The 144,179-nt window shown below is 47.1% G+C and overlaps 2 protein-coding genes across 2 annotated transcripts; both read left to right on the forward strand.

Annotated features, from left to right (window-relative positions):
* Positions 1-10,199: 10,199 nt before the first annotated feature.
* Positions 10,200-14,428, forward strand: LOC141094174 (uncharacterized). The gene is made up of 2 exons (XM_073579934.1): positions 10,200-11,953; positions 12,056-14,428. The coding sequence occupies exons 1-2, from the start codon at positions 11,727-11,729 to the stop codon at positions 13,032-13,034; spliced, it is 1,206 nt and encodes a 401-aa protein (XP_073436035.1). The 5' UTR covers positions 10,200-11,726; the 3' UTR covers positions 13,035-14,428.
* A 4,914-nt stretch (positions 14,429-19,342) lies between these two features.
* On the forward strand, positions 19,343-115,120 carry LOC141094185 (uncharacterized). Its single transcript, XM_073579943.1, is given in 9 exon segments — positions 19,343-19,355; positions 19,358-19,524; positions 19,654-19,833; positions 19,917-20,040; positions 20,124-20,221; positions 20,420-20,510; positions 54,116-55,576; positions 102,558-102,568; positions 113,933-115,120. Coding segments are annotated over 9 exon segments (3,111 nt in total). The 3' UTR covers positions 114,899-115,120.
* The last annotated feature ends 29,059 nt before the right edge of the window (positions 115,121-144,179 follow it).

A 144,179-nucleotide genomic window follows, 5' to 3' on the forward strand; every position in this document is an offset into this window, starting at 1 on the left:
GCCATCAGAAAGAACACCAACTCCATCACCATCATCAACCCTCTCTCAGTCCGCCCTGTCCACCGCTACTTCCACCATATGCAGCTCTCAAGTCCAGCTCACCCTCCCAGACACTATGAGTAGGTCAAGAAAGTACTCAGTCTCTCATCTGCGTACACTGGGTTTGAACGCCCACATTGCCAAACTAATCTCGTTTGAGATGATGCCCTATCGGTTGGTGGAAAGCGCAGCTTTCCGTGAACTCATGGCCTATGCAGTACCACGCTATGACCTACCCAGTCGCCACTTCTTCTCTCGCAAAGCCATCCCAGCCCTCCACCATCATGTGAAAGACCGCATTGTCCATGCACTCAAGCAGTCAGTGAGTGGAAAGGTGCACCTCACAACTGATGCATGGTCCAGTCGGCATGGCCAGGGCCGTTACGTGTCCATCACTGCGCACTGGGTTAATGTGGTGGATGCAGGGTCCACAGGGGACAGCGGTGGTGGGACAGTGCTGCCTAGCCCACGGTATAGGAAACAGTTGGCTGTAGGCGTTCCACCCTCCTCCTCCTCCTCCTCCAGAAGCGAAAGCTCGTCCACAGAGCGCAGTCGTACGAGCACTCCATCTGCAGCTGCCACTGTTGCACATGAGGTGTCCCCCTATCGAGCAGCTAGTGGAAAGCGTCAGCAGGCTGTGTTGCAGATGATGTGTTTGGGCGACAGACACACCGCCGAGGTGCTGGCCGAGTACTTGAAGCGACAAACTGAGTCATGGCTGGGCAGTGTACATCTTGAGGCAGGCAAGGTAGTTAGTGATAACGGCCGTAATTTTGTGGTAGCCATAGCCCTTTCAAAACTCAGCCACATACCTTGCTTGGCTCACACCTTGAACCTGGTGGTGCAGTGCTTCCTCAAAAATTATCCGGAGTTAACAGCCCTGCTCCATAAGGTGCGAAGACTGTGCGCGCACATCCGCCGGTCGCCTGTACACTCCGTTCGTATGCAGAAGCTGCAGCGATTGCTCCACCTTCCCAACCACCGCCTCATTATCGACATTGCAACAAGGTGGAACTCCACCCTGCACATGGTGGAGCGGCTGTGCGAGCAGAGGCAGGCCATAATGCATTTGTGGGAGGATACACGGCCAGGCACTTTGAGAACAGACATGGAGTTGACAGGTGTGCAGTGGTCGAAGCTGAAAGACCTCTGTAAAGTCCTTCAGTGTTTTTAGGAATGCACACGGCTGGTAATCGCAGACGACGCCATCCTAAGCATGAGCATCCCACTTATGCGTCTGCTCATGCAAACTTTGACGCACCTTAAGGAGCAGGCGTCTGCAGCCAATGTTGACGAGGAGGAAGAGGTGGAGGGAATCCTTGATGACATTCAGCCATTGTCTGCTCAGGGACCTCTCCTGGACGAGTTGGAGGAAGAAGAGGAGGAGGAGGATGATGATGGGGATGATTACTTAGGGGAGGAGGATGCATCTCGTGGGGCAAGTGAAAATGTTGGCGTGGCAAGGTCTGGTACAGGGTTTGTGCGTGACTGGAGGGATGTGGATTTGCCAGAAAGTGCTCCTCCAACCAGCACTCGCAGTGCATCATTGACACCGGGAACATTGGCCCACATGTCAGATTATGCCTTGCGGATCCTAAAAAGGGACCCCCGCATTGCCAAAATGATGAACGATGATGACTACTGGTTGGCCAGCATCCTGGATCCACGCTATAAAGGCAAATTACAAAACATCATGCCACAGGAGAACCTTGCCCTAATATTGGCTAATAAACAAGCAACTCTGGTAAATCAGTTGCTTGAGGCATTCCCAGCACACAGCAGCGGTGATGGTTCTCACACGAGCCGTACGGGCCGGGGGCAGCTTGGCAGAGGTGTTCATGGTGCACACAGCAGAAGTGGCGTTAGAGACAGGGGTTTCATGACAATGTTGTGGACTGATTTTTCAAGTATCGCTCACACAACTGGTAATACAGCATCGATGGAAAGTGACAGGAGACAGCAGTTGTCAACTATGGTTACAAACTACTTTTCCTCCCATATCGATGTTCTCCCACACAGGTCATTCCCCTTTGACTATTGGGCTGCTAAACTGGACACCTGGCCTGAATTGGCACATTAAGCCTTACAGGAGCTCGCTTGCCCAGCTGCAAGTGTGCTATCGGAAAGAGTCTTCAGTGCAGCTGGATCAATCCTGACAGAAAAAAGGACCCGTCTGTCAACCCAAAATGTGGATGATCTAACCTTCATTAAAATGAACCATGCATGGGTTTCCAAGGATTTTGTCCCACCTTCCCCTGATGACACATAGGGTGACAGAAAAATGGCTTGCTTTGGTCCACCTCTTCCTGGGACTTGACCTATTTCGCCTTTTGCATCAGCTGAATGTCTAACATCAACATATGTCACTTTCTAAAACTCCCTAACTGTGCTGCCCCCCCCCCCATGGCCGGGGTCACCACCTAGCGCACGACACCGTGCGAGTGCCGTTGCCCTGGACAGGTGGGTAGGCCGACTCTTGGGCACGGGCACTGGCACAGGGTCCCTCATAGGGCAATCAAGTGTCTCTGACGGTGGTGGTGCACACCCGCCGTCAGACACACCGCCGTACTATGAGGGGCCCAGTGCCAGTACCGACACCCACGAGTGGGCCCCCCTTGCTTGGCCAGGGCCCCAGCATTTGCAATCTTTACCTCTCCCTGCTCCTCCGCTGTGTAGTCTGGGCCGTCAAATCCATACTGTGCCTGACACCGTCTGAGCCTGCCTCCTGATGTATAGACATATATTTTGAATGTGTACGCTATCCATACATGTTATCCGGGGATACGGTACCCTTTCTCACCTTTGTGCAATCACTTGCAAGCCATACTGGGCCTTACACCGTCTGAGCCTGCCTCCTGATGTATAGACATATATTTTGAATGTGTACGCTATCCATACATGTTATCCGGGGATACGGTACCCTTTCTCACCTTTGTGCAATCACTTGCAAGCCATACTGGGCCTTACACCGTCTGAGCCTGCCTCCTGATGTATAGACATATCTTTTGAATGTGTACGCTATCCATACATGTTATCCGGGGATACGGTACCCTTTCTCACCTTTGTGCAATCACTTGCAAGCCATACTGGGCCTTACACCGTCTGAGCCTGCCTCCTGATGTATAGACATATCTTTTGAATGTGTACGCTATCCATACATGTTATCTGGGGATACGGTACCCTTTCTCACCTTTGTGTAATCACTTGCAAGCCATACTGGGCCTTACACCGTCTGAGCCTGCCTCCTGATGTATAGACATATCTTTTGAATGTGTACGCTATCCATACATGTTATCCGGGGATACGGTACCCTTTCTCACCTTTGTGCAATCACTTGCAAGCCATACTGGGCCTAACACCGTCTGAGCCTGCCTCCTGATGTATAGACATATCTTTTGAATGTGTACGCTATCCATACATGTTATCCGGGGATACGGTACCCTTTCTCACCTTTGTGCAATCACTTGCAAGCCATACTGGGCCTTTCACCGTCTGAGCCTGCCTCCTGATGTATAGACATATCTTTTGAATGTGTACGCTATCCATACATGTTATCCGGGGATACGGTACCCTTTCTCACCTTTGTGCAATCACGTGCAAGCCATACTGGGCCTAACACCGTCTGAGCCTGCCTCCTGATGTATAGACATATCTTTTGAATGTGTACGCTATCCATACATGTTATCCGGGGATACGGTACTCTTTCTCACCTTTGTGCAATCACGTGCAAGCCATACCTGGCCTAACACCGTCTGAGCCTGCCTCCTGATGTATTGACATATATTTTGAATGTGTACGCTATCCATACATGTTATCCGGGGATACGGTACCCTTTCTCACCTTTGTGCAATCACTTGCAAGCCATACTGGGCCTTACACCGTCTGAGCCTGCCTCCTTATGTATAGACATATCTTTTGAATGTGTACGCTATCCATACATGTTATCCGGGGATACGGTACCCTTTCTCACCTTTGTGCAATCACTTGCAAGCCATACTGGGCCTTACACCGTCTGAGCCTGCCTCCTGATGTATAGACATATCTTTTGAATGTGTACGCTATCCATACATGTTATCCGGGATACGGTACCCTTTCTCACCATTGTGCAATCACTTGCAAGCCATACTGGGCCTTACACTGCCTGAGCCTGCCTCCTGATGTATAGACATATCTTTTGAATGTGTATGCTATCCATACATGTTATCCGGGGATACGGTACCCTTTCTCACCTTTGTGCAATCACGTGCAAGCCATACTGGGCCTAACACCGTCTGAGCCTGCCTCCTGATGTATAGACATATCTTTTGAATGTGTACGCTATCCATACATGTTATCCGGGGATACGGTACCCTTTCTCACCTTTGTGCAATCACGTGCAAGCCATACTGGGCCTAACACCGTCTGAGCCTGCCTCCTGATGTATAGACATATCTTTTGAATGTGTTCACTATCCATACATATTATCCGGGGATACGGTACCCTTTCTCACCTTTGTGCAATCACTTGCAAGCCATACTGGGCCTTACACCGTCTGAGCCTGCCTCCTGATGTATAGACATATCTTTTGAATGTGAACGCTATCCATACATGTTATCCGGGGATATGGTACCCTTTCTCACCTTTGTGCAATCACGTGCAAGCCATACTGGGCCTAACACCGTCTGAGCCTGCCTCCTGATGTATAGACATATCTTTTGAATGTGTACGCTATCCATACATGTTATCCGGGGATACGGTACCCTTTCTCACCTTTGTGCAATCACGTGTAACCCATACTGGGCGTGAGAACGGCTGGCGAGCTGTTAAGCAAGCTACAGCACCTGTGGTTTGCACACGTAAGTTTTTCATTTTTTTCAGGAATGACGGTTAGGCCTAATTCCGGAACTGCGGTTGACCTGCACTTACTGGGAAATCATCGTTCTCGAGTAATAATTGTAATCAGTGATCCCCATCACTAACGTTGTTCAGCGGGTTATCTGCACCTGTAAGCGACAAACGCTGGCCTTTTCAGTGTAGCGCACATGCAGCCACGGACATGTAAGGGCATGACACACCAGTTATTGGCCAATCTCATGTGCCAGAGCCTCACGTGTCCCTTTAGTAAGCCGGACTCGGACCGCGGGGCATGACGGAGTCTCGTTCGTTAACGGAATTAAGCTTGCAATGTGTGCATCTGTTCTATAGCTGGCATGGTTGAGGTTGCCCGTGTTGAGTCAAATTACGCCGTTGGCTCCACTCCTGGTGGTGCCCTTCTGGACATTCCTTTAAGGTTCAGCTTTGCAACCATACTGCCCACGTAAAACAAACACTTTGCCTTCATGAACGCTGTGGGAATAATGGGTCATGACTCGTGGGAATAACGCCGCCCAATCAGTTAACCTGCTAGAGAGATCCTTCGTTGCTCCCAAGCATGACATCACACTCCCTAGGAGGAAGGTAATGCCACTGTGGTGACCGTACTCCTGGGGGCGACACAAGTGCACTGATGCCCAGCCACTGCTCGATGAATCTGCTGGTACATTGACCCAGACCACTACATTCCCCTCGCACGCTACCCGGCCTGAATCTGACCCTGATGAAACTCAGGTTACCCTTCCCATATACAGTTCCATCTTACACGGTGACAAAGAGGAAGCTGCAGATGAAAGTGCAGGTTCGGCCCACCCGCCATCAGACACACCACCATACTATCAGGGGCCCTGTGCCAGTGTCGTCGCCAACGAGTGGGCCCCCCCTGCTTGCTCAGGATCACAGCACTTGCAAGGTTGAAATACTGTGCAGTGAGATGGAAGATGGGGACGACGAGGAGTCCAGACTAGTACAGGGATTCCCTAGCGAGGAGATTTATTTCATTGTTTTCAATGTTGGGACAGCAATTTTTGGGGAGCACTATACTCTGGAGAATGATAGATGGGGCCCATCATACACTGGAACATTCCAAAGGTGGACATCAGACACTGGAGCAGCATTTACAGGGCACATTATACACTAGAGCATTAGAAATGGGGCCCATTATGTTTGGAGCATTATTTGGGCCCATAAGACAGTGGAGCTTCATCCATGGGGACCAACATATACTGTAGCATTATGTGGAGCTCATCATATACTGTTTCAAACATATGGGACCAATGATTCTGTATGGAGAAATAGATGGGCCTCGTCATGAGATGTAAAAAGTGAAGTATTTTTCATTGTACTATACCGCTATTTCTCTGCCGTATCGGAGCATGATGAGTTGTGGTATTATGTGTTAAAGGGGCGCTCTTTCGCCCAGGGCACATGAAAACCTGGAGCCAGCCCTACCCCCCCACAACTTTAGCCAAATAACCCCCATTTTTCAGTGCGTAACTTGTATTATGCAGTTAATTAAGGTTGACCAGCTTCAGTAAGAAGAATTGATGCTTTTGGCATTCAAATGAGCACTGTAGGTGTGTTTCCTGTCCTCCTCTCACTGCCGACTTTTATTCCCCATTGACTTACATTGGGTTTCGTGTTTCGGGACGACCCCGAATTTTCCCTATAATCGGCCGATCTTGCTCGACCCGACTTTTGGAAAAGTCGGGTTTCACGAAACGAAACTCGACCATAAAAAACCAAAAGTCGCTCAACTCTAGTCAGTACCAAAGCGTATAGTGGATTTGCCCTCACTTCCATACTGGGGATCCGTTTAAGAGGGGCCTGGGGTCAGAACCAGAGCACTGAGTGAAATTGCCCTAACTTCCATACCAATGATCCTTTTAATAGAAGCCTGGGGTCAGAATCAGAGCCCTGAGGGATTTGCCCTAACTACCAGACCGGAGATCCCTTTAAGAGAGGCCTGTGGTCAGTACTAAAACGCAGAGTGGATTTGCCCTCACTTCCGTACCGGAGATCCCTTTAAGAGGGGTCTGGGGTCAGAACCAGAGTGCTTAGTGGAATTGCCCTAACTTCCATACCAATGATCCCTTTAAGAGAGCCTGGGGTCAGAACCACATTGCTGAGTGGAATGGTCCTAACTTCCATACCAGGGATCCCTTTAAGAGAGGCCTGGGGTCAAAATCAAAGCGCTGGATGGATTTGCCCTGACTTCTATACCAATGATCCCTTTAATAGAAGCCTGAGGTCAGAATCAGAGCACTGAAGGATTTGCCCTAACTTCCATACCGGAGATCCCTTTAAGAGGGAAGCTGTGCCTATGGGATGGAGGATGTGTGATGGGTATATGGGCAGGGAGGGGGTGATTCATTTCTGTCATGTGTCTCTGCTCCTTTCTGGGGGGCAGACAATGGCTGGGAGCTTATGTTTCCCGTAATGTTGTGGAGTGGGAAAACTGTTGCTCATAACAACCAATCACAGCTCAGCTTGTTTTAAACAGCTCTGGTGAAATGAAAGATGCTTAGTGATTGGTTGCAAGGAAAACTGTTGCTCATAGCAACCAGTCACAGCTCAGCTTCTTTTAAACAGCTCTGGTGAAATGAAAGATGCTTTGTGATTGGTTGGTGATACACACATACATTCAATTTTATATACTGTATATAGATATATATATTATATGTAGATATATTATATATATATATTTATTACACACACACATACAGGGTGGGCCATTTATATGGATAAACCTAAATAAAATGGGAATGGTTGGTGATATCAACTTCCTGCTTGAGCCACATTAGTATATGGGAGGGAGGAAACTTTTCAAGATGGGTGGTGACCATGGTGGCCATTTTGAAGTCGGCCATTTTGGATCCAACTTTATTTTTTCCAATGGGAAGAGGGTCATGTGACACATCAAACTTATTGGGAATTTTACAAGAAAAACAATGGTGTGCTTGGTTTTAACGTAACTGTATTCTTTCACGAGTTATTTAATGTTTATTACCACTTATAAAATGTGTTCAAAGTGCTGCCCATTGTGTTGGATTGTCAATGCAACCCTCTTCTCCCACTCTTGACACACTGAAAGGAACACCGCAGAAGAAATGCTAGTCTAAGGGGGTCAGATTCCTTGTAGGAATGCTCGGACCTGACACCCATAATGTGGTGGTGCACCATCTTGCTGAAAAAACTCAGGGAATTTGCCATTTTCAGTGCATAAAGAGGGCAACACATCATCATGGAGCAATTTCAGATATCCAGTGGGATTGCGGTTTCCATTAATGAAGAATGTCCCCACTATCTTTGTACCCCATATACCCCACCATACCATCAATTATGGGTGTCAGGTCCGAGCATTCCTACATGAACAGTTTCCTGAGAAGTGGATTGGTCGCCCAGTTGAATGGCCACCAAGGTCTCCCGATCTGACCCCCTTAGACTTTTATCTTTGGGGTCATCTGAAGGCAATTGTCTATGCTGTGAAGATACGAGATGTGCTGCATCTGAAACAACGGATACTGGAAGCTTGTGCTAGCATTTCTTCTGCGGTGTTGCTGTCAGTGTGTGTTAATATACAGTTAGGTCCATATATATTCGGACAGAGGCAACATTTTTCTAATTTTGGTTCTAAACATTACCACAATGAATTTTAAACAAAACAATTCAGATGCAGTTGAAGTTCAGACGTTCATCTTTCATTTGAGGGTATCCACATTAAAATTGGATGAAGGGTTTAGAAGTTTCAGCTCCTTAACACCGGCTCTGCGGGTGGAGGTCGGTGCTGGAGGCTCCATTATTCTCTATGTGGAGTGCGGCTCTGAGGGTGGAGGTAGGTGCCGGAGGCTCCATTATTCTCTATGTGGAGTGCGGCTCTGCAGGTGGAGGTCGGTGCTGGAGGCTCCATTATTCTCTATGTGGAGTGCGGCTCTGCGGGTGGAGGTCGGTGCTGGAGGCTCCATTATTCTCTATGTGGAGTGAGGCTCTGCGGGTGGAGGTCGGTGCCGGAGGCTCCATTATTCTCTATGTGGAGTGCGGCTCTGCGGGTGGAGGTCGGTGCTGGAGGCTCCATTATTCTCTATGTGGAGTGTGGCTCTGTGGGTGGAGGTAGGTGCCGGAGGCTCCATTATTCTCTATGTGGAGTGCGGCTCTGAGAATGGAGGTAGGTGCCGGAGGCTCCATTATTCTCTATGTGGAGTGCGGCTCTGCGGGTGGAGGTCGGTGCTGGAGGCACCATTATTCTCTATGTGGAGTGTGGCTCTGCGGCTGGAGGTCGGTGCTGGAGGCTCCATTATTCTCTATGTGGAGTGCGGCTCTGAGGTTGGAGGTAGGTGCCGGAGGCTCCATTATTCTCTATGTGGAGTGCGGCTCTGCGGGTGGAGGTCAGTGCTGGAGGCTCCATTATTCTCTATGTGGAGTGCGGCTCTGTGGGTGGAGGTAGGTGCCGGAGGCTCCATTATTCTCTATGTGGAGTGCGGCTCTGCGGGTGGAGGTCAGTGCTGGAGGCTCCATTATTCTCTATGTGGAGCGCGGCTCTGCGGGTGGAGGTCGGTGCTGGAGGCTCCATTATTCTCTATGTGGAGTGCGGCTCTGCTGGTGGAGGTCGGTGCTGGAGGCTCCATTATTCTCTATGTGGAGTGTGGCTCTGCGGGTGGAGGTCGGTGCTGGAGGCTCCATTATTCTCTATGTGGAGTGCGGCTCTGAGGGTGGAGGTAGGTGCCGGAGGCTCCATTATTCTCTATGTGGAGTGCGGCTCTGCGGGTGGAGGTCAGTGCTGGAGGCTCCATTATTCTCTATGTGGAGTGCGGCTCTGTGGGTGGAGGTAGGTGCCGGAGGCTCCATTATTCTCTATGTGGAGTGCGGCTCTGCGGGTGGAGGTCAGTGCTGGAGGCTCCATTATTCTCTATGTGGAGCGCGGCTCTGCGGGTGGAGGTCGGTGCTGGAGGCTCCATTATTCTCTATGTGGAGTGTGGCTCTGCGGGTGGAGGTCGGTGCTGGAGGCTCCATTATTCTCTATGTGGAGTGTGGCTCTGCGGGTGGAGGTCGGTGCTGGAGGCTCCATTATTCTCTATGTGGAGTGCGGCTCTGCGGGTGGAGGTCGGTGCTGGAGGCTCCGTTATTCTCTATGTGGAGTACAGCTCTGCGGGTGGAGGTCGGTGCCGGAGGCTCCATTATTCTCTCTGTGGAGTGCGGCTCTGCGGGTGGAGGTCGGTGCTGGAGGCTCCATTATTCTCTATGTGGAGTGCGGCTCTGCGGGTGGAGGTCGGTGCTGGAGGCTCCATTATTCTCTATGTGGAGTGCGGCTCTGCGGGTGGAGGTCGGTGCCGGAGGCTCCATTATTCTCTATGTGGAGTGCGGCTCTGCGGGTGGAGGTCGGTGCTGGAGGCTCCATTATTCTCTATGTGGAATGCGGCTCTGTGGGTGGAGGTCAGTGCTGGAGGCCCCATTATTCTCTATGTGGAGTGTGGCTCTGCGGGTGGAGGTCGGTGCTGGAGGCCCCATTATTCTCTATGTGGAGTGTGGCTCTGCGGGTGGAGGTCGGTGCTGGAGGCCCCATTATTCTCTATGTGGAGTGTGGCTCTGCGGGTGGAGGTCGGTGCTGGAGGCCCCATTATTCTCTATGTGGAGTGCGGCTCTGCGGGTGGAGGTCGGTGCCGGAGGCTCCATTATTCTCTATGTGGAGTGCGGCTCTGCGGGTGGAGGTCGGTGCCGGAGGCTCCATTATTCTCTATGTGGAGTGTGGCTCTGCGGGTGGAGGTCGGTGTCGGATGCCCCTTTATGGAGGTGACAGAGTCTGTTTAGTCTCTTTAGCTTCATAGTATCAGCTCTAATCCAATGGTGAGAGAGCGATTTACCCTGAGGAGTCACAAATTGTGGGATTGTTATAAAATGTTATATTTAAGGGGTTTTGTGTTGTCTCCTTATAAGAATCACAATGATGGATACAAACGACCCCAACTATGAAAGACGGGAACCAAGTATACATGTATTAGGCCGGAGTCACACTGGCGAGGAATACGGGTGCGTGAGAGGCGCAAAAAGCACGCATTAGACACGGACCAATGATTCTCTGTGGGGTCCCTCCCATCAGCCGTATATTTCTCCTCCGTATCCTCCGCTCCGTGCCACTCGCAGCATGCTGCGATTGTCAGCGTACTACACCTGTAGTACGCCAATGCAAGTCTATGGGTGCGCAAAAAATACGGATTACACACTGAACACACGTGTGACCTGCGAGCAATACGCAGGTCTTTTGGCTGGTGAACAGGAAATGGGCCAATCCATCACCAGGAAGCGTAGACATGCAAATGAGCTCAAAAAGTGCTCCAGACATCCAGGAAGTACGCCTCCACGGAGTACAGCAGCAGCATGGCGTCCACATATATTAATGTAGAGATGCTCATTGTGCTGGTGCAGGAGCGTCCAGAAATATGGGACCCACGCGACGCAAACTATGCGAACCGCACAAGAAAGGAGGCGTCATGGAGGCGCATCTGTCGCCAGATGTACCATGACTTTGGTGACAGACCACGTGATGAGCAGCAGAAAATTCGTAAGTGTAACCATAAAAATATCATTAAACCGTAGCGCACGCTATAAAATGACTCTACAATCAGCCCCCGCCACTTCCTGTGCATGTACTTTTATTAGCCTCATGAGGCCGTTACATTTGGATGTGACACGTGGCTTCACACAGCCATAATTAGGGGTTAGGCCACAAGCTCCTCATCCTCCTAGCCACTAAAATTAGTTTCAGGGGAGCTAATGAGACCCTGGGTATCGGCCCAATTACATATGCCACCATGGGTAGAACGCACACCCCATAAGGCCCCATGCCTAGACTACTGTTTGAAAATGTGACCTCTCAAATATGTGATTTTGACAATCTTTCCTGTCACATTGCAGTGGAAGATGTGATGAAACGGTGGAGAAGCATCCGGGACCAGTACCGCCGGGAACGCCAGCAGCGGTCCAGGAGTGGGGATGCTGGCCATGTCAAGCGCAAATACATCTACTATGACCGGCTGAACTTCCTCGCCCCAATTCTGGCTCTGAGACCGTAAGTACATACCTCACACCACATGACACAAAAACATTACTCAAATACTTTACAGGGACAAAAATATTGATGTATTTTTGCCTCTGTTCTATTTCATAACAGAACTCAATCCAACCTTACGGATCGAGGAACGGCCTCAGAGGCAGAGCCCATTATTGATCCTGTAGGGGATGAGGTGGCTGGCCCATCTTCTCCCCCTACAAGAAGGATGGCTGAAGAGGAGGCATCACAAGACCACACAATGGCTGCTTTACACAACACACCACCAGGACGGTCTGCTGCTGCAAACTCACCCATCCTGGAAGAGCCGGGCAACTTGAGCAGCAGCCCAACTGCCCAGATCAGGCCCTCCCCACAGGCTGCTCTTGCATCACGGCGAATAAGAAGAAGGCGCCAGGTCGCCATTCAAGAGAGTCGGACCCATGTGGACACTGGGGTGCTGAATTACTTGTCCAGAGTCACTACAGATGATGGTGAGGAGGCCTATGCACGTAGCCTCACCCTTTATCTCCGTGCCCTTACCCGTGAGGTCAGGCTCCGTATTAGGGGGTGTATTCAGATCCTGCTTGATGCAAGCACCCCCCCCAATACCCCATATGAGGTGTTTGAATTTCTGGAGAGGTGGCAGCTCTCACCAAGAAATTTAATGCGCATGAGACCATCCACACAGATGCTTGCTCAAGCAGGGTCTAAACAGCCCCTAATACGTGGGCCAACACCTCAACCCCTTCCTCCCCCTACCCATCCTTCTATTCCGCAGCCCCAAATGTCTTCCTCAAGCCAACCCCACCAATATGGCCACTTGTACCCACCCAGTGTTGGAGGCTGGTCCCAACCTGGTTGGGGACGATCTGGCTATCTTGGTGGGTATGAGCCACGGGCCTACCAGAGCCAACAAGAAGCCCCTCACCATCATCATTATTACTCTGGGCAGTATCCCCAACAGGCCCAGGAGGCTGGACAACAACAGCATCATGGGCAACAGTATGGCCCCACACAGGGCGATGTTGGCCACAATGTCCAGCAGCACCCACAGGCTGTTCCTCCCCGTTCCCCTTCCCCTACATATGAGGATTTATGACTCAAAAATTTGGAGATGTCCAGTTACATGTAGCTGGTGCTTCTAATCTAGACAAAAAACAGGTGTTCTCCTTCACCAACATTTAGAACATAATTTAACACTCACATTTTTAAACAATGTTTTCCAAACATGAAACAATCCATCATAACAGGCAACGCTACCTCACGCCTTTCACACAGATATTACATGTGTGTATAAAAGAGAATATTTAAATGCGCTATACTGTTACCTGAAAAGATGAAAATACACTAATCACTTGCTAATGCATAGGAAAGGCGTGCTTGCCTTTAGTTAAGTAGTCAACTTTGTTATTAGCATTCTCTAGTAAACCAATTTGAGGCGACCAGCATTCACAATATCACGCTCTCTCTATGTCTTAACAAGTGATTTTTGTATTTTCATCCTTTCCAGTATAGCATGCTTAAATATTGTCTGTTCTACAGACAGGTAATATCTGTGTGAAAGATGTGAGGTAGCCTTGCCTGTCATGGTGGAATCTTCCTATGATTGGAAAACATTAGGAGGAAATGTGAGTGTTATCTTATTGACTTTATTTAGGTGATGGCGCTCACCCTTTGTTGCCTAATCAAGGTTAATGTAGGCATGCAGCAATGTTGTTATTGCATAATGTTTGGTGCATTTTTTTTCGGTAATGTTAATGTTACACCAAGTTAAAGAAGGCCCAAAGGGTCATTTTGGCCATTGCCAAATTTGTGTTCTGGCAAAATTATGTTTGCCTTTAAGCAAAACAAAAAAAAAAAAGGCAAAACTAAAAATTTGTCTACTCTACTTAACGTCTCTGTGTGATTTCTCACTATCCATCACAACATACTTACAGACACCAACCAATGCAAAGAAACACTCATAGAATCATAAAAAGGCTTGAGTAATATATATTTAGACACACTTTGAAAAAAACAAATTATAACATAGACACAGCATTCTCTTGCCAAGACGTTGCCCCCTCAGGTGAGTTAAAGTAATTCATGAATATATCACGCACTTTGAGGCCAGAGAGCGGTCTACGTTGAGGGATGATAGGTGGTCTCACCCTGCGCACATTGTCCGGCCTACGCACAACACCATCAGAGGAGGAACAATCATGGATCCTGGTGAAGTTATGCAGAACAACACAGGCTTTCACAACTTCATTCACATTTTGCTCACTCAACTGAATGGCAGACTGGAGTACCCGCCATTTGGCACAAAGAATCCCAAAGCAACACTCCACCAGTCGCCTAGCACGTGATATGCGCAAGTTAAAAATTCTGCGCCTGTGGTCAAGGTTGCGCCAGGGATATGGCCTCATGACATTACGTGATAACTGAAAGGCCTCATCTGCCACAAGGACATAAGGGACTGATTGTTCGGGGGAGCCTGGTAGCTGGCGTGGTGGTGGTAGATCCAACTGGTTGGTGCGTAGCCGCCGACCCATTATGGAAGTATTGAAGACTCCTTCCATAGGCCCCAATGTCAACAATTATAAACTTGTATTGAGGATCTACCAGAGCCAACAATACAACAGAAAAGTATTGCTTATAATTGAAGAATTGGGAGCCTGAGTTCGGCGGCTTATGCACCCTGATATGTTTGCCATCCAGGGCCCCAATACAATTTGGAAACTGGCAGTCCTCCTCAAAGTCCCTTGAAATCCTTAACCAGTCTTCCATCCTGGGCTCGGGTAGGACCACCTGATGGAGTCTTGTCCAGATTTGTGCACATGTAGACCTCACTATGCCTGAAATGGTGGACTTTCCAATGAGAAACTCATGGTGGAGGGCGGCATAAGACAGGCCAGTGGACAGGAAGCTGTAGAACAACAGAAATAGTACAGGTTAGAATGGCTAAAGTAAAAAAAAATCAGTTACATGCCGACCAAACTTGGTAGGAAATGAGAGAGAACAACACACACATATTTGGTGGCACAATGACTAAGTGATATGCAGTACATATTACATGTAACATTCTGCTGTGTCAGGTGAAACATATTTTGAGTAAGATGAGGGTATTAAACTTTGTCCAAGAAGGCCAAAAAACATAAATTAACACACACATTATGAACATAGAGAATGTGGTTGTGGAGTACATACCGTATTGTGAGTAGAAGTCACTCCTCTGCAGATATCGCTTTGCGCATCCTTGTGTCCTGAAAGGTTATCCCAGGGCGCACTGTCTCCAAGAGTTGATCAAATGTGGAAATGCTCATTCGACAGTACTGGTAAAATTTGTCCGGATGCTCCCGCAGAGATGAATAGAGGCGGTGAAAATGCCCTCTTGTGAGTCGTTGCCTCAAAAGTGGATGTACCCACATGCGTCTCCTCCTCCGCGGATCCACTATCACAGGATATGGTTGGCCAAAGCGCCGTGACAAAAGCCAGGTAAAGAGAACCTGCTCGGTTGTATTGAATGTCAGACCCTCTGCCATGCTGCACAAAGAACACCAACACATCTCGTGAAAGCAAGGTGAGAAATGTACAGAATGTAGGCAGCCACCTGTTTCTGAGTGTATAAATAGGATGCAGGCTAATGATTTAAATAGTTAGCAGGCCTCAAAACCGTTAAATGTCCATTTTGCAAGGCTGCAAGAAAATCTCGCCATACGGATTGCATACGGATTACATACGGAGACACACATGCGCAAAAAACGCGACCTCACCTTGCTTACGGGTGACCTACGGACCACTATTTAGTGGTCATTGATCCGTATTACGCATGTAAAATACTGACCGTATTTTGCGCAGGTTAGTGTGACTCCAGCCTTACTCTCATAGTACAGGGCCCCATACTCAGTGTAATGTTCCCACAGTGCTGTGTTATTTTGGTGTTTTTCATGTAATAGACGGAAGCCTACAGGAAAATTCTTAAAAACCCCTGTACATAGAGATATTATCATAAAATATCTCCAGTCTTGTTCTTACAAACAATCTTTTATAAAAGCCTCAAACTTCTGTGTGTGAATCAGACCTGAGATCTAACTTGATAGAAGATTACAGTGCGGGGAAGACGGGAAACATTGATATAGACCAGGGGTCTCAAACTCGGCAGAGTAAATGGGCCACACATAAAAAAAGTTGGCGGACCGCATTCCTTTTAAACAGGGAATCTGTCAACCCATTTTTCGCCTATCAGCTGCCGGCCCTGCCATCAGGGGCTTATCTACAGCATTCTGTAATGCTGTAGATAAGCCCCCGATGTAACCTGAAAGATAAGAAAAATGAGATAAATTATACTCACTCAGGCACCTCCCATCTTCTAGCGATGACGTCCTCTTCTTTGCTTCCTGTTGCGGCTTCGGCGCAGGCGCACTGCTCTGCCCTGTTGAGAGCAGAGTACTGCAGTGCGCAGGCGCCGGACCAGTTCAGGGAGGTCTGGCGCCTGCGTACTGCAGTACTATGCTCTGCCCTCAATAGGGCAGGTAAAGTACGCCTGCGCCGCAGCTGCGACGGGAAGCAAAGAAGAGGACATCACCGCTACAAGATGGGAGGCGCCGGACCGCGACAGCCATCAGACCAAGACCGGACCGCCCCCTGGGTGAGTATAATATAACTCTTTTTTCTTATCTTTCAGGTTATATCTGGGGCTTATCTACAGCTTTACAGAATGCTGTAGATAAGCCCCCTGATGGCGGTGGCCGCAGCTGATAGTTCAAAAATGGCGTGACAGATTCCCTTTAATACAGTACAAAATTATTGTTAAACAATTGAGAAAACAAAAGAGAAAGAAAGAGGAGAAAGAAAGAAAGAAAGAACAGAGCGAAAGAAAGACCGGAAATTAAGATTCTATAAAGATACTATAGCAGCCTGGCTCACATTGTAATGTCCACCTGAGCCTCCTGATGCAGGACATATTATGATCCGCTCACACGGCCGGCATCTCTGATTCCAAGGCAATCCCGCTGTCGGAGGAGGACACGGTGATGGATCTGAAGCATTCCCTGAAGTGCCTCCACGGTTCCGTCACAATCTCCTCCCGAAGTTACCTCATTTCCGGTCAGCTTCCAGCATGTCACTTCCGGTGGAATGTCACGGGCGAATTTTAAAGTGCTCCTCGGGGCTCCACCGTGCACTCCTGTGTCCACTGGAAAAGTAACCTTCCGGCCGGGGCAGAGGGGCTGACTCAAAATCGGGACTGTCTCACTGGATCTGGGACGGTTGGGAGGTATGAATGCTCCCCACCATACACCTTGTACACGCATTGCTCCGCACACCTCGTACACACACGTTCCGCTTTGTATGCCTCGTACACACACGGCTCTGCTCAGTACACATCTCCGCTCCGTACACCTCATACACACACGGCTCCGCTCCGTAAAACCTCGTACACAAGCCGCTCCGCTCTGTACGCATGTCTGCTCCGTACACCTCGTACACACACGGCTCCGCTCCGTGCACCTCGCACACATCTCTGCTTCGTACACACGCGGCTCCGCTCTGTACACCTCGTACACACAAACGGCTCTGCTCCGTACACCTCATACACACACGGCTCCGCTCAGTACACCTCGTACACACGGCTGCGCTCCATACACTTCATACACACACATCTCCGATCCATTCACCTTGTACACACAGTTCTGCTACATCCACCCTGTAAACCCCTCCTGACCCCACACAGAAACTTCCTTCATCCAGCACCATGACAACCCAACCAGCACAGCAGAGTCCTGCAGACACCAACGTGTTATGATGAGTCACCGAAGGAGGAAAAAACAAAATACTAGCTAAGTCCAGAAAAACCAGAGAGGTTGGCAGCTATCGGATTGCAGACCCCTGAACCTATCCACAACAACTAGCAGTAGCCGTGGGGGGTTCCTACGGTGCCCTAGACCTCTCGATCACAACCGGAGAACTACATAGCCTAAAGACAGAAAGGGGAAAAACTAAACTGCCCCAGAGCAGACCCCAAAGCAATAGGCAGCCCCCAACATATAATGACGGTGAAGCAAGATGAAAACACTAACACAGATAGAAAGATTGGTTGAGCAAATGATGGGGCCCAAGCTAACTAAAATAGGACAGGATAGGAAAGCTGCTGTCTGCCATCCGCAAAAACCCTATCCAAAATGTGCCAACCGACTGATAGGAAAAACAGGCCCTGAAGTCGCTAGGCTTCAAAAGACTAAATCAGCACTCAGGTATATTCTGAAGACAGAGCAAAAGATCAACAGATCAGAGACAAAAATGGAATTCAGCTCACCCCCGGCCGGGGATGGCAGAATTCCCAAAAAACAAGGCAAAACAAAAACAAAACTGAAGTGTACAAAGCAGAGCAGAAAAACTTAGCTTTGAGACGCAGGAATCAGACTGGTCTCCAAGAATCCAGCAGGATCACCAGCAAGGTAGAAGGGCGTCGGCTACCTTATATCCAGTCCTCAATTCCAGCCACCCAGTCATCATCTAGCTGCCCAGGTGTTTGGTAATCAGCCTCACTACCTTCCTTCACCAGAGAAGGGAGTTCATCAGACCTCAACGGTGAAGGGAAAAATGAACTCACAACACCAACGGTTGTGCACATAGGACCTGTGATGAGGTCACAGGAGGGGAGGAGTCAGGGGTCACATGATCAGGGGCCTCGGACAGAGGTTCCTGATCATGTGACCCCTGACTCCTCCCCTCCTGTGACCTTATTAAAGAACTGTGCGCTGAGAAGGGAACAGCCTAGCGCCGTCATTGCTGGCTGTGAGAGGCTGCGGTGGGTCTCTGGGAGGGCAAGGATGGGGTGCATGGGGGGGCGTGGTGGCTTATCTCCTTGCAGTGCGGGAAAGTAAAATTCCACACGGGACAGCAGGCAGGTGACTGGGCGGGGCAAAAACGGGGCTGTCCCGTGAAATCCAGGAAGGTTGGAAGCTTTGCATGTGGTGCACCGCGGGCCGCAGATGCCTCCCTCAGGGGCCGCATGCGGCCCGTGGGCCGCAAGTTTGAGACCCCTGATATAGACGGCTGGTGGGGATGGAGTCAGTGACGGATTCTGGCCAAATATGTTTCTAGAGCCGTAGTAGAAGATGAAGATGTCGTCCTCATCATGAAGTAGTTATTTCTCCTGTCACGTGTAATGAATATCTCCTGCAGTATTGCTAATGCCGATTCCAGTGTCGGTAAATGAGACGAGAATTAGCGTTATGGAAGATGAGTCTATGAGAAACGTATTCAGCTGCCGACTCCGAGGGAGAAGCTGCTTGTTGTCTGTGGCCTAAATATATAGGTTTTATTAGTAGATATAAAGAAGGAAACTAAATACTGTAAAATAATAAATCTCCTCATATGTTTCCCTTATTATCTCCAGTAATTGTATTATTACACAGGATTTTTATGATGTTACATCGGCTCATCTTCTCATTCAGGTCTCTACAATATCCGATCCTCCCAGTGAAGATCTTCTATATAAGAGAATTTTCCTGATTTACCCATCAAAGATGGATATGGACAGGGACAAGATGGCGGAGAGGATATTACACCTCACCCTAGAGATCCTCTTCCGGCTGACTGGAGAGGTGAGAGATTCTGATGACGTCACATTACATCATTCTTATCTATGGGAATAACAGATGGACAGAACTGGAGAGGTGAGGACTCTGGAAATGTCTGTAGTGAGATTTATTAATGTATCTCTCCATAACCAGGATTACACAGTGGTGAAGAAGACCTCTAGTGAGCGCTGTCAGGACCCTGTGTCTGAGGAATGGGGAAGACCTTTGAGCCAAAACACGAGGCCTCCACCTCAACCCCTGATACATGAGGACATCAATGACCAGAAGATCCTAGAACTCACCTACAAGATGATTGAGCTGCTGACTGGAGAGGTGACACTGCTGGGAATGCTGGGACATTACACAGTAATACTATGAAGGGATCGGGGGGATGACGGTATCATTGTATGTGTCAGGTTCCTATAAGGTGTCAGGATGTCGCTGTCTATTTTTCCATGGAGGAGTGGGAGTATTTAGAAGGACACAAACATCTCTACAAGGACGTCATGGTGGAGGTTCCCCAGCCCCTCACATCACCAGGTAATAGACAGGACTAAATACACATGGCCTATAATTATATGTATGTAAAGAATGAATTCAGTCCCTGTATGTGTTTCCTCCAGATCTATCCAGTAAGAGGACAACACCAGAGAGATGTCCCCGTCCTCTCCTTCCACAGGAGTGTAAACAAGAAGATCCCAATGTTCCTCAGGATCATCAGGTAGATGGAGAGAAGGTGTCATGAGATCTCCTCTATGATGTGTAGATGGCTGTGAAGGTCTTGTGCTCAGTCTTGTTTTATCCACCAGTATTATATGTTTTATACTTGTGTAATGAGAACGGTGGAGATGGCAGGATTAGAGCTGATCATAGATGTGACTTTTCCATCTGTCTGTGACTTTTACGATATTTATTTTAGGGTGAAAATCTGACCCATATTAATACTACAGGGACGTATGTGAGGGGTGATGAGCGGTGTAAAGAGGAGATTACTACTTATAACCGGTCAGGTGAGTAATAACCACAAAATATAGAAAAGTTAGTCCAATGTTAGCACCATGCCGGGTTCCCGGCATGTCAGCTCACTCACCTACGCTGCAGTTGGTTCCTCTGTTCCTCATGCTCCCAGCAGCACTTCCACCTGGGTCTCTGGCCATGTTCTAAGGTCACGTGCGCGCTCCCGCCCTCTTAAAGGGCGAGCACGTGCACTTGCTATTTCCTCCCCAGCCAATTGTTTTGAGGCTTTATGTGTATATTGCTTCCTCTCCACTGGGGAGGGGTCTGAGCAACCTTCCTGTTTCAGTCTATGTTGTGTAAGGTCGCATACCAGTACAAATCCTGTCTGCTGCACTCTGAAGCAAATTTTGCCTGATGCACGCTGAAGCAAATCCTGTTTGCTGCGCTCTCAAGCAAAACTTGCCTACTGCACTCTGGCACAAACTGTCAGCTGCACTCTGACACAAGCTCTTCCTGCTGCTCCATCCAGTCAGCCCTTCGGGTCCAGCTGCTGCATGACCGTTGGTCTGCCCTGGAGTAGCACCTGGCATTCATCGGGAGCCAAATCTAACCTCACCATCAGATGCTCTAGTGAATAGTCAGGCGATTGCTTAGTCACACCCCTTCAGACTCTCCGCAGTTCATGGCACAGTAGTTCCACAAACCATGACCGTGTCAGTTTTCTCAGGCCATGGATCCCCCTGTACCCTGCCCGTACGGACTGTTGTAGCTGCTTTTTGTTCTGACCAAGCGTCAGGTATGCCAGATCACCAGTGAGTCCGGATTGTGAGGTTTTTCGCCCTTCTGTTGCAAGCGCTTGGAGACAAAGAGACTCAACACACAAGCCGTGGTCAAATCAGTTTATCTGACGTATTGAAATACAAGGAAACTTTTATACATTTGTTGTAAATGGTATCACTATGGAGCTCATGTAGCCCCCACCATCACCCTCAGCGTTATGCCATGTTTACAATGTACCCAGAACACGTTGTTGAGAACAAATATGATAACAAGTATAGTTTCCTTGAAGACAGAGACTACTAGTCTACATAAGAATAATTCTAGCAATAATAAGGCAAAAGGCAATTGAAGTCTTAAAGGCATTTAAAGGGATATAAAGGCAAACCATTAACTCTTCTATATCAATTTCCCCCTTTTGTAAAAGGTATAACCTTTGCCACAGGGTCAGCTGATGTCCACAAAGGAGCTACTGTCTCATGGGTCTAGTACCCATAAGGGGGCTTCCTACCTGCTTCGCGCATCCACCCTCAGTGTGGACACTCACTTTCCCCATCAGCAATGGCCACCTGGGGTCTATGATACACTACAGAAGGTTCAGCCTTAGATTCTTTTTTCACACATACATTATTCAGTAGCTTAAGTAATACATACATTAGCGCTTTCACGGCTACATAAAACAATAAGCAAAACAACAAAATTTGCATACAAGTCTGTACAATGCCAAAAATCCATCCTGCAAGGCCATTAAACCAATGTGCTGGATTTAGAAAAGAGAATGCGTTACCCCACCAGGAGTCTCTGTTTGCACTGTGTTGCTTTAACCATTGGTCTCTAAGTTCACCTATTTTGTCTATACTGGCCCTGATCTGGAGATTGCCAGCAGGGTCAACATAATTACAACAGGTGGGACCAATTATCTGACACATTCCTCCTTCTTTTGCGGTCAGGTAATCTAATACTATAGTATGTTGGTTAGTAACTATGATTAATTGTCTCTGTATTGTATTAGTTTCATTAAGAACTACAAGAATCTGGAAAATCTGATCGTCCAGGTAGTCGGTAGCTTCCACTAATTTATCCCACATTTGTGTTATGAAGGGGTATATTAGCATACTACGGAATATTTTATTTGTTATCCCCATTTCTACTAGATGCGGCCTACCATTTGGCCGGGGCTTATTGTCTGCAGCCCTTCTATACAGAGTATGAATTGGAACTGCTGCTGTGTCTATTTTACTATGAGGAACTATGAAAGTGGCTGGTGTCAGTTTGGCAAGAGTGCAAACCCCTCTTATGTCTGGCCTTCCCACCTGTAGGCTCGATGTCCGCAAACCAAGAATACTCCTTCAGGGAGAACACAAACGTGACCAGGGGTCTGTATACATTGGTATAAACTCAAAAGTCCTGACATAGGCTTATGGGCACACCAAATATTATTCATTTGTTTTCCACTTATACCAGATGTACATTTACCCCTTTCTTTCCTTATTATTTTACCCGTAGATGCTTTACATCCGATTATAGCCAATGAGGCAGATATATCACGGGGCACATCTTTTCCCCAAAATCTAGATTGAGTCCAAGTCTCATTGTGTATGCAGTGTGGGGTTAATACCTTCCATGGCTCCAGAGGTAAGGCTAAGTACGGCATAGTCCTCGCAGATACTGGGCTGTGTGTACAGATCCAACAGTCTTTCGGTTTCTGTCCTTCCATGCCCTTTATAAGTAGAGCATGATGCTGAATAAGTTTGTTGTCCCAGTCAGCATTTAAGAGTTTGTCCTGTGTCTCTGTAGAGTGCAGTAATCCTGTCACTGCCAGCAAGGTGATGAGGAGAACAGTCATTCTGCTGTTGACAGGACCTTCTTGCAGTGACTGGCGTGGATCCAGGTTGGCTTTCCCTCAAGTTTTTCTGAGGTGAATGTGGTCAGCTGGACTTGGAAGGGGCCGTCAAATCGTGGGTCCAGGCTCCTTCTCACGTGTCTGTGTATAACCACCCAATCACCTGGATTCAGCTGATGCACATCTGCACTGGCATTAGGATCTGGAATGGATGAGAACACATGTTTATGCACCACATTAAGGTTTTCCTGCAAGTCCTGGACGTAGGCTGTCATAGAGACGTGTTGCATTTGTAGCACCTGTGGGAAGTACAGACCAGTCTTTGCTGCACTACCAAACAAGACTTCAAAGGGAGACAAGCCTGTCTTTCTATTTGGAGTGTGTCTGACTGAAAAGAGTACAAGAGGCAAGCACTCTACCCAGCTCTTTCCTGTGTCTGCCATGGCCTTTTGAATTTTCCGTTTAAGTGTCCCATTTAGTCTTTCCACTTTCCCACTACTTTGTGGCCTATATGGTGTATGAAATGTTTGCTGTACACCCAGGGCCTGCATGACTTCCCTCATTATTTCTCCTGTGAAGTGTGTACCCCTATCGCTCTCTATGGCTTCTGGGACAGCATACCTGCAGATCGGCTCTCTCATCAGTTTGTCTGCAGTCGTTTTAGCATTTGCACATTTTACCGGATAGGCTTCCGGCCAACCAGAGAAGAGATCTACACATACTAGGATATTTGCATACACTCCTACCTTGGTAGCTGTATGTCATCAATCTGCAGTCTCTGAAACGGGTAGAGAGGCCTAGGTGTCGCTTTCTTAGGGACTTTTACTGTTTTACCTGGGTTGTGCTGTGCACAGATGAGGCATGATTGTACAAGTTTCACGGCTGCATAACTGAAACCAGGAGTGATCCAGAAGGCATCTACCATGGCACACATGTAACTTTTTGAGGCGTGAGTGGGGCCATGTGCTGCTTGCGCCATAATCGGGAACAGGGACTTCGGTAGGCACAACTTATCCTTATTCTCCCATACTCCGTTTGAGTTCAGCTCAGCTCCCAGTCTCCCCCGGTGTACCTTCTCTGTTTGGGGAGCCTTTTGCCGGAGAGATTTCAGGACATTTAGGCTCAGTGTGGCTGGAATACGCTGACTCCCCGCCACCGTCCACTGCTCTCCAGGCCGCTTTGCTGCTACTTTAGCAGCCTCATCCGCCCTTCTGTTGCCCTCTACCTCCATGGAGTCATCTTTTGTGTGTGCTTTTACCTTGACAATGCCAACTTGGACTGGTAACATCAATGCCTCCATCAATTGTTTCACCAGCTCTGCATTTTTAATGGGCTTCGAATCTGTGAAAATATTAGCGACTTTACCTGCAGCAGCTCTACACGCCTCAGTGAGTGCCTTCAACTCTGCCTCCTGCGCCGACATGTGAGGAGAGAGTGGTTCCGCTCGGATTTCCTCATGTGAGGATACTATTGCATATCCAATGTAGAATCATCCATCCTGGTGGTATCTGGAGCCATCTACAACAAAAAAACCCTCAAAGTCTGCATTAGGAACAGGTTTTTTCATGAACATGTGCAAAACCAACTGTCTCCTGACTCATCAGTTCTATGCAGTCATGTTCATGTGTTGTGAGTTCATTCTCCCCTCTATCACTGAGGCCTGGTGAACTCCCTATTCTAGTGAAGGAAGGTAGTGAGCCTGATTATCAGGCACCTGGGACTAATGAAGACGATTGGCTGAGTGGAGTCACTGACTGGATTTAAGGCAGCCTACGCCCTTTCTGCCCTGCGGGTGATTTCTCTGTGGACTCTTGGACACCAGTCTGATTCCTGCTCTCCTAAAGCTAAGTTTTCTGTTTTGCCTTTTTGCATTTAAGATTTGATTTTGTTTTTCTTGCTTTCTGGATTCTGCCACTCTCTGCTGGAGTGTGCAGTGTTCCGTTAGATCTGTCTTCTGAAAGTACCTGAGTGCTGATTTAGTTTTTGAAGCTTAGTTGCTTCAGGGCCATTTTCATATCAGCTTGTTGGCTCTTGTCTCTGATAGGGTTTTGGCAGATTGCAGACAGCAGCCTTCCTATCCGTTCCTATCTAGGTAGTTTTTGGGCCCCGTCTTTGCTCAGCCTGTCTTTCTGTCTGTGTATGTGTTTTCATCTTGCTTCACTGTCATTATATGTGGGGGGCTGCCTTTTGCTTTGGGGTCTGCTCTGGGGCAGTTAGATTTCCCCTTTCCTTCTTTAGGCCTATGTATCTCTCCGGCTGTGATCGAGGGGTCTAGGTCATCGTAGGAACCCCCCACGGCTACTGCTAGTTGTGTTGATAGGTTCAGGGGTCTGCAATCTGATAGTTGCCAACTTCTCTGGTTTTCTGGACTTAGCTAGCATTTCTGTTTTTGCCTCCTATGGTGACTCAATCAAAACAGAATCACCCGCCAAACCGCAGATCCTGGGGTACTCAATAGCAGGAAAGAATTGTGTTTAAAAAAAAAAAAAAGGAGGTGTTTGTATATTCTTTCCTCTATATCTCTGAGGCCGTAGGGGGAATTTTTTTTTCTCTCAATGGAGATAAAGCAAGTGTCTGATCGTGTGGAGCAGCTCGCTGCTGAAGTGCGAGGAATTTCCGCCTATCTTGCTCGTTCACATGCTGTTGAACCAAAGATCCCCACACCTGATGTATTTTTTGGGGATCGATCTAAATTTTTGAGTTTCAAAAATAATTGTAAATTATTTTTTGCTTTGAAGCCTAACTCGTCAGGGAGCCCCGCGCAGCAGGTTAAAATTGTCATCTCTTTGCTGCGCGGCGATCCCCAGGATTGGGCGTTTTCTTTGAAACCAGATGACCCTATTCTGACTAATGTGTACGCATTTTTTCAAGCCTTGGGGTTGCTGTACGACGAACCTAATGCTATTGATCAGGCTGAAAAGACCCTGTTAGCATTGAACCAGGGTCGAGAATCTGCAGAGTTGTACTGTCAAAAGTTCCAAAAGTGGGCGGTCCTTACTACCTGGAATGATAGTGCCTTGGCTGCTCTCTTTCGGAAGGGTTTGTCACAAGCCGTAAAAGATACTATGGTGGGATTTCCTGTTCCCTCTGGTCTGGACGATTCTATGTCTTTAGCCATTTAGGTTGATCGGCGTTTACGTGAACGCAGGATTACACGAGAGGTGTTGCCACCGGTTGAACAGACGTCTGAACCTATGCAATGTGATAGAGTTTTGTCTAAGGCGCAACGTCAGGAATTCAGAAGGCGCAATAAGCTGTGTTTTTTCTGTGGAGATGCCTCACATATTATTTCTGTTTGTCCTAAACGTGAGAAACGCTTTGCACACACGTTTTCTGTTGGTGGGGTTCAGCCTAAGTTTCTTTTGGCGATCACTCTGACCTGTTCCCTGTCCACATTTTCCGCCAAGGCTTTTGTGGATTCGGGAGCAGCGCTAAACCTATTGGACTTGGATTTTGCTAAACGTTGTGGATTTCTGTTGACACCTCTGCAGACGCCTATCCCTTTGAGGGGGATTGATGCTACCCCTCTGGCTAAAAATAAACCTCAGTTTTGGACCCAGTTGGTCCTGCGGGTCGCCCCAGACCATCAAGAAAATTGCAGATTTTTGGTGTTGCATGGTCTGCATGATGCCGTTGTTCTGGGGTTTCCCTGGTTGCAGATTCATAATCCAGTTTTGGATTGGAAGTCTGTGTCTGTGGTGAGTTGGGGTTGCCGGTGTACCTTTAGTGAGGCTCCGGTTTTTTCCACCTCTCCTCAGTCGCATGAGGTTCCTGACTATTTGGCGGACTTCTATGATGTATTTAGTGAGAATGAGTCTGCGTCCTTGCCTCCTCATAGGAGTTATGACAGTGCAATTGAACTAAGCCCGGGGTGTAAATTTCCTAAGGGTCGGCTCTTCAATTTATCTGTACCCGAGCACGAGGCTATGCGGTCCTATATTAAGGAGGCGTTGGAGAAGGGTCATATTAGACCATCCTCTTCACCCTTAGGTGCCGTTTTTTTTTGTAGCCAAGAAGGATGGTTCTTTAAGGCATTGTATTGATTATCGTGCCCTCAATAAAATTACTATTAAATATCAGTATCCGTTACCCCTGATTTTGGATCTATTCTCTAGAGTCAGAGGTGCTTGCTGGTTTACCAAGCTTGACCTCAGGGGGGCGTATAATCTTATTCGCATTAAGCAGGGGGATGAATGGAAGACGGCGTTTAATACTCCGGAGGGACATTTTGAGTACCTGGTGATGCCTTTTGGGCTCGCTAATGCCCCTTCTGTCTTCCAGTGCTTCATGAACGATATTTTCCGAGACTTTGTCGATAAATTTTTGATTATCTATCTGGACGATATTTTGATCTTCTCCAAGGATTGGGATGCTCATGTGGAACATATTCGGACTGTGTTCCGGATCTTGAGAGAGAATTCTCTGTATGTCAAAGCATCAAAATGCCTTTTTGGAGTACAGAAGATTTCTTTTTTGGGATTTAGTTTGTCTCTGTCAACTATTGAAATGGACCCGGCCAAGGTACAGGCCATTTATGATTGGGTTCAGCCCACTTCTTTGAAGGCCCTCCAGAAGTTTTTGGGTTTTGCTAATTTTTATCGGAAATTTATAGCAAAATTTTCTAGTATTGCCAAACCATTGACTGACCTGACCAGGAAGGGTGCGGATGTGTTGAATTGGTCTCCGGAGGCGGTTGCTTCCTTTCAGGAGCTGAAGCGTAGATTTACCTCCGCCCCGGTTCTGCGGCAACCTGATGTCTCACTCCCGTTTCAGGTAGAGGTGGATGCTTCTGAGATTGGTGCAGGAGCAGTGTTGTCCCAAAAGGATCCGGTAACATCTAAAATGAATCCCTGTGCTTTCTTTTCCCGAAAGTTCTCTTCATCTGAACGTAACTATGATGTGGGGAATCGGGAACTGTTGGCCATGAAATGGGCATTTGAGGAGTGGAGACATTGGTTGGAGGGAGCCAAACATCAAGTTGTGGTCCTCACTGACCACAAAAATTTGATTTACCTAGAGTCGGCTAAACGCTTGAACCCTAGACAGGCTAGGTGGGCCTTGTTTTTTACACGTTTTGATTTTGTGGTCTCTTTCCTTCCTGGAACTAAGAATGTCAAGGCAGACGCCCTCTCTAGGAGTTTCTTTGCTGATTCTCCTGTGGTGACCAAGCCTGCTACCATCTTAGGCGAAGGGGTAGTTCTTTCTGCCATCTCGCCCGATTTGAGACTTGCTCTGCAAGAGTTCCAGGAGGACAAACCTGAGCGTTGCCCCAGTGGAAAGTTGTATGTTCCTGACCAGTGGAAGAAGAGAGTGATGTCTGAAGTTCATTGCTCTGCATTGGCTGGTCATCCGGGTATTTTTGGTACTAGAGATCTGGTGGGTCACTCTTTTTGGTGGCCCACCTTGTCTCATGATGTCAGGAATTTTGTGCAGTCCTGTGGGACTTGCTCCCGGTCTAAATCTTGTTCTCGCTCTAGTGGGTTGTTGATGCCTTTGCCGGTCCCCAGGAGGCCATGGACCCATATTTCTATGGAATTCATCTCTGATATGCCGGTCTCTCAAGAAATGACTGTTATTTGGGTGATTTGTGATAGATTCTCTAAGATGGTTCATCTTGTACCACTCCCTAAGTTGCCATCTTCCTCTGAGTTGGTGCCCCTGTTTTTGCAACAGGTGGTTCGCTTGCACGGGATTCCTGAGAACATTGTATCTGACAGAGGAGTTCAATTTGTGTCTAAATTTTGGAAGACGTTCTGTTCCAAGTTGGGAATTCAGTTGTCCTTCTCCTCTGCTTTTCACCCTCAGACCAATGAGCAGACAGAGAGAACGAACCAGACCTTGGAGTCGTATTTGAGATGTTTTATTTCCGCTGATCAGGATGATTGGGTTTCATTTTTGCCCTTGGCCGAATTTGCTTTAAATAATAGAGCTAGTTCTGCCACTTTGATGTCACCTTTTTTTTGTAACTTTGGGTTTCATCCTCGATTTTCTTCAGGGCAGGTGGAGCCCTCTGCCTGCCCAGGTGTTGACACTGTGGTGGAGAGAATGCACCAGATCTGGGACCAAGTGGTGGATAAGTTATCTCTCTCCCAGGAAAAGGCCCAGCGGTTTTCCAATCGACATAGGACCATTGGTCCCCAGTTTAAGATTGGTGATATGGTGTGGTTATCATCAAAAAATATTGCTATGAAGGTGGCTTCTCCTAAGTTTAAGCCTAGATTTATTGGACCTTACAAGATTTTGGAGATTATTAATCCGGTCTCTTTTCGTTTGGCTCTTCCTGTCACATTTAAGATCCATAATGTGTTCCATAAGTCCTTGTTGAAGAGGTTTGTTGAGCCAGTTGTGCCTGAGGTGGCACCTCCGGACCCTGTATTGGTTGAAGGTAACTTGGAATATGAGGTAGAGAAAATTCTGGATTCCCGTCTGGCTAGACGGACACTCCAGTAGTTGGTTAAGTGGAAGGGTTATGGTCAGGAGGATAATTCCTTGGTCTCTGCCTCTGATATTCATGCCAAAAGATTGGTGCGTGCCTTTCATCGGGCTCATCCTGATCGCCCTGGTAGCGTTGTTGAGGGTTCGGTGATCCCTCCTCAAGGGGGGTACTGTTGTGAGTTCATTCTCCCCTCTGTCACTGAGGCCTGGTGAACTCCCTATTCTAGTGAAGGAAGGTAGTGAGCCTGATTATCAGGCACCTGGGACTAATGAAGACGATTGGCTGAGTGGAGTCACTGACTGGATTTAAGGCAGCCTATGCCCTTTCTGCCCTGCGGGTGATTTCTCTGTGGACTCTTGGACACCAGTCTGATTCCTGCTCTCCTAAAGCTAAGTTTTCTGTTTTGCCTTTTTGCATTTAAGATTTGTTTTTGTTTTTCTTGCTTTCTGGATTCTGCCACTCTCTGCTGGAGTGTGCAGTGTTCTGTTAGCTCTGTCTTCTGAAAGTACCTGAGTGCTGATTTAGTTTTTGAAGCTTAGTTGCTTCAGGGCCATTTTCATATCAGCTTGTTGGCTCTTGTCTCTGATAGGGTTTTGGCAGATTGCAGACAGCAGCCTTCCTATCCATTCCTATCTAGGTAGTTTTTGGGCCCCGTCTTTGCTCAGCCTGTCTTTCTGTCTGTGTATGTGTTTTCATCTTGCTTCACCGTCATTATATGTGGGGGGGCTGCCTTTTGCTTTGGGGTCTGCTCTGGGGCAGTTAGATTTCCCCTTTCCTTCTTTAGGCCTATGTATCTCTCCGGCTGTGATCGAGGGGTCTAGGTCATCGTAGGAACCCCCCACGGCTACTGCTAGTTGTGTTGATAGGTTCAGGGGTCTGCAATCTGATAGTTGCCAACTTCTCTGGTTTTCTGGACTTAGCTAGCATTTCTGTTTTTGCCTCCTACGGTGACTCAATCATAACATTCATGTGTCATGTCAAAGTATCCTTCCTCACTCCCTAATACGGTCACCAATTCCCCCTTTTCTGAATCCACAGGCAGGAGGGTGGCTAGATTCAGAACGTTACATCTTTTGAGGGTAACATACTCAGGAATTAGTAGAGCACACTCAAGTCAGAGCTGTCTGGCCATAGACAGATGTTTTGGTTGAACTTGTACGAGTATGGCATGGATGTCATGTGGGGAATAGATTGTCAAAGGAAACGTCAGTGTGATCTCAAATGCCTTTCCTAGTAGTAGTAGTGCAGCTGCACACGTAGGTGACCCTCTGATCACTGGGTCTAATTGTGCTGAGTAGTAAGCCATTAGTCTCTGTTTCCCTCCATGTTGTTGTGTCAGTACTGCGGTAGCATGTTCTCCCTGCTCTGTGCAAAACAAGAAAAATGGCTGGTCATAATTTGGAATGCCTCAGGCCGGGGCTGACACAATGAGCAGTTTGAGAGAATGGAAGGAATCAATTGCATTTTGTGTTAGGTCATACGGGTCTCATCTCTTCTATATCAGGACCATGTACCAGGAGCTTTCCTGACAGAAGAACGCACAGGAAGAGCTGTCCACACAATGGCAGTCCTTAACCACTAAGTTAGAGGCATTAGGGTGTGTGCACACGTTGCGGATTCTGCTGCGGATTTTTCCGCACAGATTTGTCTAAATCCGCAGGTCAAATGATCTGCGGTTTATCTGCGGATTTACTGTGGATTAGCCTGTGGTTTTCCCCTGCGGTTTGACACCTGTCATGGGGCAGGTGCCAAACCGCTGCGGAATCCGCACAAAGAATTGACATGATGCGGATTTAAATCCTCAGCAAATCCGCGCGGAAAATTCCGCAACGTGTGCACTGCGTTTTTCTATTTACATAGGCTAAAATGGTACTGTACAATGCAGCAGAAACTGCTGCGGATCCGCAGGGCCAAATCCGCTGCGGATCTGCAGCAGAGTTCACAACATGTGCATACACCCCTAAACATCCCTCCCCAGTTCCAGCATCTTGAAACAGCCGTGTCTCCTCCAGAGACTTCCCAGACAATTTGCTTAGTTCTTTGCCTCTGACTCGCAACCCCACCACGTTTTGACAGCAATCTAAAGCTCTGCCGTGCGTTCATCAACCAGTGCCGGCTACATTTTGTACTTCTTCCGCACCACTTCCTGCTGGATCGAGCAAAGGTGGCGTTTCTAATGTCGCAACTTGGAGGTGAAGCTGTGGCATGGTTTAACCCATTGTGGAAGACCGAGGATCCGATCATCTCCAATTTGCCTGCATTCTTGAAAGCTTTTCGCAAATTGTTCGATGAACCCGGGTAAAACACCTCTGCAGCTTCCGCTTTGCTCCGTTTACCTCAGACCAATTCTGTGGGGTAATATGCGGTACGCTTTCGCACTCTGGCGTTAGAACGTGGATGGAACAATGAAGCTTTGCTGGCGACATTCTGGGAGGTTTCCGAAGATATTAAGCTTGAGCTAGCCAGTCGAGACCTACGAATCATCCTCGACGACCTGATCTCTCTCGCCATCTGTATAGTGTGCTAGTGAGGTGGCATGTGAAAGAAAACTGCAGCGCCTGGCTCCGTTTTTTTCAAGGACTGGAGAAGCTCCGGCTTCTTCGGGCAATAGGAGAGGTCTCTCTAAACGGAAAGGACGTCTCTCAACCCCTGATTCTTGCTGTGGCTGTGACAACAGGTGAATCTCGGTTTGTTGAGTCAGCATATTTGGATTCTGGAGCAGCCAGAAATTTCATCCTTCAGGCTGTAGTGGATCGGTTCCAAATCCCAGTTCAGCCACTTCAGAACCCCATGGCAATAACATCTGTCGAAGTGAGAACTCTTTGGGAGACGGTTCGTTTGACTACTGAGCCACTTGAGATCCGTATTGGGATGCTCCATGTGGAGAAAATGGTCTTCTATGTCCTCTCCAACATGTCTCATGCCTTTCTTTTGGGCATACCATGGCTGCGTCAGCACGAACCTGTGTTGGACTGGAGAGGTGCTCCGCTGGGGAAATTTCTGTCATGGGAGATGTCTGGCTCCCGTACACCCGACTAAGACCCTCTCTAGTCCAGCATCGCTGCCCGGTTTGCCTTCTACCTTTTGGTCCTTTGCCGATGTATTTGACAAGAAGGAGGCAGAGACTTTGTTGGCCCAACGGCCGTATGACTGCCCTATCGACTTGATTCCCGGGTCTACTCCCCCTAGAGGCCGAGTGTTGTGAATTCTCTGGATCTGACTTCAACGCGCTCTCTGGTGGTTACTGTGGGTAGTGGAGCTGGCCGGGTTGACAGAAGTCTGCCACCTGACGACAATGATTGGAAATCAGGGGTTACAGACTGGCAGGATATAAGTGAGCAGGCTTCCCTCAGTTGCTGCTGGTGATTAATTTCTTCCTGTGCATATTGAGGTCTGCTGTCTCCTGCCTGATCCTGCATGTTTCAGTTAAGTTGTTCATTTGCTAAGCTTTTGCATCTGATCTGGTTTTGTCTCTTTCCGCTTTGATGTGAGGGTTCAGCGTGCTCCCTACTGGGGCTGTGCTGGACCCCGCTCCATATGTTTCAGCTTGTGTCAGTTTGTTCAGTCCCCTGTTAAATTACTCTCCTTAGCTTTGCTGCCAGGTCACACCAGAATGCTGATATAGTGGGGGAGAGGTCGTGAGACCTCAGTGTTTTTTGTACATCAGAAGTGTTGGATTTTTTAGGGTTTTTGCGTGATTGCAGACAGTGTCTTTCCTTTCCTATCCTATCTAGGCAGTTTGGGCCCAATCATTTTCTCAGTCTGTTTTCTGCCTGTGTTTGTGCCTCATCTTGTCTCACCGACAATATCTGTTTGGGAGCTATCTGTTTCTTTGGGGTTCTACTCCGGGGCAGTTTAGATTTTACCTTTCTTGCTTTAGGCTTAATTAGTTCTCTGGCTGTGCTGAGGCGTCTAGGGCATCGTAGGTACGCTCCACGGCTACTGTTAGTTGTTTTGATAGGATTAGGGTTCTGCAATCCGCTAAATGACCAACCTTTCTGGTTTCCTGGTGGCCTAGCCTATTCCTGCAATCCTCCTCGGTGACCTATTCATAACAGCCGAGATTACCCTCTGTCCCAAGCTGAGACTCAAGTTATGTCTGAATACATCCAGGAGAATTTAGCCAGGAGGTTCATTCAGAAATCCTCCTTTCCTGCTGGGGCTGGGTTTTTCTTCGTCAACGGTCTCTACGACCCTGTATAGACTATTGAGGTCTCAACCAGATCTGTGGTGAACTCATTTTCTGGTCTGCCACTGGTTTCTGGTGAGGGAACTGTTTGTGCTGACAGAGGAATTGTGAGTTCTCTTTCCTGGCTCCCTTTGGTGGTGGCAGGAGGTAAAGAAGCTGATCTAATTAACAGAGACCTGCCACCTGATAATGAGGACGACGATTGGACATCTGGAGTCTCAGACTGGATTTAAGACAGCCGACTCTCTATTCCCATGCTGGTGATTTTTTCCTGCCTCCTGAGGTCTTGGTTTCCAGCTCAGTTCCTGTCTTGTCAAGCTAAGTTTTCTCTGCTAATGTTCACATTTGATTTGGTTTTGTCTATTCAGTTATTGTGTGGTCAGCCAGCCCCGTCTGGGGCTGTGCTGAATTTCCACTCTTATGTTACTGTATGTGCCAGTTTGCTTTTTGTCCCTTATTAGATTGGCCTCTTTTTGCTCAGTTCTCAGAATATGCCAGAGTGCTGACATAGTGGGTGAAGTCTAGTGACTTCAGGTTTTTTTTTTTGCTATCAGAAGTGTTGGACATTTTTTGCCGGGTTTTTTGGCGTGATTGCAGACAGCATCTTTCCTTTCCTGTCCTTTCTAGTTAGTGTGGGACCCATCGTTTGCTCAGCCTATTTTCCTACCTGTGTTTGTGCTTTCATCTTGTTTCACCGTCAGTACATGTGTGGGGGCTGTCTATTCCTTTGGGGTCTGCTCTGGGGCAGTTTAGATTTCCCCTTTTCTTGCTTTAGGCTTATTTAGTCCTCCGGCTGTGACGAGGCGTCTACAATCATCGTAGGTACGCTCCACGGCTGCTGTTAGTTGTGTGGTTAGGATCAGGGGTCTGCAATCCGCGTAGTTACCAACCTCTCTGGTTTTCTGTGACTTAGCTTGGTTTTGTTTTCCTCCTCGGTGACCCAATCATAACACAGATCACGGTGAAAAATATATATCCTATCCCACTGATTCCCGAGTTGTTTGACCGATTAAGAGGGGCAAGGATCTTCACCAAATTAGATTTAAGAGGCGCCTACAATCTAATCCGCATTCGCTGGGGAGACGAATGGAAGATGGCTTTAAACACCAGGGACGGACATTATGAATACCGAGTGATGCCCTTCGGTCTTAGTAATGCACCAGCCATTTCAAAGAGTTCGTCAGCGATATCTTTCGGGACCTGCTTTATACCTGTCTTGTGGTGTACCTGGACAATATTCTGGTATTTTCCCCGGCTCTGGCCTCCCACAGATGAGCAGTTTGACAAGTTCTGCTGCGTCTTAGGTAGAATCGACTCTATGCCAAGTATGAGAAGTACGTTTTCGAACAGTCCTCTCTTTCTTTCTTGGGATACATTGTCTCAGATACCAGACTCAGGATGGATCCTGAGTGTCACGCGGGGCTTAGGTCAACTAAGGCAGAAATACCCGGGGCCCCTGTGATGTCCCTTTAACTAGGGGAAACCCTGTCTGACCCTCAACCCAGGGTTTTTGCTGAAGGTGCAAATGCCTGAGCCTCCACCCTTTCCTTATCTCCTGCTCAGCCCTAAGCTTAACCCTCCACCCTCCACCCAGTGAGGAGACAAACCACCAAAGCCCCAAACAATAAAGACAGACAGGGAGAACTTAAACTGCACCACGCCGCATACACACAGGACTATACAGTAATGTGAACAGGGCACAACAAAACACAAATATGGGAAGGCGAGAAGGTAACAATGGATCATACGACACCAGATATGAATCTCTCAATCTCTCTAACACCTCCACTCCAGACCGGAACCACTTGGTATGACACGCAAGCTATAATCGGCGACGCCCATAGGCCAGCACGACTATTTAAAGACCGTGGGCGTGACCAAACATCCAACCTGATCTTCAGCTAGATTAACCCCCGATAGCCTGAGAAACTCAAGCCGGCGCCACTGAAGCTATAGTGGACGGAGGTGGAACTACCTCTGCCTGCCGGACGCTGTGGTGTGAATAGCGTCCGACATGACAGTACCCCGTCTTCTACGAGGGACCCCAGGGCCCTCAAGACTCATAGGACCCGGCTTGTCAGGATGACGACGGTGAAAAGAACTGACCAGCCGATCTGCATGTATGTCCGAGGCTGGTACCCAAGACCTCTCCTCCGGACCATACCCCCGCCAGTGTACCAAATACTGAAGAGTACGGCGCACTACTCGAGAGTCCACTACTTTGGAGACCTCAAACTCTAAATCGCCATCCACCATGACGAGGTGGCATCGGCGTCGTGTCCACAGAGCCTACCACCTTTTTCAATAAAGCCCTGTGAAACACGTTGTGTATCTTGTATACTGCAGGGAGTTCCAACCGATAAGCAACTGGGTTAATGATGGCAGCAATCTTAAAAGGCCCAATAAACCTTGGACCCAATTTTAAAGATGGAATTTTGAGTTTTATATTTTTAGTCGCTAACCACACCCATTCACCCACACACAGGTCCGGAACTGGCACGCGTCTACTGTCAGCCACCCGCTTGTACCTCGCACTCATGCTCAACAATTGCTGTTTCACCCTCCTCCAGATCGATGATAACTGAGCTCCTAGCTGGTCCTCCTCCGGGACGCCCCCCGAGTCACCCTGACGTAAGGTACAAAATTGAGGATGTTGACCGTAAACACAAAAGAACGGAGACTCTCCCGATGACTCTTGACGGTGATTATTTAACGCGAACTCGGCCAGAGGAAGGAAAGTAGACCACTCCTCTTGGTTGTCGGACACAAAGCATCATAAATACTGCTCCAGATTTTGGTTCATGCGCTCAGTTTGACCATTTGACTGTGGATGAAACGCCGATGAATGTGACAACTTGATCCCCAAACGTGAGCAAAAAGCTTTCCAAAACCTCGCAACAAATTGAGTTCCCCTATCAGATACTATGTCCGACGGAACTCCGTGGAGTCTGACCACCTCCTGCACAAACACCTGAGCCAACGTCTTCGCATTGGGCAAGGAGGGCAATGAGACAAAATGCGCCATCTTTGAAAATCGGTCAACCACCACCAGGATGACCGTGTTCCCCGCCGAGACTGGCAAGTCAGTGATAAAATCCATGGAGATTTCTGTCCATGGCCTATTAGGTACCCCCAGAGGCTGTAGCGTGCCAGCAGGACGGGCTCGGGGCGACTTGGCCCTGGCGCACATGATGCAAGCTGCCACGTGCGAGACCACGTCCTGCCGGATTTTGGGCCACCAGAAACGACGCGATACCAGCTCCAAGGTGCCCTTAACCCCTGGATGACCAGCCAGTACTGAGTCGTGATGTTCCCTCAACACCTTAAGACGATGATGAAGGGGTACAAATGATTTGTTGGCGGGAAGTCCTGGCGGTACCTCCTCTTGGGCCTCGGCAATCTCCGCCTCTACCTCAGTCGTGAGAGCCGAAACCACTACACCTTCCTGGAGGATGGGTACCGGCTCTTCCCGAGGTTCTACCCCCGGAAAACACCTGGACAAGGCATCCGCCTTGGTGTTTTTAGCCCCGGGACGGTAAGTCACCAGAAAATTGAAACGTGTAAAGAACAATGCCCAGCGAGCCTGCCTAGGAGACAGACGCTTGGCCGACTCCAGATAGAGCAGGTTCTTATGGTCGGTGATGACTGTGACCTGGTGAGCCGCCCCCTCCAAGAAGTGTCGCCATTCCTCAAAAGCCAATTTGATGGCCAACAACTCCCTGTTGCCGATATCATAATTCCGTTCGGCCGGCGACAGCTTCTTGGAGAAGTAGGCGCATGGATGCATATCGCTCAAAGATGAGCCCTGTGACAGTACTGCCCCCACTCCCACCTCAGACGCATCAACCTCCACCACAAAAGTTTTAGACACGTCCGGTTGCACCAGAATGGGGGCTGAAGCAAATCTGTTCTTCAGACGCTCAAATGCACATATCGCCACCTCAGACCAGCTAGCCAGATCGGTACCTTTTTTTGTCATGTCCATGAGCGGTTTGGCTATAGTAGAAAAGTGTTTTATAAATTTCCTATAATAATTAGCAAACCCAAGGAACCGCTGGAGCGCTTTCAGATTATCAGGCCTTTCCCATTGTAGCACCGCTTGCACCTTAGCGGTGTCCATTTTAAACCCTGCGGCGGACACAATATATCCCAAAAAAGGCAACTCCTGAACAAAAAATAAGCATTTTTCCAGCTTAGCATAGAGCTTATTCTCACGGAGCAACTGTAACACCTGCCTGACATGCTCTAAATGAATGTCCCGGTCGCTCGAATAAATGAGGATATCATCCAGTTATACAATCACAAATTTCCCCAGGACATGAGCAAACACGTCATTAATAAAATGTTGGAAAACAGCAGGCGCGGTTGTCAACCCAAATGGCATAACCAGGCTCTCAAAATGACCCTCAGGAATGTTAAAGGCCGTCTTCCACTCATCCCCCTGACGGACCCTTATGAGGTTATATGCCCCCCTGAGGTCAAGCTTGGAATACCACTTTGCCCCCGCCACCTGGTTGAACAAATCAGGGATCAAAGGCATCGGGTATGGATCACGGATCGTAATCTGGTTTAACTCCCGGAAATCCAGGCACGGCCGTAACCCCCCATCTTTCTTCTTAATGAAGAAAAACCCCGCTGCTACAGGCGAGGACGAAGGCCGGATGTGTCCTTTGCTCAGACTCTCCGCGATGTAGTCTTTCAGAGCTTGTCTCTCTGGACCAGAAAAATTAAACATCCTGGCCTTAGGTAATTTGGCCCCGGGTTTTAACCTAATCGCACAGTCATAGGCTCTATGTGGAGGCAGCTCTGAGAAACCCTTCTCAGAGAAAACATCCGCGAAATCCTGCAAAGCCTCCGGAAGGCTGGGCGTCACGGCGGACACACATGTGGCCAAGCAATTGTCCTGGCAAAAACCACTCCATTGGACTATGTCCTGAGTTTTCCAATCAATCACTGGGTTGTGCCTGGACAACCATGGAAAACCCAAGACCATTTGTGCTGGGAGATTACGGAGGACCCTACATGTAACCCACTCCGAATGTAGGACCCCAATGTGGAGTTTCACCTCAGCCACAAACTCCGTAATCTCACCCTGAGGGAGGGGAGCGGCATTAATGGTAACCACCTGAATAGGATGAGGGAGTTTTTCGATCTTAAACCCGGCAGTGCGTGCAAACTCCTCATCTATGAGATTGGTGGCGGAACCGCTATCCACAAACACTGATATTGGTAGCTCTCTGCCCGCGATAATAACCTTGGCAGGGAGCATACATTGAGATACCATCATGGAGGATATGCATACGCTCAGTTGGGTCTCCTCCATACCCACTGAGCTTAGTAGTTTTCCGCCGGTGTGACCTTCTTCGGTAGCACAGGACAAGCGTTAACATAATGATTCTTTTTACCACAGTAAAAACATGCTCCAGGCTTCGTGAACCCAGGGACGCGACGCTTAACCTGTGACACCCCCGCAATTTGCATAGGTTCAGTGGGCTCACCTGCAGCAACCACACTTGCACCCCTGCTTTCCCCCAGGGGTAGCGTCTCCTGTGCCCCCTGACGCAAACGGCGATCAATACGTATAACCAAACTCATGGCAGACTCCAACGATGCCGGAGTCTCATACATCAGGAGGGCTTGTTTAACTCTTCCTGAAACCCCATGAATAAACTGACTCCGCAGCGCTGGGTCGTTCCACTGTGTGTCTACTGCCCAACGGCGAAATTCGGAGCAATAGTCTTCCGCCATACGTTCCCCCTGACGGAGGGAGCGGATTTTAGATTCTGCTAGAGCTAATCTGTCGGGATCATCATAAATGAGCCCGAGTGCAGAAAAAACATTATCGACAGAATGAAATGTAGCAGAGTCAGCTGGTAAGGAAAATGCCCATGCTTGGGGGTCCCCACTCAGTAATGATAACACCAGGCCCACCCGCTGAGCCTCATTACCTGAGGAGACCGGGCGCATGCGGAAGTATAACTTGCAGGTCTCCCGAAATATGACAAATTTGCTGCATTCCCCTGAGAATCGTTCTGGCAGCGGGATCTTCGGCTCTGCACCGACACCTGCAGATGCCATTTTGCACCTTCGCTACTACCAGGCCCTGCTGCTGAACTGCCCCTTTCAACTCGGAGACCTGTAAGGACAGCGCCGCCAACTGGCGGGTTATGGAATCCATGGGATCCATGGACTCCTGAAAAATGTGGGCCGATTATAATGTCACGCGGGGCTTAGGTCAACTAAGGCAGAAATACCCGGGGCCCCTGTGATGTCCCTTTAACTAGGGGAAACCCTGTCTGACCCTCAACCCAGGGTTTTTGCTGAAGGTGCAAATGCCTGAGCCTCCAACCTTTCCTTATCTCCTGCTCAGCCCTAAGCTTAACCCTCCACCCTCCACCCAGTGAGGAGACAAACCACCAAAGCCCCAAACAATAAAGACAGACAGGGAGAACTTAAACTGCACCGCGCCGCATACACACAGGACTATACAGTAATGTGAACAAGGCACAACAAAACACAAATATGGGAAGGCGAGAAGGTAACAATGGATCATATGACACCAGATATGAATCTCTCTCTCTCTCCAACACCTCCACTCCAGACCGGAACCACTTGGTATGACACACAAGCTATAATCGGCGACGCCCATAGGCCAGCACGACTATTTAAAGACCGTGGGCGTGACCAAACATCCAACCTGATCTTCAGCTAGATTAACCCCCGATAGCCTGAGAAACTCAAGCCAGCGCCACTGAAGCTATAGTGGACGGAGGTGGAACTACCTCTGCCTGCCGGAAGCTGTGGTGTGAATAGCGTCCGACATGACACTGAGAAGGTCTCTTCCATCCTTAAATGACCGATGCCCGTGGGAGTCAAAGCAATCCAAAGATTACTTGGCTTTGCTAACTATTAACTGTAATTTATTCTGCACTTCTCCACTTGGACTTCTTCCATCTCTGCCATGACCCGAAAGGGAGCCGATCCAAGAAACTGGTCCCCCCGAGGCTGAAGAGGCCTTCCATTCTCTCAAACGGTTCTTCTCCACCGCACCCATTCTGCATCGTTCGGATGTGAATAAACACTTCTTCCTTGAGGTGGACGCATCCTCATTAGGGGTCAGTGCTTACCCAGAAGTTTTCCTCAGGTCGCCGTGTGTCCTACAGCTTCTTCTCCAAGGCCTTCCATGTGTTAGAATCTGTTCAGTTTGTGACTATCTGCCATTTTCTTGCAGTGTTCTGGCTGCTGGTCTTTTTCCTCTGGTGCTGGGTTTGTCTTGGATCAGGTGATTGTATCACCCTTTATTAACCTGCACCTATCTCCCATTCCTTGCTGGACACCAGTGTTATTCCGCTTGAGTTCTGGCTTGGAGCTTTGCTTTGACTTCTGTGTGTTTAATTAGTGCAGTGCTGGGACCTCTGGTTCTTCTAGTCTTAGTTTCTGTTTTCAGTTTTGTTTCTGAAGCCTTCTCTTTGTTTTCTATTAGAAGGTGACCCGTGCTTGTACCCAGTCCTTAGGGGAAGGGGGTCCCTGTAAGATCTATCTATAGGTCTTCATTTGAGATTAACCTAGGATCGTCGGTGGGTCTATTCGCTAGGAATGGATCGCCCACTCCATCGTAGGGTATTAGCCTAGTCACAGTGCAGGGTCAGTCCCCCCCTCCTACCCTAGTCCTGTGCTGCAGTACCGTAACACTCTGCTCCAGAACGTAACTACTCCATCGGGGACCATGAGTTGGTCACCATTAAGATGGCTTTGGAGGAGTGGCAATATCTGCTGGAGGGCGCAGTTTATCCAGTAGTGATCTACACAGACCATAAGAACCTGGCATATCTACAGTCCGCTCAGAGACTTAATCATCGCCAAGCCAGGTGGTCTTTGTTTTTTGCCCACTTTAACTTTCCTTTGCATTTCAGATCCGTTGACAAGAATGTCAGAGCTGATGCCCCCTCTCGCTCATTTCTGTCTGGGGACCAAGAGGAGGATCCTCAATTCATCATTAAACCCTCTAAGATGGTTTTGGTCGCCCCTATATGCCTGTCTCGAATTCCTCCAGGAAAGACCCTTGTGGGTGAATCTGAGAAGGAGCGGGTTTTGTCTTGGGGTCACTCGTCCAAGGTGGCTGGTCACGCGGAACAAAGGAAGACATTACAATTGATCTCTCATCTTTACTGGTGGCTATTCATGAGGAGGGAAATCCGTGCTTATGTGGCTGCCTGTCCGACGACTTCCTACCGGTTCTCTCCTGCCGTTACCCGTATCATCTGTTCCTTGGCAGCACATAGCAATGGACTTCATTACAGATTTGCCAGTTTCCAAGGATTGCACCGTCATCTGGGTAGTTGTGGATCGCTTCTCTAAAATGGCGCATTTTACCCTGCTGTCTGCTCTCCCATCCGCTCCTGAATTGGCTGGCAGCATCAACAAGCTTATTTTCCACCTGCATGGATTTCCTTGCCACATTGTATCCGATTGAGATTAGCAGTTTACTTCCAGATTCTCGTGAGCGTTCTGTAAACATCTGGATATCGTCTTGGATTTCTCCTCGGCCTATCACCTTCAGTCCAATGGACAAGTGGAGCGTGTCAACCAGGTCCTGGGCAACTACCTGTGACACTTCGTCAATGCCCATCCTAACGATTGGGTGAAATTACCTCCCTGGTCTGAGTTCTCGCACAATAATCACATTGGTGAAGCCTCAGGAGAGTTGCCATTCTACATTGTATTCCCGTGATGGTTCCTTCTGATATGTCCCTGCGGCAGATGTCCTTTCCAAGTATTTTGTGAAGTTGTGGGAGGACATCAGAGTCATGTTCGAAGCATCCTCGGTTCGTGTTAAGAGACATGCAGACAGTAGCCGCCTGGATCCTCCGTGCTTCCATCCTGGAGACGAGGTATGACTTTCATCCAGGTACATCCAGTTGAAGGTCCCCTCTTACAAGTTGGGTCCTCATTTTATTGGGCCTTTGGAGGTGTTGAAATCGACGAGATCTCCTGTAAATTGAAGCTACCACCTTCTCTGTGGATTCCAAATTGCTTTCATGTATCTCTACTGAAGCCAGAGCACCTTCTTCAGGGATCCTAGTACCATGTCCATGCCAACAGCCTCAGATGATGATTTTGAAGTGGAGAACAACTTGGCCTTGAAGAGGTTTAGAGGCAAGACCTTCTTCCTCGTTGACTGGAAGGGATTTGGTCCTGGGAGCCCAAAGAAAATATTTACGCTCCGATTCTTTTCCGGAACTTCCTCGATGGCCTGAAGAGGTTGGCCTGCAGTTGGTTCCTCTCTTCCTCATGCTCTGCATGCTCCCTTCCCTGCATGTTCACTTCCAGCTGGGTCTCTGGCCATGTTCTAAGGGCACGCGCTTGCTCCCGCCCTCTTAAAGGGCCAGCATGTGCACTTGCTATTTCCTCCCCAACCAATGGTTTTGAGGCATCATGAATATGTTGCTTCCTCTTCACTGTGGAGGTGCCTGAGCAACCTTCCTCTTTCAGTCTATGTTGTGTAAGGTCGCATACCAGAACAAATCCTGCCTGCTGCACTCTGAAGCAAATCCTGCCTGCTGCACTCTGAAGCAAAACTTGCCTGCTGCACTCTGACACAAACTCTGTTGCACTCTGATACGAACTTGGTCAGCTACACTCTGATACAAGCTCTGCCTGCTGCTCCATCCAGTCTGTCCTTCACCATTTTGCCGCTAGACCATAACATGTTCCTCCACCTAAAACAGTTCAAATGACGGTCATTGAAAGTCCTTTCCTATAGAAGTTACAACCTGGAGGAGCCACCTACGACCTGGGATTAGAAGACGCTGACAATTTCCTACCCAGTTCTGTAAACTAAAAGGCCAAATGACCATGTGCGTAGAATGTGCTGAAAGTTAGAAAATCACTTGAAGAAAAATATTAAGATGCGTATGGTAATGATGCTGTTGGCTTCCTAGAATCCTGATTTCTTATTGGATGAATCTTCCTTCTCTACCTTCTGTGCTGCTGAATGTGCTCATATGATCCCTACAAGACCAGGTCTAGTCTTTATGGTCAAACTTCGCTTTTATGATCAACTATATTAAATGTACAGTGAGGCCAAGTGTGAATTTCTGTACAATTGCAACAGAATTTCCCTTTATTCTGACTTTTCAATTTAAAATTGACTAACTTGAAACAGGGTCGCGAGAAACTACATAAAACCATTACACCTGTGCCATGATATATCTCTAAGCTGTGCATGGCTGATGGCTGTAATATACATTTTTTCACGCCTGCAGGAGAGCCCTGTTTCATGGATTGACTCCACGTCATAAATTCCATTAGGTTTTCAATATTAAGGAATTCAGATTACTGCACAATCCCTCCTGAAATGAGGGGCACTAATACTTTCTCTTGCCATCCACATTCACCGCCCCATCCCTCCTCCATCACCACTCATACACATCAGGCCCTCTATACTTCCCTCTCCCATGTACAGCTCCCATGCACTTCTTTCCTTTCTGTTCTTGCCTTACTGAAAAACCTCAGCCCATCTTGCCCAAACACCTTGCACAAAAAACAAACTTCCAACATTTCAAAGAACTACCGTATATACTTGAGTATAAGCCGACCCGAGTATAAGCCGACCTCCCCTAATTCTGCCACAAAAAACTGGGAAAACTTATTGACTCGAGTATAAGCCTAGGGTGGGAAATGCTCCATCGATTATTCCCCCATATAGTGTCCCCAGAAGAAGCTCCATAGATTATTCCCCCATATGCTGCCCCCATAAGAAGCTCCATAGATTGTTCCCCCATATGCTGACCCCATAAGAAGCTCCATAGATTGTTCCCTCATCTGCTGACCCCATAAGAAGCTCCAGATTATTCCCCCATAGGCTGCCCCCATAAGAAGCTCCATAGATTGTTCCCCCATATGCTGACCCCAGAAGAAGCTCCAGATTGTTCCCCCATACGCTGACCCCAGAAGAAGCTCCAGATTATTCCCCCATACGCTGACCCCAGAAGAAGCTCCAGATTATTCCCCCATATACTGCCCCCATAAGAAGCTCCATAGATTGTTCCCCCATATGCTGACCCCAGAAGAAGCTCCATAGACTAGTCCCCCATATGCTGCCCCCATAAGAAGCTCCATAGATTGTTCCCTCATATGCTGACCCCAGAAGAAGCTCCATAGACTATTCCCCCATATGCTGCCCCCATGCTGCTGCTGCATGTAAAAATAAAAAAAATGACATACTCACCTCTCCGTCGCTGGGTGTCAGGTGCCGGTGTCACTGCTGGCACCTGAGATACTCACGTGTCCTGTGTCCATGGCTGCTCACCGCTATCTGCCGCGTCATCAGTCAGTGACGTTCAGACTGCAGGGGGCGCGGCACGCACTAACCACGTCACCGCGCCCTCTGCTGTCTGAAGTCACTGACCGATGACAGACAGCAGCAAGCAGCCATGGACGCAGGACAGGTGAGTATCGCTGTACTTACCCGTCCTGACGCTGTGTCTTGAGCCCCCAGCTTCTCCCCGTGCTCTCTCTTCCTGCCTTTAGCGGTCACGTGGTACCGCTCATTAAAACTCATGAATATGCGCATATTCATGAGTTTTAATGAGCGGCACCACGTTACCGCTGAAGGCAGGAAGGGAGAGCACGGGGAGAAGCTGGGGGCTCAAGACACAGCGTCAGGACGGGTAAGTATGACCTGACACTCCCGCCCCCCCTCCCCCTCCGACCCCCTTTGTATATGACTTGAATATAAGACGAGAGGGGGACTTTCAGCCAAATTTTTTGGGCTGAAAATCTCGGCTTATATTCGAGTATATACGGTACTTGGTCTTTATGTTCCTACTCCTACTGATTTCAGGGGACATCTCCCCCAACCCCAGTCCACCATCCCCCAACCTCAACCCCTACCCTACCCCATATCAAAACCATAATAATCTTATTAATATTACTTGCACTCCTTCATCTCCTTCTTTCAATTGTGCCCTCTGGAATCCACATTATGTATGTAACAAACTTCCTTTCCTGTACAACTACTTTCTAAACAACTCTCTGAATCTGTTGGCCCTCACTGAAACGTGGATTCAGGATTCTGACACTGTCTCTTCTGCTGCCATTTCCCATGGTGGCTTACAATTCACCCATTCCCCGAGACCCACAAACAGAACTGGTGGTCTGTCCTCACAATGCACTATCCAGGTCATCCCCCCTCAGTTCCATCACTCTCATTCCCTTCTTTTGAGGTCCACACCATCAGGCTCTTCTGTCCCCTCCCCCTCAGAGTAGCGGTCATATACCAGTCCCCAGGCTCACCCACCCACTTCCTTGACCACTTCTCAGCCTGGCTGCCGCACTTCATGTCCTCAGAAGTACCAACCCTTATCCTGGGAGACTTCAACATCCCCATTAACAGCCCCACTTCTACATCTTGTCATGATCCAGGACGGGGTTTCGCTTTGGCCCGTCCTGGTCAGACTGGGGGTTAATTGTTCCGCCTCTCTCTGGCAGAGGGCAGCTATTTAATGCTCACTGGACCTAGGTCCGGTGTCAGTTATACTCCTGCTCTCGGCTGAGTTAGTTGACCTTGTGCGTACGTGTGCCTTGTGCCTGATATCTTGCTTGCTTGTTTGGTTTTGATCCGGTTCTGTCCCTGTTACGAGTTCTGCCTGTCCCTCTTGTACTGCGCTACCTCTCGTGTATGACTCTCTGCTTGTGACCCGACTTCTCTCTGCTCGTCCCCTTGGTACCACATCGCCCTCTTGTGTATGACCTTTGGCTTTGTCTGACCACCCGTCTGTTTGTCCCTCCTGTGCCTCGTTTGCCTGTACTGTGTGTGACCTCCGTTTTGCCTGAGTTGTTGTATGGTGTCCTGTTATCTCTGAAAGCAGGACGCTAAGCCCCGCCCCCTTGCAGTCATATGACTATAGGTCATGTGCCAGCTTGCTAACTTCAGCGTCCTCAGGTCCTGTGCATCTTTACTTTCCGGCGCTGACAGGATCCTGACACCGATAGTTTGAAGCACGCATTGTCACCTCTGCTGCCCTGCTCCTCAGGTATCTTTTAGCACTGTTTCTGTACTCAGGACACGCACACTGGCTCAGTGAGCGAGTGTAGTGCAGTGTTCCTGACACATCTGCATCCCAGCTTCTAACACTACCCACTTCTCTTGGACTCTCACAGTTCTCAACCTCTGAGACACACAAAGACGGTAACACCCTTGACCTGGTCTTTGTTCGGCTCTGCTCAATCTCCTACCTAAATAACTCACCGCTTCCCCTCTCTGACTACAACATTCTCTCCTTCACGCTCAAAAATCCTCACCCACCCCAGCAAACTCCTACCTATTACACATTCAGAAATCTACAAGCCATTAACCTTCAGACACTTTCAGACTCCCTACAATCTTCCCTGTCCCCAATCTCCTCTTTTTCCTGTCCTGATCTGGCTGTTCATCACTACAACGACACTCTTAGAAGCACCCTTGACCAAGTAGCGCCCCTCACCCTCGGAACCTCCAAACACAGAGTAAAACAGCCCTAGCTCACATCGCAAACTCGACTTCTCCAGCGATGCTCTAGGAGTGCTGAACACCGATGGAGAAAAACCTGCACACCAGAAGACTTCATCCACTTCAAATTTATGTTAAGAACCTATAACTCTGCCCTTCACCTCACCAAACAGACCTACTTCACCACCCTCATCTCCTCACTAGCCAACAACCCCAAGAAACTTTTTGACACCTTTCACTCCCTCCTCAGGCCAAAAGCACAAACCCCTATCACAGACATTTGTGCGGATGACCTGGCCTCCCACTTTATAGAGAAAATAGAAAATATCCATCAGGAAATCCGTTCCCAACCACCAAGTGCTGTGACTGCCATCCCTACCTGCATTTCCCCTGGCTCACTTTCCACATTTGATCCCATCACAGAAGAAGTCTCCAGACTCCTCTCTTCTTCTCGTCCGACTACATGCACTACCGACCCCATTCCCTCACATCTCCTCCAGTCTCTCCAGTTGTCACAACTCGCCTAACTACAATCTTTAATCTCTCCCTCTCCTCGGGCATTTTCCCATCCTCCTTCAAACACTCTATCATTACTCCATTATTAAAGAAACCTGCTCTTGACCCATCCTGCACAAACAACTACAGACCAGTCTCCAATCTCCCCTTCATCTCTAAACTTTTGGACCGCCTAGTCTACTCCCGCTTTACCCGTTACCTCTCCACTCACTCCCTCCTAGACCCTTCACAGTCTGGCTTCCGCACCCTACATTCGACTGAAACTGCACTGATCAAAGTCACCAATGACCTTCTGACAGCAAAATGTAACGGTGAACACTCTGCTCATTCTTTTCGACCTTTCTGCAGCTTTCGACACTGTTGACCACTGTCTCCTACTCTCTAGGCTCCAGTCACTAGGCATTAAGGACACCACTCTCTCCTGGTTCTCTTCCTATCTTTTTGACCGCTCCTTGTGTTTTGTTCGCTGGCTCCACATCATATACTCTTCCTCTCGCTGTCGGGGTACCTTAGGGCTCAGTCCTTGGCCCCCTTCTCTTCTCTCTCTACACGGTCCCAATTGGACAGACCATCATCAGATTTGGCTTTCAGTACCATCTTTATGCTGATGACACACAACTATACACATCACCCCCCGACCTTATCCCCGTGGTACTACAGAACGCCAGTAACTGTTTGTCCGCAGTCTCCAGCATCATGTCCGCTCTCTGTCTGAAACTTAACCTCTCCAAAACTGAACTTCTGCCGTCTACTAACCTCCCTAAATCTGACATTTCCCTCTCCGTGGGTGGCACCGTAATAACACCCTGGCAGCAGGCGCTCTGTCTGCGTGTTACGTTTGACACCAATCTCTCCTTCACATCCCATATACAATCTCTTGCTCGCTCTTGCCTCTTACACCTAAAGAGCATCTCCAGAATCCGCCCTTTTCTCTTGCAAAGTTCCACGACAGCATAGGAGGTTGTCTCCACGCCCTAATTGGGGACAGGAAGCACAAAGAGGTTAAAAAGTCCCTCCCACCTCCCTCTCAACAGTGTCTTTCCTGTCCCCCATGGGGCATGGAGAGGTTATGGGTGTGCTGCGTGGCCGGCTGCTGCAGTGTTCCTGATGGATTCCAAAAGCCGGGCAGTGGTGGTCGGTGGCTCTGCCTTCCATCCTCCGTGCAGCTCCCGTTTTCCTTTTGAATTCGGTACCTTCCTGACCCACCCGCACTCCCTCTGGGGGTAAAGCGGGCCAGTGATTCCTGGCCCTCCCGCAGCTCTCCGGTCTCTCCTCCTCCTGACGTGTGGCTGTCGGCGACCCGGAGGTGACGTCACGCGCGCGGTCAGTTTCGGGGTACGCGTTCCTCATGGAGCGCAGGTGATTTCCGGTACAGACCTATGATGGCCCCCGGACAGCTGGCAGCGTGTGGAGCAGGCCAGTAAGAACTGTGCCTGCTCCGGACCCTGGGAGGGGGAGGGGGAAGAAACGAAGTAGCGCTGAGGGCAGATTTAACCCCTTATAAACCCACCGGAAAAAGTCGACAGGTAAGACAAAATCCCCTATCAATATGGATAGTTCTTCCTGCCCTGCTTCTGCAGAGCCCAGCGCTGCCCCAGCCACAGTAAGTGTTATTGGGGTGGGTCCCAGCGGTGCTATCCTGCGGGTTCCTCAAAATACTTCTCTCCTCTCTTGTATGGAGAAAAGTCTTCCCATAAAAGCACCAACACCACTCAAAAGCCAGCTAAATGTGCCATATGTAACATATAGCTTCCCACAGCATGGAGGAAGAAATGATGTCGGGCATGCACAGACGGTGTGGTCAGGGCCGAACACCCCTCATTGATTGAGGAAATCTGCAGCCTGGTCAAACAGGAGGTTCAGGCCTCCCTGGCCGCCTTTTCCCCTCCTCCTCCTCCACCTCCTCCACCTGTGGGCTCACCTCCCTCAAAGAAGCGAAGGCTTCAGCTACAGGACTTGGATTCGGAGTCAGAGCACTCCTACGATTCAGGCTTTGAAAAATGGGAGTAATCAAGAGCCACTAAATCCTCCGAAGCCAGGAAATATCTCTTTTCTTCAGAGTATGTGGAGGAGCTGATTAGTGCAGTTCGTGCCACCATGGGACTAGAGGACGAGCCAGTCCCTCAATCGGCCCAGGATAAAATGTTTGGAGGTTGGGAAGGACCCAAACAGGTATAAATGGGACATTCCAAAGGTGGACGTCCAAGTGGCAAGAGTAATAAAAAAGACAGTTCTTCCATTTGATGATGCATCCCATCTTAAGGATCCGATGGATCATAAAATAGAAAGGCCTGGGAGACCTCTGCCTCTGCCTTAAAATCAGGAATTGCTTCCACATGTGTTTCTAGGTCCCTCTTCCAGTGGATAGAGGAGCTAGAAAATCATATTTCTCTGGGGACCTCAAGGGTTGAGCTTCTTGACTCCCTTCCCATACTACAGAGTGCTACAGGCTTCCTGGCGCACGCATCCATGGAAATAATCCGTACCTCTGCTAGATCGCTAGTACAGTGTAATTCTGCCAGGCGAGCCCTTTGGCTTAAAACATGGAGTGGAGATGTTACTTCCAAAGTTAAACTCTGTTCCATACCCTTCAAGGGCGAACATGTCTTTGGCCTGGTTCTGGATGAAATCCTTGAAAAAGCCACGGACAAAAAGAAAGCGCTTCCTGAGCAGAAGAACCCAAGGAAGCGATTTTTTTCGAGCCCCCCAGAACCAGTCATCCCAGCCAAGGGGAAAGGGGAAGACAGGAAAATGGAGCTATGCTAAGGGAAGAGGCAGGAACATCCTGGTCCCCCAGCAGCAGCAACAGCAGCAGGAGAAACAATGACTCGGACCCGGTGGGGGGAAGGCTTTTGAATTTTTTCCACTCTTGGCAGTTGATCTCCAACAGCCCCTGGGTCCTCAGTGTGATCAAGGACGGCCTTCTTCTAGAATTGAATAAGAAGGTGGATAAGAAGGTGGATAAGAAGGTTCATGACTACAGCCACCAGGCTACATCCGAAAAGACAAATTATCATTCCACCATGGGACTTAAATGTGGTGCTTAAGGGGCTCACTCAATCCCCCTTTGAGCCCCTATCATCTTGTACTTCTCAGCTCCTCTCCTGTAAAGCGGCCTTCCTTGTAGCAATAACCTCAGCAAGGTGTATAGGAGAGCTCCAGGATCTTTCAATTAGAGAGCCCTACCTAACCATTAGGGATGATTCACTAGTTCTCTCCCTTGATCCATCTTTTCTCCCGAAGGTCATGTCTGACTTTCATAGGTCATAGAATATAATACTTCCCTCGTTTTGCCAAAACCCAGCAAATCCTAAAGAGGAAAGGTTTCATACGCTTGATGTAAGGCGCATAATCCTTCACTACTTGAGTTGTACCAAGCCCTATAGAATAGACCACAACCTGTTCATCCATTCGTCGGGTGCAAATAAGGGAAAGAAGGTGACAATAAATACCATTGCCAACTGGATCAAGAAGGCCATCTCTGAAGCATATCTAGCACAGAACATCACAACTCCTATGGGAATCAAAGCTCATTCAACACGGTCTACTTCTGTCTCATGGGCTGAGAGGGCAGGCGCATCCTCCGAGCAGATCTGCAAGGCTGCAACTTGATCCTCATTACATACCTTTACTAAACATTATAGGTTGGACCTAGGGTCCAACAGGGATTTAGTCTTTGGCTGAAAAGTTCTTCAGGCCATTGTCCCCCCCCAGTGCAGTATAGGTTGGTATTCCTGTTATGCTGTCATGGAAGGTTGCTAGAGAAAATAGAATTAGACTTACCGGTAATTCGGTTTCTAGAAACCTTCCACGACAGCACTATTTCCCGCCTTGTTTTCTTGGACAAATTCTGAGAATCTTAAGGTAACCGGTGCTACGGCGTTCAGTTATCAGTCACTGGTGAGAGGGAGGTGGGAGGAACCTATTAACCTCTTTGTTCCTCCTGTCCCCAATTAGGGCGTGGAGACAACCTCCTATGCTGTCATGGAAGGTTTCTAGAGACAGAATTACCGGTAAGTCTAATTCTATTTTCTCACCATGGAAACAACAAAACCCCTCACTGTCGCATTGATCCAATCCCACCGGGACTACTACAATGCTCTATTAATGGGCCTCCCCGTTACTCGACTTTCCCCTCTCCAGTCCATACTTAATGCAGCAGCCAGGGTCATCCATCTGGCTAATCGGTTCTCGGACGTGACCACTCTTCGCCAATCATTACACTGGCTGCCCATTCATTATAGGATCCAGTTCAAAGTACTTGTTTTCACCTACAAAGCTCTCCACAGTGCGGCACCCCCTACATCTCCTCCCTCATTTCTGTCTATCGGCCTAACCGACCGCTGCACTCTGCAAATGACTTTCGACTAACCTCTGCACTAATCCGCACCTCCAACTCCCGTCTCCAAGACTTCTCCCGTGCTGCGCCAATCCACTGGAATGCTCTACCCCAAGAAATTAGGACTATCCACAATTTGCACAGTTTTAGGCGCTCCCTCAAAAGGCGTCTGTTCAGAGCGCCCTATCACGTTCACTAATCAGTCATTTTATGTGTAAGTGTGCGTGTGTAGCCCATTCACTATCTCCATCTATCCCTCACTCTGTCAAGATGGCTGGACCATCATTGTAAATACATCATTGTAAATTCACAACTGTACTCTGTATCTCCCCCACCTCATTGTAGACTGTAAGCGCTCACTAGCAGGGTTGTCTTATTTTGCTTTAATTATTGTATTGTTAACGTTGTTACTTATGACTTGTGTTTTGAAACTGTTAAACTGTAAAGCGCTGCGGAATATGTTGGCGCTATATAAATAAAGATTATTATTATTATTTCTCTACTCTTCTGGTCAGGACTCGTAGTGGCTCCAATGGTCCACCATAAATGAGTGCATGTCCTGTTTAGTATTGGAGCTTGCCCCTCATACATACGTGGTTGTTGAGGATGTAACATGTCTTTTTTTCTCTGTCTATTTGTTTACAGGTTTTCATATTGTATGAGTTGTGCTGGAATTGGCCTGCCTCACTTATGTGAGCCTGTAACTTCGTGGTAGTCTTTAAAAAAAAAAAAAGGTTACCTTTGCCTCTTCCAAATGCCAGAGATCTTAATTTTAAGACACCGCATCTCTGCAATATTATAAAAAGTCCTCCTTGAATGTCTAATACTTTTTTAAAGAATCTCATTTAATGGAAAATATTGCCCAAGCTCTAACTTTATTTGCTGTTCTGTGGTGTGACATGGCAAGAAGAATGGTCAGATAGCCGGGTCACAACCAGGAGAGCAGAGAAAATACAAAATCAGAAGACGCAAGAGTAGTCAGTAAACGGGCCGGGGTCACAACAGGAAACAAATACACAAGCCGGGAGCTGAGCACAGATAACTGAACCAGAGGAGAGCAAGGCTGTGTCTGGCAGCTTCCGGCCATATGCTTCTAGTTTTAGTAGGGCGTGGTGCATTCCGATTGGCTGAAGCAGGAAGCCGATTACTTCAGCTGGACACCACACAATCCCATACTGCTCGACTGGATGGTACTACAGGTCCTAGGCATCCTAAACTCTTTGGAAGGACATTACCTTTGCCATCCAGAGTATCTGGTTGCTATGTCTGCTCCATCACCAGCGCCACCTGCAGAATGATTAAGGTGGCGCCTGATGGCAGAAACAGACATTGCAGGAGCAGATCCCAGAAAAAATATGACGTACCATTTTCATAAGTCTTAATATGACAAAGAAAACCAGAGCAGTAGAAACCCCAATAAAGTGGCTCAATTTTAGAAATTATAACCCTCAGGGAATTAATCTATAGAAGTAGTGACTATTTTGATTTCACAGCCACTTTCTGGAAACTAACACAGAGTGGATGTTGGAGAGTGAAAATTGCACATTTTCCATTTTATTACCCATCACATAGTGTTCAGCTTGTGCTTCAGGCGACACACACCATAAATTAAGTGGGTTCTTCTCATTATAGTAATGCCAAATACATGGATGTTGAATGTGGTTTGGGCACAATGAAAGGCTCAGAAGTGAGGGGAAGGTTTGACTTTGGGAGAGTAGATATTGCTGAATTGGTTTATGAAAGTCATGTTCCTTTTTAAGAGCCTTTGAGCCACTAATAATGTGGAAACCTCTTGTTTTTCCTCTGGCACATGATGTACCTGAGTGAGGCTTGTTCTATGTGAGAAGAGTAGAAGTTTTTATTGTTATTTTCACCTACATTTGGGAGGCAGAATGAACGAACAGTCAAACACCACTCTACTGGTTCATCCTATGAGGTTTTCTATCAGACTGTGAGCTGTCATTGTCTTGGTTTATAATTAAACTATTTTGACATAGTTTAAGTAGAAATGTTAAGTATTAATTTCAAGGATTTTATTAAAAAACAATTGGTTTTATTCTTGGCAGATGACTGTACTAGGAGATCAGAGGGACAGCTGACCTCTTCAATTTTTAAATCAGATGATCTTGAGATCCCACAGGATACAATTGAAGTGAATGCCATTACGCCGGATATATCATCATCCATACGCAGCAAAGATCTACCATCTGATCCTTTGAAACAGGTCCTGCCTTCTGATTCATTACCGACCCCTGAGGAAAATCAAAGTCACAAAATAAGCATTAAAACTTATAAAGCAAAGAAGCCATTTTCACGTTCGGAATATGTAAATCGTTTTCCACTCGAAAAATCTTTTCTTAAATATCAAAAAATTCACACAGCGGAGAATAGATTTTTTTGTTCCAAGTGTGGGAAATGTTTTAACCATAAATCACATCTTGTTAAGCACCAGAGAAGTCACACAGGTGAGAACCCTTTTTTATGTTCAGAATGTGGGAAATGTTTTAACCAGAAATCAGATTTTGTTAGGCACCAGAGAACTCACACAGGGGAGAAGCCTTTTTCATGTTCAGAATGTGGAAAATGTTTTAACCAGAAATCAAGTGTTATCACACATCTGAGAACTCACACAGGGGAAAAGCCATTTTCATGTTCAGAATGTGGAAAATGTTTTAACCATAAATCAAGTCTTATCACACACCAGAGAAATCACAGAAGTGAGAACCCATTTTCATGTTCAGAATGTGGGAAATGTTTTAACCAGAAATCAGATTTGTTTGTGCACCAGAGAACTCACACAGGGGAGAAGCCTTTTTCATGTTCAGAATGTGGAAAATGTTTTAACCAGAAATCAGATTTGGTTAAACACCAGAGAACTCACACAGGGGCGAAGCCTTTTTCATGTTCAGAATGTGGAAAATGTTTTACAGATAAATCAAATCTGATCAAACATCAAAAAACTCACATGGCAGAGAAGACATTTTCATGCTCAGAATGTGGAAAATGTTTTAAACAGAAATCGAGTCTTATCACACATCAGAGAAGTCACACAGGTGAGAAGCCATTTTCATGTTCAGAATGTGGGAAATGTTTTAAACAGAAATCAAGTCTTATCACACATCAGAGAAGTCACACAAGTGAGAAGCCATTTTCATGTTCAGAATGTAGGAAATGTTTTAACCAGAAATCAAATCTTATCACACATCAGAGATCTCACACAGGGGAGAAGCCTTTTTCATGTTCAGAATGTGGGAAAAGTTTTAACCAGAAATCAAATTTTGTTAAGCACTGGAGAACCCACATAGGGGAGAAGCCTTTTTCCTGTTCAGAATGTGGAAAATGTTTTAACCAGAAATCAAATTTTGTTAAGCACTGGAGAACCCACATAGGGGAGAAGCCTTTTTCCTGTTCAGAATGTGGAAAATGTTTTAACCAGAAATCAAATCTTATCACACATCAGAGAATTCACACAGGGGAGAAGCCATTTTCATGTTCAGAATGTGGAAAATGTTTTAACAGTAAAGCAGGTCTTGATAACCACCATAGAACCCACACAGGGGAGAAGCCTTTTTGATGTTCAGAATGTGGAAAATATTTTGAGAATAAATCATCTCTTCTTCGCCATCAGAGCAGTCACACGGGGAGAAGCTTTTTTCATGTGCTTAAAGGGAATCTGTCACCTCGTTTTTCGCATATAACTTGAGGCCACCGCCATTAGGGCTTATCTACAGCATTCTATAATGCTATAGATAAGGCCCCGATGTAACATGAAAAATAAGAAAAACAAGTTAGATTATGCTCACCCAGGGGTGGTCGAGTGCCGTCCGGGTCCGACGCCTCCGATCTTCATGCAATGACGTCCTCTTCCTTGCTTCTATCATGGCTCCTGCGCAGGCATAATTCTCTGCCCTGTTGAGGTCAGAGCAAAGTAATTCAGTGCGTAGGCGCCTGGAAAGGTCAGAGAGGCCCTGCACACTACAGTACTTTAGTCTGCCCTCAACAAGGCTAATCAGTACGCCTGCGCAGGAGCCGCAACAGAATCAAGGAAGAGGACGTCATCGCATGAAGATGGGAGGCACCGGGCCTGGGACACTCATCGGACCGGACTGCCCCCCCAGGTGCGTATAATCTAACTTGTTTTTCTTATCTTTCAGGTTACATCTGGGGCTTATCTACTGGAAATGTTTTACATGGAAATTAACTGTTAATAAACTTCAGAGACGTCACACAGGGGAGAAGCCTTTTTTCATCTTCAAAATGTTGTTTTAACCGAAAATTGTACCTTCTCATTTCTCATGTTTGTTCTCTTTAAAATAAAAACACTCTTACTCTCCTTCCTTGCCGGTGCTGATCCATTGATGTCGCGATTCGCGTTCCCGCATTTCTTATCGAAGGGCTCATCTTTCCACTCCGGTGCCATTTCTGCCTCAGCTTGGAAAAAGTAGCACTCTTGACCCTCATAATGCAAGACAACTCAAGCCTATCAGTCCTGCAATTTCTCCTTTCTTAATGTCAGTCTCACAAGAAAACAGCTCCACAAATCTCCTTGTGTTCTCACTGAAGCCCACGTAATGAGCAATGTTTGCGTCACAGGGGAATTTACCTCCCCTCCTCCAAAACCACAGGGGATTCTGATATGGGAACGCCATAATTGATTTGTATATCATATTGCGTCTATCGCTACTAAACAAGACATGGAGATATATATACAAAGGCTGAAGACCACATACAAAACTGAAATATGTTCCCTCACTTCTAGCTGTCACAGCTTTCTGACAAGGTACAGAGATTAGAAGATGATGTACAAATTTTGGACCTTCTGAATGCTCAAAACACTGGATCTTCACAGCCAGCAAATAAACAGTCTGTTTAATATGGTTGATGACCAAGAAAATCACAATAACATCTGGATAAGGGGTTTACCTGAAAGCATCAATACACAAGTGATTAAGCAAACACTGCTCATGTTATTCAAAATATCTTTCGTGATCCTATTGATAAGGAGCTGGAGATCGATAGGACGCACCATACACTAGACAATCATGGCTCAGATTCTGAGAGTCCAATATACATTATCTGTCCCACATATTTTCAATGTAATTGAGCCTATTATGAAGAAAACAAGAGAGTTGGGTCTTGTTGATTTCAATGTAAAACATAAATTGCTCACAGATCCTTTCTGAATGACACTTTCTAAAAGAACGGTATTGAAACCACTACTTAATACCCTCCGGGAAAATGGCCTGATGTACTCCTGGGGCTACACATTCCAGCTGCATAGTTTCAAAGATCCAAGCTACATGAGACAATTCTGTGATGCCCTGGACATTCCAAGAATCCATATATCTGATTAGCCACCTGCTCCACCATTACCACAGAGAGTTCCAGCGTGTTGCAGAAGACTTTCAATGGATCAGGATCTTGATGGTGATGCACTCAGATGGGAAAGGAACCTGCCAATCATATGAGCCAATCATATGTGTCAGTTAAAATCTGCCAAAATGGCGGAAAGCGGATCCATTGCTAACTGATGTGAACGGATGCCACCGGACCTTTTTTTTTTTTTGGACGGATCCGCCGAATAAAGAATTTTAAAGGAACCGCTGCCCGGGAAGGAGAGAGAGAGAGAATTTTTTCTGTCTGCCAGAAATGATTTCAGGGTTAAATTTCCGGCCGACTTCATTCCTCCGGGCATGCGCACTATAAAAATGCGGATCCTGCAGCACCAAAAACGTAGCATGGTCCATCCAGGCATCTCAGCAGACGCAGCAAAAAAACGGATCCAACGGATGGCCATCCGTCAAGATCCGCCGGTAATACAAATCAATGGGGGGAGAAACGGATCCGCCAAAAAAAATGGCGGATCCGTTTTTTTGCAAAAACGGCGGATTTTGACTGATGGTCAAAAACGGAAGTGTGAAACAGACCTAACAGATGTTTGGTTGTTTCTTTAAGAATATAATTACATATAGCTTAATAGAGTTTTATGTTCCTCTCTCCCATTATATAGAATGTCTCAGTTCATATCTTAGATCGGCATATAAGTTGAGGTAACATTATATTAATGTAATATCCGGCTGTATTACTTTACTCGCCATATATTCCATGGTTCCCCCTAATAGGATCCCTAGGAAAGAAAGACTCCTCTAAACACAACGCCAAGTTACGGCCTTACATTGGGATCTTGTTTCGCAATTTCCTTGTGTTCGGTATATCCATAATCTATACCTCTTAGACGCTGAGAGGTAGACGTTACTATCTACCATTTGCACTCCCTCCTTTCTCTTAATCTTTCTATCCTTTTTCCTTTCCCCCTCTTCCTTTTTTTCCATATGATAAGGCACAACTGAAGACGTTCTCATTGAATGTCAGAGGACTTAAAGTTCCATAGAGAAAAGAGCTCCAGTGTTTTATCAGATGCAGAAACTACATGGACATTTTCTCTCTCTTCAGGAGACCCACTTTAGGGGCAAACATATACCTCATTCACTAACAGATATTCATCTTGGTGCCACAGTACAAATGCAGTTTCAAAGCCTAAGGTGCTGAGTATGGGCCGACACAAATCACTGCCGCATGCTATTTTAGAAACACTGTCTGACATAGAGGGAATGTGTTTGATAAGATTTCTATCTACTCCAAAATGTTGTCTTTGGCAAACTTCTATTTCTCTAAATGTCACCAAATTAAGACATGCCGTCAATACTTAAACAATTTAATATATTTTGCAGAGGACATAATCATCATTGGAGGGGACTTTATTTTATCTTGGAGTCTTCTTTAGACGCATCCCTGCACCGGAGTTACCAATATAAATTACAAAAAAAAGCTTTGCTAAACGTGCTCTGCTCTCTCCAACTGATCGATTTATGGAGGACACTACATCCAGTCATAAAGGATTACCATATATAATTGTGTATAAGCCAACCCGAGTATAAGCCGACCCCCCCTAATTTTGCCACAAAAAAAATGGAGAAACTTATTGACTCGAGTATAAGCCTAGGGTGGAAAATGCAGCAGCTACTGGTAAATTTCAAAAATAAAAATAGATACCAATAAAATTAAAATTAATTGAGACATCAGTAGGTTAAATGTTTTTGAATATCCATATTGAATTATGAGCCCCATATAATGTCCCATACAGTTCATGATGGCCCCATAAGATGCTCCATACAAAATACACCCATATAATGCTGCACAAAGGTTAATAATGGCCCCATAAGACGCTCCATAGAATAATATGCCCCATATGCTTCTCCATATACTATGCCCCCATAAGATGCGCCATAGATTATGCCCCCATAAGATGCTCCATAGATTATGCCCCCATAAGATGCTCCATAGATTATGCCCCCATATGATGCTCCATAGATTATGCCCCCATACGATGCTCCATAGATTATGCCCCCCATATGCTGCCTCCATAAGATGCTCCATAGAATATGCCCCCATATGATGCCCCCATATGCTGCCTCCATAAGATGCTCCATAGAATATGCCCCCATATGATGCCCCCATATGCTGCCCCCATAAGATGCTCCATAGAATATGCTCCCATATGCTGCCCCCATAAGATGCTCCATAGATTATGCCCCCATAAGATTCTCCATAGATTATGCCCCCATATGCTGCCCCCATAAGATACTCCATAGATTATGCCCCCCATATGCTGCCCCTATAAGATGCTCCATAGAATATGCCCCCATATGCTTCCCCCATAAGGTGCTCCATAGAATACACCCCCATATGCTTCCCTCATAAGATGCTCCATAGAATATGCCCCTCATATGCTGCCCCCATAAGATGCTCCATAGATTATGCCCCATATATTGCTGCTGCCGCTGCAAAAAAAATGACATACTCACCTCTTGTCGCTGGGGGCCAGGTGCTGGGTCCTGAGCAGGTGGAGACACGGGCGTGCAATGGGGGACAGGTGTCGGTGTTGCTGCTGGCTCAGGACCCAGCATCTGAGATATTCACCTGTCCCCGATCCATCGCTGCTGTCTGCCGCGTCCTGTGTCAGTGACGTTCAGACAGCAGAGGGCGCGGCGCATCCTAACCACGTCATCACGCCCTCTGCTGGCTAAACATCACTGACAGAGGACGAAGCAGGCAGCAGCAAGCAGCGATAGACCGGGGACAGGTGAATATTGAATATACTTACCCCCTCCTTGCACAGTCTCTGCAGCCTCCCCCCGCTTCTCCCACGGTCTGCCTTCCTTCAGTGGTCACGTGGTACCGCTCATTAAACTCATGAATATGCGCATATTCATGAGTTTAATGAGCGGTACCACGTGACCACTGAAGGAAGGAAGGGAGACCGTGGAGAAGCAGGGGGGCTGCAGAGATGTGTTAGGGGGGTCTGTATGATCTCTGACACCCTCGCTCCCCCTCCCCCGCTGACCACCAGGTATATGACTCATGTATAAGCTGAGAGAGGGACTTTCAGCCCAAAAAAATGGGCTGAAAATCTCGGCTTATACACAAGTATATACGGTATACGTTTTATAGACACAATACACGTCCATTGACATAGACCCCCAAGGATGAGAGGGGATGGGTAGTAGTAGAAGCAATCCTGTAGGTGATACATGAGGCATCTTAAAGCGTGCACATACCTCACAAGAGAGAACATAGATCTTCACGTCTTTCAGACAGGTAGGCCACCAAAAAAATAGCTCAGGAACTCCTGTGTCTTCTGTCCCCCCGATGACCCGCCAACTTGGAATCATGGACGAACTTGAGGACCTGCAGCTTTACGGCCTCAGGAATGTATAAATGTTGATCCCGGACCCACATACTGTTCTTAAGAACTAAGTTCATGTCAGCAGTCGGGTTGGCGAGAAATGGGTCTACATCATAGGCCTCCTTAATGGTCTTCCATAGGTCCATATTCTGAATGAATATGACAAAGTTGGCATCAGACAAGAAGGTCATAGACGGGGTCCCAGGTACTGAATCCATGGCGTGGATTCGGGACAAAGCATCCGCTTTCCCATTACGTGAAATTGGGAGACACGAAATGACAAAATTAAATTGGTTCAAAAATAGACTCCATCGAACCTGACATGGAGAAAAGACATCTCGCAGATCTAAGGAATTCCAGGTTGCGATGATCCGTGAGCACAATAATTTGTTGTGCTGCCCCCTGTAGATGGCGCCTCCATTCCTTAAATGCAGCGATAATGGCTGGAAGCTCCTTATCTCCCACATCGTATTTCTTCTCTGCAGCAGAGAGTCTGAGAGTTTCAGACAAAATCATCTCCGAAAGGGGAGTGCACTTTACGCCCAGGTTCTAGAAGGGATTCTGCTCTGCGCTTGGTATTAAAGTTTGTCTGTCTTCTGCATATCATCCTCAGACTAATGGACAGATGGAGCGGACTAATCAGACTCTGGAACAGTATCTTCGATGCTATATCAGCCATTCGCAGGATGACTGGTTGGAGTTGCTTCCACTAGCAGAATTTTGTTACAACAACTCTCAGAGTTAATCAACTAAAGTAACACCCTTCTTTGCCAACCTGGGTTATCATCCCAGTATTCTTCCCAGATCCCCTATCGATGCACCGGTGCCTGCAGTTCATGAGAGGTTGACGGCAATGAGACACAATCTGGTAACCCTGAAGGAATCGCTGTCTACTGAACAGAAGAGATATACGAGATCTGCTGATAGTTGCAGGCCTCCCAGATCTATGTTCGAGGTAGGAGACTGTGTGGTTATCTACTAAAAACTTGAGATTGAACATTCGAATCATCACAGACTGGGACAAAAATTTATCGGCCCATTCAAGATCTCTGGGATCGTGAGTTCCGTTGCCTGTTGTCTGAAGTTGCCAAGGACCTTAAAGGTACAACGTGTGTTTCATGTCTCCCTGTTAAAACCAGTGTCTCCAAATACTTTTCAGGGTCGTATTACACCTCCTCAGCCTGTGATAGTGGACGGACAAGAACAGTTTGTTGTAGAGAAGATTCTGGATTCTAGAATCCGCAGGAATCAACTGCATTACCTAATCAAATGGCAAGGATATCCATCTGAGGAGAACTCTTGGGAGCTGGTGGGCAATATCTGTGCTCCTCAAAAAATTACTCTGTTCCATGAGAAATATCCTGACAAGCCTGGTCCTGGATCATCCTGAGGCCGCTTCTGAGGTGGGAGTAATGTAAGAATTCAGGACTTTCTTTGTGACTGTTCGCCTTGATCCAAGATGGAGTCTGGGATCTCACCCTGTCATGGAATCTCCTGTCTGTCCTGATTATTTAAGTCGGGGGTCATGTGTTCTCCTGTGCCTGAGTATTTTGTTGCTGTCTTGCTCCTGCCCATCTGCTTCTGGACTCCCTGCTGTGGTCTGCTGCTTGTTACTCGGTGCTCTTCCTCTCTACATTCTGCTGCTCGCTACTCGGTGCTCTTCCTCTCTACATTCTGCTGCCTACTGCCCTGCTGTGCTCAACTACTGTTTGGACTTCTGGTGTGGAGCTGATCACCCTTGGAGCTGCTGTGGCATGTACGGAATCCTGCCTTTGCCATCTCCTTTGAGTCTGTGTCTGTTGAGGCTGCGTTGCTGGACTTGTGTGGGACTTTCCGCCCTATAGGTACATATAGCGAACTTCTCCTATGTTGCCTCTCCTGTGTCACTCAGGACTTCTACGTTTGAATACCATGTGCATTTTTCCCTTATGTTTGCTGGACTTATGCACCCTAGTGCTGTGTGCATGCTGATTTACTACATCGTGGGACTGCCTCATTAATACGTTATTCTTGCTTACATATCTGCTGCTGGACTCCTACGTTCTGTGAACTGTGCACACTTGAGTATTAGTACTGTTGGACTAGTTATTATTAGTGGTCTTACCCCGCTCTTCAGTCACTTAGGACATTTCCATATTGTGCTGAGTTTTCGTTACAATTGCAGAAAGTATGCTGCCAGTTTTGCTTTACTTATATCATTTCCCTATTGTGCTGAGTTTTCGTTACTATTGCAGAAAGTGTACTGCCAGTTTTACTTTACCTGCATTATTCCATATTGTGCTGTGTTTCTGTTACAGTTGTAGGAAGTACCCTGTTAGTTTTGTCACTTTTATGAAATACTAGCTGAAGAGCCCGGCGCTGCCCGGGCATAGTAACTAACTACGGTTAGTTATAACAAATTATAATGATTTTATCTATATATAAAGCTGAGTGTAGAGCCCCGCCCATTCCGCATAGCCACACTCACTATAATATCCCACATCATCCCATCAGCCAGAGCCACCGGACAACTACCACTAATATCACACATCATCCCATCAGCCAGAGCCACCGGACTACTACCCCTAATATCCCACATCATCCCGTCAGCCAGAGCCACCGGACTACTACCACTAATATCGCACATCATCCCATCAGCCTGGAGTCAGAACCAGAGCGCTGAGTGGAACGGTCCTAACTTCCATACTGGGGATCCCTTTAAGAGAGGCCTGACGTCAGAACCAGAGCGCTGAGTGGATTTGCCCTGACTTCCATACCAATGATCCCTTTAATAGAAGCCTGGGGTGAAAATCAGAGCGCTGAGGGATTTACCTTAACTTCCATACTGGGGATCCCTTTAAGAGAGGCCTGGGTCAGTACCAAAGAGCAGAGTGGATTTTCCCTCACTTCCGTACCAAGGATCCCTTTAAGAGGGGACTTGGGTCAGAACCAGAGCGCTGAGTGGATTTGCCCTGACTTGCATACCAATGATCCCTTTAATAAAACCTTGGGGTCAGAATCAGAGCGCCAAGGGATTTGCCCTAACTTCCATACAGGAGATCCCTTTAAGAGAGCCTGGGGTCAATACCAGAGCATTTGAAGGCAATTGCCCTAACTTCCATACCAGCGATCCCTTTAAGAGAGGCCTGGGGTCAAAACCAAAGCGCTGGATGGATTTGCTCTGATTTCCATACCAATGATCCCTTTAAGAGGGAAGATGTGCCTATGGGATGGAGGATGTGTGATGGGGATATGGGCAGGGATGGGGGGGATTCATTTCTGTCATGTGCTCTGTGCTCCTTTCAGATGGGGAAGACAATTTCTGGGAGCTTATGTTCCCAGGGATGCTAGATTTCTCCCACCATGTCAGTGTCTGCTGAGGTGTTGTGAAGTAGGAAAACTGTTGGTCATAGCAACCAATCACAGCTCAGCTTCTTTAGAACAGCTCTGGTGAAATGAAAGATGCATCTTGATTGGTTAGTGATACACACAAACACACACATTCATTTTTATGTATAGAGTGTCATGTCTGTCATGTCCGCCATGTCTGTCATGCCGCAAGATGCCTGGAGCAGTGTGCACGCGCGCCTTACCTCATGGCTGCACGCTGTTGCTGGGTAATCATCCATCTCTGCTCTGACTCTGCAATCCGCTGTATTCCTGGAAACCCATGATCATGTGACCCTTCCTATGTTCCAGTCCTGCTCTGATTCTGCAATCTGCTGTATTCCTGGAAATCCCTGATCATGTGACCTTTCCTATGTTCCAGCCCTGCTCTGGTTCTGCAATCCGCTGTATTCCTGGAACTCCCTGATCATGTGACCTTCTCTATGGTTCTACCCAGGCTGTTCTAGCAATGCTCTCTGTGATCCTGGAGGATCTGAACTCAAAGTCACTCCCTGATCCTGACCCGGAAGTACTGGTGCTATGGTACTATATCAGACCGCCCCTCCCTATGGTCAGGGCCTGATTATTGTGTTGCTTCCCTGAATTGCTGTTTGGTCTGCTTGGTCGCTCCCTGTATTCTGTGCCCCTGCACTCTGCCCTGTCATGCGTCTCTGCACACGCTCCGTGCTTGTACTCTGCCTCTTGTCTCATACCATGTCTTGTGTTGTCTCTCGTGCTATGTTTGTCCTTGCCTTCCTTTGCCTTGTAGTACTTCCGATGTTTTCTGCCTTAGCCTGTTTACGCTCCGCTGCTAGCCCTTTTCTCGCTCTGACCCCGCTCTGTGCTTCTGTCTAGGTTCCACTCCTTGCTTTGTCCTCTCCTTTCCCTGTCTGGTTTTCCCTTCCCCTCATCTTGTTGTTTTAGTACCGACCTGTTGGTCGCGTCACACAGGACAGTGTCACGTGTCATCTTGTTGTTTCAGTACCAACCTGTTGGTCGTGTCACACAGAACAGGCATACGTGACAGATTGCCCCTTGCCCGCCTCCTGTGCCTTAGTCGTGCCGCATGCTTGTGTCTCAGCCATGTGCACTGGCCAGTGAGGCGTGTCTCCTGCCTCGAACCCGGGCATGGCTCCTAGCACGCACCCTGCCTCGAACCCTGGCGTGGCTCCTAGCACGCACCCTGCCTCGAACCCTGGCGTTTCTCCTAGCACGCACCCTGCCTCGAACCCTGGCGTGGCTCCTCGCACGCTCCCTGCCTTTGATCCCTGACCCTGGCGTGCCCCTCTCCACGCGGAGGACCCTGTCTTGTATGTTGAACCTGACCCTGGCGTGCCCCTTGCCATGCGCAGGACTCTGCCTTGTACCTTGTGCCTTGGCGTGTCTCTACACATGCACCCTGTCTTGTTTGTTGAACTCTGAACCCTGGCGTGTCCCCTACACACTCACCTTGCCTTGCACCTTGCCTTGAACCCTGGCGTGTCCCCTAACACGCACCATGTCTGGAGATCTGTCGTGCCTCCTTGCCTGAACCCTGGTTTGTCTGCCAGATGCCCGGAACCTGCCGATCGCTACCAGAGATCGTAAGCCTGATGACTGCGGCCTGATGTCCGGAGCTGATGTCCGCAGCCTGATGCCCTGATCATGTCGATCGTTGCCAGCTGTCCAGAGTCCGATGCCATTGTGCCTTTACCTGTACCCAGGTGTGCCACCTCGTACATGCCATGCTATGGACCTTGGCGTGCCCATGCACGCCACGCACCTTGCCGTGTTTGCTTGTTCTTACCTTTGCACTGAATGTTATCCTGAAGTTGTTTTAATGAAGATACCTTGAACTTACGTCTTGTCTTGTTTTGCTTCCCTGGTCGTCAGACACTCACATAGTGTCCCCCTGAGGCAGCCGTCTGGTCCCAGCAGTCGTGGTGGCTCACCCCCTTGGCCTTGCCCCTGATACTTCCTGTATAGGGGGTGGTTTCTCACAAGGTCAGCTCACCCTCGGTTGGTGGGTGCCACGACCCAGAGGGTCCACTCAAAAAATCGGCTCAGCAGAAGCTGAGTCCGTCACATAGAGATACTTATTTGCATCAGCTTTGGTCTCAGTCTCATATTGTCCCTTTCAATCAGATTCCATAGTACCCATATAATTATTACACTGATACTGCGCTCCCTCACTGCCTGAACTGTGCTGAACTCCAGAGTGTGGGAAAATGTACAGTTGCCTATGTTGTCACATGATCTGCCATGGTCTCTGTGAATTCACCCTTAATTCTACAGGTGAAGTTTTCCCGATCAAAAGTCCCATGTCGTGTTCCACAAGTTATGTTATATACCGTACATAATTATATGCTCATGCCAGAATTTATATGTGAGAAGGACTACCCAACCCCTCCACAAAAGGCTGAACTCACATCATTCCAATATTCAAAAGGGTTTTCTCAAACATGGGCTTTCACGCCACTCCACCACCAAACACAATAAAGATTATACACAACTGAAAATATTCCCCATAGAGGAGATTCCCCCACAGGTTCAGAATCGCATTGGACAACTAAATCGGAAAGAAATCTTTTGGATTTATAAACTAAACACCCTTACTCCAAATGGACTACAGCACTATTTAGCATAACAAAGAAAAAAATACAGGCCACATATTTGTCAGTGTGGTATCTCCATGCCAGCTCATATATCTGCGTGCTCTAAGTTTGGCCATTTCAGGACGGTATTCCAGTGTTTTCCTGTGTGTCACTCAAGTTATATACAGTACAGCACTATTTTGTATTTTTTCCAAAAACAGGCCACATATTTGTCAGTGTGGTTTCTCCGTGTCAGCTCATATATCTGCGTGCTCCAAGTTTGGCCATTTCAGGCCGGTATTCCAGTGTTTTTTATGTGTCACTCTAGTTATATACAGTCCTATTTAGCATAACAAAGAAAAAAATACAGGCCACATATTTGTCAGTGTGGTTTCTCCGTGCCAGCTCATACAGTGGGGCAAAAAAGTATTTAGTCAGTCAGCAATAGTGCAAGTTCCACCACTTAAAAAGATGAGAGGCGTCTGTAATTTACATCATAGGTAGACCTCAACTATGGGAGACAAACCGAGAAAAAAAAATCCAGAAAATCACATTGTCTGTTTTTTTTCATTTTATTTGCATATTATGGTGGAAAATAAGTATTTGGTCAGAAACAAAATTTCATCTCAATACTTTGTGATATATCCTTTGTTGGCAATGACAGAGGTCAAACGTTTTCTGTAAGTCTTCACAAGGTTGCCACACACTGTTGTTGGTATGTTGGCCCATTCCTCCATGCAGATCTCCTCTAGAGCAGTGATGTTTTTGGCTTTTCGCTTGGCAACACGGACTTTCAACTCCCTCCAAAGGTTTTCGATAGGGTTGAGATCTGGAGACTGGCTAGGCCACTCCAGGACCTTGAAATGCTTCTTACGAAGCCACTCCTTCGTTGCCCTGGCGGTGTGCTTTGGATCATTGTCATGTTGAAAGACCCAGCCATGTTTCATATTCAATGCCCTTGCTGATGGAAGGAGGTTTGCACTCAAAATCTCACGATACATGGCCCCATTCATTCTTTCATGTACCCGGATCAGTCGTCCTGGCCCCTTTGCAGAGAAACAGCCCCAAAGCATGATGTTTCCATCACCATGCTTTACAGTAGGTATGGTGTTTGATGGATGCAACTCAGTATTCTTTTTCCTCCAAACACGACAAGTTGTGTTTCTACCAAACAGTTCCAGTTTGGTTTCATCAGACCATAGGAAATTCTCCCAAAACTCCTCTGGATCATCCAAATGCTCTCTAGCAAACTTCAGTCGGGCCCGGACATGTACAGGCTTAAGCAGTGGGACACGTCTGGCACTGCAGGATCTGAGTCCATGGTGGCGTAGTGTGTTACTTATGGTAGGCCTTGTTACATTGGTCCCAGCTCTCTGCAGTTCATTCACTAGGTCCCCCCGCCTGGTTCTGGGATTTTTGCTCACCGTTCTTGTGATCATTCTGACCCCACGGGGTGGGATTTTGCGTGGAGCACCAGATCGAGGGAGATTATCAGTGGTCTTGTATGTCTTCCATTTTCTAATTATTGCTCCCACAGTTGATTTCTTCACTCCAAGCTGGTTGGCTATTGCAGATTCAGTCTTCCCAGCCTGGTGCAGGGCTACAATTTTGTTTCTGGTGTCCTTTGACAGCTCTTTGGTCTTCACCATAGTGGAGTTTGGAGTCAGACTGTTTGAGGGTGTGCACAGGTGTCTTTTTATACTGATAACAAGTTTAAACAGGTGCCATTACTACAGGTAATGAGTGGAGGAAAGAGGAGACTCTTAAAGAAGAAGTTACAGGTCTGTGAGAGCCAGAAATCTTGATTGCTTGTTTCTGACCAAATACTTATTTTCCACCATAATATGCAAATAAAATGAAAAAAAAACAGACAATGTGATTTTCTGGATTTTTTTTTCTCAGTTTGTCTCCCATAGTTGAGGTCTACCTACGATGTAAATTACAGACGCCTCTCATCTTTTTAAGTGGTGGAACTTGCACTATTGCTGACTGACTAAATACTTTTTTGCCCCACTGTATATCTGCGTGCTCCAAGTTTGGCCATTTCAGGCCGGTATTCCAGTGTTTTCCTGTGTGTCACTCTAGTTATATACAGCACTATTTAGCATAACAAAGAAAAAAATACAGGCCACATATTTGGCAGTGTGGTATCTCCGTAACAGGCCTCATTTGTCTGTGCAAAAAATTTGACCATTTTAGGCCTACATATTCTAGTGTTTTTGCAGTCTGTTACCGTACTTATTGACACCAATTTGATAAGCAAAAAACAATTTTACAGTCCAGATAGGTTAAAGTGTGGTTTTCCAGCACACGTATCACATACAAGTTCGCTCCCAATTCAGTCATTTGTAGTGAACGTGTATAATATTCTAGTCCATTTATAATGGGCAAGGCGCGTGGCAAGGGATGGGGAAGTGGACGTGGTGGTGAAGGTGCATGCCAAGGCCATGGGCAAGCTGAAATTGGGCCACCAAAAACACCCACATCTTCTCGCTGGCCCTTAGTGTCCGAAGTCCTAGGGGACCGCACCAAGACAGTATTATTGAAGCCCGAGCAGTGTGAAAAGGTTGTTGGTTGGATAGCAGATAATACTTCCAGTTAATTATCCACCACCACCAGCACCCTGTCTTCCACACAGTCAAGTCAGAGTAGCCGTGAATCTGGACCGCATATTCCTCATCCTGATCCTCCTTCCTCCCACCATGCTGAGTGCCCTGAGACAACTGATCCAACACTCGCACACTCCGAAGAGCTGTTGAGTTTTCCATTTGTAGATTCGTGACTCTCGCCTGGTCCACTTGAAGCAGGGCAAGATGACATTCCATGTAGCGATGCACAAATATATGAGCACCACGGTCACAAGAGGTGGACAATGATGAGACACAATTGCTGGAATGTCAGGAGGAGGACCAGGGTGTGGAAGTTGAAGATGAGGTGGTGGATGATATAGTAACTGAACCAACCTGGCAGGAGGAGATGCAGAGCGACGACAGCAGCACACAGGGGGAGGGAGGCTTAGCACCCCTTCAGGCATGAAGAAGCAGTGTGGTGGCTGCAGACAGAAGGTGGTCATCTGCTCCCCGTAACGCCAACATGATGAAAGTTGCCAGTGCAACTGTTAGGTCTTCCTGAGTCTGGTTAGTTTTTAAAGACTCTGCCGATAACCCAAACAGGCCATTTGCAAAGCCTGTCATGCCAGCATCAACTGGGGTAGCAAAACTACCAGACTTACCACCACCAACATGATCAGGCACACAGCAGCAAAGCAGCCAATATTGTGGGCTCCAGGAACAATGTCTGCGGGTGACACCATTGCTTCTTTCACTGCTGTGCGTGCAAACTAATCCACTGTCCATGGTGCAAGCAAAGATGCCTCCTGCCCTGCACCTGCCTTTGCCCACAGTCAAATAGCAACATCATCAAGCACGTCCACGTCCTTGTCCAAACGCAGCCTTCAGTTGTCCATACCCCAGTCATTTGGATGTAAGCGGAAATACGCAGCCAATGCCCCACAGGCCACAGTACTAAATTCTCACATTTCTTATCTGCTTGTACTCGAAATGTTGCCTTTTACGCTCGTGGAGATGGAAGCTTTCCGGAACCTGATGCCGGCCGCCGGCCCAACGTACTCGTTCCCCAGCCGCCACTATTTCTCCCGTTGTGCCATCCTGGCATTACACAAGCACATTACCCATGCCCTCAACAATGCAGTTACTGGGAAAGTACACCTAACCACAGACATGTGGACAAGTGCTTGTGGCCAGGGACGGTATATCTCGCTGACGGCACACTGGGCTAACATAGAGGGAGCCGGGACCCAGTCAGACCTTGGGATGGAACACATTCTCCCGACGCCAAGGATTGCGGGCCCTACGTCAATCAGGGTTGCCCCCACTGTGTACAGCTCCTGTACCTCCTCCTCCTCCTCTTCAGCCTCCATCTCTTAAGTGAGCACATCAGTCACAAGCTGGAGGCACTGCCAAAGTCAAGCGGCAACAGGCTGTGCTGAAGCTAATTTGCTTAGGTGACAAACTGCACAATGCTGAAGAGTTGTTGACAGCTCTGAAAGAGCAGGCCAATGTGTGGCTGACACCGCTGAATCTCCAGCCAAGCATGGTTGTGTGTGACAATGGCAGGAACCTGGTGGTGGCTCTGAGGCGAGGCCAACTGACACACGTGTGGTAGGGGGCCGGATTGGGGGGGTGGACCACTGCTTACCCTGTCCGGACGACAGAGACACCAGGCGATGCAAGGACAAGGCGGAGGCAGATTTCAATAGTAACAGTTCCGGATTTATTCGTCGTTTTCCTGACGACGATAACCACGCATCGCAGCCTCCTTACAGTTCTCTGTCTCCAGGCCCGGGTACCTGCATCTTTGCTCCAGTCAAAGTAACGTCCCTCGCGGATTTTTCGCTGGGGCTTCCTAGACCAATCTACCGCCAGCGCTTCACCTGCCCGAGGTCGTCATCCAATCGGTACCCCCGGGGCCTCGTCTGTTCTGCGGTCCATCAGGTCAGGGCCACCCCCCTGACTGTCTCTTTGCTGTCCGTCCCCTGGTCAAGCTCTTCTCTCTTCACCTTCTTCCACCGAGCTCCTCCCTGGACTAGCCTGCCTGGAACCCTATCCTGTTCTATTTATCCCCTCTCTCACCAGGAATTCCCCTCCTGGGTTCCTATCTCCCTGCCACCCATGACTAAGCATTTCTTAAGTCATAAGCTGATGTTAAGTCCTAAGCTACTCCCCCCGCCATCTTGTGGTCATTTCTAGATACTGCACTGTTGTGAGTTCATTTTCCCCTTCACCGTTGATGTCTGATGAACTCCCTCTGCTGGTGAAGAGAGGTAGTGAAATTGATTGGGATGGGAAAAACCTGTCATCTGAACAGGCGGAGCGTGATTGGACACCCGGAATCACTGAGTGGATATAAGGCAGCTGATGCCCTGCAGGGGTGCTGGTGATCCTTTCTGCTCTGAGCTCTTGCAAACCAGTTCAGTACCTGTCTTCTGAAAGCTAAGTTTTTGCTCTCTTATTTTTCCACGAGATTGTGTCTGTTTACTTAGTGTTTGTGTTCTGTAGGGTTTTTTGCGGATTGCAGCCAGCATCTTTTCTGTCCTGTCCTGTCTAGTTAGTTGGGCCCCATCTTTTGATCAACCTGTCTTTCTGTCTGTGTTTGTGTTTTCATCTGCTTTTCACCGACAATATATGTTGGGGGCTGTCTATTGCTTTGGGGTCTGCTCTGGGGCAGTTTAGATTTCCCCTTTCTTTCTTTAGGCTTATTTAGGTCTCCGGCTGTGAACGAGGGGTCTAAGGCACCGTAGAAACCCCCCACGGCTACTGTTAGTTGTGTGAATAGGATCAGGGGTCTGCAATCCGATAGCTACCAACCTCTCCGGTTTTCTGGACTTAGCTTGTATTTTTGTTTTTTCCTCCTTCGGTGACTCATTCATAACAGAATCACCAGCCATACCGCAGATTCTAGGGTACTCAATAGCAGGAAAGAATTGTTTAAAAAAAAAAAAAAAGTGTCAGAATTTTTTTTTGTGTGTGTATATTTTTTTCTCTATGTCTTTGAGGCCGTAGGGGGAATTTTTTTTTTCTTCTCAATGGAGATGAAGCAATTGTCTGATCGTGTGGAGCAGCTCGCTGCTGAATTGCGGGGAATTTCCGCCAATCTTGCTCATTCACATGTTGCTGAACCAAAGATCCCTACTCCTGATGTGTTTTTTGGGGATCGGTCTAAATTTTTGAACTTTAAGAATAATTGTAAATTATTTTTGCCTTGAAGCCTAACTCATCAGGGAGCTCCGCGCAGCAGGTTAAAATTGTCATCTCTTTGCTGCGCGGTGATCCTCAGGATTGGGCGTTTTCTTTGAAACCTGATGATCCTATTCTAGCTAATGTGAATGCCCAAAAGTGGGCGGTCCTTACTACTTGGAATGATGATGCCTTGGCAGCTCTCTTTCGGAAGGGTTTGTCAGAAACCGTAAAAGATACTATGGTGGGATTTCCTGTTCCCTCTGGTCTTGACGATTCTATGTCATTAGCCATTCAGGTTGATCGGCGTTTGCGCGAACGCAAAACTGCACGAGAGGTGTTGCCACCTGTTGAACAAATGTCTGAACCTATGCAATGTGATAGAGTTTTGTCTAGGGCGCAACGTCAGGAGTTCAGAAGGCGTAATAAGCTGTGTTTTTTCTGTGGAGATTCCTCGCATATTATTTCTGTCTGCCCTAAACGAGAGAAACGTTTTGCACACACATTTGCTGTGGGTGGTGTTCAACCTAAGTTTCTTCTGGCAATTACTCTGATCTGCTCCCTGTCCATATTTTCCGCTAAGGCTTTCGTGGATTCGTGAGCAGCTCTGAACCTGATGGACTTGGATTTTGCTAAACGTTGTGGATTTCCTATGACACCTCTGCGGACGCCTATCCCTTTGAGGGGTATTGATGCTACTCCTTTGGCGAAGAATAAACCTCAGTTTTGGAGCCAGGTGGTAATGCGGGTCGCCCCAGATCATCAAGAAAATTGCAGATTTTTGGTGTTGCATAATTTGCATGATACCATTGTTCTGGGGTTTCCCTGGTTGCAAATCCATAATCCAGTTTTGAATTGGAAATCTGTGTCTGTGGTGAGTTGGGGTTGTCGGTGTGCCCTTAGTGACACTCCTGTTTTCTCCACCTCTCCCCAGTCGCATGATGTTCCTGACTATTTGGCTGATTTTTATGATGTATTTAGTGAGAATGAGTCTGCGTCTTTGCCTCCTCATAGGAGTTATGACTGTGCAATTGAGCTGAGCCCTGGGTGTAAGTTTCCCAAGGGTCGACTTTTCAATTTATCTGTACCCGAGCAGGAGGCTATGCGATCCTATATTAAGGAGTCGTTGGAGAAGGGTTATATTAGACCATCCTCTTCACCCTTAGGTGCTGGGTTTTTTTCGTGGCCAAGAAGGATGGTTCATTGACTATCGTTCCCTCAACAAAATTACTGTTAAATATCAGTATCCATTACCCCTGATTTCTGATCTATTCTCTTGAGTTAAGGGTGCTTGCTGGTTTACCAAGCTTGACCTCAGGGGGGCGTATAATCTTATTCACATTAAGCATTGGGATGAATGGAAGACAGCGTTTAATACTCCGGAGGGACATTTTGAGAACCTGGTGATGCCTTTTGGGCTCACTAATGCCCCTTCTGTCTTCCAGTGCTTCATGAATGATATTTTCCGAGACTTTGTGGATACATTTTTGATCATCTATCTGGATGATATTTTGATCTTTTCCAAGGATTGGGACTCTCATGTGGAACATGTTCGGACTGTGTTCCGGATTTTGAGGGAGAATTCCTTATATGTCAAGGGATCGAAATGCCTTTTTGGGGTACAGAGGATTTCATTTTTGGGATTTATTTTGTCTCCGTCAACTATTGAAATGGACCCGGCCAAATTACAGGCCATTTATGATTGGGTTCAGCCCACTTCTTTAAAGGCCCTCCAGAAGTTTTTGGGTGTTGCTAATTTTTATCGTAAATTTATAGCTAATTTCTCCGGTATTGCCAAACCATTGACTGATTTGACTAAGAAAGGTGCAGATGTGCTGAATTGGTCTCCGGAGGCTGTTTCTTCCTTTCAGGAGCTGAAGCGAAGGTTCACTTCTGCTCCGGTTTTGCGGCAACCTGATGTCTCACTCCCGTTTCAGGTAGAGGTGGACGCTTCTGAGATTGGTGCAGGAGCTGTTTTGTCCCAAAAAAATCTGTGCTTTCTTTTCCCAAAAGTTCTCCCCATCTGAACGTAATTATGATGTGGGGAATCGGGAACTGTTAGCCATGAAATGGGCATTTGAGGAGTGGAGACATTGGTTGGAGGGAGCTAAACATCAAGTCGTGGTCCTTACTGACCACAAGAATTTGATTTACCTGGAGTCGGCCAAACGCTTGAATCCTAGACAGGCTAGGTGGGCCTTGTTTTTCACACGTTTTGATTTTGTGGTCTCTTTTCTTCCGGGCACTAAGAATGTCAAGGCAGATGCCCTCTCTAGGAGTTTCTTTGCTGATTCTCCTGTTGTGACCAAGCCTGCTACCATCTTAGGTGAGGTGGTAGTTCTTTCTGCCATCTCGCCCGATTTGAGACGTGCTCTGGAAGAGTTTCAGGAGGACAAACCTGAGCGTTGTCCCATTGGAAAATTGTATGTTCCTGACCAGTGGAGGAAGAGAGTGATGTCTGAAGTTCATTGCTTTGCATTGGCTGGTCATCCAGGTATTTTTGGTACTAGAGATCTGGTGAGTCGGTCTTTTTGGTGGCCCGCCTTGTCTCGTGATGTCAGGAGTTTTGTGCAGTACTGTGGGACTTGCTCCCGGTCTAAACCTTGTTCTCGCTCTAGTGGGTTGTTTCTCACGTGATGGTGTCTCCGCGGTGTCGGATGTTGATCTCCATGAGTTCATTCATCCTCCTCTTCATAGTCTTTTTACTAGGCATTGCTCCTACCAGCCAGTTTCCTACTCCACACTGATGAGGGGCAATACCCCGAAACAGCTGTATGTGGATGGATACCATGTTTTGGCATAGGTGGTTTCCTTCATTGGAGACTGCCCTTCCCGTGGTTGTTCCTTCCCGGGCAAAGACCTGGCTGGTCATTGCTTGCGTTGAGAAACACGTGATGGTGTCTCCGCTGCTTCTGTTTTGCATGTCTCTCAGAGAATGACAGTTATTTGGGTGATTTGTGATAGATTCTCTAAGATGGTCCATCTTGTACCACTCCCTAAGTTGCCATCTTCCTCAGAGTTGGTGCCCTTGTTTTTGCAACAGGTGGTTCGCTTGCACGGGATTCCTGAGAACATTGTGTCTGACAGAGGAGTTCAGTTTATTTCTAGATTTTGGAGGACTTTCTGTTCCAAGCTGGGAATTCAGTTGTCCTTCTCCTCTGCGTTTCACCCTCAGACCAATGGGCAGACGGAGAGAGCAAACCAGACTTTGGAGTCGTATTTGAGATGTTTTATTTCTGCTGATCAGGGTGATTGGGTTTCATTTTTGCCCTTGGCCGAATTTGCTTTAAATAATAGAGCTAGTTCTGCCACTTTGATGTCACCTTTTTTTTGTAACTTTGGGTTTCATCCTCAATTCTCTTCAGGGCAGGTGGAGTCTTCTGCCTGCCCAGGTGTTGACACTGTGGTGGAGAGAATGCACCAGATCTGGGACCAAGTGGTGGACAGGTTGTCTCTCTCCCAGGAAAAGGCCCAGCGGTTTTCCAACCATCATAGGACCATTGGTCCCCAGTTTAAGGTGGGTGATATGGTTTGGTTGTGATCAAAGAATATCTCTATGAAGGTGGCTTCTCCAAAGTTTAAACCTAGATTTATCGGACCTTACAAGATTTTGGAGATTCTTAATCCAGTCTCTTTTCGATTGGCTCTTCCTGTTACATTTAAGATCCATAACGTGTTTCATAAGTCTCTGTTAAAGAGGTTTGTTGAGCCAGTAGTTCCTGTGGCGGCACCTCCTGACCCTGTATTGGTGGAAGGTAATGTGGAATATGAGGTTGAGAAGATACTGGATTCTCGCCTGGCTAGACCGAGACTCCAGTATTTGGTTAAATGGAAGGGTTATGGCCAGGAGGATAATTTTTGGGTCCCTGCATCTGATATTCATGCCGAAAGATTGGTTCGTGCTTTTCATCGGGCCCATCCTGATCGCCCTGGTGGCGTGGATGAGGGTTCGGTGACCCCTCCTCATGGGGGAGGTACTTTTGTGAGTTCATTTTCCCCTTCACCGATGATGTCTGATGAACTCCCTCTGCTGGTGAAGAGAGGTAGTGAAATTGATTGGGATGGGAAAAACCTGTCATCTGAACAGGCAGAGCGTGATTGGACACCCGGAATCACTGAGTGGATATAAGGCAGCTGATGCTCTTCAGGGGTGCTGGTGATCCTTTCTGCTCTGAGCTCTTGCAAACCAGTTCAGTACCTGTCTTCTGAAAGCTAAGTTTTTGCTCTCTTATTTTTCCATGAGATTGTGTCTGTTTACTTAGTGTTTGTGTTCTGCCTGCCCTTGTTGGTTCAGGCTGAGCTCCATTTTTGTCTCTGGTCAAGTTGATTTTTTGCTCAGTCTTCAGAATATACCTGATGTCATGATCCAGTGTTGGATCTGGCGGTATTAAAAGCACAAAGTGAACTTTTTTTACTTTGGTTAAGTTCAAAGGTGTTTTGACTGTCCCCGGTGGTGGTTGTGGTATTGCACTTTGGGTTTTTGTGCACTTAATTAGGTATCAGGTGTGACACCCTATAAAGGTGTGCTAGAGGTGTGCAATCACTGCCTGTGATTTTGTGAGTTTGTGTTCACTCTGTTTTTGGAGAGCCTGGATGAAGGATGGAGCTGGTGAGGAGTCCTGCGCAGCTTAGCCAGGGGGGACGTGTTGCAGCTATGGTTTCTGGATGAAGGGCTGGCATGGCGTGGTGGGGTCGCAGTGATGGTGTCAGCGGGAAGTGTCTGCATGGGCTGGTGGAGTGGCGACTATGGAGAGTGGCACTCACCATGTGGGACTTGGCCGCTGAGCTGGACTCAAGCATGCTCGACTTCGGGTCAGAAGCTGAACTCATCCTTGGGACTCTGGTTCTAAGCAGCTGCAACTGGTGTTGGACTCTGCTCCAAGGTTGCACTAAGGTGAAGGATCCTGTTATGGTGATGGATCCGGGTGGAGGAGAAGATGCACTCAGGTGGAGGGCTCTGTTGCTAGGAGCGCACGCAACAGAGCAAAGCTAAGTGGTGTTTCCCCTGTATTGTCTCTTTCCTCATGTGTGTTATTAGTGCAGTGGTGGGATTAGTCTCCGCACCGACCCATTCCCTTGTGAGGGTTTAGGGTCAGGGTGAGCAAGGGCGTTAAGGTACGCGTGCGGCGCCCGGTGCGAAACCGGCATAGGGAATGTTAGGAGTGCAGGGACACTGGCTCAGGGGAGCTCAGGAGGTCTCCAATTCCCTTTTCCCTATAGCAGGGCCCACCATTGTTAATGTTTCCCAGGTCCCCCTTATTATTTAAATTCGCCATACTGGAGGCGGGGTTTCCAGAATGTTTATTAACGTGTAATACCTAAATTCGCCAGGTGGAGGCGGCGTATCCACCTGCACGCATTATTATTTAAATGCGCCCCACTGGAGGCGCTGTATCCAGGGTCACGTGTGTTATGGGTTCGCCTTGCGGAAACATCTGCGTCCTGACACACGTGATCATGACACCTGAGTGCTGATATAGTGATTTTGAAGTCTAGCGACTTTAGGGCCTTTTTTTCCTACCAGACGGTTGGGACATTTTTGTAGGGTTTTTTGCGGATTGCAGCCAGCATCTTTTCTGTCCTGTCCTGTCTAGTTAATTGGGCCCCATCTTTTGATCAACCTGTCTTTCTGTCTGTGTTTGTGTTTTCATCTGCTTTTCACCGACAATACATGTTGGGGGCTGTCTATTGCTTTGGGGTCTGCTCTGGGGCAGTTTAGATTTCCCCTTTCTTTCTTTAGGCTTATTTAGTTCTCCGGCTGTGAACGAGGGGTCTAGGGCACCATAGGAACCCCCCACGGCTACTGTTAGTTGTGTGAATAGGATCAGGGGTCTGCAATCCGATAGCTACCAACCTCTCCAGTTTTCTGGACTTAGCTTGTATTTTTGTTTTTTCCTCCTTCGGTGACTTATTCATAACACTGCACTCTCCTATCCACCTTTCCCAGCTGTCACCCTTCCATCCTGTCAATCTCCGTCTCTAGTGCACAAACCGTCCCCTCCTACTACCAGTCACGTCTGTCCGTCAAGTCACCTTCCCCACACACGTACCATCCCTTGCCCATGTGCTTAACTTCGCTGTTCAATGTTTTCTAAAAAGCTACCCGGAGCCGCCGGATCTGCTGGTGAAAGTACGCCGCCTGTGCGCCCATTTTAGAAAGTCAGCTACAGCTTCAGCCGCTCTTGCCATGTTTCAGCAGCGATCGCAGATTCCGGCTCACCGACTGGTGTGTGATGTCCCCACGCTTTGGAACCCTACACTGCATATGTTGGAAAGGATTTGTGAGCAGAAGAGGGCAGTTGTTGAATACCAACATCAACAAGGCCATCGTTATTAGACTTTGACTCCACACATAAGACCTCAGGAGTGGACATGAATGTCAGACATATGTAACACCCTCCAAAACTTTGAGGAGTCCACCAAGATGGTGAGCGGCGATGAAGCCTTAATTAGCATCATCATCCCGCTCATCTGCATTCTGAAAATCTCTCTACTCACAATGAAAGAGTATGCATTGCAGGTGGAGCACGAGGACATGGAGCAAGGAACCATACAGGGTGATTACACACAGCCCAGCCTCATGTCATCCCAACGTGGATTGGTTGACAATGAGGAGGAAGAACAGGAGCTACTTTCATGCGCTATAGACAGTACTACAAGCACAACTGTCATACCGTCTGTTCAGCGTGGAGGGCCTGAGGACAGGGAGGAGGAGGAGGACACCTTGGTCAGTCGTCCTGTTGGTGATGACACAGAAGGCTTGCCTGTTACCAGTCTGGCATGCATGGCTGACTTTATGTTGCGCTGCCTTTCCCGTGACACTCGTATTGTAAAAAAATTGGGTAACAGTCATTACTTGGTAGTGACACTTTTAGTCCCACACTACAAGGAGAACTTTCAATCTCTTGTTCCAGAGGCAGACAGGTGTACTAAAATGGTGCAGTACAAGAAGGCCATTGCTATAGAATTATTTAAAAAAGTCTCATCTCAAAACGCTGGCGGCAGACATAACAGTTTGTTGGACAACCAAGGAGGACAGGCGAGAGAGACACAACTCCAATCTAGCAGAGGCAGGGGAACACTGGCAAAGTTCTGGGAGTTTTCTCAGACCCTCCCATCGCCCTGGCTCTGAGGCGCGGGGTAATGTCACAAGGAATGCAATGTTTTCTAAGATGCAGAGGGAGTACCTTGCTGACCATACCAAAGGCTGAGGTGTACCCCACAGGGGAAATTGTTGTGAACTCCCTTGCTCGGATTTCTGAGCCGAAGCTCCCTCTGATGGTTACTGAGAGTAGTGGAGCTGGCCAGGTGGATGGAGGTTCTCCACCTGATGATGATAATTGGGAATCTGGGATTGCTGGCTGGGAGCATATAATGGAGCTGGCTGCTCTTGAAGGTTGCTGGTGATTTTTTCCTCTGTGTGCATTTTGAGCACTTTTGTCCCCTGCCTGATCTGCATGTTCAGCTAAGTGATTCTTTTGCTAATTATTTGCATCTAATCTGGTTGTCTTTTTTTGTTTTGCTGCTAGGGTTCAGCGTGCTCCCTGCTGGGGGCAGCGCTGGGCCCTGCTTCATATGTTGCAGCTTGTTCAGTCCCCTGTTATGTTAGTATCTTTTTGCTTGCTGCCAGTTTATACCAGTGCTGATCTAGCGGGGGTGAGATTGTGTGATCTCAGGTTTTTTTGTGTATCAGAAGTGTTGTACTTTTTCAGGGTTTTGCGTGTGATTGCAGACAGTATCTTTTTATGTCCTGTCCTGTCTAGACAGCTTGGGCCCCACCGTTTGCTCAGTCTGTTCTCTGCCTGTGTTTGTGTCTCATCTTGTCTCACTGACAATATATGTTTGGGGGCTGTCTATTCCTTTGGGGATCTGCTCCGGGGTAATTTAGATTTCATCTTTCTGTCTTTAGGCTTAGTTAGTCCTCCGTCTGTGACAAAGCATCTAGGGCATCGTAGGAACGCTCCACGGCTACTGCTAGTTGTGCGGATAGGATCAGGGGTCTGCAATCTGCTTAGTTACCAACCTCTCTGGTCTACTGGTGGCTTAGCCTGTTCCTGTCATCCTACTCGGTGACCCATTCACAACAGGAAATGTTTGCCAGCCCATACACTTAATGTATGGGCATTACAAGTCTAGGAGACCCTCTCCTTTACATTGGGCCTATTTTTTAATTAGACCTTTCTCCACGTGTCATCATCCACTGCCACTAGATCACCAGGGTTAACGTGTTCCGTGCTGCTACAGCCAGTGTCGAATTCCTAACAAGGGTGGGTGGTTATGCTGGGAGTAAAATACTTGTTAAGAAAAAGGTTGTAGTGTACCCCACTGGGGAAAATGTTTGCCAGCCCATACACTTAGTGTATGGGCATTCCAAGTCTAGGAGACCCGCTCCTTTGTAATGGGTCATTTTTTTCATGACGCCATCCTCCATGTTTCTTCCAAGGGTGATTGGGGTTATTGGGGTGCATATGACTTGGTAGCAGGGCAGGCCTTGCAGTCAATGCATAAGAAAACAGAATGTGAGTACAAAATTAATAACGTGAAGTACCTGGTTTCAAAGTCTTAGGCTGGTTTCACATTTGCGTCTGCGCAGCGCTTCATCCCCATCAATCCTTATGTGTCATATTTCCCTATCTTTAACATGGTGTATGCAGGGGCATGTGTTTGCATCAGTTCACATGTATCTGCGTACGCATGCGTTGTTTTTCGGTGTGCGTCGGGGTCCGGCGAACGCATCATGTTGAATTTTTGGAAGCGGCAAAATTCGTCAAAAATGCGCAGTCATGCGCATGTTGATGAGTGCGTCAAAAAATGCATTACTGTCTATGGGAATGCATGAGTACACAAGGACATGCATACACACATGCGTTCTATACGCATGCATTTTTTTAATGAGTTGGTCCAGGAAGTGATTCAACCACCTGATAATTGAGAGCTCTATAAAAGGAAGTGTGGACACAGCAAGTCCATAACTCTTTGGACTCTGGACGATACCACAACACTCGCTATGTAAGTATAGAACCTTAGAAAATGTCATCTTACCTCACTGCTGTTTGTACTTTGCATTACATTTTTTTTTTGTTTACTTTTAGATGCGTCGAGTGACCTGGTACAGTGGTTGGCTCCTGGTGCAGCGGGTTTCTCCAGTTCATCTCCTGGTGCTGCTTTCTGTCGTAGTGAGGACAACACTGTCTATGTAAGAACAGAAACTTTGGAAATGTCTGTCTCTCTGAATGCTTTTTCTGTTCCTTGTAGACTGCCCGATTCTATCTGGCGCAGTGGGTGTCTCCTGGTGCAGCGGTTTTCTCCATTTCATTTCCTGGTGCTGCTTTCTGTCGTGGTGAGGACAACACTGTCACACCCCCGGAAGAAGCTAAAAGGGCGAAACGCGTGTTGGGGCGAGGGGGACACCATAAGACCACATACACTTGTTTATGATCAACTGAATTAAGGTAAAATACTTTGACTGGATATGTATTTAGCGATACTTTCTATATAGGACTACCAGCTCCACCTAAAGATTAAAGCTTCCTCTTTTTGATTCCTTTGGAAAATATATGGATTGCCATTAGATATATAAGCACATCTGGATTCTTCCCAGGGTCGTCGGGCTCATGTGTCTCAGGAGGAAAGACGGGGTGTAAGTATTCCTTTCATCAGAGTTGTAATACAATTTTTTTTCAGTTTTACTTAAAATTCTTTTTTTCCATTTTATCCATAGGTTTCACAATGGGAAGAAGCCACACTCGACATAGACAACGAGCAACTTATTCATCTTGTGCAAGAGTGAGTACCGTTGTGGGACACCCGTGACCGTGAGCACGCCGACAATGTGGTGATTCGACAGCTCTGGGATGAAGTGGCAACATCGCTGCTGCCTGGTTGGGACCGTGCCACGCCGCGAGCCAGAACTGATTTTGGTAAATATTGCAATGTGGTCTGAATCGGCCGCTGCCAAGAGGACCGATTCTTGGCGCAAAAGACGCATGCCTGAATATAGTCCCTGACGTCACAGGCCAAATGCGGCCACCAGTACGTCCTCGTCAGGAGTTCAGAGGTCCATTTGATCCCAAAATGGCCACCCACTCTGGACGAATGAGCCCAAGAGAGGACCCCCGGTCACAGATGGGCAGGAACAAAAGTCTTGCCCTGAGGTACAGACTCGAGAGCAACCGGAGCCACGGTCCTCAGGCTCTACGATGGGACTATCAGTCGAGGCTCCTCCTCCGATGACACCACGGAGCGAGAAAGAGCATCGGCCCAGACGTTCTTCTCTCCGGAGAGAAAATGCAGTGTGAAATGGAATCGGAAGAAGAACAAGGACCAACTGGCCTGGCGAGAATTCAGCCGCTGGGCTGTCTGTAAATAGACCAAATTTTTGTGGTCGGTGAACACCTGGAATGGGTGGCGAGCTCCCTCCAGGTGGTGTCTCCACTCTGAGGCCAGCTTCATTGCTAGCAACTCCCTGTCCCCGATGGAATAATTCCTCTCCGCCGGTGTGAAGGTCTTAGAGAAGAAGAAGCATGGTGCTTCCGACCTTGCGAGTCCTTCTGAAAAAGGACCGCTCCAGCACCAACGGAGGAGGCATCCACCTCCAGGATGAAGGGCTTATCTATATCAGGGCGATGTAGAATGGGAGCACTAGCGAAATGGGACTGTGAATGGATGTCCATTGTTTTCTAATTTTTTTTTCCCCTTCACAGTGAAGCGAATCAAAATCCATTTGCGCTCAATGAAGAACCACTTCAACAAGGACATGGGGCATGATAGAGGAGCTTCAGGTTCGAAGTGGTTCTGCTGCAAGTTTCCGCAAATACAAGTACCACCGGGACCATGCCTTTCTGACCCTGTGCTTGCTCAGTGAGCATAAGTATATAATTTTATTTTTCTTTTTACTAATATTTAATTTTTTTCCACAAACAGAACCAGGAACAGCACAACACAACCTTGATTTTTGCACTAATGTTTTTATCTTTTCCACACAGAACCTGGTGCAGCGCCACACAACCCGGATCATCTTTGGTTGAAGCGGCCCCTCATCTACCAGCCACTGAACAGATGTAGTCCCAGTCATCCACCAGCGATGGAGCAACCTTGCAGGCTTCACAGGCTGGGGAAGAGGCAGCCGGCCCATCAGGTTTTCCCCACACCCAGCCCTCTGCCGCTGCTTTTGCTGGGTCTTCTCGTCAGCGTCATAGGGCCTGGGAGAGGTCAAGCATGCAAGAGTTTCTGCATTTAAGATTGGTCTTCCAGGATGGGATTATGTTCATTGCTGCCAGAGTGAAGTGGGTTCAAGGAAGTCAACAAATGCCTTGACTGCCTGGAAGCTGACCTTAAGAGACTGGCACAACATTTTTTTTCTACAATTGAGCGAAGCGTGTCAGAAAACCTTACGCCTCAACTCCAGCTGAATGTCATGTAGGCCTGCCAGGTTACACACAGCCATGCATTACAACAGCAGCAGCAGTCCCAGCAGCAGTCACAATTCTACAATAAACAGACCGGCGGATATTACCAGCAGCCAATCTACTTTCCAGCTCCCACAGCACCGAACTATCCGCCACCACCATTGCCTCCAGTTCACCGAGTGACCATGCTGCCAAGTCCTTCAACCCTGCAGCCGGCAGCATCCACCATGCTCCAGATTCGAGCACCCATGCAGCCAGCAGGATCAACGATGCTGCCCAGTCCACCACCCCTGCCCACTAAAGCACCCCCTGCCCAGTTCAGCACCCCTGCCCATTCCAGCAGCCCTGCCCAGTTCAGCACCCCTGCAGCTAGAAGTATCCACAATGCAGCCGAGTCCAGCACCATGCCAGATGACTGCTAAAGAGCCCAGCACTCCCACTCGGCCAAGAAAAGCGAGGTTCAAAATAAAAATCTTGGCATCAGGACCAAAACCATGAGACAAAAGAATCTGCCCACCTTGAACCCACCACCTTCACCCTCTCCTACCAATTTGTCACTACCTTCCCTTGTGTCTCTGTCTGTTCCTTCCAGTTTGTCTATCGATTCCCATGATTCTACTTTGTCATCTATCCCCAATGTCTCCACTGCCATCCCTGATCCAATCCTTCAATTTGTTGCCCCTTTCCCTGTAGACCCTTCCCCTGTAACCCCTTCCTCATCAACTACCACCCTATCCTCACAGTTCCACACCCACCAAGGTCCTCCCCATTTCACCCTTACGTAAAAAAAAAAAAATTACCCCAACCTTAACCATTTTTTTAAGTGTTGAAACTAAAAGTTGTAAAAGTGTTTAAAATAAAAGTTGTATTTTGTTAGCACTATATCTTGTGTTTTTTTTTATCTTTATGCGCTGCCGCCTACACAAACACTTGATTTTTGAGGAAAGGTAGTTTATATTTAACTCCGCAAACATCAGGGGTAAATTTTTACTTTACATGTACATGTTAACATAACAGGTACATTTAGACATAACAGGTATGTAATATTTGACATTACAGGTATGTTTTAAACATAACAGGTACAAAACATAACAGGTACATTTAATTTTGCTTAAATAATTTCGTCTTGCCATGCCACATGTCCATTATCTGAAACAAAGTATGCGGCAAACTTATCCCTCATCTGGGCAACTTCCACTGGGGTTCTCAGAGCGTGAAATTGGTAATCATACAATGTAACAGGTTCCTCAGGTTGTAAGCTTGGTCGCTCTTTTACCATGATGTAGTTGTGCAGAACAACACATGCTTTCACAACCTCATCAATACTGTCAATTTTTAGATTAATGGATGTGCAGATAATGCGCCATTTCGATACCAGCAATCCAAATCCACACTCCACGGTTCTTCGTGCCCTTGTCAGTCTGTAGTTGAAATTTTTTTTTTGTGTGATTTAAGTTTCTACTAGAGTATGGATAAATGAGGTTGGCACTCATCTCCAACAACAACAAAAAGCATTGGCGGTCTATCAGTGTTGGGCAGAGGTCGTGGCGGCGGAAAATTAAAATCATTCCCATACAGACGTTGGCCCATGTCTGAGCTTTTGAACGTCTGCGATTCATTGCCCACAGCAACAATCTACAATCGGCATCCGCAATAGCCATTAGAACAATGGAAAAATATATTTTATAATTGAAGTACTCTGTTCCACTTCCAGCTGGTTTCATAATCCTAATGTGTTTGCCATCCACAGCCCCTACGCAGTTAGGAAAATTGCAAATTTCCTGGAAGAATTTTTTATCCAGAGTTCACTTGTGGGTTGGGGAGGAATTCTTGCTGCAGAATGCCAACTAAAGCATGACAAGTGTCTACAATAATCCCAGAAAAGGTGGATACCCCAATCCGGAATTGGAAATGTAATGATGACAATGTCTTTTCAGCAGCCAGGAATCTGCGGAAAAGAAAATGAAAAACAAAAATCAGTACACTGCTTAGGGTTAGGGATAGGATAAGGGATAGGGTTATTTGTGACAGGTGTTTCTTTTTCAACACTACTTACCTGGGGTTGACCAAGAGACATTCCACAGCAGGAATAGCTTGACGGAGCTGTGTGTCCTGCCTGGGAATGGATTCATGGACACATAGCAGTAAGTCATGGAAGCTCTGTTGCGACATCCTAGTGTAGGCAAAAAACTTCTCTGGGTTTTGCTGCAGTTTGCTGTACAAAGAGTGGTAGGCTCCACGGCTCTCTCGGAGTTCAAGGATGGGGTGTTGCAAATAGCGGTGATGATGTCTTCTCAGTCTTTCTCTTCTTCTGTCTTCTTGACAAGCAAAAGCAAAGGCAGCAGCCAACTTCAGTTGTAAATCCAGATCTGCTAGGAAGCTGTCCAGGTCAAAATCCATCTTGCAGGTAGTTGCAAAATGCCTCAAAAACGCTTTGTGAGAACTTAGCTCAAGTGGTAGAGGAACCTTTTTGTTTTGAGTTAATTATTTTGGCTTAGATTAAAGTCATTATCCTGGAAAGGATGTTCCTTAACATATTTCCCAGCAAAATCCATTTTGGTTTCGTTTTTGTATGGTTTTTGTGGGGACTGTAAAAAGGGTGTGAAACTCTGACAGCATTGTTTAGAGCTGTGACCTAGGAGTGAGAAATGCTTCCAGGAGCAGTTGCCATGATGTTCCCGTGTCATTTGAGCAGTGTTTCCATCATTTTCTGATGTTTTTAGACCTTGAAAGAACCCCCAAGGAGGATCGCGGTAAAACTGCTCGGGTCTCGCATAGACTTACATTGGGCTTGTTCTTCTGTCTGAGTACCCAAGTATTCCAATTTGCTTGACCCGAGCAACAAGCACCCAAGCATTTTAGTGCTCCCTCATCACTAGTTTTTAACTGTTCGGGCGAATCTCATGAGAAATTGCAAAAACCAATTTTAAGGTTCATTTTCTCCTCTTAACCTTGTAAAAATAAAAAAATGGGGACCAAAAAGATTATTTTTGTTGGGAAAATGTGATTTTTTTTATTTTCATTGCTCAATGTTTTAAACTTCTATGAAGCACCTGGGGGGTTTAAGGTGCACACCATACATCTAGATAAGTTCCTTGAGAGGTCTAGCTTCCAAAATGGGGTCACTTGATGGGGTTTCCACTCTTTGGGCACTTCAGGGGCTCTCCAAATGTGGCACAGTGTCTGTTAATGACTCCAGCAATTTTTTTGGATTCAAAAAGTAAAATCGCGCTGCTTCCCTTCCGAGGCCTGCCATGCGCCCAAACAGGAGTTTTGCTCAACATATGGGATAACAAATTTTGCAGTTCGTTTTCTCCTGGTACCCTTGTGAAAGTTAAAAAATTGTGTCTAATGTAAAATATTTGTGAAAAAAGTTAAATGTTCATTATTTTTCCACTTGAAACACCTGAAGGGTTAATAAACTTGTTGACTGTGGTTTTGAGACCCTTGAGGGGTGCAGTTTTTAGAATGGTGTCACTTTGGGGTATTTCTGCTGTATAGGCCCCTCAAATTTACTTCAAATGTGATGTGGTCCCTAAAAAAGGGTTTTATAAATTTGTGGGTAAAAATATGAGGTCGCTGGTCAACTTAGAACCCTTATAACTTCATAACAAAAACAATGATATTTCAAAAATTGTGCTGATGTAAAGTAGACATGTGGGAAATGTTATTTATTAACTATTTTGTGTGACACGACTTTGATTTAAGGGCATAAAAGTGAAACATTTCATAACTTCAACATTTTCATAAAATTTCTGATTTTCTCACAAATAAGCACAAGTCATATCAAAGAAATGTTACCACTATTATAAAGTACAATAAGTCACGAGAAATATGCCGCCATATAGTAGCCGTCCGGTCACTGGTGATAATTCCCTCATGTGTGGGGTCTATTTGTCTCCAGAGAAATCACACGTTACATTCCACACACAACACTGTGTAGAAAAGGCGGCGCGGGGGAATTGTGCCAGCAGTGAGGGGAATAATGGCGGGAAGGTCACTGACTGAGGAGAAGTCTCCATGTCTGCACTCCGGAGATCATGTGACCCCTGACTCCTCCCCTCCTGTGACCTCATCACAGGTCCTGTGCGCACAGAGCAGCCATATATGTGGAGTGCGGCTCTGTGGGTGGAGGTAAGTGCTGGAGGCTCCATTATTCTCTATGTGGAGTGCGGCTCTGCGGGTGGAGGTAGGTGCTGGAGGCTCCATTATTCTCTATGTGGAATGCGGCTGTGCAGGTTAGTGATGGGCAGTCCGGCTCTTCTTGCTCCTTTCCTCTCTTTTCTCCCTCCAGTCCCTTCACTATAAAGCCTGGGCCTCATTATACAGCTGTACAGGGGTCCAGTGATGGGCAGTCTGGCTCTTCTTGCTCCTTTCCCCTTGTTTCTCCCTCCAGTCTCTTCACTATAAAGCCTGGGCCTCATTATACAGCTGTACAGGGGTCTAGTGATGGGCAGTCCGGCTCTTCTTGCTCCTTCCCCTCTTTTCTCCCTCCAGTCCCTTCACTATAAAGCCTGGTCCTCATTATTCAGCTGTACAGAGGTCTAGTGATGGGCAGTCCGGCTCTTCTTGCTCCTTCCCCTCTTTTCTCCCTCCGGTCCCTTCACTATAAAGCCTGGGCCTCATTATACAGCTGTACAGGGGTCTAGTGATGGGCAGTCCGGCTCTTCTTGCTCCTTTCCCCTCTTTTCTCCCTCCAGTCCCTTCACTATAAAGCCTGGTCCTCATTATACAGCTGTACAGAGGTCTAGTGATGGGCAGTCCGGCTCTTCTTGCTCCTTCCCCTCTTTTCTCCCTCCAGTCCCTTCACTATAAAGCCTGGGCCTCATTATACAGCTGTACAGGGGTCTAGTGATGGACAGTCCGGCTCTTCTTGCTCCTTTCCCTCTTTTCTCCCTCCAGTCTCTTCACTATAAAGCCTGGGCCTCATTATACAGCTGTACAGGGCTCTAGTGATGGGCAGTCCGGCTCTTCTTGCTCCTTTCCCCTCTTTTCTCCCTCCAGTCCCTTCACTATAAAGCCTGGGCCTCATTATACAGCTGTATAGGGCTCTAGTGATGGGCAGTCCGGCTCTTCTTGCTCCTTCCCCTCTTTTCTCCCTCCAGTCCCTTCACTATAAAGCCTGGGCCTCATTATACAGCTGTACAGGGGTCTAGTGATGGGCAGTCCGGCTCTTCTTGCTCCTTTCCCCTCTTTTCTCCCTCCAGTCCCTTCACTATAAAGCCTGGGCCTCATTATACAGCTGTACAGGGGTCTAGTGATGGGCAGTCTGGCTCTTCTTTCTCCTTTCCCCTCTTTTCTCCCTCCAGTCTCTTCACTATAAAGCCTGGGCCTCATTATACAGCTGTACAGGGGTCTAGTGATGGGCAGTCCGGCTCTTCTTGCTCCTTTCCCCTCTTTTCTCCCTCCTGTCCCTTCACTATAAAGCCTGGGCCTCATTATACAGCTGTACAGGGGTCTAGTGATGGGCAGTCCAGCTCTTCTTGCTCCTTTCCCCTCTTTTCTCCCTCCAGTCCCTTCACTATAAAGCCTGGGCCTCATTATACAGCTGTACAGGGGTCTAGTGATGAGCAGTCCGGCTCTTCTTGCTCCTTTCCCCTCTTTTCTCCCTCCTGTCCCTTCACTATAAAGCCTGGGCCTCATTATACAGCTGTACAGGGGTCTAGTGATGAGCAGTCCGGCTCTTCTTGCTCCTTTCCCCTCTTTTCTCCCTCCTGTCCCTTCACTATAAAGCCTGGGCCTCATTATACAGCTGTACAGGGGTCTAGTGATGAGCAGTCCGGCTCTTCTTGCTCCTTTCCCCTCTTTTCTCCCTCCTGTCCCTTCACTATAAAGCCTGGGCCTCATTATACAGCTGTACAGGGGTCTAGTGAAGGCTTTTAGCCCTTTCCTCAGACTGTAGCTCCTGGGAACAGGCCCTCACTCCTCTCTGTATTGTGACTTGTGTTATCCTCTAATATCTGATATTTGTCCATGTGGTTTCTACATTAGTCAGTGCGGTGACATCGGCCGGCGCTGGAGAAGATTCTTATCAGTAAGTCCTTGGAGCCATGTTCCAGGTAGGCTGGTTTCACACTAGCATTTTTTTGCGCTGCGTTTTTGCGCATATATTTTTTTCCCCTATCTTTAACATGAGTGCGCATTGTCATGCGTTTGTATGCCCATGCGTTTTTTGTATTGTGCGCCCAGTCGCACAAAATGCATCCTGTTGCATTTTTTGGTCCGTCCGACCTGTCTCAAAAAAACGCATACGCACGAAATTCACCCAAAAAACATATTAAAGTCTATGGGAGCTCTGGCGTGCGCATTTTTATGCGCACGTCAGCGTTTAAAAACGCATGCGCTTTTGGATAAAAACCATGCGCAAAAACCAAGAAAACGCATTAAAAACTCATAATGCGTTTTTTATGCGTGTTTGCCCTGCAGGCGTGTGTGATGTGCCTAGTGCCGTCCTCACTTCCGATCCGATCTGACCCCCTTAGACTTTTATCTTTGGGGTCATCTGAAGGCAATTGTCTATGCTGTGAAGATACGAGATGTGCAGCATCTGAAACAAGAGATACTGTAAGCCTGTGCTAGCATTTCTTCTGTGGTGTTGCTATCAGTGTGTGCTAGTATATATATATATATATATATATATATATGAGAGAGAGAATATATATAATGTTTTCACGAATATTTGAGGCTATATTTGATGGTGTGGACGCTATACTATATACACAGGCACGTCCCTACACTATATAATATACGCACCGCTCCATACCAGGCTTTATACCACAGTATATAGTGTGGAGCTCTGTATATGATGTGGACTCCCCACTACAAATTATATACCCAGGCGCAGCGCCCACTAGATAACTATATCACAGCTCCACAGGATGTACCACAACATAGTCCACGTATTGGTACCGTACACACATGTAGTAAATAGTGTGGAGCCACCACACACACCCTGCACAGCACCACTTCTCCTGTCCTGTATACTGGGTGTAATTCTCACTATTACGGCCACATTCACACATTCAGTATTTGGTGAGTTTTTTACCTCAGTATTTGTAGCCAAAACCAGGAGAGGAACAATCAGAGGAAACGTCTGATAGAAACCCGTCACCACTTCTTTATGTATCACCCGCTCCTGGCTGGGGCTTACAAATACTGAGGTAAAATACTGGTCGTGTGAACAGGGCCTTATTCTGTATATATACACTTCTCCTGTCTTGTTGTCGGAGAGGCTGCACTGCACTTCTGGATTGTCATTATTGGTTAGTTTTTTATATTGCAACCAAAAGTAAGTCTTGCAAAACCTGTTTAAATGGGTTACCCAAAATAATCCCTTCTCCTCTGGATATGGCATAACTTGCCTATTGCTGGAACCCCCATAATCCCGAGAACCGGAGCTCTGAAGAGCATCATGTAAATAGAGCTGCGGTCGATCCTGCACACTGCGGCGCCGTTCACATGTGGCTCCATTATTCTGTATGTGGAGTGCGGCTCTGCGGGTGGAGGTCGGTGCTGGAGGCTCCATTATTCTCTATGTGGAGTGCGGCTCTGCGGCTGGAGGTCGGTGCTGGAGGCTCCATTATTCTCTATGTGGAGTGCGGCTCTGCGGGTGGAGGTCGGTGCTGGAGGCCCCATTATTCTCTATGTGGAGTGCGGCTCTGCGGGTGGAGGTCAGTGCTGGAGGCCCCATTATTCTCTATGTGGAGTGCGGCTCTGCGGGTGGAGGTAGGTGCCGGAGGCTCCATTATTCTCTATGTGGAGTGAGGCTCTGCGGGTGGAGGTCGGTGCTGGAGGCTCCATTATTCCCTATGTGGAGTTTGGCTCTGCGGGTGGAGGTAGGTGCTGGAGGCTCCATTATTCTCTATGTGGAGTTTGGTTCTGCGGGTGGAGGTCGGTGCTGGAGGCTCCATTATTCTCTATGTGAAGTGCGGCTCTGCGGGTGGAGGTAGGTGCTGGAGGTTCCATTATTCTCTATGTGGAGTGTGGCTCTGCGGGTGGAGGTAAGTGCTGGAGGCTCCATTATTCTCTATGTGGAGTGCGGCTCTGCGGGTGGAGGTCGGTGCTGGAGGCTCCATTATTCTCTATGTGGAGTGCGGCTCTGCGGGTGGAGGTCGGTGCCGTAGTCTCCATTATTCTCTATGTGGAGTGCGGCTCTGCGGGTGGAGGTCGGTGCTGGAGGCTCCATTATTCTCTATGTGGAGTGCGGCTCTGCGGGTGGAGGTCGGTGCTGGAGGCTCCATTATTCTCTATGTGTAGTGCGGCTCTGCGGGTGGAGGTCGGTGCTGGAGGCTCCATTATTCTCTATGTGGAGTGCGGCTCTGCGGGTGGAGGTCGGTGCTGGAGATTCTCCATTATTCTCTGAGGAGTGCGGCTCTGCGGGTGGAGGTCGGTGCCGGAGGCTCCATTATTCTCTATGTGGAGTGTGGCTCTGCGGGTGGAGGTAGGTGCTTGATGCTCCATTATTCTCTCTGAGGAGTGCGGCTCTGCGGGTGGAGGTCGGTGCCGGAGGCTCCATTATTCTCTATGTGGAGTGTGGCTCTGCGGGTGGAGGTCGGTGCCGGAGGCTCCATTATTCCCTATGTGGAGTTTGGCTCTGCGGGTGGAGGTCGGTGCCGGAGGCTCCATTATTCTCTATGTGGAGTGCGGGTGGAGGTAGGTGCTGGAGGCTCCATTATTCTCTATGTGGAGTGCGGCTCTGCGGGTGGAGGTCGGTGCTGGAGGCTCCATTATTCTCTATGTGGAGTGTGGCTCTGCGGGTGGAGGTAGGTGCTGCATGCTCCATTATTCTCTCTGAGGAGTGTGGCTCTGCGGGTGGAGGTCGGTGCTGGAGGCTCCATTATTCTCTATGTGGAGTGCGGCTCTGTGAGTGGAGGTCGGTGCTGGAGATTCTCCATTATTCTCTATGTGGAGTGTGGCTCTGCGGGTGGAGGTCAGTGCCGGAGGCTCCATTATTCTCTATGTGGAGTGCGGCTCTGTGAGTGGAGGTCGGTGCTGGAGATTCTCCATTATTCTCTATGTGGAGTGTGGCTCTGCGGGTGGAGGTCGGTGCTGGAGGCTCCATTATTCTCTATGTGGAGTGCGGCTCTGCAGGTGGAGGTCGGTGCCGGAGGCTCCATTATTCTCTATGTGGAGTTTGGTTCTGTGGGTGGAGGTCGGTGCTGGAGGCTCCATTATTCCTTGTGGAGTGCGGCTCTGCGGGTGGAGGTCGGTGCTGGAGGCTCCATTATTCTCTATGTGGAGTTTGGTTCTGCGGGTGGAGGTCGGTGCCGGAGGTTCCATTATTCTCTATGTGGAGTTTGGTTCTGCAGGTGGAGGTCGGTGCTGGAGGCTCCATTATTCTCTATGTGGAGTGCGGCTCTGCGGGTGGAGGTCGGTGCTGGAGGCTCCATTATTCCCTGTGGAGTGCGGCTCTGCGGGTGGAGGTAGGTGCTGGAGGTTCCATTATTCTCTATGTGGAGTGTGGCTCTGCGGGTGGAGGTAGGTGCTGGAGGCTCCATTATTCTCTATGTGGAGTGCGGCTCTGCGGGTGGAGGTCGGTGCTGGAGGCTCCATTATTCTCTATGTGGATTGCGGCTCTGTGGGTGGAGGTCGGTGCCGGAGTCTCCATTATTCTCTATGTGGAGTGCGGCTCTGCGGGTGGAGGTCGGTGCTGGAGGCTCCATTATTCTCTATGTGGAGTGCGGCTCTGCGGGTGGAGGTCGATGTCGGAGGCTCCATTATTCTCTATGTGTAGTGCGGCTCTGCGGGTGGAGGTCGGTGCTGGAGGCTCCATTATTCTCTATGTGGAGTGCGGCTCTGCGGGTGGAGGTCGGTGCTGGAGATTCTCCATTATTCTCTGAGGAGTGCGGCTCTGCGGGTGGAGGTCGGTGCCGGAGGCTCCATTATTCTCTATGTGGAGTGTGGCTCTGCGGGTGGAGGTAGGTGCTTGATGCTCCATTATTCTCTCTGAGGAGTGCGGCTCTGCGGGTGGAGGTCGGTGCCGGAGGCTCCATTATTCTCTATGTGGAGTGTGGCTCTGCGGGTGGAGGTCGGTGCCGGAGGCTCCATTATTCCCTATGTGGAGTTTGGCTCTGCGGGTGGAGGTCGGTGCCGGAGGCTCCATTATTCTCTATGTGGAGTGCGGCTCTGCGGGTGGAGGTAGGTGCTGGAGGCTCCATTATTCTCTATGTGGAGTGCGGCTCTGCGGGTGGAGGTCGGTGCTGGAGGCTCCATTATTCTCTATGTGGAGTGCGGCTCTGCGGGTGGAGGTCGGTGCTGGAGGCTCCATTATTCTCTATGTGGAGTGTGGGTGGAGGTCGGTGCCGGAGGCTCCATTATTCTCTATGTGGAGTTTGGTTCTGTGGGTGGAGGTCGGTGCTGGAGGCTCCATTATTCCCTGTGGAGTGCGGCTCTGTGGGTGGAGGTCGGTGCTGGAGGCTCCATTATTCTCTATGTGGAGTTTGGTTCTGCGGGTGGAGGTCGGTGCCGGAGGCTCCATTATTCTCTATGTGGAGTTTGGTTCTGCAGGTGGAGGTCGGTGCTGGAGGCTCCATTATTCTCTATGTGGAGTGCGGCTCTGCGGGTGGAGGTCGGTGCTGGAGGCTCCATTATTCCCTATGTGGAGTTTGGCTCTGCGGGTGGAGGTCAGTGCTGGAGGCTCCATTATTCTCTATGTGGAGTTTGGTTCTGCGGGTGGAGGTCGGTGCCGGAGGCTCCATTATTCTCTATGTGGAGTTTGGTTCTGCAGGTGGAGGTCGGTGCTGGAGGCTCCATTATTCTCTATGTGGAGTGCGGCTCTGCGGGTGGAGGTCGGTGCTGGAGGCTCCATTATTCCCTATGTGGAGTTTGGCTCTGCGGGTGGAGGTCAGTGCTGGAGGCTCCATTATTCTCTATGTGGAGTTTGGTTCTGCGGGTGGAGGTCGGTGCTGGAGGCTCCATTATTCTCTATGTCAAAATAAAGGATGGAATCTCCAGCGCTGGACTTCAGTTAAAAATACATCATTTATTGTAAATTCTTAAAATAGAACAGAAAAAAGTATGGATAAGGACATACAGGCAGATGGGGTCTCTGGTGGTCTCCAACCAACGCGTTTCGACCTAGAGGGTCTTACTCATGGTTCACACTAGACCAATACTGACGACTACAAATAGTACAAAAACTAGTAAATCACAGGTGTTGGACAAAAGAATTAATGAAAATAGGGAGTATCCCTACCAGTTAACTCTTGCAAACACTCAGCCTAATGTGGAGCTGAAACAAAAACTTGTCGGAAAAAAAAAAAAAAAAAAAAAAAAAGAAACTGCTGAAATATTATAATTACTACTAGTAGCTTCTGACAAGTGTTTCCTAATTCTCTTTTTAAGAGGTCCTATTGTACAGCCTACATATTGTAGGTTACAAAAAACGCATTCAATAACATATATGACTCCTTCTGAATTACAATTGATGTGAGACTGAATAGGGTATGATATGCCAGTAACACTAGAAGTGAATCTGCTGGTTTTAACCACATAGTTGCAGACTTTACAGGGATGATGTCCACATTTGGAAAAGCCTTTATATGACAACCAAGTATTATTTTTAGTTCTCCTATTGCTGATAAAAAGACTGGGGGATAAGATATCGCTCAAAGCAGGAGCTTTCCTGGCTATGTATCGTATCTGGGTATTGTCCAGAATTTGACCAAGTTTATTATCATTGTGTAAAATAGGTAAATATTTTTTGACAATGTCCGTTATCTTATTGAATTGTGGACTGTACATGGTAGAAAAACTAACTATAGGACGGTCATGATTATTACAGGAGGCCCGTGTGCGATTCTTTTTCTTGTTACCAGTGATTCCAGTGTGTACAAGGCTCAAAGGAGATTCATTCAGCAGGGTGTGTCTATCGATCCTGCTGACAATATTATCAGCTTTCCTTAGCATCCAATTAGCATATCCTCTGTCCTTAAGTCTAGAGAGGGTTTTGTTTGATTCTTTAGCAAATGTTATAGGTGAACTACAATTTCTTTTTAACCTAATTAATTCTCCCACTGGAATGTTTTTAACCACGTGCTTGGGGTGACAAGAATAAGCTTGTAAAATTGAATTTGTATCTGTGGGTTTTCTGAAAGGAAAAACGCAGACCTTTTGGCTGTCAGGGTTCACAGACAAAGTCACATCCAGATAACTGATAGAAAAATCCGACACTGTAAATGTAAATGAAAGATTAAACTCGTTCATATTAATATAGCTAATGAAATCACTAATCCCTGAGATGTCTCCCTTCCAAATCAAAATCAGGTCATCTATAAAGTGACCATATAGTTGTATATTTTGTGAAAAGGGATTATTGTTACATAAGATATATTTCTCTTCCCAAACAGCTACTGTAATATTAGCTAAAGCTGGGGAACATTTACCCCCCATACTTACTCCTTGTTTTTGTAAGAAAAAAATTCCATCAAATGAAAAATAATTATGTGAGAGAAGAAAGGAAACTGCATCCACAATGAAGGATTGAATTTCTATCACATATGTGCTGTATTTGTCCAAAAAGAATGTGAGACTTGAGATAATCACATTATGTGGTGTGGACGGGTATAGACCCACCACATCACAGGTAATCCATGAATATTCTGGTGACCAATGATAATCATCCAAGGCAGAGATTAACATTTTGGTGTCTCTGATATATCCTGGAAGATCAATAACCAAAGGTTGTAGGTAATGATCAACCAACTCTGCCAATTTCTCTGAAAAAGACCCTATCCCCGAAATTATAGTTCTAAAGGGGGGGGGGGAACAAATCCTTGTGGATTTTAGGAAACGCATGATAAATGGGAATCACAGGGTTCTTGATATTAACATAATCATAAATTTTCTGTGTTATGGCCCCTGTGACTAAACCATCATTTAATAATTTTGACAAATCACACTGAAATTTAGACGTGGGATCACTAGAAATCTTGGAATAGGTAGCAGAATCATTCAAAATGCGCAGATTTTCTGAATACTACAGACCAGCATTAAGCGCGACTACTCCACCCCCTTTATCTGCCTGTCTCACCAGAATGTCAGCATTATCTTTTAACTCTTTCATAGCTGCTCTCTCTTGTGCTGTTAAATTGTCATATGTCATTTCTGTTATTTTATCAAGCTCCACTAAATCTTTCTCTATTAGTTCTTGGAATATATCTAGAATAGCAGGTCTGGACTGAACTGGATAAAACCCTGGATTGGGCATTTTAAAGAGATCATTTAAAGTCCTATTTTTTGGTAAGGAATGTGATTGTAAGTCTCTAAGAGTGGAATAGCCTATAAGATCTTTAAAAGAAAAATTTCCATAGGGAAAAATTAACTCAGTAATATTTGTAGATCCAGACAGTGACAAGGTCTCTGAAGAGGTGGACTGGTGGTCAAAATGACATTTCAAAGTTAAATTTCTGGCAAACTTATTCACATCTAGAAGAGTCTGATAAATATCAAATTTGTTGACTGGACTAAATCCCAAGCCTTTGCTCAAGAGAGTCATATGAGCTTCTGATAGGATATAGCTTGAAAGATTTATTACAGGGCATGTTGATATCTCCTCCTGTTTCTGAAGTGGTAGTTTCTTTTTATGTTTCCTCCCCGCTCTTCTCCGTCGTTTTTTGATCTCCTTACGATAATTCCATCACTACGGATATCCTCAGAATGATTAGTGTTGAAGGAAGCATCCAAGAACTCTTCTGACGTATTCAGATTAGAACTGGAAGACACTGTTGAATCATGAGTGAAGCTGACCCTGCGATCTCTATGGTGAAAGCCTGAAAAACCATGCTGATATCGTTTTTTACCTTCTTGAAAAGGACGGCTTTTCTTCCAGGAATAGACCTGGTTCAATTCAAAGTCGCGTTTGTCTCTTGTGAATTTACTGCGTTTTATATCTGCAATATATTCTTCCAGTTTGGAAAGATTTTTTTCCATTCTTGAATTAAATTTGTCAAAGTCTTTCACATTATTGTGTTTGTTCAGAGAAGTCTGCATCTTAGTGATCTCTTCTTTAACACAAGTCATCTCCAGTTCCTCATATTTAATAATCAACTCCATTAATTTGAAAGAACTTTGTGTAAGAATCTGCTCCCACTCTAATCTGAAGGTGTCTGAGTAGATGAAGGTAGGTCTTTTATTCAGTCTCAATCCCCTAGGGATAAGTTTTTTCGTCAGATAAGATTTTAGAGAGGTCATGTCCCACCATAATCTGGTTTCCTTATTTTTCCGATTTTCCAGTTTATTAAAAAGATTTTCTAAAGACTCTACCTGCGAGACCCCACTGCTCACATTAGTAACATCATCTGTAGAGTCAAAAATGGCTGCAAAGATATGCTGCCTATTTCTGTCCAAATCCATGTCCATAGAATTAGTGTTTACAAGCGTCCACAACAATTATAGAGTAAGGGAGCAGGACTAGATCATAAATATAATTATAGAAGGATAGGGAAAATGAAGGGAGGTCAGCTCACCAGTCTCGGTTGCGATCCATAATCCTCCTGCGCACGGAGTCACCTTGATCAGGGGTGTTGACTGAAGCAAAATAAAGGATGGAATCTCCAGAGCTGGACTTCAGTTAAAAATACATCATTTATTGTAAATTCTTAAAATAGAACAGAAAAAAGTATGGATAAGGACATACAGGCAGATGGGGTCTCTGGTGGTCTCCAACCAACGCGTTTCGACCTAGAGGGTCTTACTCATGGTTCACACTAGACCAATACTGACGACTACAAATAGTACAAAAACTAGTAAATCACAGGTGTTGGACAAAAGAATTAATGAAAATAGGGAGTATCCCTACCAGTTAACTCTTGCAAACACTCAGCCTAATGTGGAGCTGAAACAAAAAAAAACTTGTCGGAAAAACAGGAGAAAAAAAAAAAAAAAAAAATCTAATAAAAAGATATCATAAGAATATAATAACAATCACAAAAGTTATCAGAATAACCAGAATTGAATAGGACTAAGTAGAATGTAAATATACAGAAGAAAATATCAATCTAATTGCAATATTAAATCAAGTCGTTTGTTCAGACCTAATGGTACTCTTGTATTTAATTTAAAAATAAATACAAGATTGTTATTATATTCTTATGATATCTTTTTATTAGATTTTTTTTTTTTTTTTTTTTTTTTTTTCCGACAAGTTTTTGTTTCAGCTCCACATTAGGCTGAGTGTTTGCAAGAGTTAACTGGTAGGGATACTCCCTATTTTCATTAATTCTTTTGTCCAACACCTGTGATTTACTAGTTTTTGTACTATTTGTAGTCGTCAGTATTGGTCTAGTGTGAACCATGAGTAAGACCCTCTAGGTCGAAACGCGTTGGTTGGAGACCACCAGAGACCCCATCTGCCTGTATGTCCTTATCCATACTTTTTTCTGTTCTATTTTAAGAATTTACAATAAATGATGTATTTTTAACTGAAGTCCAGCGCTGGAGATTCCATCCTTTATTTTGCTTCAGTCAACACCCCTGATCAAGGTGACTCCGTGCGCAGGAGGATTATGGATCGCAACCGAGACTGGTGAGCTGACCTCCCTTCATTTTCCCTATCCTTCTATAATTATTCTCTATGTGGAGTGTGGCTCTGCGGGTGGAGGTGGGTGCCGGAGGCTCCATTATTCTCTATGTGGAGTGTGGCTCTGCGGGTGGAGGTAGGTGCTGGAGGCTCCATTATTCTCTATGTGGAGTGCGGCTCTGCGGGTAGAGGTCGGTGCCGGAGGCTCCATTATTCTCTATGTGGAGTGCGGCTCTGCGGGTGGAGGTCGGTGCCGGAGGCTCCATTATTCTCTATGTGTAGTGCGGCTCTGCGGGTGGAGGTCGGTGCTGGAGGCTCCATTATTCTCTATGTGGAGTGCGGCTCTGCGGGTGGAGGTCGGTGCTGGAGATTCTCCATTATTCTCTGAGGAGTGCGGCTCTGCGGGTGGAGGTCGGTGCCGGAGGCTCCATTATTCTCTATGTGGAGTGTGGCTCTGCGGGTGGAGGTAGGTGCTTGATGCTCCATTATTCTCTCTGAGGAGTGTGGCTCTGCGGGTGGAGGTCGGTGCCGGAGGCTCCATTATTCCCTATGTGGAGTTTGGCTCTGCGGGTGGAGGTCGGTGCCGGAGGCTCCATTATTCTCTATGTGGAGTGCGGCCCTGCGGGTGGAGGTAGGTGCTGGAGGCTCCATTATTCTCTATGTGGAGTGCGGCTCTGCGGGTGGAGGTCGGTGCTGGAGGCTCCATTATTCTCTATGTGGAGTGTGGCTCTGCGGGTGGAGGTAGGTGCTGCATGCTCCATTATTCTCTCTGAGGAGTGCGGCTCTGCGGGTGGAGGTCGGTGCCGGAGGCTCCATTATTCTCTATGTGGAGTGTGGCTCTGCGGGTGGAGGTCGGTGCCGGAGGCTCCATTATTCCCTATGTGGAGTTTGGCTCTGTGGGTGGAGGTCGGTGCTGGAGGCTCCATTATTCTCTGTGTGGAGTGCGGCTCTGCGGGTGGAGATCGGTGCTGGAGGCTCCATTATTCTCTCTGTGGAGTGCGGTTCTGCGGGTGGAGGTAGGTGCTGGAGGCTCCATTATTCTCTATGTGGAGTGCGGCTCTGCTGGTGGAGGTCGGTGCCGGAGGCTCCATTATTCTCTATGTGGAGTGCGGCTCTGCGGGTGGAGGTCGGTGCCGGAGGCTCCATTATTCTCTATGTGGAGTGCGGCTCTGCGGGTGGAGGTCGGTGCTGGAGGCTCCATTATTCTCTATGTGGAGTGCGGCTCTGCGGGTGGAGGTCAGTGCTGGAGGCTCCATTATTCTCTATGTGGAGTGCGGCTCTGCGGGTGGAGGTCGGTGCCGGAGGCTCCATTATTCTCTATGTGGAGTGCAGCTCTGCGGGTGGAGGTCGGTGCCGGAGGCTCCATTATTCTCTATGTGGAGTGCGGCTCTGCGGGTGGAGGTCGGTGCCGGAGGCTCCATTATTCTCTATGTGGAGTGCGGCTCTGCGGGTGGAGGTCGGTGCCGGAGGCTCCATTATTCTCTATGTGGAGTGCGGCTCTGCGGGTGGAGGTCGGTGTCGGATGCCCCTTTATGGAGGTGACAGAAAGTCTGTTTAGACTCTTTAGCTTCATAGTATCAGCTCTAATCCAATGGTGAGAGAGCGATTTACCCTGAGGAGTCACAAATTGTGGGGTTGTTATAAAATGTTATATTTGGGGGTTTTGTGTTGTCTCCTTATAAGAATCACAATGATGGATACAAACAACCCAACTATGAAAGGCGGGAACCAAGTATACATGTATTACTCTCATAGTACGGGGCCCCATACTCAGTGTAATGTTCCCACAGTGCTGTGTTATTTTGGTGTTTTTCATGTAATATACTGAAGCCTACAGGAAAATGCTTAAAAAACCCCGTACATAGAGATATTATCATCAAATATCTCTATCTTGTTCTTACAAACAATCTTTTATAAAAGCCTCAAACTTCTGTGTGTGAATCAGAGCTGAGATCTAACGTGATAGAAGATTACAGTGCGGGGAAGACGGGAAACCTTCATATAGACGGCCGGTGGGGATGGAGTCAGTGACGGACTCTGGCCATATATGTTTCTAGAGCCGTAGTAGAAGATGAAGATGTCATCCTCATCATGAAGTAGTTATTTCTCCTGTCACGTGTAATGAATATCTCCTGCAGTATTGCTAATGCCGATTCCAGTGTCGGTAAATGAGACGAGAATTAGCGTTATGGAAGATGAGTCTATGAGAAACGTATTCAGCTGCCGACTCCGAGGGAGAAACTGCTTGTTGTCTGTGGCCTAAATATATAGGTTTTATTAGTAGATGTAAAGAAGAAAACTAAATACTGTAAAATAATAAATCTCCTCATATGTTTCCCGTATTATCTCCAGTAATTGTATTATTACACAGGATTTTTATGATGTTACATCGGCTCATCTTCTCATTCAGGTCTCTACAATATCGGATCCTCTCAGTGAAGATCTTCTATATAAGAGAATTTTCCTGATTTACCCATCAAAGATGGATATGGACAGAGACAAGATGGCGGAGAGGATATTACACCTCACCCTAGAGATCCTCTTCCGGCTTACAGGAGAGGTGAGAGATTCTGATGACGTCACATTACATCATTCTTATCTATGGGAATAACAGATGGACAGAACTGGAGAGGTGAGGACTCTGGAAATGTCTGTAGTGAGATTTATTACTGTGTCTCTCCATCACCAGGATTACACAGTAGTGAAGAAGACCTCTAGTGAGCGCTGTCAGGACCCTGTGTCTGAGGGATGGAGAAGACTCCAGAGAGCAATCACGTGGCCTCCACCTCACCCTCTGATACATGAGGACATCAATGACAAGAAGATCCTAGAACTCGCCAACAAGATGATTGAGCTGCTGACTGGAGAGGTGACACTGCTGGGAATGCTGGGACATTACACAGTAACGCTATGAAGGGATTGGGGGGATGACGGTATCATTGTATGTGTCAGGTTCCTATAAGGTGTCAGGATGTCGCTGTCTATTTCTCCATGGAGGAGTGGGAGTATTTAGAAGGACATTCAGATCTGTGCAAGGAATTCATGATGGAGGTTCCCCAGCCCCTCACATCACCAGGTAATACAGGACTAAATACACTCAGCTTATGGCCTATAATTATCTGTATGTAAAGAATGAATTCAGTCCCTGTATGTGTTTCCTCCAGATCTATCCAGTAAGTGGACAACACCAGAGAGATGTCCCCGTCCTCTTCTTCCAGAGGAGTGTAAACAAGAAGATCCCAATGTTCCTCAGGATCATCAGGTAGATGGAGAGAAGGTGTGATGAGATCTCCCCTGTGATGTGTAGACGGCTGTGAAGGTCTTGTGCTCAGTCTTGTTTTACCCACCAGTATTGTATGTTTTATACTTGTGTAATGAGAGCGGTGGAGATGGCAGGATTAGAGCTGATCATAGATGTGACTTCTCCATCTGTCTGTGACTTTTACACTATTTGTTTCAGGGTGAAGATCTAACCCATATTAATACTACAGAGACATATGTGAGGAGTGATGAGCCGTGTAAAGAGGAGATTACTACTTATAACCGGTCAGGTGAGTAGTAACCACAAAATATAGAGAGGTCACAGATTTTTCTCAGCCACCAGCTGTGGCGGCTTTTTCGATGGTGTAGTCCGATGTTAGCACCGTGCCGGGTTCCCCGCATGTCAGCTCACTCACCCGCGCTGCAGTTGGTTCCTCTCTTCCTCATGCTCCCAGGAGCACTTCCATCCGGGTCTCTGGCCATGTTCTAAGGGCACGTGCGCTCCCGCCCTCTTAAAGGACCAGCGTGTGCACTTGCTTTTTCCTCCCCAGCCAATGGTTTTGAGGCATTATGTGTATATTGCTTCCTCTCCACTGGGGAGGTGCCTGAGCAACCTTCCTGTTTCAGTCTGTTGTGTACGGTCGCATACCAGTACAAATCCTGCCTGCTGCACTCTGAAGCAAATCCTGCCTGCTTCACTTTGAAGCTAATCCCGCTTGCTGCACTGTGAATCTAATCCCGCTTGCTGCACTCTGAAGCAAATCCTGTTTGCTGCAGTCTGAATCAAAACTTGCCTACTGCACTCTGGCACAAACTCTTTCAGCTGCACTCTGATCCAAGCTCTGCCTGCTGCTCCATCCAGTCATCCCTTCGGGTCCAGTTGCTGCGCGACTGTTAGTCTGCCCTGGAGTAGCACTTGGCATTCATCGGGAGCCAAAAACAACCGCACTATCAGATGCTCTAGTGAATAGTCAGGTGATCGCTTAGTCATGTCCCTCCAGGCCATAGATCCCGCTGGACCCCGGACCGTGACCGTACGGACCATGTACCATGAGCTTTGCTGACAGAAGAACGCACAGGAAGAGCTGTCCACACAGTTGCAGGCCTTAAACATCACTCCAGAGTTCCAGCACCTCGAAACGGCCATGTCCCCTCCAGAGACTTCCCAGACCATTTGCTTAGTTCAAGATCTTGGCCTCTGACTCGCAGCCCCACCACGTTTTGACAGCAATCCAAAGCTCTGCCATGGGTTTATCAACCAGGACCGGCTACATTTTGAACTTCTTCCGCAGCATTTTCCTGCTGGATCGAGCAAAGGTGGCGTTTCCAGTGTTGCACCTAGGAGGTGAGGCTCTGGCATGGGTGAACCCATTGTGGAAGAGCGAGGATCCGTTCATCTCCAATTTGCCTGCATTCTTGGAAGTTTTTCGCAAAGTGTTCGATGAACCCGGGTGAACCACCTCTGCAGCTTCTGTTTTGCTCCGTTTACGTCAAACTGCTTCTCTAAAATAGCGCATTATACCCTGTTGTCTGCTCTCCCATCCGCTCCTGAATTGGCTGATAAGCTTCATCAAGCATATTTTCCGCCTGCATGGATTTTCTTGCCACATCGTATCTGATTGATGTTTGCAGTTTACTTCCAGATTCTGGTGAGCGCTCTGTAAACATCTGGATATCGTCTTGGATTCTCCTCGGCCCATCACCTTCAGTCCAATGGACATGTGGAGCGTGTCAACCGGGTCTTGGGCAACTACCTACGACACTTCATCAATGCTCATCATAATGATTGGGTGAAATTACTTCCCTGGAATGAGTTCTCGTATAATAATCACGTTGATGAAGCCTTGGGAGAGTTGCCATTCTACATTGTGTTCGGGCGGCAACCTGAGGTTCCCCTTACAGTGACGGTTCCTTCTGATATGTCGCTGCGGCAGATGTCCTTTCCAATGATTTTGAAGTTGTGGGAGGACACCAGAGTCACATTGGAAGCATCCTCGGTTTGTGTTAAGAGACATGCGGACAGTAGCCGCCTGGATCCTCCATGCTTCTGTCATGAAGACAAGGTATGGCTTTTGTCCAGGTACGTCTGGCTGAAGAGTCCCCTCTTATCGGGCCTTTTCGAGGTGTTGAAGCAAATCGACGAGGTCTCCTGTAAATTGAAGCTACTTCCTTCTCTGTGGATTCCAAATTGCTTTCGTGTATCCCTACTGAAGACAGTCATTCTGAGTCCCTTCTTCAAGGATCCCAGTATCACGCCCATGCCAACAGCCTTGGATAATGTTTTTGAAGTGGAGAACATCTTGGCCATGAAGAGGGTGAGAGGCAAGACCTTCTTCCTCGTTGATTGGAAGGGATTTGGTCCTGAAGAAAGGTCCTGGGAGCCCAAGGAAAATATTCATGCTCCGATTCTTCTCCGGAACTTCCTTGGTGGTTTGAAGAGGTTGGGGTGTAAAGGGGAGGAATACTGTTAGCACCACGCTGGGTTCCCGGCGTGTCAGCTCACTCATCTGCACTACAGTTGGTTCCTCTCTTTCTCATGCTCCGCTTGCTCCCAGCAGCACTTCCAGCTGGGTTTCTGGCCATGTTCTAACGGCACGCGCTTGTTCCCGCCCTCTTAAAGGGCCAGCACGTGCACTTGCTATTTCTCTTGTCACCTTCCACGACAGCCACATCGGAGGTTGTCTTCCCCACCCTAATAGGGGACAGGAACACAGAGGTTAAATACCCCTCCCCTTCCTGCAACCACCAGTGTTTTCCTGTCCCCTATGGGCATGAGGAGGTCGACGATGGTGCTGCCGTGGCCGGCAATCGGAAGCACCCTACGTATTTCACCTGTACATGCTGGGCAGCTGAGGTCTGTTGCCCTGCTCTCCTCCGGTGGCTGCTCCCGTCTCCTCCTGCTCGGTGGACTCGGGACCCTCCCGCCTCTCCTGCGCCTCCTCAGGAGGTAAAGCGGGGCTGTGACGTGCGTGCCGGTGGGCCAAAGGGGGGAGGAGGAGCACAGATGACTCTGGACCAACGATTTTTAAAGATCCGGGTGAGGCATCCCAGGTAAGACAACGTGTCTGACGCTGACTGCAGATGGACATGGACGGTGACAAATCCTCTCTCTCTGCTACTGCGGATCCCAGTGTACCCCCCCTCCTACTGTAAGTAGCAGGTGTCTGCCCCGGCTATCCTACCTTTATTCCCTCCAGTGGCTTAGCTTACCTTCTCTCTTATAGAAAGAAAAGGTCTCTGACCCTAAGAGGACCAGCCGCAAATGTAAAATGTGTGCTGCTAGACTCCTCTCTTCGTCTGGCAAAAAGCTCTGCCAATCCTGTACGGAGGAGGTCCTATGTTCTGAACAGTCCTTTCTTCTGGATAGCATTAAATCCCTCATAAAATAGGCCTCCATGGCTACTTTCTCCCAGATCCCGGTGCCACAACCACCTCCCTCTAAGAAGAGGAAGAAAACTCCGATAGAATCTAACCCAGACTCGAGCGACATTCAGTCCTCGGGTTCGGAGGATGCTTGGGAGAATGAGGGTTCTACTTCCACTTCCACTCCTAAATCAGGGAACAAACAATATTACTTTAGTTCCGAGGATATGAGAGAACTAATCAGTATGGTTAGGGGCACCATGGGGGTGGAGGAGGAAGAAGTTAAATACACGGTACAGGATGAGATGTTTGGGGGTCTGAAGCCCCAAGATTAAAAGGGGGTTTCCTGTACATGAGAACATACAGAATCTGATCCTCCATGAATGGGGCCTCCCTGAAAAAGGCCTCAGCGTGCCCTCTGAGCTGAAAAACCATTTCTCCCTGGATGGTGATAATTCCTTATGGGAGACCTCGAATGTAGACGTGCAGGTGTCCTGGGTATCTAAGAAAACAGCCCTTCCCTTTGAGGACTCTTCCCAGCTCAAAGATTTTATGGATCAAAAAATTGAGAGCTTATTAAGGAAGTCCTGGGACACCTCTACAAATCGACTCAAAGCTAATATAGCTTCCACATGTGTGGCCAGGTCCCTGTTTCTATGGTTATGCACACTTAAGGATCATCTGACTCAGGGAACCTCAAGGGAAGAGATACTCGACTCCCTACCCCTACTGCAGAAAGCGACGGGATTCTTGGCTGATGCTTCAGCCGAGTCAGTCCGGGTAGCCGCAAAAGCAGCCGTCCTTTCTAACTCTTCGAGAAGAGCGCTCTGGTTAAAATCCTGGGGGGGGCGACTTTACCTCCAAAGCCAAATTGTGTGCCATCCCCTACCAAGGGCGCTATGTGTTCGGGCCTGTCTTTGATGACATCCTGGACAAGGCCTCGGACAAAAAGAAATCTCTTCCGGAACATAAGAATCCTAGGAGATGGTTTTTTCGTCCCTCCCGTGACCAACCCTCTCAGAGTACAGGGGGAAAGGCAAAACAGGGAGATGGAGTTATCCCAAAGGAGGCAAGGGCAAGAACATCCTTGTCCCTAACCAGCAACAGACCCCAGATAAGCAATGACGGTGCCCCGGTCAGGGGTCGACTCTTGCTCTTTTTCACCCAGTGGCAATCCATCTCCACAAATCAGTGGGTCATCCGTACCATACGAGATGGACTAAAAATAGAGTTCGAGAGTCCTTCCCCACAATGCTTAAGGGTGACCTCCCTACAGTCTCCGCATCTCCAGGACTCCTTACTAAGAGGCCTACAAGATCTACTCAGGTCAAAAGCGATCTCGCGGGTGCCAAAACTGGAAAAAGGACACGGCCATTACTCGTGTCTCTTCCTGGTGATGAAACCATTAGGGAAAAACCGAATCATCATAAACCTGAAGCCATTAAACGAATCGATTCGGTACAGGCGATTTAAAATGGAGTCTATCAGGTCGGCAATCCCGCTCATCGGACAGTACTGGGTAATAGCAACAGTGGATCTGAGGGATGCATACTACCATGTGCCAATCCATCCGGAGCACAGGAAATTCTTCAGATTCGCAGTCTCTCAGGGTCAGCAAATCAACCATTTTCAGTTCAACGTCCTACCTTTCGGCATCTCATCGGCACCACGGGTCTTTACCAAGATCATGGCGGAAGCAGTGATTTTCATCTGGTGCCAGGGGATATGCATTATCCCATATCTGGACAACTTCCTCGTCACTGCACCATCTATCTCACATCTAAAGATGGACGTAGAAAAGACCCTGGAGATATCAAGATCCCAGGGTTGGATACCGAACCTGGAGAAATCAGAGATTCTTCCCTCCACAAGGAGAAAATTTCTGTGAGTCTTCTTGGACTCAAGGAAAAGGACATCCTTCCTACAGAAAGATCGTCAGGTTGACCTTGTCCACAAGATGATCAGGAACCAGCGGGCACCAACCCTCAGAGTCAATGTCTGCTCTAGGATCTCTGACCGCATGAACCCGGCCGGTTTCTTGGGCTCAGGCCCACACTCAAATCCTACTAAGCCACGTGCTTCTACATTCCAGGCGGCGACAAATTCCATTGTCCTGAAGGATTTCCCTCCCCGGTCATGTAAAATCGGCCCTGAGGTGGTGGTTGAACTACCGAAATCTTCAGAAGGGAGTCAGCTGGGATCAGCTTCCCCTGAAAACACTCCGCTCAGATGCCAGTCAACGTGGCTGGGGCACAGTAGTAGAGAGATCCTATTTTCAGGGGCGATGGCCACCGAGCATCAGCACCAGTTCCTCTAACCTGAGGGAACTGAAGGCGGTAGAAGAAGCTCTAAAAGCGTCATCATCACTAATCCAAAATCATCACGTCCGCATCTACTCGGACAATATTACCACAGTGGCTTATCTACGGTACCAAGGGGGTGCGAAGTACGCTGGCCTGAAGGCAATAGCAGCAAGGATCTTCTCCTGGGCAGAGGAAAACTTACTTTCTATCACAGCAGTGCATCTGAAAGGATCAGAAAACACCCAGGCGGATTTCCTCAGCCGGAAAGACGTCCATCAAGGGGAGTGGTGCCTGGACCAAGCAGTCTTCTCGTCCCTAGCCTCAAGATGAGGGACTCTGGAGGTTGACCTATTCACCAACAGGCAAAATGCGAAGACAGGAGTATTCTTTTCCCTCAACCACATGGATGGAGTGTACGGAATAGATGCCTTCGCCCAACGGTGCAATTTCAACCTCGCATATGCCTTCCCACCCATACCGATGCTAGCAAAAACATTACAGAAAATCTGGACAGACCGAGTCCCCACAGTACTAATCGCTCTGCTGTGGCCCAGAAGAAGTTGGTACAGTGCCCTACTCAACATGGCCCAGGAAGGTCCCTGGCTTCTACCCCAAAAGATCGACCTCCTTCACCAAGGTCCTCTGCTACACCCGGACCTATGCAAATTGAACCTGGCAGCATGGTTACTGAGGCCAAAATCCTAAGAGCCAAAAGACTCTCGGATAAGGTAATCCAAACCCTTCAAAAAAGCCGAAAACCAATGCCATCTATGCCAAGGTCTGGAAAAAGTTTTTCGTCCTGGTGCTTTCCAGGCACCTCTGATCCCTTCCACCCCAACGTAGCACATATCCTAGACTTTTTACAAAAAGGTCTAGAACTGGGCCTTATCCCCAGCACACTGAAGGTGCAAATATCAGCTCTTAGCGCCTTTTTTGATCTTGACCTGGCCAGGCACCGCTGGATGAAACGTTTTATGGCTTCGGCAGTCAGGATTCGTCCTAGATTCCGTAGTCAGGTGCCTCCTTGGGATCCCAACATTGTGCTCAACAGCCTAACCCAAGATCCATTTGAGCCTTTAGATTCCATGACCATAAAGAACTTAACCCTTAAAACCGTCTTCTTAGTCACAATTACTATGGCTAGACGTATAGGGGATTTGCAGGCCCTGTCACAATCACTGCAGATAGTATCATCTTGAGATTAGATCACACCTTTCTACCCAAAGTGGTCTCAAACTTCCATAGAGATCAGGATATTGTACTACCCTCATTCTGCCCAAGTCCTTCCAACCCTAAGGAAGAGACTTTCCACACTCTCGACGTTCGCAGAGTGATCCTGTCTTACCTACAGCAGACTGAAGTCTGGTGGATTGACCAGAATTTATTCATCCTGTTCTCAGGACAAAATAAGGGCAAGAAGGCGACAAAGAACACGATCGTGAATTGTATCAGACAATGTATCTGCCTGGCCTACTCATCACAGAAATTGGATCCACCGGCTTCACTGAAGGCGCATTCTACCCGTGCGATAGTAACATCATGGGCAGAGAGGGGGAATGCTTCGTCAGAGTAGATATGAAGAGCTGCCACCTGGTCGTCCATCCACACGTTCACCAGCCATTACAGACTAAATTTCAATAGGGATTTAACTTTTGGCAGACGAGTTCTGCAGGCTGTGATCCCTCCCTAGAGAAATTAGCTGTTGGTATTACTCCGATGTGGCTGTCGTGGAAGGTGACTAGAGAAAATAGAATTAGACTTACCGGTAATTCGGTTTCTAGGAACCTTCCACGACAGCACTAATTTCCCTCCCTATCTGATGCTTTTATCGGATGATTCCTGCACTTTGGTGGTAACTATTCATACTAGTGTGTCCAGGAAAACACTGGTTGCAGGAAGGGAAGGGGTATTTAACCTCTTTATGTTCCTGTTCCCTATTAGGATGGGGAAGACAACCTCTGATGTGGCTGTCGTGGAAGGTTCCTAGAAACTGAATTACCTGTAAGTCTAAGTCTATTTTCCTCCCCAGCCAATGGTTTTGAGGCATTATGAATATATTGCTTCCTTTTCACTGGGTAGGTGCCTGAGCAACCTTCCTGTTTCAGTCTATGATGTGTAAAGTCGTATACCAGTGCAAATCCTGCCTGCTGCACTCTGAAGCAAAACTTGCCTGCTGAACTCTGACACAAACTCTGTCTATTGCACTCTGATACAAGCTCTGCCTGCTGCTCCATCCAGTCTGTTCTTCGGGTCCAGCTGGTGCGCGACCGTTGGTCTGCCCTGGAGTGGCACCTGGTGTTCATCGGGAGCCAAGTCTAATCTCACCATCAGCTGCTCTAGTGAATAGTCAGGTGATCGCTTAGTCATGTCCCTCCAGGCTCTCTGCAGTTCGTGGCACAGTGGTTCCACAAACCTCAACCGTGACAGTTTGCTCAGGCCATGGATCCCGCTGGACCCTGCCCGTACGGACCATGTACCAGGAGCTTTTCCGACAGAAGAATGCACAGGAAGAGCTGTCCACACAGTTGCAGTCCTTAGCCACTAAGTTGGAGGCCTTAAACATCCCTCCAGAGTTCCAGCATCTTGAAACAGCCGTGTCTCCTCTAGAGACATCCCAGACCATTCGCTTAGTTCAAGATCTTGGCCTCTGACTCGCAGCCCCACTACGTTTTGACGGCAATCCGAAGCTCTGCCGTGGGTTCATCAACCAGGTCCGGCTACATTTTGAATTTCTTCCGCACCACTTCCTGTTGGATCGAGCAAAGGTGGCATTTTTTATCGTCGCACTTTGGAAGTGAGGCTCTGGCATGGTTGAACCCATTGTGGAAGAGTGAGCATCTGATCATCTCCAATTTGCCTTCGTTCTCGGAAGCTTTTCGCAAAGTGTGCGATCAACCCGGGTGAACCACCTCTGCAGCTTCCGCTTCCTCACCATCAGAGGCTCTAGTGAAAAGTCAGGTGATCGCTTAGTCACGCCCCTCCAGGCCTCCGTGGTTCGTGGCACAGTGGTTCCATTGCGTATGTAGAATGTGCTGACAATTTAGAAAATCACTTGAAGAAAAATATTAAGATGCATATTGTAATGATGCTGTTGGCTTCCTAGAATCCTGATATCTTACTGGTTGAATCTACCTCTCTCCCTTCTGTGCTGCTGAATGTGCTCATATGGTCCCTACAAGATCAAGTCCAGTCTTTATGGCCAAACTTCACTTTTATGATCGGTAACATTAAATGTTCAGTGAGGTCCAAGTGTGAATTTCTGTACAATAAGAGTTTCCCTCGATCCTGACTTTTCAATTTAAAATTGACTAACTTCAAACAGGGTCGCGAGAAACTACAGTACATAAAACCATTACACCTGTGCCATGATATATCTCTAAGCTGTGTGTGGCTGATGGCTGTAATATACATTTATTCACACCTGCAGGAGATGTGTTGGAATGACTTGGGCCCTGATTTCATGGATTCAATCCACGTCATAAATTCCATTAGGTTTTCAATACTAAGGAATTCAGATTACTGCACAATCTCTCCTGAAATGGGGGGGCACTAATAGGTTCTGTACTCTTCTAGTCAGGACTCCTAGTAACTCCAATAGTCTACCATAAATTATTGCAAGTCCTGTTTAGTATTGGATCTTGCACCTCATACATACGTGGTTGTTGAGGGTGTAACATGTCTTTTTTTCTATGTCTATTAGTGTACAGTTTTTCATATTGTATGAGTTGTGCTGGAATTGGCCTGCCTCACTTATGTGAGCCTGTAACTTCGTGGTAGTCTTTAAAAAAAAAAAAGGTTGCCTTTGCCTCTTCCAAATGCCCGAGATCTTAATTTTAAGACACCGCATCTCTGCAATATTATAAAAAGTCCTCCTTGAATGTCTAATACTTTTTAAAGAAACTCATTTAATGGAAAATATTGCCCGAGCTCTAAATTTATTTGCTGTTCTGTGGTGTGACATGGTAAGAAGAATGGTCAGAATGCCGGGTCACAAGCAGGAGAGCAGAGAAAATACAAAATCAGAAGATGCTAGTGTAGTCAGTAAACGGGCCGGGGTCACAACAGGAAACCAATACAAAAGTCGGAAGCTGAGCACAGAGGACTGAACCTGAGTAGAACAAGGCTGTATCTGGCAGCTTCCGACAATATGCTTCAAGTTTTAGTAGGGCGTGGTGCTTTCCAATTGGCTGAAGCAGGAAGCCGATTACCTCAGTTGGACACCACACAATCCCATACTGCTAGACTGGATGGTACTACAGGTCCCAGGCAACCTAATATTTTTGGAAGGACAGAACCTGTGTCATCCAGAGTTTCTGGTTGCTATGTCTCCTCCATCACCAGCGCCACCTGCAGAATGAATAAGGTGGCGCCAGATGGCAGAAATAGACGTTGCAGGAGCAGATACCAGAAAAAATGTGACACACCATTTTCAGAAGTCTTAATATGACAAAATAGAAAACCAGAGCAGTAGAAACCCCAATAAAGTGGCTCTATTTTGGAAATTATAACCCTCAGGGAATTAATCTATAGAAGTAGTGACTATTTTGAGTTCACAGCCACTTTCTGGAAACTAACACTGAATGGATGTTGGAGAGTGAAAATTGCACATTTGCCATTTTATTACTCAACACAGAGTGTTCAGATTGTGCTTCAGGCGACACACACCATAAATTAAGTGGGTTCTTCTCAATATAGTAATGCCAAATAGATGGATGTTGAATGTGGTTTGGGCGCACTGAAAGGCTCACAAGTGAGGGAAAGATTTGACTTTGGGAGAGCAGATATTGCTGGATTGGTTTATGGAAGTCAAGTTGCTTTTTAAGAGCCATTGAGCCACTAATAATGCGGAAACCTCTGTTTTTCCTCTGGCACATGATGTACCTGAGTGAGGCTTGTTCTTTGTGAGATGAGTAGAAGTTTTTATTTTCACCTACATTTGGGAGGCAGAATGAACAAACAGTCGAACACCACGCTCTACTGGTTCATCCTATGAGGTTTTCTATCAGACTGTGAAATGTCATTGTCTTGGTTTATAATTAAACTTTTTCAACATAGTTTAAGTAGAAATGTTAAAAAGTATAAATTTCAAGGATTGTATTAAAAAATAATGCTTTTATTCTTGGCAGATGACTGTACCAAGAGATCAGAAGGACAGCTGACATCTTCAGTTTTTAAACCAGATGATCTTGAGAGTACACAGGATACAATTGAAGTGAATGCCATAACTCCAGATATACCATCATCCATTTGCAGCAAAGATCTACCATCTGATCCTTTGAAACAGGTCCTGCCTTCGGATTCATTACCGACCCCTGAGGAAAATCAAAGTCACAAAAAAAGCATTAAAACTTATAAAGCAAAGAAGCCATTTTCACGTTCAGAATATGTAAATCATTTTCCCCTCGAAAAGTCTTTTCTTAAATATCAAAAAAATCACACAGCGGAGAATAGTCTTTCTTGTTCCAAGTGTGGGAAATGTTTTAACCATTTATCACAACTTGTTACACACCAGAGAATTCACACAGGTGTGAAATCATTTTCATGTTCAGAATGTGGAAAAAATTTTGACCAGAAATGGGCTTTGGTTAAGCACCATAGAACTCATACAGGGGAGAAGCCTTTTTCATGTTCAGAATGTGGAAAATGTTTTACAGAGAAATCAAATCTGATCAAACATCAGCAAACTCATATGAGAGAGAAGACATTTTCATGTTCAGAATGTGGAAAATGTTTTAACTACAAATCAAATCTGATCACTCATCAGAGAACTCACACAGGGGAGAAGCCATTTTCATGTTCAGAATGTGGAAAAGGTTATAACCACAAATCAAATCTTATCACTCATCAGAAAACTCACACAGGGGAGAAGCCATTTTCATGTTCACAATGTAGAAAATGTTTTATCCTCAAATCAAGTCTTACCACACATCAGAAAACTCACACAGGGGAGAAGCCATTTTCCTGTTCAGAATGTGGGAAATGTTTTAAACATAAGGCAGGTCTTGATGGCCACCATAGAACCCACACAGGGGAGAAGCCTTTTTCCTGTTCAGAATGTGGAAAATGTTTTAAACATAAGGCAGGTCTTGATGGCCACCATAGAACCCACACAGGGGAGAAGCCTTTTTCATGTTCAGAATGTGGAAAATGTTTTAACCAGAAATCACATTTTGTTAACCACTGGAGAACTCACATAGGGGAGAAGCCTTTTTCCTGTTCAGATTGTGGAAAATGTTTTAACCAGAAATCAAGTCTTATCACACACCTGAGAACTCATACAGGGGAGAAGCCATTTTCATGTTCAGAATGTGGAAAATGTTTTAACCAGAAAACAAATCTTATCACACATCAGAGAATTCACACAGGGGAGAAGCCATTTTCCTGTTCAGAATGTGGGAAAAGTTTTAAACGTAAAGAAGGTCTTGATCGCCACCATAGAACCCACACAGGGGAGAAGCCTTTTTCATGTTCAGAATGTGGAAAATGTTTTGAGAATAAAACATTTCTTCTTCGCCATCAGAGCAGTCACACGGGGGAGCTTTTTTCATGTGCTTAAAGGGAATCTGTCACCTAGTTTTTCGCATATAAGCTGCTGCCACCGCCATTATGGCTTATCTACAGCATTCTATAATGCAATAGATAAGCCCCTGATGTTACCAGAAAAATAAGAAAAACAAGTTAGATTATACTCACCCAGGGGTGAGCGGGGGCGGTCCGATTCCGATGGGTGTCGCAGGTCTGGGTCCGGCGCCTCCCATCTTCATGCAATGACGTTCGATTCCTTACATCTATCACAGCTCCTGGGCAGGCGTAATTCTCTGCCCTATTGAGGCCAGAGCAAAGTACTGCAGTAAGCAGGCGCCGGGAAAGGTCAGAGAGGCTCTGCGCACTGCAGTACTTTACTCTTCCCTCAGTAGGGCAAATCAGTACGCCTGCGCAAGAGCCGCGGCAGAAGCAAGGAAGAGAACATCATCGCATGAAGATGGCAGGCGCCTTGACCCGGACCTGGTACACCCATCGGCCTGGACCGCCCCCCCAAGTGAGTATAATGTAATTTGTTTTTCTTATCTTTCAGGTTACACATGGGGTTTATCTACCGGAAATGTTTTACATGGAAATTAACGCTTAATAAACTTCAGAGACGTCACACAGGGGAGTAGCCTTTTTCATCTTCAGAATGTTGTTTTAACCAAAAATTGTACCTTCTCATTTCTCATGTTTGATCTCTTTAAATAAAAACACTCATATTATCCTTCTTTGCCGGTGCTGATCCATTGGTGTCGCGATTCACGTTCCCACATTTCTGCCTCAGCTTGGAAAAAGTAGCACTCTTAACCCTTATAATGCAAGACAACTCAAGCCTGTAAGTCCTGCAATTTCTCCTTTCTCAATGTCGGTCTCACAAGAAAAGAGCTCCACAAATCTCCTTGTGTTCTCACTGAAGCCCACGTATTGAGCAATGTTTGAGTCACAGGGGAATTTACCTCCTCTCCTCCCAAGCTACAGGGGATTCTGATATGGGGAACGCCATAATTGATTTGTATATCATTGGGTCTATCCCTACTAAACAAGACATGGAGAAATATATAGAAAGGCTGAAGACCACATACAAAACTGAAATATGTTCCCTCACTTCTAGCCTGTCAAAGCTTTCTGACAAGATACAGAGATTAGAGGATGATGATGTACAAGTTTTGGACCTTCAAAACGCTCTCTGCTGCTAAACAAACTTACTTCGCATCTCTCATATCCTCCCTGTCTCACAACCCTAAACAACTCTTCAACACTTTCAATTCTCTACTCCGTCCCACAGCACCTCCTCCCCCTCCTCTCATTTCTGCTGAAGACTTTGCCTCCTTTAAGCAGAAGATCAAACAAAACTTTGGCCCGCAGCCCCCAATGCCCCTCTTAGCCGCTCAGCCCTGTTCTGCAAAAGCCAGCTTCTCCACCATGACAGAAGATCAGCTCTCCACCCTTTAGTCAAGATCACACCTCACCACTTGTATCCTCGACCCACTCCCGTCTCACCTCATCCCTAACTTGGCTACAGTCTTCATCCGATCTCTAATACACCTCTTCAACCTTTCACTTACAAATGGTTTCTTTCCCTCATCCTTCAAACATGCCTCAATCACACCCATCCTGAAAAAGCCCTCCCTTGATCCATCCTCTGTGTCTAACGCCCGATATCTCTTCTCCCTTACGCCTCAAAACTACTGGAACAGCATATATATCTTGAACTGTCCTCCCACCTCTCCTCCTGTTCCCTCTTTGACCGGTTACAATCGGGCTTCCGACCGCATCAGTCAACTGAAACTGCCCTAACTAAAGTCACTAACGACTTACTAACCGTTAAGAGCAAGCGATACTACTCTGTCCTCCTTCTCCTGGACCTGTCCTCTGCCTTCGACACCGTAGACCATTCCCTCCTGCTACAGACTCTCTCATCTCTTGGCATCACAGACTTGGCCCTATCCTGGATCTCATCATACCTAACAGACCAAACATTTAGTGTCCTCACCTGGCCCCCTGTCTGTTGGTGTTCCTCAAGGCTCTGTCCTAGGACCCCTACTATTCTCCATCTACACCTTTGGCTTGGGACAGCTCATAGAATCCTACGGTTTGCAGTATCACCTCTATGCCGATGACACGCAGGTCTACCTATCTGGACCCAACCTCACCTCCTTACTGACTGAAATCCCACAATGTCTGTCTGCTATCTCAGCCTTCTATGCTCGCTTTCTCAAACTGAAAATGGACAAAACAGAATTCATCATCTTTCCCCCATCTCACTCTACCCCTCCACCAGACCTATCAATCAATGTCAATGGCTGCTTTCTTTCCCCAGTCCCGCACGCTCGGTGCCTTGGGGTGATCCTCGACTATGCGCTCTCTTTCAAACCACATATCCAAGCCCTCTCCTCCTCCTGCCGCCTCAAACTCAAAAATATTTCCCGTATCCGCTCATTCCGCAACCACGAAACCACAAAAACACTAGTGCATGCTCTTATCATCTCCCCCCTCGACTACTGCAACCTCCTACTCTCTGGCCTCCCCTCTAGCACTCTGGCTCCACTCCAGTCCATCCTACACTCTGCTGCCTGACTAATCCACCTGTCTCCCCGCTATTCCCCAGCCTCCCCCCTATGCCAGGCCCTTCACTGGCTTCCTATTGCCCAGAGGCTCCAGTTCAAAACCCTAACCATGACATACAAAGCCATCCACAACCTGTCCCCTCCATACATCTGCGACATGGTCTCTAGGTACCTACCCGCACGCAACCTTCGATCATCTCAAGATCTCCTCTACTCCCCCCTTATCTCTTCTTTCCTCAACCGCATACAAGACTTCTCCCGTACTTCCCCCATACTCTGGAACTCTCTGCCGCAACACATCAGACTCACAATCAACGGAAACCTTCAAGAAGAACCTTAAGACTCACCTGTTCCGACAAGCCTACAGCCTGCAATGATCCTCGGTCTACTGAACCACCGCACGACCTGCTCTACCCTCTCCTACTGTATCCTCACCAATCCCTGTAGACTGTGTGCCCTCGCGGGCAGGGTCCCCTCTCCTTATGTACTTGTGTGTCCCTTGTCTTACACATGTTTATTATGCTTGTCTATATTTCCCCTTTTCACATGTAAAGCGCCATGGCATAAATTTCGCTATATAAATGCATAATAATAAATTCTGGATCTTCTCAGCCAGCAAATAAACAGTCAATTTAATATGGTTGATGACCTAGAAAATCACAATAACATCTGGATAAGGGGAATACCTGAAAGCATCAATACACAAGCGATTAAGCAAACACTGCTCACATTATTCAAAATATCCTTCGTGATCCTATTGATAAGGAGCTGGAGATCGATAGGACGCACCGTCACTAGACAATCATGGCTCAGATTCTGAGAGTCCAATAGACATTATCTGTCCCACATTTTTTCAATGTAATTGAGCCTATTATGAGGAAAACAAAAGAGTTGTGTCTTGTTGATTTCAATGTAAAACACATAAATTGCTCACAGATCCTTTCTGAATGACTCCTTCTAAAAGAAGGGTATTGAAACCACTACTTAATACCCTCCGGGAAAATGGCCTGATGTACTCCTGGGGCTACACATTCCAGCTGTATAATTTCTAAGATCCAAGCTACATGAGAACATTCTGTGATGCCCTGGACATTCCAAGAATCCATATATCTGACTGGACACCTGCTCCACCATTGTCACAGAGAGTTCCAGCACGTTGCAGAAGACTTTCAATGGATCAGGAACTTGATGGTGATGCACCCAGATGGGAAAGGAACCTGCCAATCATATGAGATCCTGAAATGAAACTTGTCTTCCCTGATGAGAGAGACAGTTTACAGATGTTTGGTTGTTCCTTTAAGAATATAATTACATATAGCTTAAAAGAGTTTTATGTTCCTCTCTCCCAATATATAGAACTAGCCCAGCCCCATAAATGAAGGTCAATGATGACATTTTCTTTCAGGGCAGGTGTGCAGCAGTGATAACAGCTACTGCACCCTAGTGATGCTTCATTTGATCATGTCAGCATGCACTGGGATTCTCAAACAAAGCGCCATCAAAAATGAAGTAGGGATAAAAAATAAAAGCTGTTAGTGTAGTTATGGAAGGATAGGGAATTTTTTATTAAAGTATATTCAAAAATAGTTTAGATTATGGGAATTAACAGGCTCATAGAATGAAAATTAATTTGAATTTGGGATCACCCCTTTAATAACTACTGCTGTAAAAACTGGATTTTATAAGGACTGCACAGAGATGACAAGTGTTAAAAAAAAATATCCAAGTTTTCTGGATGAAACTCTGAATTATTGTTTTTTTTTTTGTGTGTGAACCAACCCTTTCATTGACAATGAATTGCACTGTAATGGGCATCTTTCATCATCATTTACTTGGCCATATCCCATAGTACATGTGCTTTTGCAGGCACTGTGGGATAGGGCTAGGTAAAAAATGATGACAGGTTTGTCAGGATGATGGGATAGGGCTAATTAAAAAATGATGACACTATTGACATGTTCCCTTTAAAGTAACTTTATCATTATAAAACTAGCTGAAGAGCCCGGCATTGCCTGGGCATAGTAACCAACTGTGGTTAGTTATAACAAATTATAATGATTATATTGCACATAAAAACATTTCACATCATATATTCAACACTACAGATTTGCAACACAAATTAACTAAACGATTACCCAAGTATAGATAGTATTTTATTTTCAACTCATTAACCCCTTCACTACCAAGGGTGGTTTGCATGTTAACTCCCGGGCCAATTTTTACAATTCTGACCACTGTACCTTTATGAGGTCATAACTCTGGAACGCTTCCATGGATCCCGGTGATTCTGACATTGTTTTCTCGTGACATATTGTACTTCATGTTAGTGGTAAAATTGCATTCAAATAACTTGCGTTTATTTGTGAAAAAAATGGAAATTTGGCGAAAATTTTGAAAATTTCGCAATTTTCCAACTTTGAATTTTTATGCCCTTAAATCACAGCGATACGGCACACAAAAAACTTAATACATAACATTTCCCACATGTTTACTTTACATCAGCACAATTTTGGAACCAAAATTTTTTTTTGTTAGGAAGTTATAAGGGTTAAAAATTGACCAGCGATTTCTCATTTTTGCAACACCATTTTATTTTTAGGGACCACTTCACATTTGAAGCCACTTTGAGGGGTCTATATGATAGAAAATACCGAAAAGTGACACCATTCTAAAAACTGCACCCCTTAAGATGCTTAAAACCACATTCAAGAAGTTTATTAACCCTTTAGGTGCGTCACAGGAATTTTTTGAATATTAAAAAAAAAATGAACATTTAACTTTTTTTCACAAAAAAAATACTTCAGGTTCAATTTTCTTTATTTTACCAAGGGTAACAGGAGAAATTGGACTGCAAAAGTTATTGTGCAATTTGTCCTGAGTACGCTGATACCTGATATGTGGGGGGGAACCACTGTTTCGGCGCATGGCAGACCTCAGTAGGGAAGGAGCGCTGTTTGACTTTTTCAATGCAAAATTGGCTGGAATTCAGATCGGACGCCATGTCGCGTTTGGAGAGCCCCTGATGTACCTAAACAGTGGAAACTCCCCAAGTGACCCCATTTTGGAAACTAGACCCCCCAAGGAACTTATCTAGATATGTGGTGAGAACTTTAAACCCACAAGGGCTTCACAGAAGTTTATAACGTACAGCGGTACAATTAAAAAAAATCATATTTTTTCCACAAAAATGATCTTTTCACCCCCAATTTTTATTTTTCCAAGGGTAACAGGACCCTAAAAGTTATTGTGCAATTTGTCCTGAGTACGCTGATACCCCATATGTGGGTGTAAATGACTATTTGGGCGCATAGCAGAGCTCGGAAGGGAAGCAGCGCCATTTGACGTTTTTGGCTAGATTTGAGATCGGACACCATGTCGCGATTGGAAAACCCCTGATGTACCAAAACAGTGGAAACCCCCCACAAATGACACCATTTTGGAATCTAGACCCCCCAAGGAACTTATCTAGATGTGTGGTGAGAACTTTGAACCCCCAAGGGCTTCACAGAAGTTTATAACGTACAGCAGTACAATTAAAAAATCATATTTTTTCCACAAAAATGATCTTTTCACCCTCAATTCTTATTTTTCCAAAAGTAACAGGACCCTAAAAGATATTGTGCAATTTATCCTGAGTACGCTGATACCCCACATGTGGGTGTAAACCACTATTTGGGCGCATGGCAGAGCTCGGAAGGGAAGCAGCGCTATTTGACGTTTTTGGCTGGAATTGAGATCGGACACCATGTCGCGTTAGGAAAGCCCCTGATGTACCAAACCAGTAGAAACCCCCCACAAATGACACCATTTTGGAAACTAGACCCCCCAAGGAACTTATCTAGATGTGTGGTGAGCACTTTGAACCCCCCAGTGCTTCACTGAAGTTTATAACGTCCGGGCGTGAAAATAAAAAAATCGTATTTTTTCCACAAACATCATCTTTTAGTCCCCATTTTTTTATTTTCCCAAGGGTAACAGGAGAAATTGGACCCCAAAAGTTGTTGTCCAATTTGTCCTGAGTACGCTGACACCCCATATGTGGGAGAAAACTACTGTATGGGGACATGTCGGGGCTCGGAAGGGAAGTAGTGACGTTTTGGAATGCAGACTTTGATGGAATGGTCTGCGGGTGTCATGTTGCCTTTGGAGAGCCCCTAATGTACCTAAACAGTGGAAACCCCCCACAAATGATCCCATTTTGGAAACTAGACCCCCTGAGGAACTTATCTAGATGTGTGGTGAGCACTTTGAACCCCCAAGGGCTTCACAGAAGTTTATAAAACCCAGGCATGAAAATAAAAAAATCGTATTTTTTCCACAAACATGATCAATTAGTCCCCAATTTTTTTATTTTCCCAAGGGTAACAGGAGAAATTGGACCCCAAAAGTTGTTGTCCAATTTGTCCTGAGTACGCTGATATCTCATATGTGGGAGAAAACTACTGTATGGGCACACATCAGGGCTCGGAAGGGAAGTAGTGACGTTTTGGAATTCAGACTTTGATGGCATGGTCTGCGGGTGTCATGTTGCTTTTGGAGAGCCCCTGATGTACCTAAACAGTGGAAACCCCCCACAAGTGACCCCATTTTGGAAACTAGACCCCCTAATGAACTTATCTAGATGTGTGGTGAGCACTTTGAACCCCCCAGTGCTTCACAGAAGTTTATAACGACTGGGCGTGAAAATAAAAATATCGTATTTTTTCAACAAACATCATCTTTTAGTCCCCATTTTTTTTATTTTCCCAAGGGTAACAGGAGAAATTGGACCCCAAAAGTTGTTGTCCAATTTGTCCTGAGTACGCTGATATCTCATATGTGGGAGAAAACTACTGTATGGGCACATGTCAGGGCTCGGAAGGGAAGTAGTGACGTTTTGGAATGCAGACTTTGATGGATTGGTCTGCGGGTGTCATGTGCGTTTGGAGAGCCCCTGATGTACCTAAACTATTGAAACTCCCCACAAGTGACCCCATTTTGGAAACTAGACCCCCCACGGAGCTTATCTAGATGTGTGGAGAGCACTTTGAACCCCCAAGTGCTTCGCAGAAGTTTATAACGCCTGGGCGTGAAAATAAAAAAAACATTTTTTTCCGCAAAATTATATTTTTGCCCCCAATTTTTTATTTTCCTAAGGGTAACAGGAGAAATTGGACCCCAAAAGTTGTTTTGTAATTTGTCCTGAGTAGGCTGATACCCTACATGTGGGGGTAAAACACTGTTTGGGCGCATGGCAGAGCTTGGAAGGGAAGGAGCACCATTTGACTTTTTCAACGCAGAATTGGCTGGAATTGAGATCAGACGCCATGTTGCCTTTGGAGAGCACCTGATGTGCCCAAACAGTGGAAACCCCCCAATTATAACTCCAACCCTAACCTCAACACACCCCTAACCCTAGCCCTAACCCTAGCCCTAACCCTAGCCCTAACCCTAACCCTAACCCTAGCCCTAACCCTAACCCTACCCTACCCCTAGCGGGAAAATGGAAATAAATACATTTTCTTTTAGTTTTATTATTTTTCCCTAACTAAGGGGGTGATAACGGGGGGTTTGATTTACGATTTATGGCGGTTTTTATGTTTGGCGGCTGTCGTACGCTAAAAGACGCTTTTTATTGTAAAAATAGTTTTTGCATCACCACATATTGTGAGCTATAATTTTTCCGTATTTTGACCCACCAAGTCATGTGAGGTCTTATTTTTTGCGGGACGAGTTGACGTTTTTATTGGTACCATTTTCGGGCATGTGACATTTTTTGATCGCTTTTTATTTCGATTTTTGGGACGCAGAATGAACAAAAACCAGCGTTTCATGAATTTCTTTCAGGGGGTGCGTTTACACCGTTCCGCGTGCGGTAAAATTGATAAAACGGTTTTATTCTTCGGGTCAGTACGGTTACAGCGATACCTCATTTAGGTCGTTTTTTTATGTTTTGTCGGTTTTTTGCAATGAAAACAATTTTACATAAAAAATAATTATTTTTGTATCGCTTTATTTTGCGAGCTATAACTTTTTTATTTTTTTGCGGATGATGCTGTATGGCAGCTCGTTTTTTGCGGGATAAGATGACGTTTTCAGCGGTACCATGGATATTTATATGCGTCTTTTTGATCGCGCGTTATTGCACTTTTTGTTCGGTGGTATGATAATAAATCATTATTTTTTGCTTCGTTTTTTATTTTTATTTTTTAAGGGGTTCGCTAAAGGGGTTAATTAATGGGACAGTTTTATAGGGCAGGTCATTACGGACGCGGCAATATCAAATATGTGTACTTTTATTGTTTTTGTTTTTTTTTATTTTGAAAAAATGGATTTATTGGGGAATATTTTTTTTTTTTTTACTAATTTATTTAGCGATTTTTTAAAAATTATTTTTAACACTTTATTATTTTTTTTTTTACTTTATTACCTTGTCCCAGGTGGGACAGCACTGTCCTGTGACAGATCGCTGATCTGTCACATCACAGATCACTGTGACAGATCAGCGATCTGTCACAGGCACTGCTGCAGACTTCCTCATGCCTGCGCTTTGCAGGCAGTGAGGAAGTCAGCTCCCTGCAGGCCCCCGTCGCCATCTTGGATCCGGGGGCCTGTAGGGAAAGAGACCCCCGCAGCAGCGCTGCACATTGCGCTGCCGTGGGGGGCTCAGGGAAGCACGGAGGGAGCCCCCTCCCTGCCGATGCTTCCCTTTAACCTCCGGTACACCGCGATCGCGTTTGATCGCGGTGTGCAAGGGGTTAACGTGTTGGGGGCGGTCCGTGACCGCCCCTGACACATTGTGCCGGGTGTCAGCTATGATAATTAGCTGACACCCAGCCGCGATCAGCGGCGCTCACCACGTGGGCGCCGCTGATCGCTGGGACGTAATATTCCGTCCATGGTAGTTAGGTCCAGGGTCACATGGACGGAATATTACGTCCTTTGTAGGTAAGGGGTTAAAGATTTTTGGTTTTTCCTTTCGGTGCAAAGATGAACAGATTTTTGGCAGTTCCAACTCTTGAACAGACCACGTAAAGTTGACCATGAGAAAAGCATGGAGATTGCAAATCGATCCTTACTACTTTCAAGGATTGTCCCTGAGCATTGTTAATGGACATTGCGAATAGCAGTTGAACTGGAAACTGGAGGCGTTTAAAATCAAAAAACAAATCAGATGGAATGAGTGAAATTCTTGGAATGAAAATGTCCTCTCCTTTGGCACATCCTGTTTCTGAGCCGTGTATCTAACCCTATCCTGTGTGATAATGTCTGCTGAGCTGTGTACCTAATCCTCTCCTGTGTGATACTTTCTGCTGAGCTGTGTATCTAATCTTATCCTGTGTTACTGACTGCTCAGCCGTGTATCTAATCCTATCCTGTGTGATACTGACTGCTGAGCAGTGTATCTAATCCTATCTTGTGATATCGTCTGCTGAGCCGTGTATCTAACCCTATCCTGTGTGATACTGTCTGCTGAGCCGTGTACCTAATCCTATCGTGTGTTCTGTCCAGCCATATAATTGCTGTCTAGAAAGTCATTTTTGTGTGTATTAATCCTTCATATATTTCATATTGTAAGGTAACAGCACCACCTGCTGGCCGTTTAATGCATAGATTCTAGTTTAATTTGCAATGTCTTGTGGGAAGTTTCTAGGGCATTGTGGGAATGTTCCTGTTGCATCATGATCTTATTATGACACTGTGAAGGGAACAGCAGCCATTATTCCTCCATGTTTCCTAGGAGAAACTACACCATTTGTGTTCTTCATGCTCCTTAAACAACCTGCTCTAAGCATACTTGGTAAGCACTAACTAGGTGTTATAATCTTGTGTTTATCAATACGTTTGTTGTACTAAGTAGGTAATCATCAGTTTGTATATTACCTCATGTTACCTGTGTATTGCAGACTATTTGTGTTTCATGCTCTGTGCAGTTATATATTCTGAAATGCTCCTGTTATTGCATTCTATAATTTCACCCTTTCCTGTCACATCTGCAATCAATAAAAGAAGGTTACAATTTTACAGCCTCTTTTCTTAAAGAAGACAGGGGGTTTAGCTACATGTCTCATTGCACACCTTGGTAACGTGTATGAGGACAGTATAATGTGTGATACTGACTGCTGAGCCGTGTATCTAATCCTATTCTGTGTGATACTGTCTGCTGAGCCGTGTATTTAATACTATTCTGTGTGATACTGTGTGCTGAGCATCTAATCCTATCTTGTGTGATACTGACTGCTGAGCCGTGTATCTAATCCTATTCTGTGTGATACTGTCTGCTGAGCCGTGTATTTAATACTATTCTGTGTGATACTGTGTGCTGAGCTGTGTATCTAATCCTATCCTGTGTGATACTGACTGCTGAGCTGTGTATCTAATCCTATCTTGTGTGATACTGACTGCTGAGCTGTGTATCTAATCCTATCTTGTGTGATACTGACTGCAGAGCCATGTATCTAATCCTATCCTGTGTGATACTGGGCTCCCCCTGCAGTCTGTGTCCGAGGGTGGTCTGAGTTGGCACGGTATTAAATTGTGTTATTTCCAGCTTTACAGAAGGACGATAACACCATAGAAATGATAATAGGCCAAATTGTTTGAATTGGAACGTGAGGGGTTAAAATTTTGCCTCACAACATAGCCTATGACGCTCTCGGGGTCCAGACGTGTGACTGTGCAAAGTTTTGTGGCTGTAGCTGCGACGGTGCAGATGCCAATCCCAGACATACACACATACATACATACACTTTTCCCCCCATTATGTACCTAGGGGCAAAATTCTTTGGTGAATTGGAACACGCGGGGTTAAAATTTCACCTCACAACATAGCCTATGACGCTCTCGGGGTCCAGACGTGTGACTGTGCAAAATTTTGTGGCTGTAGCTGCGACAGTGCAGATGCCAATCCCGGACATACACACACACACATTCAGGTTTATATATTAGATGTCTCAGTTCATATCTTAGAACAGGGGTGGGCAATTAATTTTGCCATGGGGCCGCATTAGAAATTGGGATGGTGCCAGAGGGCCGGACTAATATAATGCCCGTGCCCGCTCTGCCTCTGTCAAGTTCTTGTATGTCTCCGCATGTTTAGTCTCGTAATGGCGACTCAAATTGTAATCTTTAAACAAAGCTATGTGCTCTCCACAAACTAAGCACACAGCTTTACCTTTGGCATCAGCAAATAAATATTTAGAAGTCCATTCCTTGTTAAAAACTCTGCATTCTGCATCAATCTTTCTTTTTTTAGCCGACATATTTAAGGGCTATAACAGCTAACCATGCCTAATTCTTCCAATGGGAGTCTTTGCCCAAGTTTCAGAAGAACGTGGATGCTGCAGGGGACAGGGGAGGAAGCAAGTGATATCTGTGTACTGCTCACAGGGGCTTTATTAGGCGCTGACCACTCTACCCAGAGTCCCAGACCCTGGCCTGACGTAAACACCCAGTCCAGACCCAAACACCCAGTCCAGACTCAGTCTAAAGTAATTGATGCTAGCCTTACATTGCACCACAGTGTCATTGGTCTGCTTGCAGCGGTATAGATCACACCACGCCTCCACGCCCGCACATTTTAGCACAGAATTGGAGGCGTGGTGTGATGTATACTGCTGCATGCAGATGCCACCAACGGCATCTACGCAGCCATCTCTCAGACCACGTCCCCCTCCAGCCTCGACCAGTCAGCGCCGCAGGTCTGGTGTGTGGGGGCGGTGCGCTGGAGGCAATGTTTCTGTGCCGCTCTCAGGAGGTCGGGGTCCGCTCCGCTCACCGCCGCGTCTGCCGGGAGTCCTCTTTCTGCTTTCCTCATGAATGATTCAAGAGGAAAGCAGGAACCGGAGAAGTCCCGGACCCCTCCGCGGGCCGGTCACAGGCAGTGGGCAGGCCTGATGCGGCCCGGGGACCGCCCCTTGCCCAGGTCTGTCTTAGAACGACATATAAGTTGAGGTAACATTAGATTACTTTACTCGCTATATATTCCATGGTTCCCCTAATAGGATCCCTAGGACTGGAAGACTTACGCCTGTAAACACAACTCCAAGTTATGGACTTACATTGGGATCTGCTTGTTTTGCAGTTTCCTTGTGTTCGATATATCCATAATCTATACCTCTTAGACGCTGAGAGGTAGACATTACTATCTAACATCTATACTTCCTCCTTTCTCTTAATTTTTCTATCCTTTTTTCCTTTCCCCCTCTTGTTTTTTCCATATAATATGGCACAACTGAAAACTTTCTCATTGAATGTCAGAGGACTTAATGTTCCAGAGAAAAGAACTCCAGTGTTTTATCAGATGCATAAACTACACGTACATTATCTCTTTCTTCAGGAGACCCACTTTAGGGGCGATCATACACCTCAGTTACTAACAGATATTATTCATCTTGGTGCCACAGTACAAATGCTGTTTCAAAGCCTAAGGTGCTGAGTAGAGTTGAGCGAAACGGGTCGAAAAAAATTCAAAAGGCGCCGACTTTTGGCAAAGTCGGGTTTCATGAAACAAAACCCGACCCTAGGATGAGGTCGGCCACGAGGTCGGCGACTTACGCGCCAAAGTCGCGTTTCAAAAGTTTGTTTTGCACTCTTTTTCAGCCAATCAGGATCCACGGACACTGTGGGCAACGTGATGACATAGGCACGGGTCACCACCATCTTTCAGAAGGGCATGCAAGTGATTGGCTTGCTTTGGTGGGCGTCACAGGGGGTATAAAAGGGCGTGCACGCCGACCGCCATCTTACTTCTGCCGATCTTAGTATAGGAAGAGGTTGCTGCTGATTCTGTAGGGAGAGCGTTAGGCAGGGAAGAAGACAAAAAAACTGCTTCTGCTGCTAGCAATTTGGCCTGCACAACACACCAGTCACTGTGTGTGCAGTGCAAGGGGAGGCTATATAGTGGTGTATCAGTGGTGTTGGTTGTTGGGCTGCCTTTTAAGGCTTCCTGACAGGCTGGCATTGCTGTTTACCCACTGCTCCGCAAACTGCTTTTTTAAAAGCAATACCAATTTTTTTTTTTTGTCCTGCTGAGAAGAAAAAAAAACTGCTTCTGCTGCTAGCAATTTGGCCTGCACAACACACCAGTCACTGTGTGTGCAGTGCAAGGGGAGGCTATATAGTGGTGTATCAGTGGTGTTGGTTGTTGGGCTGCCTTTTAAGGCTTCCTGACAGGCTGGCATTGCTGTTTACCCACTGCTCCGCAAACTGCTTTTTTAAAAGCAATCCAATCTCCCTTATCCCCTAGTCACTTTTGTCACAGCTGTGCCATCGAGCCTGTCACATAGCGCTCAGATATTCATTGGGCCTCACACAATCCAAAAGTGTCCAGTTTCCAAAAGTGTGTGCAGAAATTCAAAATCTCCCTTATCCTCTAGTCACTTTTGTCACAGCTGTGCCATCGAGCCTGTCACATAGCGCTCAGATATCAGTGGGCCTCACACAATCCAAAAGTGTCCACTGTCCACAAGTGTGTGCAGAAATTCAAAATCTCCCTTATCCTCTAGTCACTTTTGTCACAGCTGTGCCATCGAGCCTGTCACATAGCCCACCCAGCTCTCCTGCTCTCCTGCTGTCTGTCTATGAAGGACACACAGTGCATCACCCAGCTTTGCACATAGACTTGCCTCTGCACCTAGCATTCACATGGTATGCCTTTCAGCTAACCCCAGCTTACCCCAGTGTTATTTATGACCTTGTTTACTCTGGCTTGATCATATACATATGGTCCACTCTTAATTGTCTGGCCAAGATGAGCAGAGACCACTCCTCTCTGCTTCACACCTGACTGCACTTAGTTGTACATATATTGCAGAGCACAAGTCTGCATAGACTTCAGTCTGCATTGTGATTGCTATAAGTGTGTGCTAGAAGTGTGAAGATTAATTTAAGAATTAAAACCAGAAGGATGTATACAGACTGTGCCCTGCTACCTGCCACCATCGCACTCTAACAAGCATCTCTATTCTTCCGACAGGTATGTCCATCCACCCAGCTCTCCTGCTCTCCTGCTGTCTGTCTATGAAGGACACACAGTGCGTCACCCAGCTTTGCACATAGACTTGCCTCTGCACCTAGCATTCACATGGTATGTCCATCCACCCAGCTCTCCTGCTCTCCTGCTGTCTGTCTATGAAGGACACACAGTGCGTCACCCAGCTTTGCACATAGACTTGCCTCTGCACCTAGCATTCACATGGTATGTCCATCCACCCAGCTCTCCTGCTCTCCTGCTGTCTGTCTATGAAGGACACACAGTGCGTCACCCAGCTTTGCACATAGACTTGCCTCTGCACCTAGCATTCACATGGTATGTCCATCCACCCAGCTCTCCTGCTGTCTGTCTATGAAGGACACACAGTGCATCACCCAGCTTTGCACATAGACTTGCCTCTGCACCTAGCATTCACATGGTATGTCCATCCACCCAGCTCTCCTGCTCTCCTGCTGTCTGTCTATGAAGGACACACAGTGCATCACCCAGCTTTGCACATAGACTTGCCTCTGCACCTAGCATTCACATGGTATGCCTTTCAGCTAACCCCAGCTTACCCCAGTGTTATTTATGACCTTGTTTACTCTGGCTTGATCATATACATATGGTCCACTCTTAATTGTCTGGCCAAGATGAGCAGAGACCACTCCTCTCTGCTTCACACCTGACTGCACTTAGTTGTACATATATTGCAGAGCACAAGTCTGCATAGACTTCAGTCTGCATTGTGATTGCTATAAGTGTGTGCTAGAAGTGTGAAGATTAATTTAAGAATTAAAACCAGAAGGATGTATACAGACTGTGCCCTGCTACCTGCCACCATCGCACTCTAACAAGCATCTCTATTCTTCCGACAGGTATGTCCATCCACCCAGCTCTCCTGCTCTCCTGCTGTCTGTCTATGAAGGACACACAGTGCGTCACCCAGCTTTGCACATAGACTTGCCTCTGCACCTAGCATTCACATGGTATGTCCATCCACCCAGCTCTCCTGCTCTCCTGCTGTCTGTCTATGAAGGACACACAGTGCATCACCCAGCTTTGCACATAGACTTGCCTCTGCACCTAGCATTCACATGGTATGTCCATCCACCCAGCTCTCCTGCTCTCCTGCTGTCTGTCTATGAAGGACACACAGTGCATCACCCAGCTTTGCACATAGACTTGCCTCTGCACCTAGCATTCACATGGTATGTCCATCCACCCAGCTCTCCTGCTCTCCTGCTGTCTGTCTATGAAGGACACACAGTGCATCACCCAGCTTTGCACATAGACTTGCCTCTGCACCTAGCATTCACATGGTATGCCTTTCAGCTAACCCCAGCTTACCCCAGTGTTATTTATGACCTTGTTTACTCTGGCTTGATCATATACATATGGTCCACTCTTAATTGTCTGGCCAAGATGAGCAGAGACCACTCCTCTCTGCTTCACACCTGACTGCACTTAGTTGTACATATATTGCAGAGCACAAGTCTGCATAGACTTCAGTCTGCATTGTGATTGCTATAAGTGTGTGCTAGAAGTGTGAAGATTAATTTAAGAATTAAAACCAGAAGGATGTATACAGACTGTGCCCTGCTACCTGCCACCATCGCACTCTAACAAGCATCTCTATTCTTCCGACAGGTATGTCCATCCACCCAGCTCTCCTGCTCTCCTGCTGTCTGTCTATGAAGGACACACAGTGCGTCACCCAGCTTTGCACATAGACTTGCCTCTGCACCTAGCATTCACATGGTATGTCCATCCACCCAGCTCTCCTGCTCTCCTGCTGTCTGTCTATGAAGGACACACAGTGCATCACCCAGCTTTGCACATAGACTTGCCTCTGCACCTAGCATTCACATGGTATGTCCATCCACCCAGCTCTCCTGCTCTCCTGCTGTCTGTCTATGAAGGACACACAGTGCATCACCCAGCTTTGCACATAGACTTGCCTCTGCACCTAGCATTCACATGGTATGTCCATCCACCCAGCTCTCCTGCTCTCCTGCTGTCTGTCTATGAAGGACACACAGTGCATCACCCAGCTTTGCACATAGACTTGCCTCTGCACCTAGCATTCACATGGTATGCCTTTCAGCTAACCCCAGCTTACCCCAGTGTTATTTATGACCTTGTTTACTCTGGCTTGATCATATACATATGGTCCACTCTTAATTGTCTGGCCAAGATGAGCAGAGACCACTCCTCTCTGCTTCACACCTGACTGCACTTAGTTGTACATATATTGCAGAGCACAAGTCTGCATAGACTTCAGTCTGCATTGTGATTGCTATAAGTGTGTGCTAGAAGTGTGAAGATTAATTTAAGAATTAAAACCAGAAGGATGTATACAGACTGTGCCCTGCTACCTGCCACCATCGCACTCTAACAAGCATCTCTATTCTTCCGACAGGTATGTCCATCCACCCAGCTCTCCTGCTCTCCTGCTGTCTGTCTATGAAGGACACACAGTGCGTCACCCAGCTTTGCACATAGACTTGCCTCTGCACCTAGCATTCACATGGTATGTCCATCCACCCAGCTCTCCTGCTCTCCTGCTGTCTGTCTATGAAGGACACACAGTGCATCACCCAGCTTTGCACATAGACTTGCCTCTGCACCTAGCATTCACATGGTATGTCCATCCACCCAGCTCTCCTGCTCTCCTGCTGTCTGTCTATGAAGGACACACAGTGCATCACCCAGCTTTGCACATAGACTTGCCTCTGCACCTAGCATTCACATGGTATGTCCATCCACCCAGCTCTCCTGCTCTCCTGCTGTCTGTCTATGAAGGACACACAGTGCATCACCCAGCTTTGCACATAGACTTGCCTCTGCACCTAGCATTCACATGGTATGCCTTTCAGCTAACCCCAGCTTACCCCAGTGTTATTTATGACCTTGTTTACTCTGGCTTGATCATATACATATGGTCCACTCTTAATTGTCTGGCCAAGATGAGCAGAGACCACTCCTCTCTGCTTCACACCTGACTGCACTTAGTTGTACATATATTGCAGAGCACAAGTCTGCATAGACTTCAGTCTGCATTGTGATTGCTATAAGTGTGTGCTAGAAGTGTGAAGATTAATTTAAGAATTAAAACCAGAAGGATGTATACAGACTGTGCCCTGCTACCTGCCACCATCGCACTCTAACAAGCATCTCTATTCTTCCGACAGGTATGTCCATCCACCCAGCTCTCCTGCTCTCCTGCTGTCTGTCTATGAAGGACACACAGTGCGTCACCCAGCTTTGCACATAGACTTGCCTCTGCACCTAGCATTCACATGGTATGTCCATCCACCCAGCTCTCCTGCTCTCCTGCTGTCTGTCTATGAAGGACACACAGTGCATCACCCAGCTTTGCACATAGACTTGCCTCTGCACCTAGCATTCACATGGTATGCCTTTCAGCTAACCCCAGCTTACCCCAGTGTTATTTATGACCTTGTTTACTCTGGCTTGATCATATACATATGGTCCACTCTTAATTGTCTGGCCAAGATGAGCAGAGACCACTCCTCTCTGCTTCACACCTGACTGCACTTAGTTGTACATATATTGCAGAGCACAAGTCTGCATAGACTTCAGTCTGCATTGTGATTGCTATAAGTGTGTGCTAGAAGTGTGAAGATTAATTTAAGAATTAAAACCAGAAGGATGTATACAGACTGTGCCCTGCTACCTGCCACCATCGCACTCTAACAAGCATCTCTATTCTTCCGACAGGTATGTCCATCCACCCAGCTCTCCTGCTCTCCTGCTGTCTGTCTATGAAGGACACACAGTGCGTCACCCAGCTTTGCACATAGACTTGCCTCTGCACCTAGCATTCACATGGTATGTCCATCCACCCAGCTCTCCTGCTCTCCTGCTGTCTGTCTATGAAGGACACACAGTGCGTCACCCAGCTTTGCACATAGACTTGCCTCTGCACCTAGCATTCACATGGTATGTCCATCCACCCAGCTCTCCTGCTCTCCTGCTGTCTGTCTATGAAGGACACACAGTGCGTCACCCAGCTTTGCACATAGACTTGCCTCTGCACCTAGCATTCACATGGTATGTCCATCCACCCAGCTCTCCTGCTCTCCTGCTGTCTGTCTATGAAGGACACACAGTGCATCACCCAGCTTTGCACATAGACTTGCCTCTGCACCTAGCATTCACATGGTATGTCCATCCACCCAGCTCTCCTGCTCTCCTGCTGTCTGTCTATGAAGGACACACAGTGCATCACCCAGCTTTGCACATAGACTTGCCTCTGCACCTAGCATTCACATGGTATGCCTTTCAGCTAACCCCAGCTTACCCCAGTGTTATTTATGACCTTGTTTACTCTGGCTTGATCATATACATATAGTCCACTCTTAATTGTCTGGCCAAGATGAGCAGAGACCACTCCTCTCTGCTTCACACCTGACTGCACTTAGTTGTACATATATTGCAGAGCACAAGTCTGCATAGACTTCAGTCTGCATTGTGATTGCTATAAGTGTGTGCTAGAAGTGTGAAGATTAATTTAAGAATTAAAACCAGAAGGATGTATACAGACTGTGCCCTGCTACCTGCCACCATCGCACTCTAACAAGCATCTCTATTCTTCCGACAGGTATGTCCATCCACCCAGCTCTCCTGCTCTCCTGCTGTCTGTCTATGAAGGACACACAGTGCGTCACCCAGCTTTGCACATAGACTTGCCTCTGCACCTAGCATTCACATGGTATGTCCATCCACCCAGCTCTCCTGCTCTCCTGCTGTCTGTCTATGAAGGACACACAGTGCATCACCCAGCTTTGCACATAGACTTGCCTCTGCACCTAGCATTCACATGGTATGTCCATCCACCCAGCTCTCCTGCTCTCCTGCTGTCTGTCTATGAAGGACACACAGTGCATCACCCAGCTTTGCACATAGACTTGCCTCTGCACCTAGCATTCACATGGTATGTCCATCCACCCAGCTCTCCTGCTCTCCTGCTGTCTGTCTATGAAGGACACACAGTGCATCACCCAGCTTTGCACATAGACTTGCCTCTGCACCTAGCATTCACATGGTATGCCTTTCAGCTAACCCCAGCTTACCCCAGTGTTATTTATGACCTTGTTTACTCTGGCTTGATCATATACATATGGTCCACTCTTAATTGTCTGGCCAAGATGAGCAGAGACCACTCCTCTCTGCTTCACACCTGACTGCACTTAGTTGTACATATATTGCAGAGCACAAGTCTGCATAGACTTCAGTCTGCATTGTGATTGCTATAAGTGTGTGCTAGAAGTGTGAAGATTAATTTAAGAATTAAAACCAGAAGGATGTATACAGACTGTGCCCTGCTACCTGCCACCATCGCACTCTAACAAGCATCTCTATTCTTCCGACAGGTATGTCCATCCACCCAGCTCTCCTGCTCTCCTGCTGTCTGTCTATGAAGGACACACAGTGCGTCACCCAGCTTTGCACATAGACTTGCCTCTGCACCTAGCATTCACATGGTATGTCCATCCACCCAGCTCTCCTGCTCTCCTGCTGTCTGTCTATGAAGGACACACAGTGCATCACCCAGCTTTGCACATAGACTTGCCTCTGCACCTAGCATTCACATGGTATGTCCATCCACCCAGCTCTCCTGCTCTCCTGCTGTCTGTCTATGAAGGACACACAGTGCATCACCCAGCTTTGCACATAGACTTGCCTCTGCACCTAGCATTCACATGGTATGTCCATCCACCCAGCTCTCCTGCTCTCCTGCTGTCTGTCTATGAAGGACACACAGTGCATCACCCAGCTTTGCACATAGACTTGCCTCTGCACCTAGCATTCACATGGTATGCCTTTCAGCTAACCCCAGCTTACCCCAGTGTTATTTATGACCTTGTTTACTCTGGCTTGATCATATACATATGGTCCACTCTTAATTGTCTGGCCAAGATGAGCAGAGACCACTCCTCTCTGCTTCACACCTGACTGCACTTAGTTGTACATATATTGCAGAGCACAAGTCTGCATAGACTTCAGTCTGCATTGTGATTGCTATAAGTGTGTGCTAGAAGTGTGAAGATTAATTTAAGAATTAAAACCAGAAGGATGTATACAGACTGTGCCCTGCTACCTGCCACCATCGCACTCTAACAAGCATCTCTATTCTTCCGACAGGTATGTCCATCCACCCAGCTCTCCTGCTCTCCTGCTGTCTGTCTATGAAGGACACACAGTGCGTCACCCAGCTTTGCACATAGACTTGCCTCTGCACCTAGCATTCACATGGTATGTCCATCCACCCAGCTCTCCTGCTCTCCTGCTGTCTGTCTATGAAGGACACACAGTGCATCACCCAGCTTTGCACATAGACTTGCCTCTGCACCTAGCATTCACATGGTATGCCTTTCAGCTAACCCCAGCTTACCCCAGTGTTATTTATGACCTTGTTTACTCTGGCTTGATCATATACATATGGTCCACTCTTAATTGTCTGGCCAAGATGAGCAGAGACCACTCCTCTCTGCTTCACACCTGACTGCACTTAGTTGTACATATATTGCAGAGCACAAGTCTGCATAGACTTCAGTCTGCATTGTGATTGCTATAAGTGTGTGCTAGAAGTGTGAAGATTAATTTAAGAATTAAAACCAGAAGGATGTATACAGACTGTGCCCTGCTACCTGCCACCATCGCACTCTAACAAGCATCTCTATTCTTCCGACAGGTATGTCCATCCACCCAGCTCTCCTGCTCTCCTGCTGTCTGTCTATGAAGGACACACAGTGCGTCACCCAGCTTTGCACATAGACTTGCCTCTGCACCTAGCATTCACATGGTATGTCCATCCACCCAGCTCTCCTGCTCTCCTGCTGTCTGTCTATGAAGGACACACAGTGCGTCACCCAGCTTTGCACATAGACTTGCCTCTGCACCTAGCATTCACATGGTATGTCCATCCACCCAGCTCTCCTGCTCTCCTGCTGTCTGTCTATGAAGGACACACAGTGCGTCACCCAGCTTTGCACATAGACTTGCCTCTGCACCTAGCATTCACATGGTATGTCCATCCACCCAGCTCTCCTGCTCTCCTGCTGTCTGTCTATGAAGGACACACAGTGCATCACCCAGCTTTGCACATAGACTTGCCTCTGCACCTAGCATTCACATGGTATGTCCATCCACCCAGCTCTCCTGCTCTCCTGCTGTCTGTCTATGAAGGACACACAGTGCATCACCCAGCTTTGCACATAGACTTGCCTCTGCACCTAGCATTCACATGGTATGCCTTTCAGCTAACCCCAGCTTACCCCAGTGTTATTTATGACCTTGTTTACTCTGGCTTGATCATATACATATAGTCCACTCTTAATTGTCTGGCCAAGATGAGCAGAGACCACTCCTCTCTGCTTCACACCTGACTGCACTTAGTTGTACATATATTGCAGAGCACAAGTCTGCATAGACTTCAGTCTGCATTGTGATTGCTATAAGTGTGTGCTAGAAGTGTGAAGATTAATTTAAGAATTAAAACCAGAAGGATGTATACAGACTGTGCCCTGCTACCTGCCACCATCGCACTCTAACAAGCATCTCTATTCTTCCGACAGGTATGTCCATCCACCCAGCTCTCCTGCTCTCCTGCTGTCTGTCTATGAAGGACACACAGTGCGTCACCCAGCTTTGCACATAGACTTGCCTCTGCACCTAGCATTCACATGGTATGTCCATCCACCCAGCTCTCCTGCTCTCCTGCTGTCTGTCTATGAAGGACACACAGTGCATCACCCAGCTTTGCACATAGACTTGCCTCTGCACCTAGCATTCACATGGTATGTCCATCCACCCAGCTCTCCTGCTCTCCTGCTGTCTGTCTATGAAGGACACACAGTGCATCACCCAGCTTTGCACATAGACTTGCCTCTGCACCTAGCATTCACATGGTATGTCCATCCACCCAGCTCTCCTGCTCTCCTGCTGTCTGTCTATGAAGGACACACAGTGCATCACCCAGCTTTGCACATAGACTTGCCTCTGCACCTAGCATTCACATGGTATGCCTTTCAGCTAACCCCAGCTTACCCCAGTGTTATTTATGACCTTGTTTACTCTGGCTTGATCATATACATATGGTCCACTCTTAATTGTCTGGCCAAGATGAGCAGAGACCACTCCTCTCTGCTTCACACCTGACTGCACTTAGTTGTACATATATTGCAGAGCACAAGTCTGCATAGACTTCAGTCTGCATTGTGATTGCTATAAGTGTGTGCTAGAAGTGTGAAGATTAATTTAAGAATTAAAACCAGAAGGATGTATACAGACTGTGCCCTGCTACCTGCCACCATCGCACTCTAACAAGCATCTCTATTCTTCCGACAGGTATGTCCATCCACCCAGCTCTCCTGCTCTCCTGCTGTCTGTCTATGAAGGACACACAGTGCGTCACCCAGCTTTGCACATAGACTTGCCTCTGCACCTAGCATTCACATGGTATGTCCATCCACCCAGCTCTCCTGCTCTCCTGCTGTCTGTCTATGAAGGACACACAGTGCATCACCCAGCTTTGCACATAGACTTGCCTCTGCACCTAGCATTCACATGGTATGTCCATCCACCCAGCTCTCCTGCTCTCCTGCTGTCTGTCTATGAAGGACACACAGTGCATCACCCAGCTTTGCACATAGACTTGCCTCTGCACCTAGCATTCACATGGTATGTCCATCCACCCAGCTCTCCTGCTCTCCTGCTGTCTGTCTATGAAGGACACACAGTGCATCACCCAGCTTTGCACATAGACTTGCCTCTGCACCTAGCATTCACATGGTATGCCTTTCAGCTAACCCCAGCTTACCCCAGTGTTATTTATGACCTTGTTTACTCTGGCTTGATCATATACATATGGTCCACTCTTAATTGTCTGGCCAAGATGAGCAGAGACCACTCCTCTCTGCTTCACACCTGACTGCACTTAGTTGTACATATATTGCAGAGCACAAGTCTGCATAGACTTCAGTCTGCATTGTGATTGCTATAAGTGTGTGCTAGAAGTGTGAAGATTAATTTAAGAATTAAAACCAGAAGGATGTATACAGACTGTGCCCTGCTACCTGCCACCATCGCACTCTAACAAGCATCTCTATTCTTCCGACAGGTATGTCCATCCACCCAGCTCTCCTGCTCTCCTGCTGTCTGTCTATGAAGGACACACAGTGCGTCACCCAGCTTTGCACATAGACTTGCCTCTGCACCTAGCATTCACATGGTATGTCCATCCACCCAGCTCTCCTGCTCTCCTGCTGTCTGTCTATGAAGGACACACAGTGCATCACCCAGCTTTGCACATAGACTTGCCTCTGCACCTAGCATTCACATGGTATGTCCATCCACCCAGCTCTCCTGCTCTCCTGCTGTCTGTCTATGAAGGACACACAGTGCATCACCCAGCTTTGCACATAGACTTGCCTCTGCACCTAGCATTCACATGGTATGCCTTTCAGCTAACCCCAGCTTACCCCAGTGTTATTTATGACCTTGTTTACTCTGGCTTGATCATATACATATGGTCCACTCTTAATTGTCTGGCCAAGATGAGCAGAGACCACTCCTCTCTGCTTCACACCTGACTGCACTTAGTTGTACATATATTGCAGAGCACAAGTCTGCATAGACTTCAGTCTGCATTGTGATTGCTATAAGTGTGTGCTAGAAGTGTGAAGATTAATTTAAGAATTAAAACCAGAAGGATGTATACAGACTGTGCCCTGCTACCTGCCACCATCGCACTCTAACAAGCATCTCTATTCTTCCGACAGGTATGTCCATCCACCCAGCTCTCCTGCTCTCCTGCTGTCTGTCTATGAAGGACACACAGTGCGTCACCCAGCTTTGCACATAGACTTGCCTCTGCACCTAGCATTCACATGGTATGTCCATCCACCCAGCTCTCCTGCTCTCCTGCTGTCTGTCTATGAAGGACACACAGTGCATCACCCAGCTTTGCACATAGACTTGCCTCTGCACCTAGCATTCACATGGTATGCCTTTCAGCTAACCCCAGCTTACCCCAGTGTTATTTATGACCTTGTTTACTCTGGCTTGATCATATACATATGGTCCACTCTTAATTGTCTGGCCAAGATGAGCAGAGACCACTCCTCTCTGCTTCACACCTGACTGCACTTAGTTGTACATATATTGCAGAGCACAAGTCTGCATAGACTTCAGTCTGCATTGTGATTGCTATAAGTGTGTGCTAGAAGTGTGAAGATTAATTTAAGAATTAAAACCAGAAGGATGTATACAGACTGTGCCCTGCTACCTGCCACCATCGCACTCTAACAAGCATCTCTATTCTTCCGACAGGTATGTCCATCCACCCAGCTCTCCTGCTCTCCTGCTGTCTGTCTATGAAGGACACACAGTGCGTCACCCAGCTTTGCACATAGACTTGCCTCTGCACCTAGCATTCACATGGTATGTCCATCCACCCAGCTCTCCTGCTCTCCTGCTGTCTGTCTATGAAGGACACACAGTGCATCACCCAGCTTTGCACATAGACTTGCCTCTGCACCTAGCATTCACATGGTATGCCTTTCAGCTAACCCCAGCTTACCCCAGTGTTATTTATGACCTTGTTTACTCTGGCTTGATCATATACATATGGTCCACTCTTAATTGTCTGGCCAAGATGAGCAGAGACCACTCCTCTCTGCTTCACACCTGACTGCACTTAGTTGTACATATATTGCAGAGCACAAGTCTGCATAGACTTCAGTCTGCATTGTGATTGCTATAAGTGTGTGCTAGAAGTGTGAAGATTAATTTAAGAATTAAAACCAGAAGGATGTATACAGACTGTGCCCTGCTACCTGCCACCATCGCACTCTAACAAGCATCTCTATTCTTCCGACAGGTATGTCCATCCACCCAGCTCTCCTGCTGTCTGTCTATGAAGGACACACAGTGCGTCACCCAGCTTTGCACATAGACTTGCCTCTGCACCTAGCATTCACATGGTATGTCCATCCACCCAGCTCTCCTGCTCTCCTGCTGTCTGTCTATGAAGGACACACAGTGCATCACCCAGCTTTGCACATAGACTTGCCTCTGCACCTAGCATTCACATGGTATGCCTTTCAGCTAACCCCAGCTTACCCCAGTGTTATTTATGACCTTGTTTACTCTGGCTTGATCATATACATATGGTCCACTCTTAATTGTCTGGCCAAGATGAGCAGAGACCACTCCTCTCTGCTTCACACCTGACTGCACTTAGTTGTACATATATTGCAGAGCACAAGTCTGCATAGACTTCAGTCTGCATTGTGATTGCTATAAGTGTGTGCTAGAAGTGTGAAGATTAATTTAAGAATTAAAACCAGAAGGATGTATACAGACTGTGCACTGCTACCTGCCACCATCGCACTCTAACAAGCATCTCTATTCTTCCGACAGGTATGTCCATCCACCCAGCTCTCCTGCTCTCCTGCTGTCTGTCTATGAAGGACACACAGTGCGTCACCCAGCTTTGCACATAGACTTGCCTCTGCACCTAGCATTCACATGGTATGTCCATCCACCCAGCTCTCCTGCTCTCCTGCTGTCTGTCTATGAAGGACACACAGTGCATCACCCAGCTTTGCACATAGACTTGCCTCTGCACCTAGCATTCACATGGTATGTCCATCCACCCAGCTCCCCTGCTCTCCTGCTGTCTGTCTATGAAGGACACACAGTGCATCACCCAGCTTTGCACATAGACTTGCCTCTGCACCTAGCATTCACATGGTATGTCCATCCACCCAGCTCTCCTGCTCTCCTGCTGTCTGTCTATGAAGGACACACAGTGCATCACCCAGCTTTGCACATAGACTTGCCTCTGCACCTAGCATTCACATGGTATGCCTTTCAGCTAACCCCAGCTTACCCCAGTGTTATTTATGACCTTGTTTACTCTGGCTTGATCATATACATATGGTCCACTCTTAATTGTCTGGCCAAGATGAGCAGAGACCACTCCTCTCTGCTTCACACCTGACTGCACTTAGTTGTACATATATTGCAGAGCACAAGTCTGCATAGACTTCAGTCTGCATTGTGATTGCTATAAGTGTGTGCTAGAAGTGTGAAGATTAATTTAAGAATTAAAACCAGAAGGATGTATACAGACTGTGCCCTGCTACCTGCCACCATCGCACTCTAACAAGCATCTCTATTCTTCCGACAGGTATGTCCATCCACCCAGCTCTCCTGCTCTCCTGCTGTCTGTCTATGAAGGACACACAGTGCGTCACCCAGCTTTGCACATAGACTTGCCTCTGCACCTAGCATTCACATGGTATGTCCATCCACCCAGCTCTCCTGCTCTCCTGCTGTCTGTCTATGAAGGACACACAGTGCATCACCCAGCTTTGCACATAGACTTGCCTCTGCACCTAGCATTCACATGGTATGTCCATCCACCCAGCTCTCCTGCTGTCTGTCTATGAAGGACACACAGTGCATCACCCAGCTTTGCACATAGACTTGCCTCTGCACCTAGCATTCACATGGTATGTCCATCCACCCAGCTCTCCTGCTCTCCTGCTGTCTGTCTATGAAGGACACACAGTGCATCACCCAGCTTTGCACATAGACTTGCCTCTGCACCTAGCATTCACATGGTATGCCTTTCAGCTAACCCCAGCTTACCCCAGTGTTATTTATGACCTTGTTTACTCTGGCTTGATCATATACATATGGTCCACTCTTAATTGTCTGGCCAAGATGAGCAGAGACCACTCCTCTCTGCTTCACACCTGACTGCACTTAGTTGTACATATATTGCAGAGCACAAGTCTGCATAGACTTCAGTCTGCATTGTGATTGCTATAAGTGTGTGCTAGAAGTGTGAAGATTAATTTAAGAATTAAAACCAGAAGGATGTATACAGACTGTGCCCTGCTACCTGCCACCATCGCACTCTAACAAGCATCTCTATTCTTCCGACAGGTATGTCCATCCACCCAGCTCTCCTGCTCTCCTGCTGTCTGTCTATGAAGGACACACAGTGCGTCACCCAGCTTTGCACATAGACTTGCCTCTGCACCTAGCATTCACATGGTATGTCCATCCACCCAGCTCTCCTGCTCTCCTGCTGTCTGTCTATGAAGGACACACAGTGCGTCACCCAGCTTTGCACATAGACTTGCCTCTGCACCTAGCATTCACATGGTATGTCCATCCACCCAGCTCTCCTGCTCTCCTGCTGTCTGTCTATGAAGGACACACAGTGCGTCACCCAGCTTTGCACATAGACTTGCCTCTGCACCTAGCATTCACATGGTATGTCCATCCACCCAGCTCTCCTGCTCTCCTGCTGTCTGTCTATGAAGGACACACAGTGCATCACCCAGCTTTGCACATAGACTTGCCTCTGCACCTAGCATTCACATGGTATGTCCATCCACCCAGCTCTCCTGCTCTCCTGCTGTCTGTCTATGAAGGACACACAGTGCATCACCCAGCTTTGCACATAGACTTGCCTCTGCACCTAGCATTCACATGGTATGCCTTTCAGCTAACCCCAGCTTACCCCAGTGTTATTTATGACCTTGTTTACTCTGGCTTGATCATATACATATAGTCCACTCTTAATTGTCTGGCCAAGATGAGCAGAGACCACTCCTCTCTGCTTCACACCTGACTGCACTTAGTTGTACATATATTGCAGAGCACAAGTCTGCATAGACTTCAGTCTGCATTGTGATTGCTATAAGTGTGTGCTAGAAGTGTGAAGATTAATTTAAGAATTAAAACCAGAAGGATGTATACAGACTGTGCCCTGCTACCTGCCACCATCGCACTCTAACAAGCATCTCTATTCTTCCGACAGGTATGTCCATCCACCCAGCTCTCCTGCTCTCCTGCTGTCTGTCTATGAAGGACACACAGTGCGTCACCCAGCTTTGCACATAGACTTGCCTCTGCACCTAGCATTCACATGGTATGTCCATCCACCCAGCTCTCCTGCTCTCCTGCTGTCTGTCTATGAAGGACACACAGTGCATCACCCAGCTTTGCACATAGACTTGCCTCTGCACCTAGCATTCACATGGTATGTCCATCCACCCAGCTCTCCTGCTGTCTGTCTATGAAGGACACACAGTGCATCACCCAGCTTTGCACATAGACTTGCCTCTGCACCTAGCATTCACATGGTATGTCCATCCACCCAGCTCTCCTGCTCTCCTGCTGTCTGTCTATGAAGGACACACAGTGCATCACCCAGCTTTGCACATAGACTTGCCTCTGCACCTAGCATTCACATGGTATGCCTTTCAGCTAACCCCAGCTTACCCCAGTGTTATTTATGACCTTGTTTACTCTGGCTTGATCATATACATATGGTCCACTCTTAATTGTCTGGCCAAGATGAGCAGAGACCACTCCTCTCTGCTTCACACCTGACTGCACTTAGTTGTACATATATTGCAGAGCACAAGTCTGCATAGACTTCAGTCTGCATTGTGATTGCTATAAGTGTGTGCTAGAAGTGTGAAGATTAATTTAAGAATTAAAACCAGAAGGATGTATACAGACTGTGCCCTGCTACCTGCCACCATCGCACTCTAACAAGCATCTCTATTCTTCCGACAGGTATGTCCATCCACCCAGCTCTCCTGCTCTCCTGCTGTCTGTCTATGAAGGACACACAGTGCGTCACCCAGCTTTGCACATAGACTTGCCTCTGCACCTAGCATTCACATGGTATGTCCATCCACCCAGCTCTCCTGCTGTCTGTCTATGAAGGA

This window comes from Dendrobates tinctorius, unplaced genomic scaffold (assembly GCF_039654945.1).
Source record: "Dendrobates tinctorius isolate UK_male_01 unplaced genomic scaffold, ASM3965494v1 ptg000063l, whole genome shotgun sequence".
Classification (NCBI taxonomy): domain Eukaryota; kingdom Metazoa; phylum Chordata; class Amphibia; order Anura; family Dendrobatidae; genus Dendrobates; species Dendrobates tinctorius.

Coding starts and splice junctions, on each gene's coding strand:
- LOC141094174 (XM_073579934.1), top strand. CDS start 11,727: ATGCCTAGACTACTGTTTGAAAATGTGACCTCTCAAATATGTGATTTT. Junction 11,954..12,055: donor CCAATTCTGGCTCTGAGACC/GTAAGTACATAC, acceptor ATTTCATAACAG/AACTCAATCCAACCTTACGG.